The sequence below is a fragment of the Oryctolagus cuniculus genome, chromosome 5 (assembly GCF_964237555.1).
Source record: "Oryctolagus cuniculus chromosome 5, mOryCun1.1, whole genome shotgun sequence".
NCBI lineage: Eukaryota > Metazoa > Chordata > Mammalia > Lagomorpha > Leporidae > Oryctolagus > Oryctolagus cuniculus.
Window position 1 is genome coordinate 162,134,959 of NC_091436.1, and position 144,179 is coordinate 162,279,137.

Sequence of the window (144,179 nt, forward strand, 5' to 3'; positions counted from 1 at the left end):
AGCAGCTATTCACTCACCAAGTCACGTTCATAAAAGCTATGGAAGCCAAGTGAGAGAGCATAGTGCCCGGCCTTAGTACAATCACAATAAATTTAAAAATGCATTAACGAAAGTAGAAAGTGAGGAGCCACTGTGTCATCCCTCTCCAAGCTCCGAGTAGAAAGCATCACGGAGTCACTTCCTGCTTGGGAAAGGGAGAAGGAATAAAGTTTGCACATCAGACTTCAAACCCACTACCAGCTCAGCTACGGTGAATTCTGGAGTTGGACAGAACACCCCACGGTCTCTGCCCCCAAACCAATAAGTGCAGACTGAGCCTTTTGAACCTTCCTTAGAGATAGCCAAGGACAACATCCAGCACCCCTTCCCCAACCTCTGATGGACAGCACAGCAAGACTCCAATCCTTGGAGACTAGGGTAGGAAGATAAGCTTAATAGTTTGTCTTGAAGCTCACTGCCAGGCCTGCCTCTGTGAAACTCAGCACCAGAAATACAGCTACCCCAGGCCAGTGCTCATAGGTGCAGCCTCTAGACATGCCCCAGCATCAGGCAGAGACATGTGCTCTGATAGAACAGATTCATGTTGGCCCATAGAGCTGTCAGCATCATTCAGGTTTGGCACTCATCCCTGGGACCATGGAGAGCCAGGTAACTGTGAGACTGGTGTGCAACCCAGCCTGGAGTCAGCCTGGAAAGCCAACAGACTGCATTTACCAACCTTCTCCCAGCCTCAGGCAGACAGAAAAGGTAAGTCCTCAACCACTGGGGAATAAGACAGATCAGTTGCACTGGAGTAAGACTCAGCACCAGAAATAGTCTAGTGGCTTTCTATCCCCAAACTAGTACTCACAGACAGTCTTAAGGCCTGAAAAATATCGGGCAGAAATCTGTGTCTTTATAGGATAGATGAATGTTTCAGCCCGCATTGTCCCCCCGCCTCTCATGTACTTGGCATGCATATGCAAAATAGCATGGGGCCCAGTCGCTGCAAGTCTTAGGTGAACCCAGCTTACTGTCAGCAGGTGCCAAGGGACTGTCTTCACCACCCCTTCTACAGACAGCAAGGATCAAATCTCCAAACATGGGGCAGTGGGCCATGAAGTGAACCCAGAATTGCATCTGGAAAAACCACTGGGAAGATTCAAATGGTCCCTGTTCCCAAGCCAGTACCTACAGGCAGGGCCTCTGGGCCTGCTGTGGTCTCAGGTGGTGATCCGTGGCCCCAGTCAATGGATATACCTCTTGTTCAGCACCACCTGGGATTGGCTGCAGCAGCCTCAGGCTATTCATTCACCTCAGCAGCAGGCACCCCATAGCAACCCTGGCCATCCTCAGCGCTGGGCTACTCTTGGTAGCCTTTGGGCTCTGAGTATGACTTAGCATCGTGACATTGGTAGCTACAGGACTGGTGACAACATTCCTCCCCCAAGCCCAGGCAGCATAATATGGAAAAGCTTTCCTTCTGCTTGGGGGAAGAAAAGGTAGATGGAGGCCAAGCCATTGCATAGAAACCTGGGGCTGGCAGCACAGGGACTTGTGTGTGTCCCTGCTGGACTTTGACCAGAGCTACCTAACCCCTGACCACAGCTTGACCAACATGAGTACCCAAGTGACCTTTTCAGCATGACCTTTGAGCTTGTGTTCTCATGACCCCGCTAACAGTACACTAACAGCTAGTGTGACTTTGCCCACAGGCTACTACCAAGATCAGTGAATACCTGGATGGGTCTGAGAGGAGCCCCAATACCTTCACTGCTACTGTCATCAATTGCTGTGGATGGATATAGGGCAATTACACTACAGGAAATAAAGCCAAAGTAGCCCATCATCTGATATCTGAAGACACAACTATAGAAAAAAAAAACTTTTATCACAAAAGAGACTCATTAAAAGTAATAGAATGGTCCAAGAGGGATAAGATGACGATCAGCAATAGCCTCAGGATGAGTGACTTCATGGTCCAATTTTGATAAATTATATGTATCCAGAAATGTATCCCCTTCTTGGGTAAGTTCACAGTGGTTCACCAACACACACTGTGATCCACCCAATTTCTTCAGAGGCTGGAAAACTGAATGGAGAAATGACAGAAGTCATCATATTTTTAATGTCTCTACCAATCGTGCAACCATTGACCCCCATACTGTACTCCCTACCCCAAGTGAAATAAGCTTCTGATTTTCTATCTTGGACCTGGAAGGACAGATTCCAAAATATTCCACTTGGCCCATCCCACCATAACTTTTACCCAGTATCAGAGAGGGCTCTGTCAGCTGTTAAGTACGTGCCCTTGGGTAGTCCACAGACTCAACGGACATGCTGAGAGACAAACTGTGGCCAGAACTCCTTTTATCACCAAGCCTCTTGGTACTAGTGTCAAATTTAGTTACTGTGCCAAAGAGCCCTTGAAGATCTATTGATTTACTTTCCACACTGTGTGTATATGTGAGTCCTGGGGATGACGGCTCAGAACCCATAGGACATGTAATTGGGGGAACTCCTATTTAAGAGTCATGCAGTTGCATTACAGGGTTCTTCCTCAAGGTATCCGAGTCCCACACAACTGATGGTTCCAGTAGTGAGGTTACTTTTAGAGAAACAGCTGAGGTCAGCATTTTCCCTTCTAATTCCTCTGTTTTTCTGGTTTCAAGGCAAATAATATGCTTAGGCTGTCTTCTGTCTTGCCCTTAGGGACACTTTGAATACAAGCCTGAAGGTCAAGGTTACCTGCTTGACACTCTGATTTTTTTTTTTTCTGCTAGCTATGGAAACTACATAAGCTTCAGTTTGTGAGCTAAATGTTTCCCTAGGTCTTCTGCTATTCTAGAATCCTATGACCCTTGTCATTCCTATTAAAATCAGGGATCCTAGTTCCATGACAATGTCTCTAAAATTGTGATGTCAGAGCAAGCCAGGGTGCAGGCCACCCTACTTATCACAATGGACAGTAACCCTGTTTTAGTCTTTTTTCTCACATCGACCTTCTTAGCTTGAACGCCCCCAAAACCAAAACCTATGATATCCACTTCTATAAAGGCTGATTATTTGGGAGGGGATTCTAGGGAGAAGTAGTGAGGGAAGATGGAAAAGGATGTGGAAGATGATCTTAATTGTGCTACTGATGTTACTGCTGTGGGCAACAGAACTGTTTCCTTGGGACTTCTTGAAAAGACACAATATGGCCTACAAAATTATTTTTTCATAGGATAAGAAGCAGGAGTGTTCATCCACTGCCTACTGTTGCCCCTTGGTTGAAGGGTTCCAGATGTGTTAATTTACCAACACTTCAAAACTGTGTGACATGAGTTGAGAGAGCTACGGCTGGCACCAGCAAAGTCAAGAGAATCTTCAGGCGGAAAGCAACAAGTCCTGGTAAATTTGAGAAAACAGATACTGTCAGGGAGAAATGCATGGATGCTTGTGTCCTCCTAAGTTAGAAATCAGAAATGATAGGGTTGGCATGGTTAAACTGCTACTGTGACAGCAGCATCCCATATCTGAATCCAGGGTGGAGTCCCAGCCACTCCACTTCAGATACAGATCCCTGGTAATGTGACTGGGAAAAAGCAGTGGAAGATGGCCCAAGTAATTATGCTCCTGCCACCCATACGGGAGATCTAGATGGAGTTGCAGCCTCCTGGATTCAGCCTGGCCCAAAGCCTGCTTTTGCAGTCACCCGGGGAGTGAACCAGCAGATGGAAGATCTCTTTCTGTGTGTCTCCCTCTCTGTCACTCTGATTTTCAAACAAAAAAAATCTTTTATAAAAAAAAAAAAAAGAAAGAAAGAAAGGAGGGGGGATTAGAGATGATATGCAGAATGGGTGAGGACAACAAAGGTTTCTGACACAATGGGATCATCAATTTCTTAGAAGTTGAAAACAAATTCATAGCTACAAGTCTTTAATTTGGTTCACCCTATGGTTATCATAGGAGTAAGTGGGCAGAAACTGGGATTCAATATTTTTTAAATACTTTCTGTATAACAAAATATTTCAGATTGTCTCCATAATCCCACATTTGACATGCGCAAATATTTTGCAGATAGGGTAGTCAGAGAAGAGCTATAATCAGCAGACACTTGGGCACTTGACAGGAAAGAAGTGAAGAAGCAAGCCCCGTGGGTATCAGAGAAGGCCGTGTTCCAGGCGGGAACAGAAGATGAAAAGCACTGATGCTTGGTGTGCTTGGAGATGGTTCGATGCGCTCTGAAGAGTAGCCTGGATGTGAACCATCAAGAACAAGTTCAGCCCGAATAGCCGTGGAAAAGGTTCTGAACTTTAATCTGAATAAAAGGGTAGAGCCTTCCATGGTTGAAATGAGGCCTGGCATATTATATTCTGTCACAGGTTCTGCAAGGATAACTCCAGCTGCCACATGGAACTAAAGTTTGGAGTCTGAACGCTACGGTTATTGTGCAGGCATGAGTAGCTGGCACCTTGTAACACCTCCTGTACTGTAATTTTTTTATACCACCATTTACCTTCTCAAGTGTATCCCAGGACCCCTTGAGGGCAAGGAGCTCATGTGTTTAATTTATGAATTATGTATGTGACCTATAATATGCCTGCTTTATAGATGCTTAATAACTATGATATAGCTATGCTATAAATGGGTATTAAATCCATGTTATTCAAGGACATTAAGGCATCACTGAAATGCCTTATCATTGAGTCTCCTTAGGAAATTAAGTTCTCTAAGCCTCAGTAACAACATTTGTAAAACGATGGTAACACTGGTCTAAGAGCGCGGGTAAGTATTAAAGGAAAATACCTCACCAGACCCTTTTTTTTTTTCCTCACTGCCACTTAGGAAACACAGGTTGCTTCAGTACAAACCATCACTCTCAATGCAAGAAACAAGTCTTGCCCTTCTCGCATACCTGTGCAATTTTAAAAGGTGTGCGTGGTGGCATAAACATTAATCCAAGTCCTCTCTCTCTGGGTTCCAAATCATGTTTCAAAAGTCGTCCGTCTTCTCAAACTTCGAGCGTCCTCCTGAAAGTAGCATCTTCCTCCCACACCATTCTGTTTCTTAAAAACAGCTCAACGACCTTGTGTGTCGCATTTCACACCGTAAAGTGACTGCAAACGTGTCCCTACGTGTGTTCAACGTCTGAAGTCGGAACCAGTCCTCAACCTGTGGGGCTTACTTCCCAAGCGGCGCAGTGGCCGGCCACGTTTCTGGTCCGAGCCAGGATCACCCCACGTCAGAAGGGACCCGAGTGTGACGTCATCCACCCTCGGCGGGCCCGCAGGTACCATTCCGGTGAGAACACGGAGGCACACAAGGGTTCTGCGGATTTGTTACGTCTCATTTAGGTACGCGGGAGGGAAAGAGGAGGACTCGGGCTTTTTAAGTCCAGGTGACGCACTCTGCTCGCGGCCGCCTCCTCCCAGGGCCACTTCCCTCGTGGGCACCTCAGGGCTGGGCACACGAGGCGACTGCACCCCCGGGAGCGGCAGAGGCTTGGGAGCTAACAGGATGGAGACACTCTGACAGGATCGACGCCGCTTTGCTAGGGCAGAGGTGAGCCACAGCGGTACCGCCCCGCCGCGGCCCGCGGCCATGCCCAGTCCCACTCCCCGCCGCCGCCTCCTCCAGAGACGATGGCGCATGCGCGAGGGAGTTCCCGGCGCGCGCCGACGTCCGCCCGAGGCGCGAGGGGGCGGGGCCGCGCGCTTGCGCAAGCGCGCCGGGACACATAGGCGGAAGTGGCGCGTGGGCGCCGGCGATGCTAGCGGTTTCCGGGGAGGCTGCGGCTGCGGTGAGAAGCGCAGGCGGAGGCCAGGGAAAGAAGGAGGTGATGGCGATCGACTTGGGGCGGGGAGACGCCGCTTCTGGATGAGGCGCCGCCCGGGCTGGGGTCGCCCTTCCAGGTGACCTACCGACGGGGGTCGGGGGGCTGGCGTGGCCCTGGGGCCTCTCCCTGGCTTGGCACCGAGACCGCTTCTCCCTGCAGAACCTGCCCGGTCCAGACTGGGGGCATTCGAGGAGCGATCCAGCCGGGGTGGAGGGCGAGAGTGGCTGCGTTGTTTTTAAAAAGCGGAAACGTGACGCGGTTTCTAGGGAGGAGCGTCTGCCGCTCCCGAGCCGGACCCCAGGCCGCGGTGTGTGGACCCGGAGGGACGAGGCCACCTGCGGGGGTCTTCCCGGCAGTCCGGGGGTCTCTGGGCGCTGCCGCTTGCCAGCATTCCCTGGGACTGCGTTTGCAGTGTATCGCGTCCCCCGGGGGCGCTGTGCCTGGAGTGCAAGGTGCGTGTTCCCGCCGGCTTCCGAAGGCGCCGGGACTCGGTTCTGCGCGTTCTTCCCCTCTTTGCGGAGGGGTTCGCGCCCCCGGGTTCTTTCCGTTGGAAGTAGAAAGTGGAATGATTTGTTACGCCAACAGAATTTTCTTTTTATTATTTCCTCAGTGTTGGGCATCTGCATTTCTTTCACAGTAGGATATCCGACGTCTAGAATTGCTTTGAGAGATACAACCAGTATTTGCAAGTAATTTATATATACATTATATATACACATTAGATCATAATTTTGGCTTTCAAAGGAATATTTTTCAAAAATTAGCCGTGTCTCAAACTCTGGAGAGGTTTGCATAAACAAGATAATGTTATTTTTCTGTTTTATAATGTTACCCTACAGGCAGGATTAGTATCCAGAGTGCAGTTAATGGAGGCACAATGGCAGGATTCTTTTATTTGTAATATTGCCTATGGCAAATGTGGATGGAGTCACATTTTTTTTCAAGTGACCAAACTATAAGGATCTATTTTATTTTTTTGAGACGTAAAGTTACAGGGAGAGAGGGAGAGACAGAAAGAAAGAACTTCCATACACTGGTTCACTCTCCAAATGGCTCGGCCCGTCTGAAGCCAGGAGCTTCTTCCGGGTCTCTCACCTGGGTGCAGGCGCCCAAGGACTTTGACCGTGTTCCACTGCTTTCCCAGGCCATAGCAGAGAGCTGGATCAGAAGAGGAGCAGCCAGGACATGAACCCGCGCCCATATGGGATGCTGGCACCACAGGCAGAGGCTTAGCCTAGTAAGCCACAGCGCTGGCCCCAAGTTACATTTTCCTCATATTCTACCTTTCTTTGGGGGACTGTATCCTTCAGGTTGATAAAGACTAGGTAGGAAATAATTTTCACTTGAGTAGATCATTCTAAGTCAACATTATCACCAATTATTTATCGTTCTTTAAATTTTCAGTAGGTGCTGGAAAAGCTACCTTTTATTTACATTTTCGCAGTTATACCTTCAAGAAACTGAAGCTAAATATCTGTGTTGTGTTTAGAAAGAGACTTCAGGCAGTGGTTCACGCCTGTGATTTTCTTTTCTACTTTAGTTTCAAGGCTTGTGAACTTCTAAAACAAGCTAACATATCTGTCATTTAAGTTCAATACGAATTTGAATGCTTGCTTGATTTATTTTTCAGTTGCAACGTAACTAGGACTTTGATCCTTTTTTTTTTTAGCATGATAGTGAATATGTATGATTAGTGTTGGAGATGGAAGGTATATGGCAGACATTAGGATCACAGTTACTGGGTGTCAGGCCTTCGTGGATATACTTCTTGACCTGTGATGTTCTGATTAATAAACTGCATTCCAAATTCAGGGCTTTCACATGCAGGCTTTGTGGTACTGATGCCTAAAGTAAGCAAAGGAAATGAACTCATTTCCATGTTCATTTCAGATGATTTGTGGGAAATTCAGGAGAGATATCAGTATCTTTGGCACACAGAGATAGGAAGCATAACACTGGAGGCATCATTTAACTACACAAAAGGTCTCACTCTGCAGCTGCACAAGGCTGCCAGGCGCTCTATATAGTGGTGGACAGGAGCAGGGTAATGTTGATTAAATGGTTTTTATTAAAGTACAATAGAGGTCTTCATTTCATATCTTTTGTTTTTGTTATATGCTGACGATGACATCATCTCTTACCTTAAGGAATTTGAGTGTTTGTAGAAGAGGCAGACGTGAAAACCCAGGAAGTGATGTCATCATGATTTGGATGTGCTGTGAGAAACCAGGGCCTAACTCGACAGGGCTTTACTCATAGGTGCAGTATGATCTGCATTGATGTGAGCAGTGTGTTAGACAAGTTATAAAAAGAGGAAGAGATTTTGAACAGGCTGATCTAGGCAAGAGAAAATGGTTGCTTGAAGGTAGAGTTGAAAACAGATTTTAAATATTTATAGATGTAGAATCAACAGGAATCTCTAAAATGCAGAATATGAGAAAAGGAAAGACTCTTAAGATAACTCCCTGGTTTATCCTGTGTTTCAAACAATATACTGTTAGATGAGATTTGGTATATAAGAAGAAGAGAGGGTGTGTTTTAAAAAGAAAATACTGGGTTCAGTTTGGATATTTTTAATGATGAAGTACAGTGGCGTAGTATCAAAGAGTCATTTGGAAATGAGAACTGAATCTTAGAGAAAGTCTGATTTGGAAATCCAGATTTATATTCCCACTACATACAGGGTGCATCAGCTTCAGCCCACCGTATTTCTAAAAGTTGAATGATGGTAGCTAACATTTATCCACTATTCTACTGTATGCCAGGCACTTTATCATTCTAACAAAAATCCTACAATAGGCACATTTTAACCCTCCTTTTAAAGATACAGAACCTAAAACTCACATGATTTGCTAAGAGTCCCCAGCTAATAAATCCCAAAGGCAGATCTTGAACTCAGATCTGTCAGAACACTAAAGCATGGGGCCTGGCCTTGTAGTGCCGCAGATTAAGCTGCTTATATATATACCAGTGCCAGTTCACGTCTCAGCTGAGTCACTGCCCATCCTTCCTGCTAATGCACCTGGGGAGGCAGTGCATGATGGCCAAGTCCCTGGGCCCCTGCCTCCTACCTGGGAGACCCAGATGGAGTTCCTGGCTGCTGACTTTAGCCTGGTCCACACTTAGCTGTTGCAGCCGATTAGGAAGTGAGCTCATGATGGAAGAGTTGTCTCTGTATCTCTGTCTCTATCTCTGCCTTTCAAATAAGTAAATAAATCAATCTCCTTTTAAAATTCCAAATTATGGGGAAAGCATGATTATATACTACTTTTGATGTTAGCTATAGTTGTATTGAGTCATTACAGTATGCTTGGCATTTTGCTAAATTGCAAACAATTCAGAAGAATGTGACTTTGGGGAAGAGTTACCTTCTGGAGAAGTTTTTTGATACCAATAAAAGCAGGAAAAAGACATTTCCCAGAAGTTTTATTTATTCATATGTGTAAATTTACCATTATGCATATTTTTTTAAAGATTTATTTATTTATTTGAAAACGTTACACAGAGAGAAGGAGAGGCAGAGAGAGAGAGAGGTCTTCCATCCGCTGGTTCACTCCCCAGTTAGCTGCAACAGCCAGAGCTGTGCCAGTCTGAAGCCAGGAGCCAGGTCTCCCATGGGTGCAGGGGCCCAAGGACTTGGGCCATCTTCTACTGCTTTCCCAGGTCATAACAGAGAGCTGGATCAGAAGTGGAGCAGACAGGACTCGAATCAGTGCCCATAAGGGATGCTGGCACTGCAGGCAGCAGCTTTACCTGCTACGCCACAGCACCAGCTCCCATTATGTATACTTTCAGCCCAACCTGTTTTCTATAAGATTTTCAATTTTGCCCATAAAATTTGCCTACACCATAGTCCATTTTCAAACATAGGCATCAGGTGAGTGATAGCAAGAAGCAATTTGAGAGTATCCAGGGACAGAACCAGTTTATTTGGTTTATCTGAGTATTGGATGTAGAATAGATGCCAGATAACAAGGTTGTAGAGAGAAACAGTATTTCAGATTTGCCTTTAAACTTCTATGAGAGTATTCCAAAGAATTCATGGAAAATGAAATTGAAAGCTTATTTTGGTGCAAAAAATTTTGAAGTCCATGGATAATTTTTTTATAAGACACATTTTCCATGAACATTTTGACGCCCCTCATATCTTCTCCCAGCTGGAGGAATTAAGGATAGTATCACAAAGGAGGGGACAGTAAAGCAGAGCTTCAAAACCTGCCCCAAAGAAAAAAGACACCAGGTTTTAAAGAATATTATTAACAAAGGCAAGAGGGTTTTCAAAGTCCATGGTTTATTCTAGGAAGGAACAAAGTAGGCAGAGAGGAAGCTTAGAAACCGGTGTGCAGCTCAGTTTATCGGAATGGTACTGTATATCCGTGCGAACACAAATGTAAGCATAGTGTTTAGGGTTTTGTTTCCTCTACATTCTAGTGCAGATTTTATCAGATGTTTAAAGGAGATAATTTAAAGCATAGTATATAAATAAACTCACTTCTGGGCCAGCATTGTGGCTCAGTGAGCTAAGCTGCTGCTTCTGGTCCTGACTTCTGCTTCGGATCCAGCTGCCTGCTAATGCACCTGGAAAGGCAGCAGAGGGTGGTCCAAGTACTTGGCCCCTACCACCCATATGGGAGACCAGAATGGAGCTCCAGGCACCTGACTGTGAACTGGACTGTCCCTGGCCGTTGGCAGCCGTTCAGGGAGTGACCCAGCAGGTGGAAGATCCCTGCTCCCGCCCCAGTCAGTCTTTCAAATAATAAATCTTTAAGAAAGTAAAATTTTAAAAAATAATTAAAGAAACCTCTCAAGGGAGTCCCACAAGATGATGTAAAAACTTACTCAGGAGTGGTCACTTGGTACAGTGGTTAAGATAGGACTTTGGGACACTTACCCCATGTCAGAGTACCTGGATACAAGTCCTGGCTCCACTTCTGATTCTAGTTTCCTGCTGTTGTGCACCCTGGAAGGTAGCAGGTTATAGCTGGGTTTGCGTCCCTGCTACCCATGTGGGAGACCAAGGTTGAGTTCCAGGCTCCTGGCTTTGGCCTGGCCTAACTCTAGCTGTTGTGGGCATTTGGGGAGTAAACCAGGATATGGCAGATCTCTTTCTGTTTGTGTCTTTCTCTGGCTTTCAAATAAATGAAAATTTAAAAATAAATTTAGAGATGATTATAACAATGTAGAAAGTGAGAACAAAGTTAACAGGAAGTACAGGGAGAAAAAACATAATAAAGCATCATAAAACTACATTTATTGTTTAGGTATGTGGCAGGTATCCTATAAAACAAATATTTTGATGGCCTTAGTATCATTAGTTACAAGTGACCCAGGAGCTTGACCCCTAATTTGAGTTACTGAAAAGGACCTGGATAATCTCTGATTTAGCAGACTGGAGGAGCGGCATCTCTGACTCTTGCCATTTTAACATCAACGGACAGTTTATTTTAAAAAGATGATTAGGGCTGGCATTGTTGCATAGTGGGTAAAGCTGCCACCTGTGATGCTGGCCTCCCATGTGGACTCTAGTTCTTATCCTACTGCTCCACTTCTGATCCAGCTCCGCCCTAATGGCCTGAGAAAAGCAGCAGAAGATGGCCCAGTTGCTGGGTATCCACCACCCACATGGGAGTCTCATGAAGCTCCTGGCTTCAAGCTGGCCCAGCAGATGGAAGATCTCTCTGTCTCTCCCTCTGAAAAATGATTATCAAAATAGAGGGCACATTCAGAATTATCCTCATCGGTTTTTAGCCCTGAGACTTGAAATTTTCATTCTGATTGGAATCGTAATAATCTTTTTTAGTAAAATATTTTCTTCAAAAGTTTGTTCTATTGTTTGGCATAATTTGTCAGTCTATCTTCAGCCTTTGTATCAAATTCAATTTTTTCAGTTTGTATAAATCCAACGAGAAATTAGCCATCATCTATCTATGTGCCTTCACAGTTTTTCACACAGACTAACAAAATATGACACGTTTTCCTTCCTATTCCATCCCAACAGCTTTTTTAATTGAGATGATTTTTTCTAAAGGAAGAAAAAAAATTTTTTTAAGATTTATTTATTTATTTATTTGAAAGAGTTACAAAGAAAGAAGGAGAGGCAGAGAGAGGTCTTCCATCCTAGTCTCCCATGTGGGTGCAGGGGCCCAAGGACTTGGGCCATCTTCTTCTGCTTTCCCAGGCCATAGCAGAGAGCTGGATCAGAAGAGGAGCAGCCAGGACTAAAACCGATGCCCATATGGGATGCTGGCACTGCAGGCAGTGGCTTTACCAGCTATGCCACAGTGCCGGCTCCAGAAAAATATTTTTTAACCTTAAAGATACTATTGTTAAATCATATTATCCTTTTTATAATCTCTGAAAAAAAATCTAGCTTTTTTTTTTTTTTTTTTTTTTTTTTGGACAGGCAGAGTGGATAGTGAGAGAGACAGAGAGAAAGGTCTTCCTTTGCCGTTGGTTCACCCTCCAATGGCCGCCGCGGCCAGCTCACCGCACTGATCCGATGGCAGGAGCCAGGAGCCAGGTGCTTTTCCTGGTCTCCCATGGGGTGCAGGGCCCAAGCACCTGGGCCATCCTCCACTGCACTCCTGGGCCACAGCAGAGAGCTGGCCTGGAAGAGGGGCAACCGGGACAGAATCCGGCGCCCGAACCGGGACTAGAACCCAGTGTGCTGGCGCCGCTAGGCGGAGGATTAGCCTAGTGAACCGCGGCGCCGGCCAAAATCTAGCTTCTTAAGTAAAATAATTCTTTGACTTTATTTTAGAAACATGATTAGCAAGTATGTTGTGCGATTAGTGTTTAAGGGAACATCACTTACCTCTCCTACAAAATGAATATTGGCATTAATGTGGAGACTTAACTACTAAGGGCTTTAAAAATTATATACTTACATATAGAAACATAAAAGTGTGCTCAGTTCTTTGATGAAATAAATACTGAGTTAGCTTTTGGTTTATTGCTATGAAAATAAGTATGAAAGATACTCAATTCATGATTGTCTTTATCAATTGGAGGTAAATTATTTAGAGAGTAGGCCTACTGGTTTTGACTTGGAAGCCAGAATAAGAGAGCTGGTATGTTCATATTCAGAGAAAATGAGACTTAGAGTGTAATTTTAAAGTATAGTTCGGAGTACTACAAGTATTTGAAACATAATCCCTTAGGATCTTAATGTTTTGCTTTAATTGCTTGTTTCTTCTTGCAGGCCTTGACACAGCAAGCAAAAGAAAAACTCAGTGAAAGAGAGGAAACCAACAAAGATAACTTTGGAAACCCTGAATGCAACAAAATAAGAACAATGGATCTCAAGTTCAACAACTCCAGGAAATATATTTCTATTACTGTGCCGTCCAAAACCCAAACAATGTCACCACACATCAAGTCAATTGATGACATTGTAGTTCTTGGCATAAATCTCAGCAAATTTAACAAACTTGCTCAATTTTTCATATGTGTTGCTGGAGTTTTTGTGTTTTACCTAATTTATGGATATTTACAGGTAAAAAATGCATTTGTGATGTTAGTTATTTATAGCAGTTGAGGTCCCTGTGGGGACTTACTAGTAGTTTTGCTCAAGATATTTTCAGTTATAGGGTTCCAGTTGATTTGTAAGTTTTGAGTTTTTTAGTGTAGCGATAAATAGGGCTTCTTCAAAGGAACCCTTCAGAAAACAGGAATAAAATTTTAGACTTAAATATTTGAAGTGGGAAGATTATCTTATGATTACAGTATTTTCAAGGATGAAGATGGCAAAAATCAAAAGAAAGCAGCCTTGACTATTTTTGAAATCTTTTTTTTTTTTTTTTTTTTTTTTTTTTTTTTTTTTTTTTTTTTGACAGGCAGAGTGGACAGAGAGAGAGAGAGAGACAGAGAGAAAGGTCTTCCTTTTGCCGTTGGTTCACCCTCCAATGGCCGCCGCGGCCGGCGCGCTGCGGCCGGCGCACCGCGCTGATCCGATGGCAGGAGCCAGGAGCCAGGTGCTTTTCCTGGTCTCCCATGGGGTGCAGGGCCCAAGCACCTGGGCCATCCTCCACTGCACTCCCTGGCCACAGCAGAGGGCTGGCCTGGAAGAGGGGCAACCGGGACAGAATCCGGCACCCCGACCGGGACTAGAACCCGGTGTGCCGGCGCCGCTAGGCGGAGGATTAGCCTAGTGAGCCGCGGCGCCGGCCTGAAATCTGACATGATTGTGTTTATTTTTTTCTGGTGTGACAAATGGTTAAATACAATGAAAATGTATACTTAAATAATTGAAAAATTATAAAATTTTATTATGTTTATTAAGGTTTAGATATATTGAGGTGTTTTTTTTTTTTCTTAATTTTTTTGACAGGCATAGTGGACAGAGAGAGAGAGACAGAGAGAGAAAGGTCTTCCCTTGCTGTTGGTTCACCCTCCAATGGCCGCCGCGGCCAGCGCACTGCTGCTGATCTGATGGCAGGAGCCAGGTACTTATCCTGGCCTCCCATGGGGTGCAGGGCCCAAGTACTTGGGCCATCCTCCACTGCACTCCCTGGCCACAGCAGAGAGCTGGCCTGGAAGAGGGGCAACCGGGACAGAATCCAGTGCCCCGACCGGGACTAGAACCCGGTGTGCTGGCGCCACAAGGCGGAGGATTAGCCTAGTGAGCCCCGGTGCCTGCAGATATATTGAGTTTTAATATATGGTGTTTTTAAAAGAAAGAATGATTCAAATACTTATCAGTATCTTGAAACATACTTTACAAAAAAAATTCATAGCACAGTTTACTGTTATTTCTTAGAGCTCACTAATAAAAGATCATTTTTGCAAATATTTTGTGTTTTTCCACTGTTATCTCTTTAATCCTAAAAATTTGAATCATTCTGTTGTGTTTTTGTTTTGGTTTGGTTTTTTTTTTTTTTTGAAGCACCAATTGTATTCTCTTTCTTGTTGGTTTTCTCGTCTAAATAACTTTGCCAGAATCTTAGTTTTCTCTCATTTTTGCTTGTTGGAAACATTCCTAAATTGCAACAGTTTATTTCCTGTTTTTTTTATATTTTTAGATAGTTGCATCCATTCAGCCAGCGGTGAATTCCTGACCATCAAAGACGTGGGCTGGATGGATGAGGATCCAGGATAGTATAAGCAAGAATATTTGTGTGAAGGCAGTTTTATAAATGGCCATTTAAATTGTAATTATTTGTAGCCCTTAGTGATTGTACTTTTTTATGCATAATGTAAGTGAGCTTTTGTAATTCAAGAAAAGGAAAGCCATGTAGTTTCTTAAAACATAGATAATATTTCTGCTATTCTTTAGTACTGTTAAGTTAGGGTTATCTTAGAAATCATTGTACTCTTTTTCATTGTCTTATAGAGAAAATATAAAGACAAATGTAAGTGGAGAAGACGGAATTGTGACCTTTTTTTAAAAAAAGATTTATTTATTTGAAAGAGCAACAGGCTTGGGGGCAGTAGAGAGAGGGAATCTTCCATCCACTGGCCAAACGGAAGCCAGGAGTCAGGAACTCACCAGGTCTCCCACATGGATGGCAATACTTTGGCCCCTTCCATCGCCTTCTCAGGCATTTTAGCAGAGAGCGGATGGAAGGCGGAGCATCTGGGACTCCTGGCACTCTCACGTGGATGCCAGCTTTGCAGATGGTGGCGTGACCTACTGCACCACGATGCTGGCCCCGGAACTTTGTTTTTCAGTTAGCTTACAAGAATGTTATCAAGAGTATTAATGTAAAACAAAACCATGAATTAAAAAACTTAAACTGATTTCCCACTATAAGGTGATAGAAAACCGTGATAGCACGAAACAATTAAAAATATAGGCCGGCGCTGCAGCTCACTAGACTAATCCTCCGCTTGTGGTGCCGGTACCCCACGTTCTAGTCCCTGCTGGGGCGCTGGATTCTGTCCCGGTTGCTTCTCTTCCAGTCCAGCTCTCTGCTGTGGCCTGGGAAGGCAGTGGAGGATGGCCCAAGTGCTTGGGCCCTGCACCCGCATGGGAGACCAGGAGGGCACCTGGCTCCTGGCTTCGGATCAGCACAGCATGCCAGCTGTAGCAGCCATTTGGGGGGTGAACCAACGGAAGGAAGACCTTTCCCTCTGTCTCTCTCTCTCTTACTGTCTAACTCTGCCTGTCCAAAAACATTTTTTAAAAAAATTAAAAATATAAATTTGAATTTCTTGCTGAGAAATATCTTTTTTCTAAAGCACACCACTGTTACCAAATAATTTGAGAACAAAGTTAATTATTGCAAAGACAGGTGATTTGGAAATTCACCACAGGGCTAACATCATGGTATAGTGGCTTAAGCTGCCACTTGCGATGTCAGCATCCCACATGGAATGGGGACCATTCAGGTCCCGTTTGGCTGCTTCACTTCCCGTCTAGCCCCGTGCTAATGCTCTTGGGAAAGCAGCAGCAGGTGGTATAGGTGCTCCCACCCATTTGGGAGATCTAGAGGAAGTTCCCAGCTCGTGGGTTCAATCTGGCCCAGCCCTGGCCATTGGAGAGTGACCAGTGTATGGAAGGTCAATCTCTCTCTAACTCTGCCTTTCATAGAAATAAAATAAATTTTAAAAACAATTTACCCTATAAATTTCATTAAATATTTTCTATTCGGTAATCAGATAGTTTAATTTGTAAGTGCACAGTTTTCTTTTTTAATTACATAAACCACTGTTAACTATATTTGCAACTTTACCACCTTCACTTGTGAAAACTGGCATTGCTAATGACAATTGCATATCAAAATAGTTCAGTGAAAATGGTGGGTTTGTTAAAAAACACGATGGAAAGTTTGGTTTATTCAATTCAAATTAAACCAAATAAGTTAGAATACTTGTTAACAGCTTAAGAATGATTTATTAATAATAAATGTAAATGTTATATTTAGGCAAATTCACCATTCCCTCCACAGGGAGTAATTTTGAAAAATAACATTATCAATATGAGCCATGTTCCTGCAGAAAAACAGGCCTAAAGTGATACTTTTTTTTCCTAATTTTTAAAAATTTTACTTCATGTATTTATTTGAGAGGGAGAGAGACTCCATAGGACTGGGCTGGGCAGAAGCCAGCAGCTGGAAACTCACTCCAGGTCTCCCATAGGTGAGGAGTTCGTGTAACCAGCAGGAGCCCAACTGCTTGAGCCATTGACTGCTGCTCCCAGGGTCTGCAGTTCATGAGGTTAGGAGCTGGAGCTGGGTGTCAAACCAGGTATGCAGTACGTTAAGTGCATGAACGTGTCTCCATCGCTAGGCCAAAGGCCTCACCCAATAGTTGACTTCTAATGGAATATGTTTTTTTAAGATTATTTATTTATTTATTTGAAAGTCAGAGTTACACAGAGAAGGAGAGACAGAGAGATCTTCCATCATCCACTGGTTCACTGCCCAGTTGGCTGCAACAGCCAGGAGCTGTACTGATCCGAAGCCAGGAGCTTATTCCAGGTCTCCCATGTGAATAAAGAGGCTCAAGGACTTGGGCCGTCTTCTACTGCTTTCCCAGGCCACAGCAGAGCTGGATTGGAAGTGGAGCAGCCGGGACTCGAACCGGCACCCATATGTGATGCCAGCACTGCAGGCGGTGGCTTTACCTACTATGCCATAGCGCCGGCCCCTGAAATATGAGTTTTATATAGTAAATTAGTTCTTGGGTCAGACAGCTTTCTCATTGTTTTACTATGCTTTAATAATTTGGTCTTTTTGAGGGGGCTGGCGCTGTGGCGTAGCGGGTAAAGCCACCACCTGCAGTGCCGGCATCCCATATGGGCGCCTGTTCAAGACCCGGCTGCTCCACTTCCAATCCAGCTCTCTGCTGTGGCCTGGGAAAGCAATAGAAGATGGCCCAAGTCCTTGGGCCCCTGCACCCGCCTGGGAGACCTGGATAAGCTCCTGACTCCTGGCTTCGGATCAGCACAGCTCCAGCAGTTGGCAGCCATCTGGGGAGTGAACCAGCAGATGGAAGAATCTCTCTCTCTCTCTCTTTCCTTCTCTGTGTAACTGACTTTCAAGTAAAATAAATAAATCTTTAAAAAACAATAATTTTGGCCTTTTTTTTTAGAAAATGAAGCATCAGATAGTATTTCTTCATAATTACTTTTTTTTTTCCTGCTGTCCTCATACTGTGAGTTCTTTGGGCTTCTATCCTAATTTAACTATGAGAAGCCATGTGATCCGGTTTTTGTTTTCTTTTTGGTTGAGTATGAGATTCAGTTTCTTTTAAAACAGTGTATTTGTAAAAATTTATTGTGAGGAAATTAGTCTTCTACCCTGAGCTTAACATTATTCATGTGTCTTTGACAGGAATTAATATTTTCAGTGGAAGGTTTCAAGTCCTATGGCTGGTACCTTACTTTAGTGCAGTTTGCATTTTACTCCATATTTGGCCTAATAGAGCTTCAGCTTACTCAGGACAAACGGAGAAGGTATGTGTTTTGTTGTTTCCACATTTTTGACAGTAACTTCATTAGTATTATTTGAATTTGTCAGTGGTGGACATAATGAATATGCATGAAATCTACATTTCCTATAAACACAACAGATGTAACAGCCACCAGTGTTTTTCAGTATAACCAGCTTACCAAAAATATTAAATATGCTGTATCATTTACTTGTACACTGAATAAAATGACATCTTGTTTTAAGTATAATGTTACAAAATAAAAATGACAACTTGGGCTCTTAGTATTCAGAAACTATATATTTTTATAAATTTCCTTGAAATAGACATGATTACTGATAAAAATTTACAGCACAACTGACATGAAAGTAATGTAACAAATTATAAATATTTTTTTTATAGTATCTTTAAAATGTAAAGATGTTTTGTTTTGTGGAATACGTTGTCACCAACATTGTCCTGTAATATCTAGTTGCCAGTGTATTCTTAAACAGAAGGGGAACATATTTTTCATCATTTTATCAAAATCAAAAGAATTCATTTAATAGTATCTTTTAATAATCATCTCAATTTGAGAAAAATCTTGATATATTTTTGACATACAGAACAATAGTCAATAAAACAACGTAGTTAGGAATTTGAATATAAGATTTGATTGGTTAAATATAAGAATTATTGTTTTCATCATAACCTTATTTATATGTATTTCATGTGTGTTGGGCAGTTGAAATGTAATAAGAACTGTGGTACTGACATTTAATCTTCTTTGATGCAGATGTTTAATCCTTTAAATTTTACATAGCCCCCCTTTATTTTAATATGAATGATTTGGGGGGCCAGTGTTGTGGTACAGTGGGTAAAGCCACCATTTGCAGCATCAGCCTCCCACATTGCAGTGCCAGTTCCCATCCAGCTTCCTGCTCATGTGCCTGGGAAGGCACCAAATGGTGGCCCATTTTCTCGGGTTCCTGCTATCGACATGTGAGACCACGGTAGAGTTTCTGGCTCCTGGCCTTGGCCTGGCCTAGACCAGGCTGTTGCATTCATTTGGAAATTGAACCAGTGGATGGAAGATAACCTCTCTCTCTCTTTCCCTCCATGTCTGCCCTTTTTAATTAAGAAATCTTTTTTTAAAGTGGTTTTGAATTTTATATGAAAGTATATACAACTTTTTTTTTACTTTTCATTTTATTTGAAAGGCACACATACACACACACACACACACACACACACACAGAGACATGGAGAGATTTCATCCATTGGTTCACTCCCACAATGTCCACAACAGTCAGGGTTGGGCCAGGGCAAAGCCAGGAGTCTGAAACTCAATGCACGTCTCGCTCACGGGTGGCAGGGGCCCAAGTACTTGAGCCATCATCTGCAGCCTCCCAGGGTGCACAGTATCAGGAAGCTGGATCAGAAATAGAGGGCCCAGGATTCAGACCAGGCACTACAATATAGGTTGCAGGCTTCCCAAACTGTGTCTGAACCACTCTGTCAAGTGCCTGGCCATCCATCCCTTTTAATTTTCTTCATTTGTTTTCATTTTATTTAAAAAGCAGAGAGACAGAGTATAATCTAAAATGCTTGAATGTGTAATTTAGCTTTTTCATTGGTCTACTTTTGCCTCTTTATTGCCAATAAATTGTTGCCTTTTCTAAATGAAAAGTGGCATAAAGACGATACATCTCATGACTTGTTAAATTTCAAAAAGAAATGCATACCTATCAACTACCCAGGTAAAATGGGGAGTTGGCCTCCAGCCACATATTTCCCAACCTTTCACCATTACATAATTAAAATAGAATTATATGTATTAGATTTAAACATAAGTGAAAGAATTTGGGCAAAGAATTTCTGTTGTAATAAATGTAATTATGAATCGAAACCTTTTCTTTGTGGGGCACATTTTTTGAAAGTCTTTAAAGCTACATTACAATGAAAATACATCCATTCACGTATGTGTGTCTTAATCTCTGAATATATCCCCACTTCCAAATTTAGGTACTGCTGTTTAGACCTTTAATGAGCTAAGCTCTTCACTTCGCATTTGTTTTCTTCCTATGTTTATGTGAATACCATTGTACTGGGAGAAGAACAGAATTTAGAGTTAGAAAACATGGATTTGGGTCTTGGCACTGCCTCTCACTAGCTCTGTTAGGACCTCAGGGAAGTTTCTGAAACTTTCTCTTAGTTTTGAGTATGAAATGTATAAGGTGTGCTAAATAAAACACATTGTAAATTGTTTGACCTCCACATGCTACTTGTTTTTTGCCATAGATTGCCCTGTAACTTTAATACTTTGAGTTTTTAATTGGTTCTGGGGAGGTTTTTGTTTTAATAACATTATTTTTATAAATAACATTTTTAAAGAAGTAAGCAATTGAGATAGTAAATAAAATAGAAAGCTTGTGGATCCTAGAAGCAAACTGATGAAATCCAGCTTCTCCCACCAGTGAGAACACAGAGGCATCTAGGCAGAGGTTCCCGTGGAGTCAGGTAGCTGCCGCTCTCGAAGCTGGTGCTTCCTGAGTTTAGGCCCACAGAATTCCCAGCTGGTTTTCTTCCTGCCTGTACGATGCTGCTCTTCTAATGCCTTGTGATTTTTCTGACTTGAATGGTTTTATTTTCTGGCCATTGTTTTCTGCTTATCTTTGAGGAAATCTGGGGCTTGCCTCTAGGATGCTCTGCAGATGTGTTCTGTCCTCGTTCACTGATGGTAGCCCTCTGCGGGTCCAATCCCAGTCAGCAGGAAAAAGTGTTTCTGTACGTTGATGCATACTGGCCCGCCACATTATTTCACTGTTGACTCTTGGCGTTAGCACATATGTAGAAAAGGTTTAGAAATTAAAAAGCAAATGTAAATGATACATTTTCAGTAAGTTATTTTACCTTATAGCTGGTCATATAGGAGATGAAAGAATTTTGTTGCTTGATTAAAGTTCAGTACAAATCCCAGAAAAGAAATAACGTCTAAGTGTAAGATAAAGTTTGATAAAGCTCATGAAAAACTGTTATTAAAAAATGAATTTAGTGCAAAAAAATAAGTATATAGTTTTTCATAATATATTTCTTCCACATACTTATTGAAGACCCCTAATATGCATAATTTCAAAAACTTGTTGCCCCAAAATAAACATAACTTAATTGCATTTCCACCAACTTTTTGGAGTAACCTCATATGTAGCATTATCAAATTACTAGTTTGATAATGGCAGTAGTGTTCCATTGTGTTTATCACACTAATGCACAACATTATATTAGGCCATTATTCCATGTAAGCATGTGTTCACATATGGCTCAAATTTCTAAGGATGCCAAATTTAAGAACCTCTACTAGGAAATCCATATAGAGGCAATGTTAAAAGATTTGAGATCACAAAGAGAGAGATACCTCATTTTAAGGTTGAATATTGCAATATTTTATAGGATACAGACTTGTGAAATATTATGGGTATGGAAATCACGTCTAGAGTTGCAGACCATATGCATTTTTTTTTTTTTTTTTTTGGGAGCAATTCTGCTCAGGTCATTCTAGCAGAATAGGTAGAAGTATTTTTCCTAATGCTAGATGAAAATGTTAAGACTTAGAACAATAAGTGAGAATTTAAAAATTCACCTTAAAACTTAGTTAAGGTGCCTTTTACCATTAGAGAGCCAAATATTTTTTTTATTTTTTTTATTTTTTTGACAGGCAGAGTGGACAGTGAGAGAGAGAGACAGAGAGAAAGGTCTTCCTTTGCCGTTGGTTCACCCTCCAATGGCCGCCGCGGCTGGTGCGCTGCGGCCGGCGCACCGCGCTGATCCGATGGCAGGAGCCAGGAGCCAGGTGCTTTTCCTGGTCTCCCATGGGGTGCAGGGCCCAAGCACCTGGGCCATCCTCCACTGCACTCCCTGGCCACAGCAGAGGGCTGGCCTGGAAGAGGGGCAACCGGGACAGAATCCGGCGCCCCGACCGGGACTAGAACCCGGTGTGCCGGCGCCGCTAGGCGGAGGATTAGCCTAGTGAGCCGCGGCGCCGGCCCAAGAGCCAAATATTTTTTAAAATAAATGCTTTTTTTCTGAATTCAGCCCAAATGGTTTTTCATCTGTAGTTAGAACTGTTAAAAAAAATTATCAACATTTATACCTCCAGTAACAATCAAAGTGTAACTATCTCTTAATACACCACTTTTCACATAGTTGAAAGTTCTCATTTATGTAAGCTGTTCTTTTTATCTACCTTCTTTTATACAAGTAAACAGTGATACAGCCTTCAGGATAGAGATATTTTTACTGGTATTTCCAGATTTCCTAACCAGAAATTAGAAAAGTAAGTAGTCATTTACACATTGTGAACACACTATCTTACAGTAGTATGAATTGGGTCCCAAAATGAAGGTTCTAAAAATTGTCTTTTACAGAATACCAGGAAAAACCTACATGATAATAGCTTTTCTAACTGTGGGTACTATGGGGTTATCAAACACTTCCTTGGGCTACCTGAATTATCCTACCCAAGTCATCTTCAAGTGCTGCAAATTGATTCCTGTTATGCTAGGAGGAGTTTTTATTCAAGGTATAGTAATAATATATTTTCATACTGTTTGAAACTAGTAGGATATGTTATAACATCTAGCATTAGGAAAAACATTAAACTTCTGTTAATATATTTAATAGCAGTCTAGAAATTGTAACAATTCTGAGTGATAGTTTACAAATAACATATTATAAAAGCACTGATATTTCTCTGGTATTCCTTAGTACTTGAAATCAACAACTTGAATTTGGGAAAAAGAAGAAAGTTTTTTGGGTTTTTTTTTTTTCCTCTTTTTTTTTTCCTTTGAGAATTACTGCTTTTTCATCAATATTATATTTACATTTTCAAAAATACCTGGAAAGTTTTCATCTCTTCCATTCTATTCTTCAGAACCCCACATTCTCTCCACTGTACATTGGTCAGTTCTCAAAGTAAAACTTATTCTGGGCAGAACTGCTTTTGTAACTAACCCTGCTGGCTTATTGATCTCTTAGGCCCAGATAAGGGACAAGATGTGCAGAAGAGGAGGCAAGGGTAGCATAACTGTCATGAGGAATATTCATATTTTCATAGTAGAGTGTTTTGTGTCACTGAAGTTCTTACACAGCCTGATTGTATTGTATGTATCAGATGCCTTCCCAGAAACCCTTTGCATGTTAAATGAGAATGTAATGTCAACAGCTTCACTTATCACTTCAGGGGAACTGTCCTCCCTCTACCCCTATTAAAAATCCCAGTTAACTTCCTAGCGGACTTTGGACACATGATACAAGGGGGCTTCAAAAAGTTTGTGAGGAAATGGAATTAAAAGATACTCTCTGCTTTCCATTAACTCTTGACCCCTCTCCCCTTTGTATTTATTTATAATATTTACAAAGAGTTCCACTGTATTTTAGTTTTTAAATATGGATATAATATAATGAGCTAGTTCTCACCTACCTAGAATTATCCCATTACATTGTCTTTAAACAGTAAAATAGCAAGTTTATTACCCTGGTTATGTTATAACCTTAAAAACTACAAGAAAATAAATGTTATATTTAAAGTAAAAAGGCACTAGTTTCAATGAAATTTTTAAATAATTGTGTTATCAATTTTCATTGAAAAAACTCATTATTGTAACATAAAATAGGGTCATTTTTTAACTTATAAAGACACGTTGGTACCCACTATCTTCGGAACTGCCCTTCAGTGACTATCTGAGGCGTTGACCTGAGGGTTCTTCTCATAATTTTGGCATTGGATGGAAAAAAAAAATCAGATCCCTTCGTGCTTGGGTAAACGGATCTGCCACTGGCCTGGTGGGCGCTTGCATAATGAGGCAGAGTTCTGTCTGTCCCTGCAGGGAAGCGCTACAACGTTGCAGATGTGTCGGCTGCAGTGTGTATGAGCCTTGGCCTCGTCTGGTTCACCCTGGCTGACAGCACAATTGCCCCAAATTTCAACCTAACAGGTAAGGCAGTTCTGTTCCTATTACATAGGTATTTTAGTTTCAGCCAGAAGTTTTGAAATTGCATGAGAATTTTAAATGGTGTAATTGTCATATCTAATAAAAGGCTTTGGACCTTTTCATATAACATGTAAAATATCACAACTCTGGAAATAATAATTTGTTAGTGTTCTTGTACTTTGACCTGACAGGAAGGTGTTTGCTCCGTGAAAATCCGTAATTTTCTAGTAGATGATATATAGATCTTTAATCAGCTGAATGGGGCATAAATCCTAATAATTTTCTTCTCATTTAAAAAAAAACTCTGAAATTTTCACATCTATTTGTCATTGTTTTAGCTAAAGCAGGAAAGATATGCTGTACTTTAAAAATAAACTTCTTATTCTGTGAATTATTAAGCCTATTTAATGTAATTTTAAAATATGTTATCTTAAAAACTAAAAAAGAGAAAGGGGGAAGGGAGGGGGAAGGGAATTTAAAAAAGAAACTGGAGAATGTAAATGCAGACAGAGTATTCAGGTCTTCCACTGTAAACAAGTTTTCCTCATAGTGCATTTTTTAAATTTTGTTAATTAAATTTATATTATCAAAAGCAGAATAGGTATAACAGTGTATTTAGAAATAAATAAGAATTTTTAAAAATAAGTATTAGAATCCTATTTTTACTCTAAAGGCCTTTCAAAGAAATTATCTAGTGTCCTTTAAGTATGGTTATTCTTGAATTATTCAAATTTTACCAATAAGACTAATTTAGTGGTAGCAGTTTTAGAGAAGGAACAGAAATTGTCCTAACTTGACAAAAATAGTGTTTAGAGATGTAAGTCTTCAAAGAAACATAAGTGAACAACAAAATAATAAAAGTAGTCTTGGCAACTGTAATTATTTGTAAGGAAAAAAACTATTATGTAATGAGAAAAAACACAGCTTCACTGCCCTTCCTAAGAATCAAAATGTCAGGCCGGCGCCGCGGCTCACTAGGCTAATCCTCCGCCTTGCGGCGCCGGCACACCGGGTTCTAGTCCCGGTCGGGGCGCCGGATTCTGTCCCGGTTGCCCCTCTTCCAGGCCAGCTCTCTGCTGTGGCCAGGGAGTGCAGTGGAGGATGGCCCAGGTGCTTGGGCCCTGCACCCCATGGGAGACCAGGAAAAGCACCTGGCTCCTGGCTCCTGCCATCGGATCAGCGCGGTGCGCCGGCCGCAGCGCGCCAGCCGCGGCGGCCATTGGAGGGTGAACCAACGGCAAAGGAAGACCTTTCTCTCTGTCTCTCTCTCTCACAATCCACTCTGCCTGTCAAAAAAAAAAAAAAAAAAAGAATCAAAATGTCTTCTCAGTTGTCAGTCTTCCTTATTAACTGGCTAAGCAGGTCGAGTTAATGGGGAATGTAGAGTTCTGCCTCTTGGAGCAGCTATCTAACAAGCACAAGATTCCGGTAGAACCTGCTACACCTGTGCTTTCCACGTGGCTGCACGCACGCCCTGCCTGGTTTTAAAGAAAGCCTGTAGTTACAGATGTTTTTAACCAGGCTGAAGTTTTTGAGGAACCTTTTATTTTCACATGGCAGAGACTAAACAGAAGTTATTCTTGAAAACAGAACTCACTCTTCTGCTTAGGAAAAGGCAGTTTTAGAGAAGGAACAGAAATTGCAGTGAGAGATACAACTTTGACTTTCCGTCTGAATTACATGGAAATACAACATTGGATAAATTCCCAGACCCTTTTGTGCTTCATCCTTGAAAAAGAAATAATGGGGGCCAGCATTGTGGTGTAGTGGGTAAAGCTGCCCCTGTGATGCGGGCATCCCATGTGGGCACCGGTTCATGTTCCGGCTGCTCCACTTCTGATGCAGCTTCCTGCTAATGTCCTGGAAAAGGCAGCAGAAGATGGCCCAAGTGTTTGGGCTCCTGCCATCCATGTGGGAGACACGGAGAAGCTCCTGGCTCCTGGCTTCCATCTGGCTCAGCCCTGATCGTTGTGGCTTCTGGAAAGTGAACCAGCAATAGAAACTCACTCTCTCTGTCTCTCCCTCTCTCTCTCTAACTCTGACTTTAAAAATAAATAAATAATTCTGTTTTAAAAAAGATAAGGAGGGGCCAGTGCTGTGGCATAGCAAGTAAAGCCACTGTCTGCAGTGCCAGCATTCCATATGGGTGCCCATTCGAGACCTGGCTGCTCCACTTCTGATCCAGCTCTCTGCTATGGCTTGGGAAAGCAGTAGAGGATGGCTCAAGTCCTTGGGCCCTGCACCAGCATGGGAAACCTGGAAGAAGCTCCTGGCTTCAGATTGGCACCGCTGCAGCCATTGTGGCCATATGGGGAATGAACCAGTGTATAGAAGACTCTCTCTCTGCCTCTCTGTAACTCTGCCTTTCAAATAAATAAATCTTCAAAAAGAAAAAAAAAAAGATAATAACTGCCTCATCCAAAGATACTGGGAAGGAAGAATGAGATGATGGAATAGTGGATATGAAATCACCTGTACCTGACAGCAGTGGAGTGCTGACAGTGACAAAGAGGGACTGGGATGGTTCCAGTGTTTCTAGAATTTCACTGTAACCTATGGTAACCTTTGCTGAGTTCCATGGACATATTTTTAAAGAGAATTAGAACCAACCATAGTTACTCATGAAGAATAATTGATGACCACTTATGTCTAATAGATGTAATAGATGTCTGATCTTTTAGAGTATGTTTGTTTTTTGTTTGTTTGTTTGTTTTTTGACAGGCAGAGTGGACAGTGAGAGAGAGAGAGAGAAAGGTCTTCCTTTTGCCGTTGGTTCACCCTCCAGTGGCCGCCACGGCTGGTGCACTGCAGCTGGCGCATGTGCTAGTGCCGGCCGCAGCAGCCATTGGAGGGTGAACCAACTGCAAAGGAAGACCTTTCTCTCTGTCTCTCTCTCTCTCTCACTGTCCACTCTGCCTGTCAAAAAAAAAAAAAATGGTTATTTAAGATAGGTATAAATAAATCTTTGTGTAAAGTTTGTACATAAATTTACTTGCTCAACTGTGCCTTTAAAATACTCCCCTAAGCATATGAATAAGATTGTTGACATTACTTGGAACATGTTTGGACTGCCTTTGAATGGCTTCTGAGGAGTTAGGACTTGAATAAGTATGAATACTTGAAAAATCTTAATTGAGGTACATACACGTGTACATTTCTCCCCTAAACCTTATACAACAACAACAACAAAAAAGAACTTAAGTAAACTCCATCAGACTCCGAGGTGTAACTTAGACTGCTCTTTCCTCTTTTAGTTAATAACCTGCTCCTCACATACATGTGCACATTTGTACACTTCCCGGGAAGGAGTTGACTTGCCGATTTATTTCTGCCTGCTGTACTTGATACTGTAATTGTGAAATAACAATATATGTAAACTATTCAAAAATGAATGTGAAAAGAGAATTGTTTATCTGGAATCTAAATTGAAACAATTTAGTTGACAAGCCAGTCACTGCTGAATGAGGTGTGGGTCAGAGAACTGTATAGATAGGAAGGGCTCATAAAAATATGAAAGGATCCCTTTATTTCAGAAGTTCTTACGTTTGGGATGCACTTTTACACAGAAATGACTTGGAAGTCAGAGAGAATATATAGTATGGAGTATTGTTCATATCAGTATAGAATTCTAGTCAGGACCTATTCTTAAAGAAGAAATCTTGAGAACTGTATGCTTGCTTATGGCTTTTAAATAAATGTTTTAGTTTTACATGTTAAGTACCACTTACCTGAAATGCTTGGAACCAGAAGTGTTTCACATAATGGATGATCTTGAGAACAGGACCCAAGTCTCCACATAGAATCCCCTTCTGTTCCATGCACACCGTATGCACGTTGTGTGCAGTTAATTTTATGTAGTATTTTTAGTGTGTCTGTATTTGAATTGTGACCTGTCACATGAGGTCAGATTTGGAATTTTCTGCTTGTGGCACCATTTTGGGGCTCAGAGTTTTCAATTTCAGAACAGTTACTCAAGTAGATCTTCAAATCTTCAAGGTGTTCTCTGATTTAATAAAGTCTTTCAAGCATATAATCTTGTATAAAAGCAGAACAGTTATTTAACATGATATTGAAACAGTAATGGTGATAAGCATTAACTGTTAGTGTAGATTGCTTTTTTTTGTCTTAATATTGTCAATGTGCTTGTTAAAACTGGCTGTAGATGAGAATATTCATTTAGCGTTATGGAGCAAATATGGTTGAAAATCTGCTTTTGCTTTCTATCAATTAAGTTTCTGATAAAACTTGCTGTAGTCCATATGTTTAATAAAGAGTTGTTTTTTTTTTTTATACTTCTTGAAGGTGTGATGCTTATCTCCCTGGCACTGTGTGCAGATGCTGTCATCGGAAATGTTCAAGAGAAAGCGATGAAGCTGCACAATGCCTCTAATTCTGAAATGGTAAACATTCTAGTGTTTTCCTTCACATCAGACAAACTAAACAGCGGTGATACACCTCAGATAGTTTGTCATCATTATTTGCATGAAAAAACAATCACTGTTATTGCTGACAGCTTATTATATATTTGATACACTTTTCCCCTGTTGGCTTATAGAAGTTTTTAGTATTTTTAAAAAATTCTTTGTTATGTCATTTCCTGCTTCTTTGTATTTGATGTTATTTTTCCTGTAGAAGTTTGTGATTTTTATGTGATTCAATTTATCTTTTCCTTTATGGCTTCTGGCTATGTGTCATGGTTGAAAGGACTTCTCCAACTCTTTTTAAGATTTAAAAAAAAAATTATCCCTATTGCTTACTTGTTTTATGATTTACTTTTGTATTAAATTCTTGGCCCAATCTAAAGATTCTAAAAATGTGTTTTCTTCCATATGGCTACTCATTTGTCCTAAAACCATTTATTAAATAACCCCCTTTTCCAAATAATTTTAAATGCCTTCACCATATTTACATTCTAATACAGGATTCAGGGTTCTATTCTTGTGAGTTTACTTTTCACCTGTACCTTAAAGGCAGCAACTTGATCTTGCATGGGCCATGTTTAGCACTAGCCACCAGTACTGCTTCTCTTTTTCAGATTATTGCTGTCAGTAGTTATTCTTGGGTGTTCGTATCCACAAATAAACTAGAAATCCCTTTGATAATGTGCTTGATATGGCATTAAATTATAAATTAATTAATTCAGGGAGAATGGCATCTTTACACTTGGTTGTTTGAGTCCAATAATGAGGTATGATTTTCCTTTTGTTCAAGTGACATTTTTTAATGTCTGTTAGAATGTTTAAGTTTTCTTCTATAAATCCAGCACATTTTTCCTTATGTTAGGTGCTTCATCTTTTTAATTTTAATGTAAATGATGTCTCTTCTTTTTCAGTTCATCTTCTAACTGGTTTTTATTTGTATATAGGAAAGTTGTGTGTGTGTGTGTCTAGGTGTTTACTTTATCACCAGTCACCTGGCTGGACAATAAAGCATACTGAATTAACCATATATGAATGTAGGACTGTTAAAGATAGGCATGTAGGACTATTCTTGCCTATTACTTTTTTTTTTTTTTTTTTTTTTTGACAGGCAGAGTGGACAGTGAGAGAGAGAGACAGAGAGAAAGGTCTTCCTTTGCCACTGGTTCACCCTCCAATGGCCGCCGCAGCCGGCGCACCGCGCTGATCCGATGGCAGGAGCCAGTTGCTTCTCCTGGTCTCCCATGGGGTGCAGGGCCCAAGCACTTGGGCCATCCTCCACTGCACTCCCTGGCCACAGCAGAGAGCTGGCCTGGAAGAGGGGCAGCCGGGACTAGAACCCGGTGTGCCAGCGCCGCAAGGCGGAGGATTAGCCTAGTGAGCCGCGGCGCCGGCCACCTATTACTTTTAAGTACTTTAAACTTGGTCAGGAATTTCTTGATTATAATTAGTCTTTCTAGATAAGGTAATAATGGCCTGAGGGAAACCAAGGAAGTAGTTAGAAAGCTAATATAATACAGAGGTTAAGATAGTAGAATCTAGAATGATAGCCTCAGTCCACAGCATAGCATCCCTAATTCTTACTTGGAGAAAACTACTTAATGTCTCTTAAGTCTTGGTTTCTTCATATGGATATTGGGCGACTTAAGAGTCCCCATCTGATAGACTGTGAGAAGTAAATGGAGTGATCCATACAAAGCAGTAACAGAGTATCTGACACACAGCAGGTTTCAAAGTTTGCTGCTACTGCTGCTGAATCCTTCTATGGGAGGGTAAAAGACTGGGAGAAAAATGTTAGTAGGAAATACACCAATAAAGAATGCCCTGTACTGGTTAATTTCATTCTGTTTTAATGTCTTTTGCAAGCTTAATGTTTGTGGGTTGTTTTTTTTTTTTTTTCATGTCTTTTAAAATAGCTTTAAGGGTTTTTTTTTTATTTTGTTTATATATATTTTTAGAGCCCTGGCATTAAAATCTGGTTTGAATTCAGTAATTAAGCCAGGTAAGAAACAAATATTTATGTAAACATATATGAGAACATTAGAACTGCTATATTATTTGTAACGTTAAATAACATGAAGACCTAAACCATTAGAATCAACTATCATTTCCAGAAAGTTAAGCCATATTGAAATGATGATACCACTTTAAAAATGTTTTCTTTTGCAAACTTAACTAAATACATTCATTGAGCCATATCTCTGTAATCTTCTGTTTTCTACTTTTGGTTTGATAGTATTTTTTTCCACTTTGTTTTTATCTACTCTAGGTTTTGTATTCGTACTCAATCGGTTTTGTGTACATTTTATTGGGCTTGACATGCACTAGTGGATTAGGCCCTGCGGTAACATTTTGTTCAAAGGTAAGCACTAATGACATTTTTTAAATAACCTTCCATTAAAGTTTTCTCTATATTTCTGATTCCCCTTGTTCAAAAATAGCTATTACTGAAGCAATTTGGTAACTCATTTAATATAATATATGCAGATCAGATATTATTTAATATGATTGATATTTAAACTTATTTTATTCTTGCTGTACCCTATAAGTTCATTTTTAAGCTGTTCATGATGTAGAAATTGGAAATTTTTAATTTCATTATTGTTACATTAAGTCAAAACTAAATAAGAATCTTTGCTTGACTGCATTGTCAGATGGCTTATTATTGCTCAAGAGGTTGATTAAAATCCTGTAGTTCTGTTTCATTTGTAATACCTCAGGGTTTGTTTTGCATTTTTCTAACAGGCTTTTTTTATTTGTTGCAGAATCCAATTCAGACCTATGGTTATGCTTTTCTTTTTTCCCTCACCGGGTATTTTGGAATCTCCTTTGTTTTGGCTTTGATTAAAATTTTTGGTGCACTTCTCGCTGTAACAGGTAGGAGAGAGAGATTTACTTGCCTAAATTAGGAAATGACCTTTTACACTTTCTCTAATGCTGTTTCACAAAAACAAGGGCAGCATCTCTTCATTAAAAAAGAACATTACATATTTCACCCATTTATTCTTTGTTTAGGGTATTTCTTTAAAATTCTAAAGAAAATGATGCTTGATCTTAATTTCTTCTTTTGAAGGTGTAATTTTAAAAATAAATGTAAATGTTTGTCTAAATAATAACTTTTAGATTATTTAAGAACTTGCTGTAAAAGGATAAGGTAACACCTTCAAAGAAATACTACCTTTTTTGTACATTTAACTTACAACTGAAAATTCCACTTTTGTTGCATTTAAAGTATGACAGTAGAGCCTGGGGACGGGTAAGTCAAGGAAGCAGGTAAAACAGCCTCGTGGGATGCCAGCAGCTACTACAGATGTTGCTGTGGCTGGGGGTGGAGTGCTGCCAATGGAGATGCACGCAGGTTCTCTCCTCTGACTGGGACAAGGGAAGGATCTGCAGGCCTCGCAGCCATCTTCCAGCTGCAGTACTGTGCCTTCGAGGGAAACATTAACACAGATGTACAAAGAGGATTGTGAAAGTTACTTGTCTTACCCAGAGCTGGGCACTACTAAGATGTTAACATATCCTTGAAGTCACTGTTTTTGAAGGACAGCCACTGCCTTAGGAAAGCCTCTCTGTTCTGCCAAATTAAATCAGTCTCTCTAAGGTATGACTTAGAGACTCCATGACTCCATGGTACCCTGGCCTCTGTCTACTATTTATGACAGTTTACTTGTTCATTATTTACTGTCTAGTACCATGAGATGGAGTACTCCTTAGTTGCAGGAGCAACGACTTTGGTGATGGGTTGGTTTTCATTTTCCACTGTTTCCTTGTAACCTCGCATAGGTTCTGTCATAAAGTCGGCTAAAATATTTGTTGAATAAGTTTTTCCAAAATAGTATATAGTAGCATGTTGTAATGAGCATTTTTACTCCCTACAGTGACAACCGGAAGAAAAGCAATGACCATTGTACTTTCATTTATATTCTTCGCTAAACCCTTCACATTTCAGTAAGTATTTTTAATTCAAAAAGTTTCTCAATTTTTTTTTATGTTTTTTTTCTTTTTTTTCTTTTTTTTTTTTTTTGAAGATTTATTTATTCATTTGAAAGACAGAGTTATGGAAGAGAGATGAGAGGTCTTCCATCTACTGGTGCCTTCCCCAAATGGCCACAGTGGGCTGGGCTGGGCTGAAGCTAGGAGCCAGGACCTTCGTCCTGGTCTCCCACATGGGTGCAGGGGCCCAAGCACTTGAACCGTCGTCTGCTGCTTTCCCAGGTACATTAGCAGGGAGCTAGATTAGAAGTGGGGCAGCCAGGATTCAAACTGGCACTCCTATGATAGGGATGCTGGTGTTGCAGGGGGTGGCTTAACCTGCTGCTCCACAAAGCCAGCTCCAAAGTTTCTCAGTTTTTAAGATACTGTGTCTTACATTTCCTCTTAAACAGCTTCAAACTCAACTTTACTATTTTTTGCAATAAATGTATTAATTGTTATGTAGCTTCATGTGTATTTTTTTGATCTCTTTGATGTGCCTTCTGTTTCAGAAATGTTTATTATTCAGTATTTGGAATTTTTGGTTTTATATACTTAAGTTGCCTATCCAGATTCCATTGTGAGTAAGAGTAATGTGTATACTGTTGAGATTCATGGATCCCTCCTTACCTTACCTATGCCCTTGTAGTTCATGCTTGTAACAGTTATGAGTTTGTTTACTGCCCCCTTCCACAAAGGATTTGAGGTGGGAAGTATTCTGTAAGTTGTATCCTAGTGACTTACTTACTTTTGGCTTTTTGTGAAAGCATTTACTGGTATCTTTATTGTCTAGTGTGTATTTGAAATTAGCTTCTTTTAAACTTATGTTGGTCAATAATTGTGATGTTTCAAACCCAAAACCAGTATAAAAGTTTAAAGGTAACCATAAAATGTATTTCCATCACTATATTATAGATTATTATTTGTTGTCTATAAACTGATTTTTCTTCCTGAATGTGCTAGGTATACATGATTATATATATTTACAGTATAATTATGATGATTCCCTTACTTTCTCAGGGATATGTCCCTTTTTCTCCCTTTATATTCTTCCCAGCTTAGACAACTGTTAGGACCATTGCTTTGAATTCCCAAGATGGCCTTTGGTAGATTTATGTGGCCAGTGCTTTAAGTTTATTCATATGACTTTTGGTAAAGATTAGACTTGACTATGCTGTCATCTCCAGAGTTCAAATGAACTACATTTTGTATCATATTTTGTAAAATACCTTTTTGTTGTACATACTCAGTGTGAAAGAAAACAGAAAACCATCTAATCTAACAATACTATTTTTATTTTAATAATATCATTATAGGCTTCCATTAGCAAAATTTTCTTTTGTCAAGAATTTATTATGGACTGATCACCACAATTCTGTGGTAATAAGTTGTTGCTCTGTCAATTTTAATATTCTTTTCTTATTTATTTCTTTTAGGTATGTATGGTCTGGTTTGTTAGTTGTCCTTGGTATATTTCTCAATGTTTACAGCAAAAATATGGATAAAATAAGACTACCATCACTGTGTGATTTGATAAGCAAATCACTGGAAGGAAGAAAGTCAAGGACGTTGGCACAAACTGTATAGGCGGTGATTCATCCTATTTAACATAGAATGTGTAAGGGAGCAATCATGAATTAACTTTCCAAAAGGATTTTTTATAAAAACCACAGGATCTGAAGGCATTCTGTCTCTTTGTGGATGAATTCCATCCCAACTGGCTGTGGCTTCAGCTTTTCTGCAGAACCCTGTCGGACTGTTCGGCTTCTGAAGCAAACAAGAGAACTGCGGCCGGCACACCTTACAATAAAACGTCAGTTTGAAGGACTGTAATTCCTAGCAGGTTCCTGAGAGTTTCACTGGAAATGGACCATAGTGCAAGACTATCGGATATCATTATAACATATCGAAAAAGTTGATATGTAATAGCAGAATGTTGTGTCTTCATTCTCTTTCTGTGGTGGTGTTTAATTGATTCTCTGTTATAAGAGTAAACTGATGATTTAGAGACTGGAGAGAATAGCATTCATTACAAATAAAATGATTCTATGATTTTTTTAAGGAATGTTTTAGTAGTATTTTGTGATAGAGATAGAAGTGAAGATTAGAGTAAGACTTACAAACTTTAAAACAGATCTTTCTGTCATAATTTAAAAATATTTTTAGAGAAAAAAAATGCTTTAACCTTTCTGTGGGATATAGACAAGATAGTAAAGCAGTCATCGTCCTGCCTCATGTAAGTATGTGCCACAAGAAAAGTCCACTGCTGTTCATGATGAAGTACTAAAAAATAGTATTTTAGATTTTGTAATTGAAGACAAAGTAATCTATGTTTTAAATATTTTATTAAATATTAATAGCATTATCCAAGTTTTTCACATAAAAGTGAAAATTCAGAAGTGTGAAGGTGAAATAAGATAAATTTAAGTTACACAAGTAGATTTGGCAAGTTTGGATAGTATTTTATGGGTAGTTTGTGAACAACAGAAATTTATTCCTCACAGTTTTGGATGCTGGGAAGTCCAAGATAAAGGTGACAGTGGTTTTGGTGTCTGGTGAGGGCCGAATCTCTGGCTCATATTTTGACTCCACTGGCTGTGTTCTGACAGGGCAGAAGAGGTAACTGCCCTTTGGTCTGTTTTGTAAGGGCATTAAACCTTCCTAATTACTAACACCTTGGGAGTTAGGACTTCAATGTATGAATTTTGGGGAAGGACATAAACATTCAGACCATAGCAATATTGCTTCCATAGTTTGGCGTCTAAACTCCTAGATTTTGGTCCTAGCAGTGATTTTTGGAATTATTCCCACTGTATTGAAATGAAAATCCTGTTCATCTTCATTTTTCAGTATAAATAATGCTGGTTTAAAAATCTTAGCATCTGTGCTATTGGTGATAATATTTATATTTTATAACTATAATTACTTGAAATATTTAATCTCATTCTTAAAATTCCATTGTATTCTGATGGGTACTTTAATGCCTTCTCTGCATATATAGGTACAACAGAAGCCTGTGAAAATACATCATGAGGAATCCTGACTGTTTTCATATTTCCCATTTGATAAATTCTATTGATCTTTCCCCAAGAAGTAATCACTTTAAGTTTTCATATCATAAGAATGAAGCGATCTGAAAATATATACTGCCTTGACCTCTTAAGACAATAAGTTAATTCCACCAAATCCTTCATGAAAAATTATATTGACTTCAATGTCATTTGATATGCTCAAATGAATATTATCTCAGCAACTGAAATAAGTTCCAGTAAGAGAATTCAGAACATTCGCAGTTTTGTGTGAGGATGGAATGAGAGGTTGACAGTGTACAGCCCAGAGAGGGCCCTCACCAGAACCTGGCCTTGCTGGCACCAGGTCTTAGACTTCCAGTCTCCAGAACAATGACAAATAAATCTCTTGTCTAAGACACCAGTCTGCAGTACTTTGTTACGGCAGCCCAGACTGAAACAATGAGTGAGTGTTTTCCAAGTGTAATTAGTCTGTTTTTTATTACTTTAACTAAAATACCTGAGAGGAACTGCTTTGAAAAGAAGCACTACAGATTGAAGTTCCAGGATGAGGGAGCCTGTAGTCCAGTGTCCGTGGAGGCTGTGAATGGCGGGAGCAGAGGCAGGATCACATTGTGAGTCAGGAGGCAGAGAGAACCAAGGCCGAAGTTGAACTCATAAATCGAGAACCACCCTCTGAGAGCACACCCCCCACTTACCCAGAGATCTCCCCGTTGTCCCACTTCTCAGATGCATCAGAGGAGATCAAGTCTCCTCTGTTAATCCATCAGCCATTAAGACAGAGCTTTTTTTTTTTTTTTTTTTTTTTTTTTTTGCCCTAAATATTTATTTGAAAGGCAGAGAGAGAGATCCTCCATCGCTAGTTTACTTTCCAAATGGCTGCAACAGCCAGACTGGACCAATCTGAAGGCAGGAGCTTCTTCCGGGTTCACCACGTGGGTGCAGGGGCCCAACCACTTGGGCCATTTTTCACAGTGTTCCTAGGTACATTAGCGGGGAGCTAGATCGGAAGTGAAGCAGCCAGGACTTGAAAGATGCTGGTACCACAGCAATAGCCCAACCCATTGTGCCCCTTAGCTCCTTTTTCCTAGCTACTCTGTTGCCTCTATCAGTATTAACTACCAACCAGGAGATCTTGTTTTTAAAAAAATATCTCAATTCCCTAGTGTTGCTGTGAGGCTGAAGATTCAGCTGCAAGAAGCTTCGAGGTTTCGCTTAGGCTGCCACTGCCCTCAGTGGACCACTGCGGGAGGAGCAAGTTTGTAGCAGGTGTTTTCAATGTCAGGACATCTTAAAGTTTAAAGAAATTTTACCTAATTTTCTTCTCAGGCTTCCCATTCTGTGTGGTTTGACCTTATTATTCCTCTCATGGTCTCTTTTCAAACTGAAGAATAATCTTATGTTGGAGAGTTGCTGGTGTCTGTGAAAAGAGTTCTTTAGTTATTGTTGGTGTTTGAGAGTTAATATTCATTACTTTCTCCATAAATTTTTTTAAGATGTATTTATTTATTTGAAAGGCAGAGTTACACAGAGGCAGAGAGAGAGAGAGTCTTCCATCCCCTGGTTCACTCCCCAGATGGCTGCAACAGCTGGAGCTGGGCTGATCTCAAAGCCAGGAGCCAGCAGCTTCTTTCAGGCCTCCCAAGCGGGTGCAAGGGCAGAAGGACTTGGGCCATCTCCTGCTGCTTTCCCAGGCCATAGCAGAGAGCTGGATTGAAAGTGGAGCAGCCGGGTCTCAAACAGGTGCCCATATGGGATGCCGACACTGCAAGTGGCGGCTTTGCCCACTATGCCACGGCACCAGCTCCACTTAAATGTTACTTTTAAGAAATCTTCAATGAAAGTTAAGATAAACCTGTAATTCCCTCCCAGTCATGGTCTGTTGTTTTAATGTCATGGCATGTAGTTAGAATACTACTTATGCTATTTTGTAGTGACATTATGAAGAAAATGTTCACTTCAATGATTTCCTGCTGTTTCAGAATGAGCCATGTGGTACAGGGAAATAGGTCTCAACACTTAAGGGATTCTTCTGAGGCTTTAATCACAAAATGTGTTACATTAAGTGTCTTAATCCTGTGATCCCCCCCCCCCATTTCCAACATAATTAATTAGATCACTTTAATCATTTTAACACAATTGATAAGGTTTAAATAGATAAAATAAGTAAAGAAATGTGGGTCGTTATTCACAATAGTTAATGATAGCAATAAGATGTTGGAGTCTGAGTATTATAGATCTCATTGTGGGACTCTGCGCCCATTATTTTTCTCCTCGTGCCAGCTGCAGTGAGACTAAAAAGAGCTGTAGATGGTGTTTCCTCTCTGATTCAGTCGTGTCTATGACCAGTGCAGCACAGGAGTAAGACAAAAGCCCAGCCTGCTATAGTCTGCTGCTGAAGTAGACTCAGTGCAAGGCGACTACAACCAGCCACAGGTGCTCTTGCTGTGATGGAAGTCCAGTGAACTGTGGCTCGAAACTCTGCCTCATGCTAGAGCAGGTCTAGAACAGCTACTGTGCAGCTACTGGCTTGAGGCTGGGTAACCATTAGGATTTTGCCCATCGTTGAGTTTTAGCAGCCCAACCCTGTGGTCCCATGGTCCTATGGTTCCTTGCTGTCTGTCCTAGGTTTGTGGAAGGGTGATAAAGGCAGCCCCTTGGCCATCCATACTGGCACTAAAGCTGGGTGTTACCTAGTACCGTTACTGCAGCCTACAGCGTCTCAGGGGTGCATACCAAGCCCCCTTGAGTCTAGTGGTGATACACATCAGAGCACAGCTCTCCACCTGATGCCAGGACATGTCTAGAGGCTCCATCTGCGAGCACCTGCCTCAGGGCTGGAGGCCTTTGAGCGTCACCCAGTGGTGAGTCTCGTGGGTTTCAGGACTCCGCTCCAAGGCAAGCTCCTAAGCTCCCTCGCATGCCCTACTCTCTAGCCGCTGGAGTTCCATTTTAGATTTTTTGCCAGTGGTTGGGGAGGGGTGGCAGACATAGAGCCCTGGCCACCTGGCTAAGAGGGTTCAAATATTCAATCCGGGTACAGTCCTGGGGGTAGGGGCCATGAGACCCTGTATGACTCAGTTTTATTACAATGGGCCTGGCACTTGGAGTTTTAAAAATATTCCTTACATTTGCTTTATGTTACCAGTATATTTTCCTTTATGTGTCATCATCATTCTGAATTTCTGGGCTGTCTGTTCTAATCATTGTGTTTCCAGTGGCAGCTGTTTTCAGTTAACTCCTTTTCTTTTGCAGTAATCATGTACCTAGCACAGTCATTAGCAGTCTCCCACCAACCTTTCTTCTTACTGCATATGCACTGTACTCCTTCCTCCACTTGTTTCCACTTAGCCACAAGGTTAAGGCAGCCTCAGTCTCCTCAAGATGTCTCACTTCAGGGTATTTTATTTTTTCCTAGCATACAAATGGTCTGTTGTAATTTCTCCCTCCCTCTCCCCTTTCTCTACCCTTCCTAGTTCCTCGGTGGTTGGTTGTGGAAGAAGCTGGGCCTGTGCTAGTCTATCTTGGCAGGAACCAAGACTAATTAAAAAGTAAGTTCCTCCAATTATTTGTCTTAATGATTTATACTCATTTTTCTCAGATTCGCTGTTCTGACACATGTAAATGATCGTTTGCTGGATGCTATTTTAATTCAGTTTATTTTAGAAATATTTGGTTGCCAGTGTAAATTGGTAAATTCAAATTTAGGCAGTAAAGTTTATAATATGCTGCAATTCAAATATGAATTTCAAACTTGATGGAGGAAAAGTTAAGGATAGAAATATAAAATAGGATTCAGTCTTAACACACAGAAATATAGATTGATTATTATGACTAATTAGGTAAGGATGCTTTTAAGACATACAGATAATTGAGATTAGGAAACTTTACTCCACCTTAAATGTTTGATTATTTGAGAGTATACCATTTCATATGCTTTATGAATTTCCCTAATTCTATCATTTGTACAAATTCCTGTGAAATTGGGAAGGAATAGGTTGTCTTTTACAGACATGGAAACAGGTCTCTGGGAGACAAAAGAGATACCTAAAGTCCCCTGGAGCAAATGACTAGATGGCCCTGAATCAGCTTCCTTGAGCCTCAGTGCGATGCCTGTGTCATAACCCAGCATTCCAGACCCTCGTGCCTACACCACCAGGTGAGAACTGTCACCCTCTCTAGCTGTTTATGGCCTCCCAAATGACTCAACACTGCCAGTCCTCTCTGGCTCACTTAATCTGGACTGAAACATTTTTCCAGAAAGGACTTCTATGGGCAATCCTGCTGGTGTACCTATTAACCTGTCTAAAGAGACTGGCCTCCTGAACCTGGCTTTAGGGTGGTGTGCAGAAAGGGGTTATCTGCTCACGGTTCTTATCAACCAAGTCTACCTGTGATGAGGGAGATGGCCTTGTTACAGGTAGTCACTTCAGTAGTCCGTCAGTAGATTATGGGACTTAGTCACAGACACAAGTGTTTAGGTACGACGTGGGGTGGGGATAGAATCAAAACACCAATCAGAACCTGAGTGTCAAGTTTAAAGGAGTTACTGGGCAAGAAGGCAAGGCAATTTGCTCAGAAAACATCACTGGGATTAGAATACAAACATAAACCTAATCAGAAGGAGAAAAAGATAGAGAATGTCATCTCCAATATCAAGGAGATCCAAACAGAATTTGCTTTGCTGAGCTGTGAAGTCCAAGGTCACTTTGTCTCCCCTAGCGAGAGATCCAGATGGGATTAAACCTAAAGCTCTGTAAGGGTTAAAGGTCACTAACAATGAAATTTTTTTTTTTAATTTGGGAGCAAGGTCAGAAATTATACTTGATTTTATGTGACTCTCCATGTTAGCTGGAAGCATTGTTACCAAAAAGAAGGATGAGACTAGGATTAAGGATCAATATTTCAGAATTGTTATTAGTAATGTGATGAGATTTAGCATCAGCTGCTTCATTTCAATATTTCATTCTCCACATTGAAAAAGGGGTGATTAAAAACAGCTTCATTTGAATTGAATTTTTTTCTTATGACATTTGCATTAATAAGTGGTTAATCATTTGAAATCCAATATGCAAGACTCAAATTACTTGATCCTAAGCTTTTATGAACACATGCCTTCAATAGTTTTATGGTTTGACTACTCTTCGAAAAGATATGACAATTCAAATGATGTGGTTATAATGTCAGAAGGCTTTTTTATAACCATATAAACATAGACTTTTCCTAGATGGCAGAACCCTATCAGTAGTTCAGCTATCTCTATTTTAAAGTGATGTTGACATAAATCTACTCAAATTAATAGTCCCATCTAAATGAACTGGCTTTTCACAAAGGTTGATAATAGCAACCCATGGGCCTACGTAATTCCTCTTCTGGAAAGTATAAAGTTTCTACAGTTGTAACAACCGCTGAAAAATCGGCAAGCTTTCTCTTTCTGTTTTCTTTTTCCATTGATATTCCAGTGACACACATTGACAAAATATGTAAGAAGCAAATGGCAGGGCTTTCAACAGATACCCATGTGTGTGCTCCTAGCTCCTTCGCAAGGAGCCTTGAGCAAATTGTTTATCTTGTTTTCTTTATGAAGAAAAGTGCAGTTAGAGCACCTTTCTTTGCAAAATGATTTTAAAAATCAAGCAAAATAATGCAGATAAAAGAACAGCCTGTTTTGCCAAATGATTGGGGTATAAGCATCTATTTTAAGAAGTTAGGAAAAAGGGCTGGCATTGTGGCGCAGTGGGTTAATGCCCCAGCCTGAAGTGCCAGCATCCTCTATGGGCGCTGTTTCTAGTCCCGGCTGCTCCTTTTCCAACCTTGCTCTCTGCTATGGCCTGGGAAAGCAGTGGAAGATGGCTCAAGTCTTTGGGCCCCTGCACCCACGTGGGAGACCCGGAAGAAGCTCCTGGCTCCTGGCTTCGGATCAGCACAGCTCCAGCCGTTCTAGCCACTTGGGGAGTGAACCATCGGATGGAAGACCTCTCTCTCTCTCTCTCTGCCTCTCCTCTCTCTGTTGAACTCTGACTTGCAAATAAATAAATAAATCTTTAAAAAAGAAGAAGAAGAAGTTAGGAAAAAATATTCAGAAAATGAAGGTCAAAAAAATAAAGAAGTAAATGATAAGAGAATAAACTGGGGACGGCACTGTGGCGCAGTGGTCAATCCTCCATCTGTGGCTCTGGCATCCCATATGGGCGCTGGTTAGAGTCCCAGCTGCTGCTCTTCTGATTCAGCTCTCTGCTATGGCCTGTGAAAGCAGATCATGGCCCAAGTCCTTGGGCCCCTGCACCCGCATGGGGGACCTGAAGGAAGCTCCTGGCTCCTGGCATTTAGATCAGACCAGCTCCAACCACTGCAACCGTTTGAGAAGTAAACCAGCAGATGGAAGACCTTTCCCTCTGTCTCTCCATCTCACTGTCTGTAATTCTACCTCTCAAATACATAAATTAAATATTTTTTTAAAAAAAGAATAAGAGGCCGACGTTGTGGCACAGCGGGTTAATGCCCTGGCCTGAAGCAACGGCATCCCATATGGGCGCCAGTTCCAGTCCCAGCTGCTCCTCTTCCAACCTTGCACTCTGCTATGGCCTGGGAAAGCAGTGGGAGATGGCCCAAGTCCTTGGGTCCCTGCACCCACGTGGGAGACCCAGAGGAAACTCCTGACTCCTGGCTTCAGATCAGCGCAGCTCTGGCCATTGCAGCCATCTGGAGAGTGAACCAGTGGATGGAAGACCTCTCCCTCTGCCTCTCCTTCTCTCTCTGTGTAACTCTTTCAAGTAAAACAAATTTTAAAAAAGTCTTTAAAACAAAAAAGGAGAATAAATTAGGTAGATGAAATAAAAAGAAGCAGCAGAAAATTTAAGACAAGTTTTGGTTCTTTTTAGAAAGATGGTTAAAATTAATAAATATCTAACTTCACTGATCAAGAAATTAAGATAAAAACTATTAACTGGAAAAGTAAATATTACCAAATGTTCTATGATATTTTTAAAAATAAGAATATTGTTAAGATTGGCTCAAAACACTTTATGCCAGTAAATCTGAGAATTTAGATGAAATAAACAGATTTCTTAAAAAAATAGTCTTCCAAACTGACTTAAGAAGATACAAATTCTTCTTTTAAAAAGACAGATGTATCCATAATTCAAAGCTTTAAAAAAAAAAACCTACAATCCAGATGTCTTTCCCAGTGAACTCTACTGAACATATCAGAAAGAACTCCAATCATAGCAAAAACATTTGTAGAGAATACAAAAAAAAGATAAACCTTTCCCAATTCTTTTGTGAAAGTAGCATAATCCAGAAAGCAAATCCTGGACAAGACATTCTGAGAAAGGAACATTACTGGCCAGTCTCTTTTATGAACATAAGCAGAAATATCCTAATAAAGTTCAGAGATACATGGACAGTGTAGTAGATCATTGCCAAGTTTAAAACCTGTAAGAATTAATGCAGGCTAACACTGAAAACTCAATCTATGTAATCCACCACATTAATACAATAAAAGCATTCAGGATCATCTCAATAAGTCCATAAAAACTACTTGATAAGACACAATATCAATTCTTGCTACATATTCTTAGCCAACTAGTAATAAATTGCAAAATACCTACATAAAGCCTACTTCAAGCATGGTACTTAACTGTAAGTCCTAAAAGCATTTTCTTTGATTTGGGGAATGAGTAGGTATTCCTATTATCAATACATCTATGCACCATTGAATTGGAGGTCCTCACCAGTTTAGAAATATCAAGAAAAAAAAACTATAAGAAAAACACTGTTTTTACTCACAAATGACAGAACGGTCTGCATAAGAATCCACAGATAAGCCATTAAATTAAAAAGGATTTAGCAAGGTCTGTGGGTACAAGATCAAAATGCATTTCTGCACACTAACAATAAACAACTAGAAAAATTTAAATTTAAAAGTGAGCCTATTCTACTTCACAGTATAAAATATAAAATACTGTGAAATCCTTTGGAAATATAAGAAAAGAGGTGTAAGAGCCCCGCTAAAAACCTATAAGCGGTTTATTGAAGAGACAAGTACCCATATGAATGATGATATATCCATGCTTCTGTGTTGGCAAATGTGATGTTGTGAACTGTCATTTACCAAATGGTTTCTGTATTCAATTCACTTCTTCCTTGCCTGTGTGTGTGCACACATGTGTGGGTGTGAAAATTAGCAAGCTGATTCTAAAATATTTAAGGAAATGCAAAGGGCCAAAATAATCAATGATCTCTTGAACAAAATGGTGAGTAGGTGTGTTGCACCCAATATCAAAATTTCTGATAAAGCTACAGCAATGAATGCAGTGTACTGTAGTGCACGAGACTAATAGACCATTGGAATATCACAGAGCGCTCAGACACTGGAATATCCTAGACTGCTCAGACACAAAGTGTAAACACATGATTTTGTCGCTCCCCCTCTTCGTGGAGGAACGACACAGGACCCTGCGCTGTTCTTTCGTCTGCTCGGCCCTCCCCGGGTTTGCTGCTGGTTCTTCCCGGGTTGGCTACTATCCCTTCCACCTCCGTGGAAGGGCAGTTCCCCCTGGCCACATTCCCCACTTCCGCAGGGGAGCGGCACACCGCCGGCCGGCTTTCTTGGGGGCTGCACAGGTGTTCCTTCAGCTAGATGTTCCCCTTAGATGTTCCCCATAGATGTTCCCGGTGCATGCCGTCTCTCTCCTCCTTTATAGTCCTCCTCCGCCAATCCCAACTCGGCTGCCCACACGCCGAGTACGCTGCTCTCCTCCAATCAGGAGCAAGTCCTACAGTTTATTAGCTGAACTGGAGGCAGCTGTGCGGAAGCTGTTTACTTCTCTCCCAGCGCCATATTGTGGGAGAGCAGATGCATAGAATAAGTCTTAATTCCAGTAACTCAGTCCAGTCCAGGCTGCTCCCCACAGATTTATCTGACACATCATAAAGATAGGACTACAGACCAGTGGGGAAACTTTTTTTTTCAATAAATGAGGTTGGACCAGTTACGTGTGAAGGCTATGGAACTTGGCCTAAACTTATAAATTACAAATGAAAGGTTAAATATAGCTTTTAAAAGATATGAAAGGAAAAAAAATAGAGGCTTTCTGAGAAGGACAAAAAAATTAAAGAAAGCATTAACTATAGGGAGGAGACTAACTGTACTATTATCAAAATTCATCTTATCATGAGAAAGTATCAGAGAAGTTCAAGTTGAGGTTCATTCTACAAAGCAGCTGAACAGTCATCAAAGTCCTGACTACCTATATTAGACTGGGAAAAAAAAGAAATGTCTGTGATATATATGAGAGGTCTTTAAAAATTTGTAGAAAATGTATATTTTAAAAAAAACCTATACAGGAGGGTTTTTTCAAAATCTACTGAAATAAACCTATCTTTAACTTTCATTTTCCATGAAATTTTTAAGTACTCTGGTACATATAATGGAATGATAGGAAAGAATTACCATTACCCACAGCAGCAAGAATGAATCTCACATAATATTATATGAAAGATCAGAGATCCAGAAAATATGTAAGCTGTATGACTGTAGGAAGTTAAAAAATGTAACAAGCCAAACAGTTCATGCATGCATGCTTTGATGACAAAATTATCAAGAAAGGCAAAGAAGTGATCATGTAAGTGACAGATAAATTCAGGTAGTGGCCGCGCAGTGGACAGGGTGCGCGTCTGTGGTGCAGGCAACATTTTGCATCCCTGTGGCTGTTGGAGATAAATCATTCAGCTGTACTATTTTTCTTGGGTACAGTTTTCTGTGTGTATTATTTTCCACATTGAAAGAGTTTTCTAAAAGAGGAAATGGGGCAGGAGAGGGAATGTTGGGGGGTAGGGAAGCAATGTTCTTTCAAAGATGGCACACCAGCTCTCCAAAACCCGGGAAATCCTAAATCGATCTGTGCTTAGTTCTTTGTCTTAAGTCTTGTTTTCCTCTTCTGGGAAAAGATCTATATCTTCCTTTTGGATTGCATCAGACATTTTTAATGAAATACAAAGCTTTCTTTTAACGGTGCTTTCTCTTAAGTGGAATATCTTTCCCAAGCTCGAGGTGCACACTGAAACAGTTGTTGTCTGGTCAGTGACAGCAGCAACTGGTTTACCACCTCCACAAGTAACCTGCATCCTCATGAGGGTGCCTACCTGCACACACACACTTGTTTCTAATGCCTCTGCAAAGGCTGCACATTTGACTTCAGTGGATGTGTTCAGTCATTAGATACTTTATCACATGAAGCATTAGGGGTTTCCATCTAGAAGACAGATCTGAAACACCAGCCTTATCTTTCTTAAGTTTGCAGTTTAAACACAAAATCTTGCCAGAGTTGCATCCATTAAAATAAAGTGGTCTCGGAAATTAAGCACTAATGTCCCTTTAAATGGCCATGTCTGGGTTTGTTCTTTCTAATTACCTCTGTAATGAAGTAGCCAGTGTTGTGGTAGGAAGTGATTTCAAAGGCAGCAATCCCTGATCATGAATCATATACTTTATTTTCTACCCTAATGGCAGTCGGCCTTAGTTATAGAAAATACATGGGCAAACTCCATCTCTGCTGAGACCAAAATAGTTTTGGAATAGGAAATCATCCTTTCGACTCAGAGTAGGCTTTCAAAAAATTCACTAAAGCACAAGTGAAGAGAAAACCATTGTATTCTCACTTCAGGATCACTTCTGACCTTGTTCATCTATTGCTTTCAGCAACAGAGTTTCATTAAAACCCTCAATATTAACAACAGAGTTTCTTAAAACCCTCAATGTTAACATCATCTGATAAGGACAACTTGTATCAAAATAGAAATCAAATACTATAAAATATTAATTTTGTTAGGCTTGATCTAACCACTCACTTCCCCACCACTGATCATGGCATCCACCCTGCTTTCAACAGAGACAACTGCCCTTTCTGTCTCCTGTCAGAGTGAGACTTGGCCAAATTATTATGCTTTCATCGGTCCAAAAGGAATTTCTTTTGAAAGGAATTATTTATTCAAGAGAGCAAGCGAGCTCCTAATTGCTGATTCACTCCCCCCAGATGCTTACAACAGCCAGGACTGGGCAAGGCCAAAGCCAGGAGCCGGGAACTCAATCCAGTTTTCCCATGTGGGGAGCAGGGACCCAAACATTTAAGCTACCACCTGCTACCTCCCACTGTACAAATAAGCAGAAAGCAGAGACAGGACTCAAACCCAGGCACTTTCATAAGGAAATGTTGGCATTCCAGCAGCTATCCTAACACCTAGGTCAAATACCCATCCCAGGAAGTTTTCTTTTAGCTGGGATCATATCACATGTGGACTTCCCATCCCTCTATGTCCCCTTAAATTATTTCCTGTCAAATAACTACAACACACCAGTGCTTCTTGCCTGTGAATCATGGGTTGGTAACACTCTGAGTTGTGCACAGAACTGGAGCCGCAGTATTAAACTGCTTCTGTGAATCTGTACTTCAAAATAGGGATAAGCCTGGACTCCAGTCTTGGGTGTCAGTTATCAAATTTAAATAGGAATGCATTAGTAAGTGAGCTATTAAGATTTCTGATCATGAGCCATGCTGGAGTCAGCAATTTGAACCACTGCATCAGTTTATTTTTGTTCCCTTTCTTTTACCTGAAATCACTTTAGCCAAAAAACATTATAGGGAAAAGACACACATAGGCGCTAACTCTAAGTCTCAGGTGCAGCAGAGTGGCCTGGGTGTCATTAGCATCTAAGAAAAGCCAGGTTTGTGGCTTTCTCAGCCCTGTCCTGTACTGCTGATGGCTTCACTCAGCATTTTCTGGAGACTGTTCCAGAACAGTCTCTTGGGTGCAAATGAGGGCCAAATAATTGTAACCTCTTATCTATTATTTATCAAATACTTAACAATGTTCTAAAAACGTCCTATGGATTGCTTAACTGAGTTGTTTTTTTAACTCTTTTTATATTTTAAGGATTTAAAATAATATAGAAAGTGTAAAGAACTCATTGAGCACACATATATTTAACAATTTTTATCATTTTGCCCTCTTTGTAAAATGTAAATATTATGTATTGCTCATGCGTATTATTTTGGAAGGCAAGGGTGGATGCACTAATATCACATAATATGAGATTTGTGATAAAGGTCATAAAAGGATCAAAACAGAGTATACTGTGATGTAAGGGGTATAATTCAGTGAAGGCAACACTTACAAACATCTGTATTCCAAATAGTATGGCATCCACACACGTTTTAGATTAGACCACAGATGGCAGCAGAAAGACCTTGGAGTCGGGGTTTTGACCTTTGGGAGTAAGAAGCTATAGTAGGACTTTCAGCTGTACCGTGTTCAAACAGATGCCTCTGAATGACGGGGAGACTGGAAGGGGAGCTAGTGAAGATATGTATTTACAATAATGCACATTAGACTTGATGAGGGCTCTATGGGAGGGGTATCAAGAGGGGGAAGACTTTGATATTAAGGAGACAGAGCAGTAAGAATGGATGAATATGTGGGTGTGAGGAGGTAGAGAAGGAAATGGAGAATGACTCCAAATTAACTATTTACAACATTGGGATGTGCAGAGAGCAAGGTGTGGGGAAGGTAGTGAATTTACGTGGGTGCGTGTTGAGATTGTGTTTTTCTGTGAGTCATCCAGGCAGAATGGTCCAATCCAAAGAGATGGGATTTATGTTTCTGCAGGTCACAATGGTCTGCGCCAGAGATGAAGTCATCAATGTAGAGATGGTAGGGGAAGATGAGTGAGTGAGATCACCATGCCCACTGACCCAGGGAGAGAGCTCTGAGAAACACCAGCAGCTAATGGGTAAGCAGAGGAAGATATTCCCCCAAGGGGTCTAAAAACAGCTGGAAAGGAAGAGAGAGTCAGGAGGCTGGGGCAGGCAAGAGAAGGGAAATGTTATGTTCTGGTGAAGAATGTCCCCAAGTATTTTCCTTCCTCATTCCTGAAGCATTTTAAAAAGTCATAAAAGAAAATGAAATTGTGGGCATATATCTTCTAACTTTGAAATATTAAAAATGTAGCTGAGTTAAATCAATCTAATGATAATGGAGTGCCAAGTAAGAATTAATTTAAAAATTGCTGCATTCAACTTCACAGCACCAGAGTCTAAGAGAAGAAATACTGCTGGCATCTCTTGACATGATTTAACACACCATCATGGCTTATGCATTTGTGAGCTTCTAAGAGGAAAAGTAAAGCAATATAATGTGCATCCGCCTTCAATGGGAAGACCTGAATTTAAATATGAGTCTTGCCACTCACCAGCTGTGGACAAATCAGTTAGTGTCTCTGAGGTCCAAGATGTCTGAGATGGCAAATTCTTAAAATTAAAGGTGTTAACTGTGATATTTAATAATTTAATTAATATTCCTCAACGCTTTTCTATTCATTGCATTCTCCTAAATACTAGAAAATTTGGTAGCATTCTAGAGATTGGTTAATATTTTCTTTTAGCATAACACCTGCCTAGAGGTAGCACACACATGCCTATGAGACAGTAGAAGTTCTTTCCTTCCCTGTGAAGATTCTGGGGCAAATTAATGCAGAGAACCTCTTAACTGTGACCATTTTAAGTGCAATAATTTCAGTGCAACTTAACATTTTAATCAGCTCGTAGATTCCATTACAAATTGAGACTCTCTGATTCATGACAGAAGCACAACATTACAGATGTCTTCTTCCCCACCCCCACCCTTCCCAGTGTGCTAATATCTCACTGCAGCTGGAAGGTGACCTCTCCATTATATCGTAACCCTGAATAATAAATAATGGCAAATGCCTAAGGCCCATCACAACAGCATTACGCTCCGTCCTCTCAGAATTTCCATGCAAAAGAGCTGGCAGTCCATTTGTTACCTCAGTCATTTTGAAGGGATGCAAAAGCGATCATTTCATTCTTAGAAATGATCGAATTGAAAGCAAATACATAGCCCTTGACACACTTGACTGGAAGTTGGCTTGTTTTTATGGTTTTTCTTTTTTGCATAGGCTGATTGAAGCCCAGGCATAATGTAGTAAAATTCACTCTTTACCACATGCCATTCTGTGAATTCGGACAAATATATACAGTAATGTAACACAGAGCCCCATCGCCACGAAGGGACAAGTAGTAGCATCCCCTCAGCCCATCAAATCAATAATGCTTCCAGATTCTAGAGTTTTATCTTTTCCAGCATGTCATATAAAATGGAATCAAACGGTATGTATAGCTTTTTGAATCTGGCTTCTTTTAATTTGCAGAATTTATTTGAAATTTACCCATATTTTGGAGCATATCAGCAGTGTGTCCCTTTTCATTCCTGAGTAGTATTTCATTGTGTGGCTGTACAGTTTATTATTTTACCTGTTGATGAACATTTGGGGTATTTCCAATTGGTTATTAATTAAGCTGCTATAAGCACTTATAAGCATGTTTTATGTAAAAATGCTTCATTTCTCTTAAATAACTGGGAGTGGGATTTTTGTGATAAGTAAATATTTAACTTCGTAAGACATTTCCGAACTATAAACTTCCCAAGTGGCGTTCCGGTCAACAGTCTGGAAGAGTTCCAGTTGCTCTGCATCTTCACCAACACTTAATATTGTAAGGTTTTAACTTTTATTGCTTTTTAAAATTTTATTAATATAAAGAGAACAGATTTCATATATTTCATAGGTTTTTAAGCTGTAGCAATTCTAATAGGTATAAAGGTGGCTCAATGCAGTTTTAATATGCAATTCCCTAATAGTTATTATGTTATCTTTTCAGGTACTTATTCTCCATTTGTATATTTTTTTTTAAGATTTTATTTATTTATTTGAGAGGTAGAGTTACAGACAGTGAGAGGGAGAGACAGAGAGAGAGGTCTTCCATTTGCTGGTTCACTCCCCAAATGGCTGCAACAGCCGGAGCTGAGCTGATCCAAAGCCAGGAGCCAGGAGCTTCTTCCAGGTCTCCCACATGGGTGCAGGAGCCCAAGGACTTGGGCCATCTTCTACTGCTTTTCCAGGCCACAGCAGAGAGCTGGATTGGAAGAGGAGCAGCTGGGATTAGAACTGTTGCCCATATGGGACGGGGGCGCCACAGGCGGAGGATTAACCTACTGCGCCATGGCACCGGCCCCTCATTTGTATATCTTCTTTGGTAAACTATCTAGTCAGATCTTTTGCCCATTTTGTATTGAGATGCTTCCTTATTGAGTTTTACAAATTCCTTATATATTCAAGATAACAAGCTTTTTATCAGATGTATATTTTGCAAACATTTTCTCCCAACGTGTGGCTTGTCTTCATTTTCTCAATAATGTTCTTCAAAGAGAAAGCACTTTTAATTTTGATGAACTTGGGGCTGGCGCTGTGGCACAGCAGGTTAAAGTCCTGGCCTGAAGCGCCGGCATCCCATATGGGCGCCAATTCAAGTCCCAGCTGTTCCACTTCCTATCCAGCTCTCTGCTATGGCCTGGGAAAGCAGCAGAAGATGGCCCAAGTCCTTGGGCCCCTGCACACATGTGGCAAACCTGGAGGAAACTCCTGGCTCCTGGCTTCGGATTGGCTTAGCTCCGGCTGTTGCAGCCAACTGGGGAGTGAGCCAGCCAGTGGACGGAGGATTCTCTCCCTCCCTCCCTCCCTCTCCCTCTCCCTCTCTTTCTCTCTGTGTAACTCTGACTTTCAAATAAATAAATAAATAAATCTAAAAAAAAAAGGATGGTAAATTATTTTTTTATAAATTTTTTATTTTTTTTTATTTTTGACAGGCAGAGTGGACAGTGAGAGAGAGAGAGACAGAGAGAAAGGTCTTCCTTTGCCATTGGTTCACCCTCCAATGGCCGCCGCTGCAGCCGGCGCACCGCGCTGATCCGATGGCAGGAGCCAGGAGCCAGGTGCTTTTCCTGGTCTCCCATGGGGTGCAGGGCCCAAGCACTTGGGCCATCCTCCACTGCACTCCTTGGCCACAGCACAGAGCTGGCCTGGAAGAGGGGCAACTGGGACAGAATCCGGTGCCCCAACCGGGACTAGAACCTGGTGTGCCGGCGCCGCAAGGTGGAGGATTAGCCTATTGAGCCACGGCGCCGGCCAATGGTAAATTATTTTTAAAAAAATTTTGATGAACTCCAATTTATCACATTTTTCCTTTTGTTGATCATGCCTTTGATCAATTTCAAGAAATCTTGGCCTTACCCAAGGTCACAAAAGATTTTCTGATAGAATTTGTTTTGTTTTGTTATTATTTTTGGGTTTTACATATATAAGTCTATTACACTTTTTGAGATAACATTTCCTATAATGTGAGGTTTGGGCCAAAGTTCATCGTTTTGCCTATTGGATATTCAGTTGTTCCAGCATCGTTTGTTGGAAAGTTATTTCTTCCTCCACTAAACTGCCCTTGCACCTTTTGTCAAAAATCAATTTATTATATGCATACGTGAGTCTACTCAGGACTCTAATTCTGTTCCATCTGTAATGTGTCTGTCTGCTCGCCAATACTACATGATTCTGAATCAAAGAACTCAGGCAGTGTGAGTTCCTATGCTCTTGTTCCACTTTTCCAAAATTATTTAGGCTGTTCTAATTTGCCTTTCCACATACATTTTAAAATCATCTTGTCAATTTCTCATGCAAACTGTTACTGGGAGCGGGGGAGGAGGGTAGCATCATGAGGTAGGAGGTGAAGCCACCTTTTGTAAGACCAGCACTCTGTATTAGAATTCCAGTTTGAGTCCTTGCTGCCCCACTTTCTTTGAGCCTTCTTGCTGATGCGCCTGGGAAGGTAACACAGATGGCCCAAGTGCTTGGGCCTCTGCCACCCATGTGGGAGACCTGGATAGAGTTCTTAGTTCCTGACTTCAGCCTGGCCTAGTTGATTGTTGACAGACACTTGGGGAATGAATCCACAAATGGAAGTTTCTCTCTCTCGCTCTACCTCTCTCTCTGCTGTCACTCTTTCAAACAAATAACTTTTTTAAAATGTCATTGGGATTTTGATTAGATTGAGATGAATCTATAAATCAATCTTGGAAAATAGTCATAAAAATATTAATGTGTCTGATCCATGAATACTGTAAATATCCATGAATATTGTAAATATATAAGTGTTTAGGTATTTTTAAATTTCTTTCATCAAAATTCTATAGATTTTAGCATACATATTTTTAAAAGATTTGTTTATTTATTTGAAAGGCAGAAATATAGGAGAGAGAGACAGATCTTCTACCCACTGGTTCATTCCCTGAATAGCTGCCATGACTAAAGTTGGGCCAGGTTGAAGCCAGGAGCTTTTTCCAGGTCTCCAACCTGGGCACAGGAGCCCAAACACTTGGGCCATCATCCACTGCCGTCCCAGGTGCATCAGCAGGGAGTTGGATCAGAAGTGGAGCAGCCTGGACTCAAACCTGCACCCATATGGAATGCCGGCACTGCAAGTGGAGGCTTAACTTTCTATGCTGGCTCCTAGCATACATATCTTGCACATGTTTTCAGATTTGTACCCAGATATTGGGGGTACTGTTCTAATATTTACTTTTTGAAATTTGAATTTTCAATTGCTCATTGCTGTATAAAGAAATATAGTTGATTTTCCTATATTGATTAGGATTTTATTTTCAATTACAAATTTCCCCCTGGATATTATAAACAGTGGCCCTCAAATATTCAAAATCACTCATAGACTTATATCTATCCAAATATGCAGATTCCCTGGCCTCCTCCCCAATAGGTTCTTGTTTCATAGTTCTGGATTAAGATTAGAAATTTATATTTAAAAAGATCCCCTTGGTCATTCTGTCTTCAGGGAGGTTTAGGAATCACTGTTAAGCATTTGTGAACATAAAGTGTTTAATAGAGAAAGCAAATATGACAAGTAATGTAATTCATTTAGAAGCTCATTAAAAGTTCATCGATAGCCATGCTTAGCACAATTAGGAAAATACTGCTAACTATTAGAAAGGACCGTGTAGGGTTACTTTGAGGAGAGGGCAATAAGAGGATCGCTGATTGAGAAAAAGTAATGAAATTTGGGTGAACTCTAGAGTGCTCTGCCGAGATGAAGGATGGCAATGAAGGGACTGGTGAGGGGCCAGCGTCATGGTGTAGTGGGTGAAGCCACCGCCTGCAGTGCTGGCATCCCGCACAGGCACCAGCTTGTGTCCCAGACGCTCCACTTCTGGTCCAGCTCCCTGCTAATGGCCTGAGAAAAGCAGCAGCAGATGGCGCAGGTGGTTGGGCCCCTGCTATCCTGGTGAGAGACCTGGAAGAAGCTCTTGGCTCCTGGCTTCCGCCTGGCCCAGTGCGAGCCATTGTGATTATCTGGAGAGTGAACCAGTGGATGGAAGTTTTATGTGTGTGCGTGAGAGAGACTCGCTCTCTGTAACTCTGCCTTTCAAATAAATAAAACTTTAAAAAAAAGGTGGGAGGGAGGACTGTTGAGTTAAAGTCGTGTTTAAGATGGGTAAGTTTGGTGGGCAGGGGCATTGTGGTATCTCTTAGAGGAATCCTACAGCGGGAATGGAAAACTGACCTTCCAGGATCTGGAAGGACAAAGAAAGCCATGAGGACCCCAGGCGGTTGCTCACGTTCCTTCTGCCCACAGGCCGGCTTCTCGCCTCTCTTCTCATTTTTTTCTGCAGACTGTCTTTCTCGGCTCACTCTCAATACAGACTGTCCCTGAAGGGCCTACCTTCTAAGTCTCCAAGGCCCCAGAAGTCACACAGATGCCCAACCAACCAAGAAGCTCTTAGGTCAGATTAAGAGATCACCTAGCTTGCACTAACTGACAGCTCCTTAATGCTATTGACTGATGGGGGCTATGGACTTCTGAGGAGGGGGGGGACCCTTAGAGAAAGAGATTATGCAAGACTTGCAGGTTGATTAACAGCTGCCGCATATGGAATCCCCTCCCTGAAGTACACACGATGGCCGTATCATGACATACATGACATGGTATGTTTCTACCATGTAATTCTGTGACAACATCATCCAAATTCATTTTTGAATTGTTTAATCCACTAAGAAACAGCATTTGCTGTTAACTCTAAAGCTAGTAAAGAAAATATCCCATGGACCCACAGAGCTTAAATTTAGACTCTCCTTTTTTAAATGAGCATTAAAGGGAATGATATTGACGGAATTAAAATGAAACTACTTCTAAATAAACTAGCCAGCTGCATCACGGCACAGCGGGAATGAGGCCCCTAACTTGGGTTTCATTCTGTTTTTCTTCTTCGCTACTCCTCAGATGACAGCGGTTTCCAGACTGTACCTCTGAGTTTACCAAAGTTGAGCACAAGGCTTGGCCTTACAGAGGTGCCTGCACTGAGGAGTGGAAGGAAGGGTGAGTAACATGGCAGTTGCTCTAGAACCACGGGAACCAGCATCCATGAGGGCTCATCAGGCAGCACATGGGAAACACACACGGAAAAGCTGTGCGAGGGTTTCCAAAACATTGTGCACGGAAACAAACTGATCTGTGAATAACATCCTTCCACGGTGTTTTGAAGTCCACTCGCACGTTCTCTAGAAATAAATCTCCGAGTTATAGAAACTGACTGCTCAGTGCGGAATAGGGCACCACAGTGTTCTCTACTTCACTTTATAGGAGACGAAACTGAGGGCTCTGGGAGCCGTGCAAACAGTCTCAGGTCGTTCTCTAAGTTATTGAGCACTGTATGTAGGCTTCCGACTCCCAGCTGAACTTTCTTCTGTAAAACTCTGTTTTCTCGCCTGAAAGCTCTGGACAAGAGAGAAATCATGAAAGTGAGCTCTTGAAACAACCCGGTTTTTTCTCCTGGAAGAAGCAGGGCTGAGCAGAGTTTCCTCAGCTCTTACCTTGCGGCTGACGGCCACATCAATGAGGCTGTAGTCCTTTCCTTGATTAAGCCTGTCTTTGCCATCTAATAGGACTTGTGTCCTTATAAGAGGAGGAAAGGTGTTTCCAGAGACCACAGAGTGTGTTCTTGTGAACAAAAAGAAGAGATGATCAGCTGGAAGTAAATGATGGGTGCTGGGTCTTAGTCCACCCGAACGAGGATGGACTGGGTCCGAAGAATGGTAAGCGCGCCGCTCGCCCGTTCCCCAGCCTCCTGACCCCGGAGACAGTCATACGCAGCGGGGAGTCAAGTCAAGCAAGCAAGAACTCCGTTTATTGGCACATGGCAAAGCCTTTTAAAGCACAAGACCACATGATTACTGGGGCAGGGCTTAAGGACCAACCAATTACTTAAAAGGTCATTTTACAGGGCGACTTTTTATAGGACCAGCCATATGTGTGTACACTCATCATCAGTTGTTACCTCCCCTGATGCTGCGTGGCCAATCAGCTTTGGTGGTAAATGACTTTGGACACCACCCACCTTACTTCCTTTGGGCACCATCTTTGAATTGCCATGTGTGCCTAATTTCCCTTCAGCCACCATCTTTGAATTGCCTCCTGTGCCTAATTTTCCCACAATGGGAACTAGAAGCCTTTCTCCTCACCACCCCACTCTAAGATGAAAGGAGAGTGCAAATAAAGTCACCAGAACCCACATAGAAACATAAAGTGAAAAATACTGTTTGAGAGGGAGCGGGAAAGGGGAGGGTTGCAGGTGGGAGGGAAGTTATGGGGGGGGGGAAGCCATTGTAATCCATAAGATGTACTTTGGAAATTTATATTCATTAAATAAAAGTTAAAAAAAATTAATTAGGTGAAAAGAAAAAAAAAGTCACCAGAACCATCTCCTCCTCCCGCCATGCGCACACAGAGGAAGCCAACTGAGACTCAGTGAGAAGGTGGCCCAGAAACCAACCCTAGCACCTGGATCTTGGACTTGCGTCTTCAAGAATTCAAGAGAAAATGGATGTGTGTTGGTTAAGCCTCCAAGAATGTGATCTGCCATTGCAGGAGCCCGGAAAACGGATCTAACGAGCAAGACTGTGTAGCGTGTTGTGAGATACAAAAGTGTTTTCTGAACTATGCGTGGCACCTCGAATGAAAGAGATAGCAAGCACACCTGCAGAACTTAGTGCAATGTATATGTGCATATATATATATATTATTTTTTGACAGGCAGAGTGGACAGTGAGCGAGAGAGACAGAGAGAAAGGTCTTCCTTTTGCTGCTGGTTCACCCTCCAGTGGCCGGCGCGCTGCGGCCGGCACACTGCGCTGATCCGAAGGCAGGAGCCAGGTGCTTCTCCTGGTCTCCCATGGGGTGCAGGGCCCAAGCACTTGGACCATCCTCCACTGCCTTCCCGGGCCACAGCAGAGAGCTGGCCTGGAAGAGGGGCAACCGGGACAGAATCCGGCGCCCCGACCAGGACTAGAACCCGGTGTGCTGGCGCCGCAAGGTGGAGGATTAGCCTAGTGAGCCGCGGCGCTGGCCTGCAATGTATATTTTTAAATTTATTTATTTTCATTTTATTTGAAAGACAGAGATAGACAGACATCTTCCATCCACTGACTCACTCCCCAAATGTCCACAACAGCTGAGGCTGGGTCAGGCAGGAGCTCAGTCTGAATCTTCCATGTGGGTGGCAGGACCCAAGCCATCAAACCATCACCTGCTGCCTCTCAGGTGCATATTAGCAGGAAGCTGGAATCCGAGAAGAGCCAGGACTCACAGCCGCAGTCTGATACGGGATGTGGGTATTCCAAGCAGCCTCTTAGCCACAGTGCCAAACACGTATGCCAGTAAATATTTTTCTTTTCTTTTTTTTTTAAAGATTTTTATTTATATATTTGAGAGATAGAGTTACAGACAGTGAGAGGAAGAGACAGAAAGGTCTTCCCTCCGCTGGTTCACTCTCCAAATGGCCGCAACGGCCAGAACTGCGCCGATCCAAAGCCAGGAGCCAGGAGCTTCCTCCAGGTCTCCCATGTGGGTGCAGGGGCCCAAGGACTTGGGCCATCCTCTTCTGCTTTCCCAGGCCACAGCAGAGAGCTGGATCAAAAGTGGAGCAGCGGAGACTCGAACCGGCACCCATATGGGATGCCGGCACTGCAGGCAGAGGATTAACCTAATCTGCCACAGAGCTGGCCCCAATATTTTTCAAAGTTCGTTTTCACTCCCCTGTGTCAGCCTCTTTAAATATTGCTGGGGTATAATACATAAAAGTGGCTCCTTCTATCATAAAACGTTTTTGGCAGATTTCTTAAAACAATCTTGAACAATTTGCAAATATTTATGTATCGCATTTATTTCAGATGCACCATTTGCTAACATTTCCCCATTTGGTCACCTTTCATATTATTTTTTTCTAACACTTCTTTGGCGATTTCAAGTATTGTGAATCTTTGTCTATTTTTCTTAATTTCAAAAGTACTGTGTTCTTATAAAGTCCTATTCTTCCATTATATAAACTTTACATTATAAATACTCAATGGCAGATTACTTTTAATCTTATCTGATTTTTAGGATTTCCTAAAAATGAATTTTTTTCTGTTAAAGAAAGTTTATTGTCTCATCTTAACCGAAGATTTACATATTTTTTTATTTGAAAGGCAGAGTTACAGAGACAGAAGGAGAGAGAGAGATCTTCCATCCACTATTTCACTCCCCAAATGGCCGCAATGGCTGAGGCTGAGCCAGGCCAAAGCCAAGAGCCAGGAAATTTATCTGGGTCTCCCATGTGGGTGTAGGGGCCCAAGAAGTTGGGCCATCTTCCACTGCTTTTCCCAGGTGCATTACCAGGGAGCCAAATTGGAAGTGGTACAGCCAGGAATTGAACCGGTACCCATACAGGATGCTGGCAGCTTAATCCACTGTGCCACAATACCAGCTCCTATTGTCTCATATTTCATCATATGCAAACCTCACTTCTAAGATATTAGAAAATTGTGACTGGTAACAGTTAACTTACATACCCTGGAATATATAAAATCTCTAAATAACAGATTGTTCCATTTTACCAATACATTCCAGAGTAATATGGAGAGTTAAATATTATTTGCATTGTCCACCTCTGGGTGATTTGTGTGGGAAAGCTTTCGGGTCATTTACAGGCTGGTAAACTGAATGCCAAGACTGTGTGAACTTACTCCACCCCTGCTCTTTTGTGCATTTCCATTGTCCATTATTATTGTTACTCAAATACTCTTAATTGATTGGAACCCAGGAAGGAAGATGGTGCCCATGGACTTTTCACAGTTCTAATATATTGCCTGGGTAAAGTGACTCCCAAGCTTATTGAACTTATTAATAGAGATTTAAGAATAAATAGGTGAGGGTGGTGACGACGCTATGGTATAGCAAGTTAAGTCATCACTCGTAGCACTGGCATCCCATATGGGCACCAATTTGAGTCCAGGCGGCTCCACTTGCTCCAGCTCCCTGATGGTGCACCTGAGAAAGCAGAGGAGGATGGTCCAAGTCCTGGGCTCCTGCATCCATGTGGGAGACTGGGATAAAGCTCCTGGCTCCTGGCTTCAGTCTGGCCCAGCCCTGGCTGTTGGGACCATTTGGGGAGTCAATCAGCAAATGCAGGACTTCTCTCTCTGTCTGTCCCTCTCTGTAACTCCACCTTAGAGATAAATAAATAAATCCTAAAATAAAAAGAATAAATACGGGGAAACACACCAGTTATGATGCTCAGGTTCACTTGAGCACATTTTATTTAGTACAAGAATTTAAATGAACCAGAAATTAGAACAAGACTGATTATTTGAGAAAGATGGGCATTACTTGAGATTATTAAAGACATCTCATTCATTTTCTGCTTGTCATCATTATTGATGTTTCTTAATTGGAGAGCATGACTTTAAGCACCCCCATTCACACAGCCTGGTCGGATTATTTTGACAACATATTATTATGCACATGATACGCAGGTCAAATGGGTCTCACAAAACTGAATGCCAGGATAAGGACCTGACCCTGCTGACTACATTACCTTTCACGTGAATCGCAAACTCCTTGTGGAAATGGAAGCTTCCCTTCCCTTTCCTTTTTTTTCACGTTTTACCTTTATGGGAGGCTGTGCTCTAGCCAGAGCTGCTCTCATTTTGTTGTTCAGCTAACACGGTGGGATTTGGTTCCTGCCGCTTCCACAGTGAAGTCAGGATTCTTTAGTATGGTCTCAGCCTCTCTGCCCAGCCAGGTCTGCCTCGCTGCTGCCTGGTGCATAAGCCTTGCTCCAGCCACACTGAGCCATTTGAAGAGCTTCCTTCTTGTCTCTTCCTGCTTAGCCTCTCACCAAGTGATTCTATCTGCCTGGAATGTTCCTCCCCTTCTCTTACCTCTGGCTAATTCTTCTTGGCTCATAATTCCTCTTGCCTTGAGATTCCTCTAAGCGTGAACAACTCTAGAAAACTTGTCTTTGTCTCACTGTTTCTCCTCTGCCACCCCTTTTGGCCCCCTCTGAGGTCAGTTATCTCATGGTTAATTCTAACATGGCATTTATCCCACTGTGTACGACAGTCTACTACCTAGTCTTCTCTATAACAGGGACCATATCTTTTGTCTTTTTGGCTCCATCACCTAGAACAGTGAGTGAAACAGTGAATATTTATTGAACTCATACACAACGTTGCACCCTTGCTTATGTTCTTCGCCATTATCCAAAATCCCTTTCCCTACCCATCTCTCTTGATTACCAGGGGATCAGTCCAACTCCATCCCTCTCTGAGTCCCTTTCTCTTCTGTCTTTTGTATCTCTAGCTATTTATTTTGTGAAAGTGTAACATACCTAACTCAAACTAGGAGACCTTCTAAGTGGAACTGCACCTTTAAACTTTTGTACAACCTCATGCTTGGCATAAAGTTTTTAGCACTCATTGATTTGCCAGATAAGGGAATAAAACACTTTGAAAATAGGGTACAGGATTGACTCCTTCAAAATAATAATCATCTGTACAAGGCTATGGTACTATTTTTAAATAAAATAGTTTCCTTTATTTAATGGAAGTGCAAACGCCATCATCATTGTCATCATCATCCTCACTGTCATTATTATTTTTATTATTTGCCAAATAAGACACATCTATCCTGAAGCCAAGAAAAGCAATAAGACTAGTGACATGCATTGAGTGCATTTATTAGTCAGAACACTGGTCTATTACATGCCCATGTCTTTAATATGCATGAAACAATATTCCTGATGCAACAGATGATTAAAGAAATATATTAAAGCATTCACTCTGAATGAAAATACATGGACAAGGTGATTCCCAAGGCTCAGAGCAACTACAGGGACGAATAGAAGCTGAAGTAGGTCATTTCTCCCCAGAGAAATTCTGTGAAGATTGCTTTCAATTTGGAGTTTCAAATCTAAGAAGTTGCAGCAGAGAGAGGTGAAAAATAAGGGCTTCTTCCTATGCAGGCCATGGTTTTATTTTATTTTTTTCTTAGAATTAGGGAGGTGGGTTAAAAGGGAGCCCTTTCTTTTCTCTCCTACGAAGACCACTCATTGATAACACTGTCACAGGAAGGCTCCTTTGTCAAAGTGCCAGGAGTCTCCATTTACCACGCTAGGTCGCTCATTAAAAGCTAGGGCTCTTCGCTAAGCCACTTCACCTTTAAAAAAATTGGCAAACAGAAATTGCATACATTTCATATGTATAATGTGTTTTTGAAATATGTATACTTTGTGGAATGGCTAAATTGAGATAATTAACATATGCATTACCTCACACATGAATACTTTTTCTTTGTTGTAAGAACACTGAACATCTACTCTCTAAACAATTTTCAAGAATGCAGTCCACTGTTAAGTGTAGTCATCGTCATCTTGACCTTTCTGAACCTTAGTGTTTTCAACTTTCAAATGGGAACAGTAATATCTCTGCTTACCCCCCATTATTGTGGGTGGAGTGGGACTGGGAGAACAAATACAATGGGAAGTTAGAAATGTTCAAAGGCAAAGCAATGAGATTAATTTGTCCTCACAGTTTGGACTACCCCAAACTCAATTTTCATAACTTACCTGTACTACTTTATAAGAATAGCACCAGGGCCAGCACTGTAGCTTAGCATGTAACGTTAGCATCCCAGATGGGCACCAGTTCGTGTCCTGGCTGCTCCAGTCCCAAGCCAGCTACCCACTTACGTTCCTGAGGAGCAGCAGAGGTTGCCTCAAGGGCTTGGGCTCCTGCACCCATATGGAAGACCTTGACGAAGCTCCTGGCTTTGGCCCTGGCCACTGAAGGTATTTGGGGAGTAAATCAGCAGATGGAAGATGACTCTGTCTCTCCCTCTCTCTAACTCTGCCTTTTAAATAAATAAAAAGATCTTTTCTTTAAAAATATAAAAGAAAGAATAGCACCAGTTTGTGCTTAATTCAGGCTGCATGCAAGATCCGTTCTGCTTATCCAGAGACCAAACAATTAATCTTAGGTTTGCTAACATCTTCGGGAATTTAAAGTCTTAGATTGTATTCTTTCATCCAGTCAGCAAATATGTATCAGTTACCTGATATACACAGCCAATTGAGTGGGTTTGAAATAGCATTTTCCCAGTCTCCAGAATCACGTTCCATATTTGAAGACATACTGCATGCACAGGTGTCCAGTTAATTAAAAATCCACCTGCTGTGGTTGTGCTGAGCAGGTGGTGGTAGGGCGGGGGGCGGGGGGCGCAGAGTGCAAATCAGGAGGCTGGAGGACAGAACATTTTGAGCTGAAACTAGGAAAGACAATATATTGGTCTACTGGGGCTGCCTTAACAAAGCGCCATGGACTGGCAGGCTTAAACAGCAGTCCAAGTCCAAGTCCAAGATCAAGCTTCAAGTCAAGTGTCAGCAGAGAGGATTCTCTCTGATGCCTCTCCTTGGCTGTAGATGGCCTTATCTCCTTGTGTCTTTACATGGTCTTGCTCTGTGTTATGTCTGTCCTAGTCACCTCTTCTCATAAGGCCGCTAGTAGTAGCACTGGCTCAGGGCCCACTCTAATACCCTCACTACCCTTAATTGTATCTTCAGGGACCCTATCTCCAAATAGAGTGACATTCTGCGATGCTAGGGAGTAGGACTTCAGCATGTTTTGAAAGAACGCAGTTCCACCCCAAACAGAGAGGTGTACTTTGAACACTTAGAGGGAGCGGATGGAAGATATTCCAGGCAGGGGAAGGGCATAAAGGCAGGAGGGTGCGTGAGTGTGTTCAGACACTGAGAAAACCTACATAACAAAGCTCAAATTAGTGTTATGCTTCACAGGTACCAGAAGTTACTATTTTATTTACTCCTCAATAAAATCTTGCAGGAAAGACATAAAAATGCTGAGATTTGACTGGATTCCCTCTCACCACAAGTTTGTTCTACAGAACTAGTATATGTACTGATCATTTGGGCATCTTGCTCAAACGCAGAGACTTGTACAGTTGGTTTGGAGGTGGGCCTGAGAATCAGCATTTTTATTAAGCTCTTTAAATGGCATTGCTGCTGCTGGTCTGTGACCCAACTCCGAATAGCAAGGGTACAAAGGACAGGTAGATCAGAGCAGTGGAAGACTGTGGTTGAGAACAAGACTACAAGATCAGACTTGGGGCTGTGGTATTGTCATGGATCATAGGTCAGATTAAGTATCCTCTTGCAAACATCATGCAGTAGTGAAATTTTTCCACTTTACATTTTAAAAGTTAATGAATTTGGTGCGACTGTCTCCATTAAAGTTTCTCTCCCATTAAATCCTTAACTAAAATAAAAATACAAGCAGTCATAAATTTCCAAGAAAAAGACAATTCGGAAACAAATAAGTGTGATTAGTTTCATAATATGTTTTCATGAGAGGTGCATTCATGTTTGTGATTTCTGTATTAAATGCAATGGAAACCTTTCCTTCTAAAATATTATTATAAGGAGTTTAATGAAATTACATTGGAAATTTATCAGAAGCACCCAGATTTGCAGGTAAATAAGCTGAAAATTACCTTGTACAAAGAAGAGAACCACTGAGGTTTCTGGCCCATGGTGTAATTTGATGGAAGTAGTACTTGTGGGGGCTGCAATGGGGGCTTATGCAGGATGCATGCGAAGAAGAGGTGTTGAAAGCACTCAGCATGCGATTAGAAAGTTCTGAGCAAGAGTGATAATAAAAAGAAAGGATGGAGGCTGAATGGTCCAGTTTCCAGGCCTGCATTCAGTCTGAGTTCATGTTCAGGCCTTGCATTTCAGAGGCATGAATGAAGTACCACCTGGCCACACTTATCAAGAGATTTCAATTAAGAAACTGACGCCGGGGAAAATTGCTTCCAAAGATGTTAAGGAACATTAACAACGCATGGTTAGAATTAACCTGGGAAATGAATATATTAGAAATATCCTTATAAGTAATTGTAAAACTGCTTTCTAGTTATCCTCAGACGAGGGCACAGAAAAAGGGATGTGAAAGGAGTCAAGACGGATCCAGGATCAATTAAATTTGGAAACCGTTAGATACTATAGACCCTCCTGAGAGATTTGCAATGCCTGTTCATTTATTAAAAGTTCTGAGAATCATGGTATTAACACACAAATACACTAAAACCCTGTCTAGCTCTAACACAGCATTTCCTTACCTGACCACAGTCTGGCCAGCTCCACACTGTAAGCCAGGGGTTTGTGGTAGAGGACACTGACCAACATAGCATTGGGATATGCCCTTCTAAGAGTTCTAGTCTGCTTGTGCCATAAACAACAAAAATGGAGAAGAGATGGCTTGGCTGGGGAACAAGGTGACAACTGATCCAGCTTTTGACAAGATTGAGCTTCTGAACCTAGAAATGAAAATTTGGAGACCACCTACCTAGAGGCAACAATCAAGGAATGGGATAGGGACATCTTAGTGCAAAGCTTTGAGTCCTACCAGTGCTTGGGGAGTTCAGCCGAAAATGAAGAAATAGAAGGATGCAAGGAAAACCAGGTATTTTTGGTTGGTCAGAAAAATATTTAAGAGATAGATATGAAAACCTGTAAGATTTGATGATTTCGTATGTGTGTGTGTGTGTGAGAGAGAGAGAGAGAGAGAGAGAGAGAAACAGAGGTGAACCAGATTTAAAGACAACTAAGAAATGAAGAAGAGGAAGAAGCAAAAAGCAAGGACTATTTTTCTTTTTCTTTTATTTCTTGACTATTTTTTCAAGAAGTAGACAAATAGCAATGGTAGCTTGAAGGAGAAGCTAAGTTTAAATACAGAGTTTTCAACTGTGGAGATGCCAGAGTTGACTAGAAGTATGAAGGGAAATTGGAACACTGTTAATGGGAAGAAGGAATTTGAAGAAGCGAGAGAGATGAGACAAAGGATGGAGAAAGTGGGGACAAGCTCAACACCAATGGTGGTGAGTGGACGTTGGACAGCACTATCCTCTGAGATAGGAGGGAGTGATGAACAGTAAGGCAATATTTAAAAAGCTGGGGGCAGAAGGGATTGGAGTTCAGAATAGCCACACAGTCTTAAAGAAATGGCAGTGGGGAAATTGGTGAGAAGGAAGAGGTGAGAATGCAGCACGGAGCTCAACGTAATTGGAAGGGCAGAAGAGTTGGCAGAGCTCTTAGGAAACTGGGATCTTGATGATGTTATCCACTCAGGATGCAAGCCTGCTGTCAATCATATATGAAATACCCTTCTCCCTGGGGAGGAGAAGGGAGGGACTTAACTGATTTTCAAAGATTCTTAAAAATAATGCCTTTACGCCTTTCTCTGAAGGGAGGAAGGAACCTCCACTGTGATACGGCCTTGACTAAACAAGTTCAGAGCTGGTGAACTCAAGGGGCTTCCATAGCCTAGACAGCTCATAGCAAGAGTCTCAGGGGATTGCTGACATCATAAATAAGAGTACCAATTGTTAAATCAACAACGGGAGTCACTGGGTACATGCTCCCCACGTAGGATCTCTGTCCTTAATGTGTTCTACTATGAAACTTAAAAACAACACTACTAGTCGAACAATACCCTATACCTTGTGTGGTTGTGTGAGTGCAGCATGTTGAAATCCTTGCTTAGTATATACTAAGTTGATCTTCAGTATATGAAGGTAATTGAAAATGAAACTCGATGAAGGGCGGGATGGGAGAGGGAGTGGGAGAGAGGAGGGCCACGGGCGGGAGGGAGGTTGGGGGGGACCACAACAATACAAAAGTTGCACTTTGTAAATTCACATTTATTAAATAAAAAATTAACAACTATATAACAAACAAAAAAAGAGAAAAAAAGAACTTAATACTTTACCCTTTTAGTATTTTTTATGTTCTACTTAAAACTATTGGTTGAACTCTGTAATTAATACACAATTACTCTTAGGTGTTTAATTAATGCTATAACGAGTACTCAAATAGTATTTTACACTTTGTGTTTCTGTGTGGGTGCAAACTTGAAATCTTTACTTAATATATGCTAAATTGATCTTCTGTATATAAAGATAATTGAAAATTAATCTTGATGTGAATGGAAGGGGAGAGGGAGTGGGAGAGGGGAGTGTTGTGGGTGGGAGGGAAGTTATTGGGGGGGGGGGCTATTGTAATCCATAAGCTGTACTTTGGAAATTTATGTTCATTAATAAAATAAAATATAAATATAAAAAAAATGCCTTTAAGGTGAGTAAACTAATCACTCGCCAGGTCAGAACAGAGCAGGGAATGCTGGAATACCTGTCACTTCGGAAGCCGTCCTCCTCTTCCTCCTGTAAACCCAGCTGTAAACCAGGATGTAACCACAAGTTACTTATTTGTCCGTCTGAAAACACCATTCAGAAGGCCCTGACAATAGCACTTTAGGGGGACCCAACTCAGAGATACACAAAGCACTTGTTTTAAAATCCCATCAGCACTTAATTTGTGTTTTATTTTGGTGTGGGGGGACCAGAAGTGTTTCCACTTGAACATACCTTGGCTTGGGTCTTGATACCTGGGGGTGCACTATGTGACAGGTACCAGGCTGGGCTCAGAAGCTACAAGGATGGCAACACATAGTGTCCACCCTGGGGAAGTTCATAATGCAGCCAAATTTTGAGAGTGTTCCTTTTCTTAGGTCCTTGGTGATTTTCCCCAGAATTGGGCACATTAAGATAAAAGCCATCAGCAGCATGGAGTATGCAAAACGGCGTTTGTGAATGACTTGGTGGCAAAGCTAGATGTCAAAACACCTTGACCACCTAAACTATATTTTTTGAACACGTATCCCATTAAATATCAAGTAAAATGTATTGGCACAGCAACTCACCATAGCTGTTTTTAAAAATACACTATTTGCAGGGCCAGCACTGTGGCGCAGCAGGTTAACGCCCTGGCCTGAAGCACCAGCATCCCATTTGGGCACCCACTCAAGACCCAGCTGCTCCACTTCCAATCCAGCTCTCTGCTGTGGTCTGGGAAAGCAGTAGAAGATGGCCCAAGTCCTTGGGCCCCTGTGCCCATGTGGGAGACCTGGAAGAAGCTCCTGGCTCCTGGCTTTGGATCAGCCCAGTCCTGGCCATTGCGGCCAACTGGGGAGTGAACCATCGGATGGAAGACCTCCCTCTCTCTCTCTCTTTCTCTCCCTCCCTCCCTCTCCTCTCACTGTGTAACTCTTTCAAATAAATAAATAAATTTTTAAAAGTACACTATTTGCATAAATGATCATCTTCCCTATGCCAAGCCACTTCACTGTAAGTTATTTCTGCATGAGCTTCCTCATTGCACAGTAGAGAAGTTAAACTGAAAATAGCCCTAAGAGTTAATTATGAATGCAGACTGGCTATATGGTACCTTCTGATTTCAAAATAATATGTATCTAAGCCAGCTAATTACCCATTTAAAATAATGGAAATCTGCCCAAATATGGCCTCTTCCTCAAAATATCTAACAAATAAGGGAGCCACAAATAAATGTTTAAATATGAATAAAAAAGGAATGAAAACCTAATATTAGTCTATCATGATGAGTAATATTCAGTTTAAGACTCACTTTTTTGTCTCAGTGAGAAAACAAATGTATTACCCTTTAAAAAATGAAACAGCAGTTTAGATGTGCTGTAGGTTGGAGGGGCACACCCTTTGTTCTTGGTACCCCCACAGTGTGTTGTCTTCCCAGACACCCCCCAACACACCACCCCAAAGAAGAACAGTCTTCATAAATTAAATGCTAGTGAGAAGACAAAAATGCTTTTAATTCAAAAGAGTACTTCACAAATTTCAAAGGAAAATGGAAGTAAAAGCTAACACACATTTTTCGTGAACATTTTGAAGCTTCCTCCTATTCCTAAGTTGGGTCCCTCTGGGGTACTCTTGTCAGTGATTTCTCTTTCTTTTTTTTTTTAAAGATGTATATATTTTCTTGAAAGGCAGAGTAACAGAGAGAGAGGAAAGGAGAGGCAGAGAGAGACAGATCTCCCAGCTGCTGGTTCACTCCCCAAATGGCCACTAGAGCTGGGGCGGGGCCAGGTGGAAGCCAGGAGCCAGGAATTCTACCCAGGTCTCCCATGTGGATGCCGGGCCCAAGGACTTGGGCCATCTTTCTCTGCTTTCCCAAGTGCATTAGCAGAGAGCTGGGTGGGAAGTGGAGTAGCCAGGACTCAATGGCACCCATGGTGTTGCAGGTGGCAACTTACCCTGCTGTGCCACACAGCAGCTCCACATTTTCAGAGTGTGCTCTCTGATAGAGAAACATGTGACTTGTGTTTATCATCAAACTCATACCTGGGTTAAAAATAATCATGATGATGATAATAATCAACAGTAAGACTGACGACCTCAGCAATGACAACAGTTCCACTATCTCTTCTTGCTCTGTTCTAAGAGGCAGTTCCTTGATGTGTTTTTGCTGGGAAAAAAGATCTATCACCTATCTGGGGGCAGCTGCCTTGTCAGTTTTACACACACACACAAACACACACAGAAACAAATGAGCTCCCCACACTTCATTCATGTCAGAACTCAACAGCTTGAGTAGCACAAATATTCTGCAGTCACTCATGAAAAGAAATTTTTAATAATAAATATCTAACAATTAATGGGCTGGTAGCTGCGATTGTCTTCAGGGCATAATATCCAATTTCCTTGCAATGTTTCATATCCTTACTTTTCACGCTGCAACAGTCTATCATTAAAGCCAAATGCAGGTTTCTATCACTTTTATTTATTTTTCAAATCAACTTATAAATCAGTGCCAGGCCTTGTTACAGATGAGTTCCAATAAATTATCAGCTGTGGACAAATTCTGAATGTTAAACACCACCTCTCCCTTCCTCCCACCGGGGTCTCTGGGTGTCCCTTCCTCTCCATTGTTTTCCCTCTCTCCGGCTCTCGGAGGCAAGGCTTGTCCCAGCCCTCTAGGCCTCCATCCCTCACTGTGCTTGGGTACAAGGGCCCTTAGTACTTAATTATGTGCTATTTAAATAATGCAAAGAGACATTTATTTCCAGAGAAAAATATCAATCCAGGAGACAAGCATCGTTTTATAGTCCTTGGGAAATTTACCTTTCTGAATTCCAAAAGTGAAAGCACTCTCGTCAGAAGCTTTTTTGCATCCCCGTAACAGTACCCTAAGAACGAAGGCCTGAGACCCATTTTTCTCAAACAGCAGTCTGGTAGGCAAGCTACCTGCCTTTTCCAAACCTTCCCTCACCTCTAAGAAGTCCCGTTGCAAACCATGTCAGGGACCTAAGTCTCCCTAGAAGGGCCTGTGGCCAGTGTCTGCATTCCTGTTCCCACTGACACGTGGTCAGCAGAACCTATAGGAGTCCTGCGACTTCCTTCTTGTAAGACCAACTACAGCTGTGCATTAGGGCGAGCGGGAGAGATGATACTAAACAGGTAGACCCCAGCGTTGCGAACAGACAACAGGGATGTCCTTGAAGACAGGTACAGCTACAACTGAACCTTGTAAACCTATGATGGCTTTAGATGGTGCCTGTAAGTTCTGGAAAAAAATGTATTCAGAGAAAAATTAAAATCAAACCCACTTGAGAAACCAGTATACAACAGTTTGAAAACTTGTGAACAAAATAAGAGAATAATCGAGTTTAAGAGGTCTGGTAAGTGCAACAGAAGTTCCTAGAAGGCAGATATCAGGGTGAGAAAATTATGGAAGAAATGTGACTTGTTAGACCTCTAGTAAGGCTTAGAAGTAGGAGTGGGGCATAACAACCACAAATCAGGATGTAACTATGTGACAAAGCATTATCCAAAATTCTTTCACAGCCATAGCCCTGTGAGGTAAGTAGTAGTGTCACCATCATCTTCATTATCCTTGATAGCTAAAATGTTTGAATATCGAAAGTGTCAAAAGTTCTTGAGCTAGTCCTTGAACCCAGGGCTGTCAGTCCCCAGGAGAGCACAGCTTGTCCACTGGGCTGCAGTGTAAGTAGCATGCACAGCATAGACTTTGCTGGCAGACAGTCATGACCTTGTATCTCAGCTCCACCACGGCTGCCGCGCTTGGGGCAAGTTGCTGAACTCCTCTAAGTCCCCTGGGAATAATTTCTCTTAACCCCATTTTTACAGGATTCCCCAGAGCACCTGATAGGATGCGGGTGATGATAATTACCTCTTTTCAGGTTTATTTGAGGGTTCAGTAGTGTCTGTTTCTAATCCCTAGCACCTGGCCTGGCACTCTGGCATCTCAGTGCTCAATAACTACTTCTAGACCTGCAACAAGTGGAGAGTTTTTCATTAGAGTGGATGGTGGCGGAGGTGGGAGGCGTATTTTGGGCTGAGTGTGCATTGGGAATTAAGATATTAGAGATAACACCTCTTTGTGCAGAGAGAGCATGGATACCTGCCCCGCTGTCCACCATGGGCCACCAGTTCTCTGCAATATGTACAGAAACCCATGAAGCCTTTGCCATGCAGCCTTCTACCATGATACCATGGGTTGCCAGTGCACCAACTGGCAAGCTTGCCTAGCTGGGAGTCTGCACCCGCACACCTGGTGGGGTTATGAGCCACCACACAGCTTGAGTCCAGGACAATGCTGGCCATGTTCAGGTGCCATTGCACCTTCCATTTTTTTTTTCAGCAATCTGCATTCATCTACTTTTCTGAAAATATGGCTTTTCCATACGTTTTTTCTTTTGGTGGTGAAGTGAGTAAGTTTTCATCTTGCTTTAGGCTTGCCAAACCAACCTGGAAAACTGACACCTGACTAACTTGATGTCTTGGTAACAAGGGCTGTGAAACAGTAAACAGACAACAGGCCACTCACTTAAAAATACTTTTACTGTCGAAAATATTCTTTATAGGGGCCTGCGCTGTGGTGTAATGAGTGAAGCTGCCACCTGTGATGCTGGCATCCCATATGGGCGCTGGTTCGTGTCATGGCTGCTCCACTTCTGATCCAGTTCCCTGCTAATGCTGGGAAAGCAGCTGAAGATGGCCCAAATGCTTGGGACCCTGCACCCACATGGGAGACCTGAAAGAAGCTCCTGGCTCCTGGCTTCAGATCAGCCCGGCTCCAGCCATTGTGGCCATCTGGGGAGTAAACCAGTGGATGCAAGATATGTCTGTCTCCCTCTCTCTGTGTCACTCTGCCTTTCAAATAAAAATAAATTAATATTTTTTATATTTGAAAGGCAAAGTGACGGGGGGGTAGGGAGGGAGACAGAGAGAGAGAGTAGCTGGGACTTGAACCAGTGCTCCAGTATGCGAAGCAAGCATCTCAAGTGACAGCTTCATCCACTGCACCAACTCGGGCCCCAAACAGATCTGAAATGACAATGGTAATTGATGCATACCAAACATAGAAAAGTTACAGAAATATGGAAAGCATGTGCATACAAAATACCTTGAAGTTCTTCTAGTCTAAGGTACAGTAATGTCTTCATATGCCTGAACTGGACTTGTCATAATCTGACTCTCAAAAGTCAGATACTGCCCACTGTCCAGAAAACCAATAAAAAATATATATCACGTGGGATTAGCCACCCATAGATGAAGGGGGAGAAAGTACTTCAACAGCTTAGGTAACCTATGTTATATATTGGAAGTAGAGATTATAGACTCTTTTTTTTAAGATTTATTTTTATTTATTTGAAAGATGGAGTTAGAGAGAGAGGTAGAGACAGAGAGGTCTTCCATCTGCTGGTTCACTCCCCAGATGGCCGCAACGGCCGGAGCTGCACCAATCCGAAGCCAGGAGCCAGGAGTCTCTTCCAGGTCTCCCACACAGGTGCAAGGGCCCAAGGACATGGGCCATCTTCCACTGCTTTCCCAGGCCATAGCAGAGAGCTGGATTGAAGAGGAGCAGCTGGGACTAGAACCAGCGTCCCTGTGGGATGCCGGCACTTCAGGCCAGGGCTTTAACCAGCTGCCCCACAACACCGACCCCAAGATTACAGACTCTTAACAATTAAGATCAGTCTACAATTTTAGAATTTGCTAGGTACCTAGGGCTGTTCTAGACAGATTTTGTTTTTATAATGAAAGCTTCTGACTTCAATTTTATGTCTACAGACAGAAAACAAACACAGCAACATACAAGGATTTCATCACACACCTCAACAGGGACAACAGACTTCCCAGGGATTTCCCCCTCCCCCTAAAAAGCAATTTAATGTACCACTGGAGGTTGCCTATTAATTGCACTAACATAAAGTAGCCTGTGAAGGTTGGAAAGTGAAAACACAGTTGTGTGAGTCTATGTAAATAAATACATATATAAGTAAATAGGCGTGTACCATGTTTCACCCACAAAGTAAGCAACATTAGAGCATCCTTTTTCAAATTAGGAGACTGTTTCTCAAACTATAAAGGCAACATGGGGGAGGGAAATCATAGCAATTTAATTAATAAAAGAGGTTAGACACTTAAACCCATATGTGCACCCCTGGAGGCACTGTGTCAATAATAGGCGCGTGTGGGCATATTTTAGAAATTTATGCAATCATTTGTGGATCTTGTAGCCAATAATTGTTATGAACCACATTGACACTTCTCTTGCCATACCTGAGTAATGGGTTTTCATTTGCTAAATGTTCTTTCGGCTTTTGAGGATCCTCAGGGTGGCCAGGAGTGGAAGAGCCCGGGGTTTCTTTCCCGGAGTTATCAGGACTGCGTGAGGAGATCCAACCCACATCCAACCAAAGAGCAAAATGTGGGAAACATGAATCCTGCAGAGGCTGGAACTTCTGCCTCCATCTTTTCATTAAGGGGAGTCCTGGAAGACAGTGTCAGAGAAATGGAAAATTCTGTCCATGCAGTGAGCCCTGCACTCCTGACAAGCAGCTCCCAGCTTTGCAACACTCTCAAAAGGTTGTGTCTTGAGGTACTGGGAGATTTCTTTAAGTGTTTGGGAGGGCCTTCTGAAAATGCTTGGAAATCTGTAGCTTTGCATACATAGGGAAAGTCTCAATTTATAAATGCATTATAAATGTAAGGTGAACATTTATTTATCATTTGCACATATTTTAATCTAAGAACAATAACACAAAATGGTGGTTAGGGCATCCACTTGAGCTATATAGACTGAAACATAAAATAAATATGTTGACCATCACCAATGCTGGTAAGTAAAGAAAAACAGAAAAATATTTAAATCAATAAGCATTCTTTAAGTTAGTTTAGAGACTTACAATTGAGGATCTTGTCATGACCTGAACCTGCTGTATATCAGGGTATAATTATAATTAATTATATAATTATAGTGTTTCCTCTGTTAACACACATTTTTATATTTTTCACAAATACTTCATCTTCTCCTCTCCTCTCCTCTCAGTCACCTCCTGTCTTCGAACTCTGAATTCCACATCCATCATGCAGCATCCATCCATCTCCCCATTTATCTGTGTATCCCATCCACCCATCTCTACATCAAAGCATCCATCCAGCTATTCATCTATTTGTCTTCCCATCCCATCCTTCCATCCATAGTCCATCTGTCCATCCCCTCATCTATCCATCCTCTGCTCACCCACGTGTCTATCCTTTCCTGATCTCAGTTGGTTCCTGCTATGGTATGGACCAAATAATTAGACTTTTCAGAGTGTCTTCATCAGCACTTCCAAAATCCCTCATGAGGTGCCCACCTGCTGGGCTCTACACAATAAAGTCCTCAAAATTATTTGTTGAATGACTTCTCACTTTGCCACTCTCTGTTGGTGAGAAAGTATTAAAATTGCCTTGGTCGAATCAAGTAAAACACTTTGAAGCCTCACATCACAGAACCCTTGCTCCAAAATCCTTCATTCCAGCCTAATTGAGTTGATGCAGCCTTTTCAATATTCGTAATTATAAAAATAAAAAATAACATGTTTATATTCAACCTCATTTGTATTTTTGAATTAGCTATCTAGATTCCATGCCAGGTCAACCAATTATTTAATCAGAAATAGCTTGAGGTTGGGACCAAGACAGCAGTATACGAAAAGCACTCCGAGGGAGTCTCTCACGGTACGGAAGCCTGAATCCCATTTCCATAGCCTTCACTCTGAGTAGTGAGGGGAGCAAAATAGGTTCCTGCTATTGAGATGAGTAAATATATCTGGATTCTTCAGATTCCCTCTTTACTGAAATGTCTTTCTGAAGAAGGGATAACTTAACATTTTTTCTATAAATGCCAAGAGAGTAATATTTTAGACCTTCAAGGCAAGAGATAATGTCAGCTATTTTCACTGCTAAATAATTTATATTGAAAAATGTAAAAAACACTTCATAGCTTGAGTAACATGCAGATGACATTACCCAGTGTTCATAAGCCCCTATTGTAGAGTCACTGAGGATCTCCTAGTTGACAGCCGTTGTGAATATTTTATACACTTTGACCTTTTTACAACCCTTGATCCTGTTGATCATCTTTTTCTTCTTAGGGCTTAACTTTCTTACCGTTAAACTGGCTTGGTGATGCCACTTCTGTCCTATTCCTTCTCTCTTCCACTCATCCGCTCCTGTGTTGTACATGCACACGCATGTGTGTACATGTGTGTGTCCCAAGTTAGAGGACTAAGTTACTTCCGTGACCCTGCTATCAATCCTGATGATATACTTTTTAAAAACTGAATTGAGATACTTTTTAAAAACTGAATTGCAGCTCCCTACTGTTGCCTGACAATGCTGACCCCAACAGCTTCTCAGATAAACTGCTCTCCTCCAGCTGTGTCACTCCTGCAAACAGGAAGAACATCACCTCCTCCCTCTGTAGTATGAACTGCAACTTAGGGCTGTCTGATGCAGCTTACTGCTCTGCCTAATTAAATCCCAAGGCCGTGTTTTACAAACATAATTGGTGAGAACAGCAGTGACATGTCATGGTTCCATAGTAGCCCTTGCTGCAAGAGTTTATATTCTTAACAAGTTCCGTTCAATGAACAAAACTTATTTTCCTAATGTTGAAAACTGACATAAGCTGTGTGCTGAGAATAGTTGTCAGTTGCTCAACTGTGGGGAGCAAACCGGACTAGACTGAGTTACTGGAATTAAGACTTATTCTATGCATCTGCTCTCCCACAATATGGCGCTGGGAGAGAAGTAAACAGCTTCCTCACAGCTGCCTCCAGTTCAACCAATAAACTGTAGGACTTGCTCCTGATTGGAGAGCAGCGTACTCGGCGTGTGGGCAGCCGAGTTAGGATTGGCGGAGGAGGACTATAAAGGAGGAGAGAGACGGCATGCACCAGGAACATCTAAGGGGAACATCTAGCTGAAGGAACACCTGTGCAGCCCCCGAGAAAGCCGGCCGGCGGTGTGCCGCTCCCCTGCGGAAGTGGGGAATGTGGCCAGGGGGAACTGCCCTTCCACGGAGGTGGAAGGGATAGTAGCCAACCCGGGAAGAACCAGCAGCAAACCCGGGGAGGGCCGAGCAGACGAAAGAACAGCGCAGGGTCCTGTGTCGTTCCTCCACGAAGAGGGGGAGCGACACTCAACATATTCAAATCTCTATACAAATATCACCTCTGCTTTGAACTGTTAGTCACAGGGACAGCTGTGCAAGGAAACTCTTCCAGTTAGGAACTGAGCCTAGGAAAAGGACTCTTACCTGACTTTGAAACTACTGAGCATTCTAATGAAGTTGACTTGATTTACATTTTAACAATACCACATAAATGTACTACATGGCACTTTTCCAATACCCACTCCCACATCCTTCATTCTGACACCTCCCAACGTGAGGAAAAGCAGAAGGAATAAACCAGCAACTCTGTGATAAGCTACATAAGGCAGGGAACCTGGAATTCATTTTCTTTTCCTTGTGACTCCAGTTCTGTGATGCACCTTTCCCATTTTCATGGGACTAAGTCTTTTTTAAAAGATGTATTTATTTTATTTGGAAGGCAGAGTTTTAGAGAGAAAGGGAGAGACCGAGAGAGAGAGAGAGAGAGAGAGAGAGAGATCTCCCATCTGCTGGTTCATTCCCCAAATGGCCTCAGTAGCGGAACTGGCAAGACCAAAGCCAGGAGCCAGGAGATTCTTGTGGGTCTCCCATATGGGTACAGGGGCCCAAGCATTTGGGTCATCTGCCACTGCTTTCCCAGGTGCATTAGCAGGGAGCTGGACTGGAAGTGAAGCAACTGGAAATCGAACCAGCACCCATATATGGTATGTCAGCACTGCAGGCAGTGGCTTAACCCACTATGCCACAGTGCAGGCCCCCACGGCAATGGGTCTTCAGTTCTGAATGATGAACCAGATGACAAATAATTGCCACTTGATGCCTACATCTCTGATACATTCTGGGAGCAAAGAGGATATCATACTTAATGTCTCAGCAACAGTCAGTTTTGATTTAATGCGTATATGTTACGTGATTGTTGCCTTGCTGTAATGAAGTAACTTGATCAAGACTTCTTGATCCTTGCCTCCCTTCCTGATTTAAAAAAAAAAAAATGAACACTGAATTTTACTTCCAAATGGCTATCCCTAGATCACTTTAAATATGGCCCCTGAGAGGATTTGATCAAAAATCGTGTCTCTGTAGAAGCAGAACTCTGGACCGTGATGGTATTAGGGTTAAAATGTGCTGAGAAAGGCATCCCTTTGTTTCCTTTCTATTCTCTCTCCAGCCCTGGAAGAAGAGTGGGCATTACTCATAACACCTTGGGATATGTCCATCAGGACATTCCTAAGATTTAAAACATGAAAAGCCAAGTTCAACATCCTTCTGCATACCGCCAGCAGGAGTCTGCCTACGGGGGTCAGGAGTACTCCACTGACCACTGACCACTGCATAATGACTTTGGGCTCTTCCTTCAGTGCAGCCTTCTCCTTCCCAGAGCTGGGCCTCTGACGGCTGTGTACTGACTGTCTGCTGTTGATGGGCTCAGAGACCAGCATCAAAAGGGACCAGGGGTAGGAGATGACAATTCTTCATGCAGGGCCTCAGCCCCATCTACGGTATCATCAGTACGTGGTTGTTCACATTGTGCTTTTGGTTTCTCCAGCACCGAGGAAGTGACTGGCATGTGAGGTCTCACTCAGGTGTTTGACAGCCCCATCATTCTTCTATTCTTCATGTGGAGAAAAAAGAGATTTTCTTTCAATTATATTTCTTATGAAAAAAGAGCTCAACATAAAATATGCCCGACAATACTTATGACCAAATGAACATTGGGATCAAGGCAAACCTGCATATTTTTAAGGAAGCTTTTATGTATGTATTAAAGGAGAGTGACAGAGAGAGAGAGGGAGAGAACTATCACTCCCCAAATGGCTGCAACAGCGAGGTCTGGACCAGGCTGAAGCCAGGAGCCAGGGTCTCCATCCAGGTCTCTTTTGTGGGTGGCAGAGACCCAAGCACTTGGGCCATCTTCCTCTGCTTCCCCAGGCACATCAGCAGGAAGCTAGACTGGAAGTAGAGCAGCTGACAGTCAAAATGGCATTAGGACATGGGATGCTGGCATCACAAGGGATGCAAAGCTGCATGTTTTGCAGTCCAACACAGAAATGTAATTCTCAGCAAGTCACATCTTTTGAAAAAAATTCAAATTTCAATGTCCAGCTTATTCATTCTTTAACAAATTTTTAATGATTATAACATGTGTGCCATACATGTATCCATACATGTATAACATGTGTTGCTTTTATTGAGGATACAAGAATAAACAAAACAGACAAAATTCCTGCCCTCATGGAGCCAGCACTCAGTTGGGGAGGATTCAGAAACCAACCAAAGTGTAAATTGTGTAGTATATACATGACAGAAGCTCTGTGGGAAGAAAGGGCAGGTAAGTGAAATAAAGAACTTGAAATTCATATTTAAGCCAACATTTGAAGAAGAGGCTGAAGCCATCAGAATATCGGAGGAGCAGTGATCCAGGAAAGAGGAACAGCAGACACAGTGGCCCTGAGGTTTGGAGCAGGCTGTACCCGGAGTGGTACGAAGGCCAACGTGGCAAGAGCAGGGACAGAAGACAAAGCAGGAGGAGAGGAAGTCAGGGAGGAGGAGGGGATGTCAGCCTTCAATGTGTGTGTTTGAAGCAGAGGAGCGGCCTGAGCTGACATTTTAACAAGATCACTCTGATTTCTGTGCTGAAAACAGATTGTAACCAGGCAAGCATAGAGTCAGGGAAACCAGTTGAGCAGAAATTGCAAAAACCTCAATGAGATACAAAGACAACTGATTTTTGGGCACTAACAATGAAGGTGGTTAACTAAAGGTGTGTCGCTCCCCTTCTTCGTGGAGGAACGACACAGGACCCTGCGCTGTTCTTTTGTCTGCTCGGCCCTCCCCGGGTTTGCTGCTGGTTCTTCCCAGGTTGGCTACTATCCCTTCCACCTTCGTGGAAGGGCGGTTCCCCCTGCCACTTTCCCCACTTCCGCGGGGGAGTGGGACACCGCCGGCCGGCTCTCTCGGGGGCTGCACAGGTGTTCCTTCAGATAGATGTTCCTGGTGCATGTTGTCTCTCTCCTCCTTTATAGTCCTCTTCCACCAATCCCAACTCTGCTACCCACACGCCGAGTACGCTGCTCTCCTCCAATCAGGAGCAGGTCCTGCTGTTTATTGGTTGAACTGGAGGCAGCTGCGTAGAAGCTGTTTCCTCCTCTCCCAGCGCCATATTGTGGGAGAGCAGATGCATAGAATAAGTCTTAATTCCAGTAACAGTATAGTCCGAGTTGCTCCCCACAGATCCCCCTTTCTTTTTATTTTTGGCGTTGATACGCGCCTGTCTTTGGTGCCCCGCGGCGCACACTCTGCTCTGCTTGCTGGAGTTGCCCACAGGTGCTTACAAGCCCTACCAATCAGGCAAACCAAATCCAGGTCCTCTCTTCACCATGTTGTGAGGAGGTTTTTAGGCGCTGATGCGTGCCTGTGTTCGGTGCCCTGAAGCGCATGCTCTGCTCTGCTAGAACTGCCTGCAGGTGCTTACAAGCCCTACCAATCAGGCAAACCAAATCCAAGCCTTCTCATTGCCGTATTGTGGGGAGACTTATTGATGTTGATTCGTGCCTATCTTCGGTGACCTGCAGCTCATACTCTGGTCAAGCTGCCTGCTGGTGCTTATCACCTACTCAGGCAGACTGAATCCAAGCTCTCTCATTGCTGTGGTGTGGGGAGGCCTTATTTTTCTCTATTTCTCTATCTCCGGGCATTCCTATTTCTCCTATTTTACTTCTATCTGCCAGCATTCCTATTTCTCTCATTTTACTTCTAAACTTCTGTTTCTCTTATCCCCGCGGCTTCCCATCGCCCGCCCCGAGGCTGCTTCTCGGCGCCTCCCCCGCAGCGGCTTCCCGGCTCTGCGAGGCTTCCCGGCGCCCGCACCATGGCCTTCGCGCCAGCCCCACGTTCCCTATCTATTCGCGCCCCGCGTGCTCTCTCTGCGCGTGGCGGCTTCTGCGAGTCACACAGCCTAGCTCACGTTTCCACCACCGGCATTCAGTCTAAGTTCCCCGGGCTAACCTGGCGAAATCAACCTAGCCTCCGCCTCTGGTTCCAGATTTTCACCCCTTATTCCCCGGGCTGACTCGACGAATCCCAAGGTAGCTTACGTCTCTGCCTCGGCCTGCCCCCGCAGCTTCATCCTCTCTAACATTTTTCTCTACCCGGTATGTTTCCCTAACTTTTCTTCCAACAACAATATTCCCCTCTCATTTCTCCTGGCTTCTCCCCACAGTCCGTATCGGAGTAAGTTTCTTCTAGGTTTCACTTTCACTTTCAACCTGCAGTCCGTATCTGAGTCTAAGTTTCTTCTTGCTTTCACTTTAAATCCTAGCTTTCAATCCTAACTTCTTTCCCACAGTCCGTATCCGAGTCTATGCCTAGGCTTTCGATAGCTTCTTCCGGCACCTTTTCTGTCCGGCTTTTCCCTAGGCTCTTCTAGTCTCTCTCTCCGGTATTTTCCCACTTCTTCCCGCTTCTTCCCTCCTAAGTTTCCTATCCGAGTCACGGCACCATTATGTCGCTCCCCCTCTTCATGGAGGAACAACACTAAACCCTGCCTAGGCTTCATATCCGAGTCACGGCACCATTATGTCGCTCCCCGTCTTCGCGGAGGAACGACACAGGACCCTGCGCTGTTCTTTTGTCTGCTCAGCCCTCCCCGGGTTTGCTGCTGGTTCTTCCCGGGTTGGCTACCGTCCCTTCCACCTCCGTGGAAGGGCAGTTCCCCCTGCCACTTTCCCCACTTCCGCGGGGGAGTGGCACACCGCCGGCCGGCTCTCTCGGGGGCTGCACAGGTGTTCCCTTAGATGTTTCTCTTAGATGTTCCTGGTGCATGCCGTCTCTCTCCTCCTTTATAGTCCTCTTCCACCAATCCCAACTCTGCTACCCACACGCTGAGTACGCTGCTCTCCTCCAATCAGGAGCAGGTCCTGCTGTTTATTGGTTGAACTGGAGGCAGCTGCGTAGAAGCTGTTTCCTCCTCTCCCAGCGCCATATTGTGGGAGAGCAGATGCATAGAATAAGTCTTAATTCCAGTAACAGTATAGTCCGAGTTGCTCCCCACAAAGGTGTATTTGGAAGGTTGAGAAAAATAACTATGCTGATCGACTGGATGTGGAGTCTATTAATTACCGATCGCTTCATAACAACTTAGCCCAAAACACAGTGAATTGGAACAAACATTTTTATCTCATAACTTTTGTAGGTCAGGAATGTGAGAGCAGCTTAGCTAGTTGGGCTCAGGATCTCCCATAATGTTATCGTCCAGATGCTATTGGGGGCTGGTATTGTCCAATGGCTGACTAGGGCTGGGTTACATCTTCTAAGATGGTCCACTCACACAGCTGTTGATGGAAATCTTCAGTTCTTGCCACGTGGACCTCACCACAGGCTACTTATGTAATAGTGTACTAATAATGGTACTAACTTCCCACAGTTATGAACGGATATGTGCCCCACCCCCTGTAGCCCAATTCACATGAGAGAACTTCAAAAAGTTTGTGGAAAATTGAATTCCAACATAAGTTTGGTTTAGTGCAAAAAAATTTTGAAATTCATGCATGGTTTTTCATAATGCACATTTCCATTAGCTTTTTAAAACCTTTTTCACTCCATTTTGAAAGGCAGAGAGACAGATAGGTCTTCCATCCTCTGGTTCACTCCCCAAATGCTTACAACAACCAAGGTTGAGTCAGGCTAAAGTCAGGAGCCTGGAAATCAGTCTGGGTCTCCCACGTGGGTGACAGGGACACAAGTACATGAGTTATATCTACTGCCTCCCAGAATGCACACTAGCAGGAAGCTCGCTCAGAAGCAGAGTGACTGGGACTCAAACCAGGCACCCTGATATGGATGTGGGCATCTCAAGCAACTACTTAGCTGTTGCACTGCGTGTCCACCCTCATGAACTGAACTTTGTGAAGATCCTTTACATGCATGAATTTCAAGGCTTCTTGCACCAAAATAAACTTATTCTTTGATTTCATTTTCCATGAACATATTTTAAAGAATTATTTATTTGAAAGGCAGAGTTATAGGTAGAGGTGGGATACAGAGACAGAGAGAGAATTTCAGTCCACTGATTCACTCCCCAAATGGCTACAATGATTGGAGTTGGACCAGGCTGAAGCCAGGAGCCTGGAAGTCCATCCAGGTCTCCCACATGGGTGGCAGGAGCACAAGCACTTTGGCCATCTTCTGCTGCTTTTCCAGGAGCATTAGTGGGGAGTTGGATTGAAAGAGTAGCTGTACAGCTCAAACCAGTGCTCACATGGCAGCTTAACCCACCGCACCACAACACTGGCCCCTCCAGGAACAGTTAGATGGTCTAATCCCCACTGTGACTCTATTTGGAGAGAAGGCTTTGATGGGTGGAGTTAACTCAAATGAGGCCAGGAGGGTGGGGAACTGATCCAATATGATTAGTGAGCTGACTCTCTCCAGTGGTGAGAAAGTGAACATCTGCAAGCCAAGAAGGGAGCCTTCCCCTGATCCTGACCCTGCTGAACCTTGATCAGAACATTTCTGTTGTTCAGGCCACCCTGTAGCTTTTCTGTGGTAGCCAGAGTGTACTAAACCTAATCACAGTAAGAGAGAAACAAAAAGGAAGTGCCAGTGCTTTTTATGACCTCTCTTCAAAGGTGCACAATTTCCCTTGAAGGAGAGAAGTTGATAAGCCAACTCTCACTCAAAGGGAGGGAAATTTGGATGCACCACTTGAATGGAAGAGTCAAAGACAGTGAGAATCATTGAGTGTAGCACAAGTTTGAGTTGCCTACAATGTGTCCAAATGCAGATACCAAGTAGGAAGTTGAATATGTGGGGTCATAGGGAGTCTGTTCCATCAGTACAAACCAGGGAGCTGTCAGCACGTAGACAGCATTGGAAGACAGGAAGTTTAGGGTGGAGAGAGGAGAAGAGGGAAGAAGAGATAACAAGAAAAGTAGAGTATTTTAGGGGGGCGGAGCCAAGATGGTGGAATAGTGAGGGTGTGCACCGATAGTCCGGGAAAATTTAGTTTAATAAAAGGGGAGTTACGGTAGCCGCAGAAAAAAGAACCAGGAAAAAATTGCAGGGGAAACCCTTCTGGATGGAGTAGCCGTGAATCGGAGGACCTACTGGGAGAACAAGGTCGCCCACCGCACGGAAGCCAAGTCGCGGGACCGAGCCGCAGAAGCCCCAGGGTCTGCGCGCCAGTGCTCCAAGGGGAGTGCATGCCACACAGACAACAGCGGGGAGACTTGGGACGCTCAGGGCTCCGAGTCCACACATCGGCGCTGGAAGGGGAGGTGAGCTCAATAACCCGAGACATTGGTGGGGAAACGGGGGTCAGAATCTAGAGGGGGGCCGGAAAGTGCAGCAAACTCACTACTGGAAAGAAGGGAAAAAAAAAAGCTTCGGGGTTTCTCTTCCCCCTAACCTTGCAAAGGTTACAAGGCTGCAAGGCTTGAAGAATTCCCAAGAGACAAAGAGCAGGCCTCCTCTCTGGATTTACATATCAATGGGGGAGAGCTAAGGAACTGAGTCACTACAATTCAGTAGCCTAGGCAACCCAGTGGGAGTCCAGAGGAGCCAAAGACTGGAAGCTAAATACCATCAATTCTGCACAGCCGTGCCCTGCGGTGTTACTTACCCCCTGAATAAATAAAATAAATAAATAAATAAAAAGAGAGAGATTTACCACGCATAACCTGAGGGTGTCACCTTTGCACACCCTTAACCAGGAAGAACCAGGCAGAGCTCTCAGGCCGCACCCATCTCAAGCCTCCAAGGCTCCTCCAACAGCAGGCAGTCCACTTAACACAGACACAGTATAAAAAAAAAAAAAAACGCACAGTGACGCAAGAAGAATTAACTATGCCGAGTAACAAACACAGAAATAGAGGGAGCAAGATCAACGATGACACTATGATGCCTCCAAATAAGCAAAACACCCCAAGCCAAGAGTATGAAGATGATGAGATAGAAGAAATGCAAGATACGGATTTCAAAAAATTTATGATAAGAACATTTAGAAGTTTTCAAAAGCAAATCCTTGAACTACAGAAATCCTTAATGGACAAGATTGAAAATCTCTCTCGTGAAAATGAAATTTTAAGGAAGAGTCAAAATGAAACTCAGAAACTAGTAGAACAGGAAAGTGTAATAGTGAAGAGAAATCAAAATGAAATGAAGAGCTCAATAGATGAAATGACAAACACATTAGAAAGCCTTAAAAACAGAATGGGTGAAGCAGAAGAGAGAATATCGGACTTAGAAGATAGAGCACAGGAAAACATACAGTCAAACCAAAGAAAAGAAGAGGAAATTAGAAACCTAAAAAATATTGTTGGGAATCTACAGGATACTATTAAAAAAACCAACATTCGAGTTCTAGGAGTTCCTGAAGGCATGGAGAGAGAGAAAGGATTGGAAGGCCTTTTTAGTGAGATACTAGCAGAGAACTTTCCAGGTTTGGAGAAGGACAGAGATATCCTAGTACAGGAAGCTCATAGAACCCCCAATAAACATGACCAAAAGAGATCCTCACCACGACACGTGGTAATTAAACTTACCACAGTGAAACATAAAGAAAAGATCCTAAAATGTGCAAGAGAGAAACGTCAGATTACTCTCAGAGGATCTCCAATCAGACTCACAGCTGACTTCTCATCAGAAACCCTACAAGCTAGGAGGGAATGGCGAGACATAGCACAGGTGCTAAGAGAGAAAAATTGCCAGCCCAGAATATTATATCCTGCCAAGCTCTCATTTGTGAATGAAGGTGAAATAAAGACCTTTCATAGCAAACAGAAATTGAAAGACTTTGTGGCCACTCGTCCGGCCCTGCAAAAGATACTTAAAGATGTGCTACACTCAGAAACACAGAAACACGGCCATCAATATGAAAGAAGGGAAAGGAAGAACACCTACCAGTAAAAGAGCATGGGAAGCTCAAAGCATATACTAGAAAATATTTCCGGGAAAATGGCAGGGCAAAGTCACTACGTATCAATAGTCACATTGAACATTAATGGTCTGAATTCTTCAGTTGAAAGACACCGTTTGGCTGACTGGCTCACAGAACACAACCCAACTATTTGTTGCCTACAAGAAACACATCTCTCTAACAAAGATGAATGCAGACTGAAAGTGAAAGGTTGGAAAAAGATATTCCATGCCAACAGAAACCAAAAAAAAGCTGGTGTAGCCATATTAATATCAGACAAAATAAATTTTAATACAAAAACTGTTAAGAGAGACAAAGAGGGACACTATATAATGATTAAGGGTTCAATTCAACAGGAAGATGTAACTATTATAAATGTATATGCACCTAATTACAGGGCACCGGTCTATTTAAAAGATATGTTAAGGGACTTAAAGGGAGATTTAGATTCCAATACAATAGTACTGGGGGACTTCAATACTCCACTCTCAGAAATAGACAGATCATCCGGACAGAAGATCAACAAGGAAACAGCAGATTTAATTGACACTATTGCCCAAATGGATCTAACAGATATCTACAGAACTTTCAACCCTACATCTACAGACTTCACATTCTTCTCAGCAGCGCATGGAACCTTCTCTAGGATTGATCACATACTAGGCCATAAAGCAAGTCTCAGCAAATTTAAAAGAATTAGAATCATACCATGCAGCTTCTCAGACCACAGCGGGATGAAGCTGGAAATTAGCAACTCAGGAAACCCCAGAAAGTATGCAAACACATGGAGACTGAACAACATGCTCCTGAATGAACACTGGGTCATTCAAGAAATCAAAAGAGAAATCAAAAACTTTCTGGAAGTAAATGAAGACAACAACACAACATATCAAAACTTATGGGATACAGCAAAAGCAGTACTGAGAGGCAAATTTATAGCAATAGGTGCCTATATCAAGAAATTGGAAAGGAACCAAATAAATGAGCTTTCAGCGCACCTCAAGGACCTAGAAAAACTGCAGCAAACCAAACCCAAATCTAGTAGGAGAAGAGAAATAATTAAAACCAGAGAAGAAATTAACAGGATTGAATCCAAAAAAACATTACAAAAAATCAGCCAAGCGAGAAGCTGGTTTTTTGAAAAAATAAACAAAATTGACACCCCATTGGCCCAACTAACTAAAAAAAGAAGAGAAAAGACCCAAATCAATAAAATCAGAGATGAAAAAGGAAACGTAACAACAGACACCACAGAAATAAAAAGAATCATCAGAAATTACTACAAGGACCTGTACGCCAGCAAACAGGAAAACCTATCAGAAATGGATAGATTCCTGGACACATGCAATCTACCAAAATTGAACCATGAAGACATCGAAAACCTAAATAGACCCATAACTGAAACAGAAATTGAAACAGTAATAAAGGCCCTCCCAACAAAGAAAAGCCCAGGACCAGATGGATTCACTGCTGAATTCTACCAGACATTTAAAGAAGAACTAATCCTATTTCTTCTCAAACTATTCAGAACAATCGAAAAAGAGGGAATCCTCCCAAATTCTTTCTAGGAAGCCAGCATCACCTTAATCCCTAAGCCAGAGAAAGATGCAGCACTGAAAGAAAATTACAGACCAATATCCCTGATGAACATAGACGCAAAAATCCTCAATAAAATTCTGGCCAATAGAATACAACAACACATCAGGAAAATCATCCACCCAGACCAAGTGGGATTCATCCCTGGTATGCAGGGATGGTTCAACATTCGCAAATCAATCAATGTGATTCACCACATTAACAGACTGCAGAAGAAAAACCATATGATTATCTCAATTGATGCAGAGAAAGCATTTGATAAAATTCAACACCCTTTCATGATGAAAACTCTAAGCAAATTGGGTATAGAAGGAACATTCCTCAATATAATCAAAGCAATTTATAAAAAACCCACAGCCAGCATCCTATTGAATGGGGAAAAGTTGGAAGCATTTCCACTGAAATCTGGCACCAGGCAGGGATGCCCACTCTCACCACTGCTATTTAACATAGTTCTGGAAGTTTTAGCCAGAGCCATCAGACAAGAAAAAGAAATCAAAGGAATACAAATCAAGAAGGAAGATGTCAAACTATCCCTCTTTGCAGACGATATGATTCTGTACTTAGAGGATCCAAAGAACTCTACTAAGAGACTATTGGAACTCATAGAGGAGTTTGGCAAAGTGGCAGGATATAAAATCAATGCACAAAAATCAACAGCCTTTGTATACACAAGCAATGCCATGACTGAGAAAGAGCTGCTAAGATCAATCCCATTCACAATAGCTACAAAAACAATCAAATACCTTGGAATAAACTTAACCAAGGACGTTAAAGATCTCTACGATGAAAATTACAAAACCTTAAAGAAAGAAATAGAAGAGGATACCAAAAAATGGAAAAATCTTCCATGCTCATGGATTGGAAGAATCAACATCATCAAAATGTCCATTCTCCCAAAAGCAATTTATAGATTCAATGCAATCGCAATCAAGATACCAAAGACATTCTTCACAGATCTAGAAAAAATGATGCTGAAATTCATATGGAGGCACAAGAGACCTCGAATAGCTAAAGCAATCTTGTACAACAAAAACAAAGCCGGAGGCATCACAATACCAGACTTCAGGACATACTACAGGGCAGTTGTAATCAAAACAGCATGGTACTGGTACAGAAACAGATGGATAGACCAATGGAACAGAATTGAAACACCAGAAATCAATCCAAACATCTACAGCCAACTTATATTTGATCAAGGATCTAAAACTAATTCCTGGAGCAAGGACAGTCTATTCAATAAATGGTGCTGGGAAAACTGGATTTCCACGTGCAGAAGCATGAAGCAAGACCCCTACCTTACACCTTACACAAAAATCCACTCAACGTGGATTAAAGACCTAAGTCTACGTCCTGACACCATTAAGTTATTAGAGAACATTGGAGAAACCCTTCAAGATATTGGCACAGGCAAAGAATTTCTGGAAAAGACCCGGGAGGCACAGACAGTCAAAGCCAAAATCAACTATTGGGATTGCATCAAATTGAGAAGTTTCTGTACTGCAAAAGAAACAGTCAGGAGAGTGAAGAGACAACCGACAGAATGGGAAAAAATATTTGCAAACTATGCAACAGATAAAGGGTTAATAACCAGAATCTACAAAGAGATCAAGAAACTCCACAAAAACAAAACCAACAACCCACTTAAGAGATGGGCCAAGGACTTCAATAGACATTTTTCAAAAGAGGAAATCCAAATGGCCAACAGGCACATGAAAAAATGTTCAAGGTCACTAGCAATCAGGGAAATGCAAATCAAAAGCACAATGAGGTTTCACCTCACCCCGGTTAGAATGGCTCACATACAGAAATCTACCAACAACAGATGCTGGCGAGGATGTGGGGAAAAAGGGACACTAACCCACTGTTGGTGGGAATGCAAACTGGTCAAGCCACTATGGAAATCAGTCTGGAGATTCCTCAGAAACCTGAAGATAACCCTACCGTTCGACCCAGCCATCCCACTCCTTGGAATTTACCCAAAGGAGTTTAAATTGATAAACAAAAAAGCGGTCTGCACCCTAATGTTTATTGCAGCACAATTCACAATAGCCAAGACCTGGAACCAACCTAAATGCCCATCAATGGTAGACTGGATAAAGAAATTATGGGATATGTATTCTTTAGAATACTATACCGCAGTAAGAAACAACGAAATCCAGTCATTTGCAACAAAATGGAGGAATCTGGAACACATCATGCTGAGTGAAGTAAGCCAGTCCCAAAGGGACAAATACCATATGTTCTCCCTGATCGGTGACAACTGACTGAACACCAAAAAGGAAACCTCCTGAAGTGAAATGGACACTATGAGAAATGGTGACTTGATCAGCATAGCCCTGACTGCTAATGGACAACTTAATACATTATCCCTCTTAGTAGTTTTTTTGTCTGTTCTACTTAATATGACTGGTTTAATTCTGTAATTATCACACAGTTATTCTTAAGTGTTGAAAATTAACTGAAATGTGATCCCTGTTAAACATAAGAGTGGGAATAAGAGAGGGAAGAGATGTATAATTTGGGGCATGCTCGGGCTGACTTGCCCCAATTGGTAGAGTTGGAAACATACCAGGGGATTCCAATTCAATCCCATCAAGGTGGCATGTGCCAATGCCATCTCACCATTCCAAGTGATCAATTTCAGTTCACAATTGATCATAATGAAAGGACTAAGAGTCAAAGGGAGCACATAAACAAGTCTAGTATCTGCTAACACTAACCGATAGAATAAATAAAGGGGAGAGTGATCCAACATGGGAAGTGAGATACTCATCAGACTCATAGAATGGCGGATGTCCTAAATAGCACTCTGGCCTCAGAATCAGCCCTAAAGGCACTCGGATCTGGCTGAAAAGCCCATGAGAGTATTTCAGGCATGGAAAGCCAAGACACTCTGGCAAAAAGATCTCTGTGAGTGAGATCCCAGTGGAAAGAACAGGTCTTCAAAGAGGGAGGTGCCTTTCTCTGAAGGGAGGAGAGAACCTCCACTTTGACTATGACCGTGTCTAAACAAGATAAGAGTCGGAGAACTCAAGGGACTTCCATAGCCTTGGAAACTCATGACTGGTGCATAGGGAGATTACTGATGCCATAAACAGGAGTGTCAATTTGTAAAGTCAACAACAGGAGTCACTGTGCACTTACTCCTCATGTAGGATCTCTGTCCTTAATGTGCTGTACACTGAGGCTTAATGCTATAACGAGTACTCAAACAGTATATTTCACTTTGTGTTTCTATGGGGGTGCAAACGATTGAAATCTACTTAATGTACACTAAACTGATCTTCTGTAAAAAAAAAAAAAAAAGAAAGAAAGAAATTATCAATTCCCAACTTGACTCTCACTGGGATTAAACATGACAATAGGTCTGATCTGATTTCATCATCATTTAAAAAAAACCATCTATTATTTTTCACTTTATGTTTCTGTGTGGGAGCAAACTGTTGAAATCCTTACTTAAGGTATACTAAGCTGATCTTCTGTATATTAAGATAATCAAAAATGAATCTTGATGTGAATGGAAGGGGAGAGGGAGTGGGAAAGGGGAGGGTTGTGGGTGGGAGGGACGGTATGGGGGGGGGGAAGCCATTGTAACCCATGAGTTGTACTTTGGAAATTTATATTCATTAAATAAAAGATTAAAAAAAAAAAAAGAAAAGTAGAGCGCAGGGGAAGGGAAGCAATGGGGGGAGGGGGGTTGGGCCTGAATCCTGGGATAGCCTCACATTAAGGGAGAGAGGTACGAGGAGGAGCCAGAAAAGGAACTGTCAGCGGATTAAGAAGAAAACTGGGAGTATAATATTTTGAAAGCCACACAAAGAACATATTTTAAGAGCTATTGAGTGATCAACTTTTTTAAAAATTTTTTATTTAGTAAATATAAATTTTCAAAGTACAGTTAATGGATTGCAATGCCCCCCCCATAATTTTCCTCCCACTCACACCCCTCCCATCTCCCGCTCCCTCTCCCATTCCATTCACATATCAAATGTCACTACTGATGACCTAGGATGAAGACTGGAAAATGACCATTGGATTAGTAACGTGGAAATCATTGGTGACCTTGAGAACAGTTTTAGTGAGGTGTTAAGAGAAAAAGCTAAACTTAAGACTGGACAGGAAAAGAGGAATTACTGCAATAATGACAGCTATCTGTTTTTTTCTTCAAACTCTCTCCTTATTTAACTGAAATATCAATAGTCATCCATGATCTCCTAATTGACAGATCCAGGAGGCTTTCTGTAATGTGGTCTACATCTTGAACATTTTTCAACCCTCAACACTACTGATAATCTTTTTCCATCCCACTCACCATTTTGTGTACGTGTATTTATGGTGTGTCTGCATGTGTATGTGCGCGTGTGTGTGCCTCGTTCCTTCTGGTCAGAGCCACTCTGTGACTGTGTGTCAAATTCGAGATCTACTTATTTGCTTAGCCCAATTGCAGCTCACCACTGGAGCCTGGCTACCCCTCTCTTAGGAAGCAGAGAAATGGAGTAGCAGCTGAAGGGAAAAGTCAAGTCAAGGTCAAGTTCTTTTCAGATGGTATAAATACTGAACTGTGAACTCTGATATGGAATAGAGGACTAAGGCAGTAGAGAAAATGGTGGTGCTAACAGAGAAGGGGGCGTTGCTAAGGTGAATATATTCCATGACGTAATGTTAACTTTCATTTGTTAGGTCTCAGATGTTAGCTGTTATGTGATACACTTTAGATGCATCATCCCATTTTATTCTTTCTGCAGTCCTACAAGGTTGTACCATACTTATTTATAGGTTAGGTTATTTTATGCTTATCTGTGGATGCTGATGTGATATGAGTCAGGTTAAGTAACATCCCAAGATCATCCAGGTAGTAAGTACACCTAACACTCACATCTTTGTGACTCTACACAGCACCTGGCACAGACTAGGATGTGATGAATGCCTATTTTGTTTTTTAATCTCGTCTTTGGGTAGCTTATCGCTGCATGGAGGAAATCCCCTAATAAATGCTCCCTAAATCAATTTTTAAATTAATACAAAAATTTATTTTTAAAATGACTATACTGAACTTTTTTATTTGGTTCTTCAAATATTCCTCCTATTAAAAAGTTCTCCATAAATTCTATCTTTCTTTTATAAAATTAAAATAATGGAGGAAATAATCAATCCTTCTCCCTCTCTCTCTCCCTCTCCCTAAATTTTGGTGATTTAGATTCTTTAATGTATACTCTCATACTCAATAGCCTTGCAATTCCATTTTAGAGTGATATTTCTTTATCTCTTTATTTATTTATTTTTTTTTGACAGGCAGAGTTAAACAGTGAGAGAGACAGAGAGAAAGGTCTTCCTTCCATTGGTTCACCCCCCAAGTGGCCGTCACAGCCACTGCGCTGCACCAATCCGAAGCCAGGAGCCAGGTGCCTCCTCTTGGTCTCCCATGCATGTACAGGGCCCAAGCACTTGGGCCATCCTCCACTGCCTTCCTGGGCCACAACAGAGAGCTGGACTGGAAGAGGAGCAACAGGGACAGAATCCGGCGCCCCAGCCAGGACTAGAACCTGGGGTGCCTGCGCCACAGGCAGAGGATTAGCCAAGTAAGCCGTGGCGCCGGCCCATTTTAGAGTGATATTTCTAACATTCATCAGCAAATAATCATCTGTCTGGAATCATTGGGCATTGGGGAATCTGGTTATTTGAATACCATGAGTAAGGACTTTATGCCATCTGAAGATTACAAATTTTCAAGGAAAACAAATTTTAAAAATATCCTCAATGCCAAAACTCACCCTAAGATCTTGCTCTGCTGTCTATCAATAAGGAATTTCATGGTTTATTCAGGCCCTCTTGGCTGGGTTATGAAAATGATTCATCATCATATGTTTCCATGACAAAGAAGTCTGGCTGTTGAAGCGTCCTAATTCTCTGGATTCTGAAGCAATGAAATTCTGAATCAATAGAATTCTGAATTGATATCAGAAGAAAGTCTAGTTAGGAAACAATGATAGGAAACCAAGGCAGCCTTTAAAACACTTTTACAGAACACCATACATCATTCTGAGTGGATGTCAGCCAACCCAGCCAGTAAGAGAGTGAGTTAAGAAGCACATGTTCATCCAGCAAAAGTGGTTCTTCCATGACCAGCATCGCTCCTAGGAACGGACTTGGCTGTCCTGAATGTGGGAAGGCTTTACATCAATCCTTGTTCTCCATGGCCCCTGTAATCTTACAAAAATCATAATCATTCCCATGGCACTTGATTCAAGCCAGTGCAACAATGAAACTTCTCCGTGGACAGTTACGTATTTTTCACAGTAATGCTGTGTTTAGTAAGCACTGCCTGTTTTTTTTTTTTTTTTTTAATTTTTTGACAGGCAGAGTGGACAGTGAGAGAGAGAGAGACAGAGAGAAAGGTCTTCCTTTTGCCGTTGGTTCACCCTCCAATGGCCGCCACGGCTGGCATGCTGCAGCCGGCGCACCACGCTGATCCGAAGCCAGGAGCCAGGTGCTTCTCCTGGTCTCCCATGGGGTGCAGGGCCCAAGCACTTGGGCCATCCTCCACTGCACTCCCTGGCCACAGCAGAGAGCTGTCCTGGAAGAGGGGCAACCAGGTAGCACTGCCTGTTTTAACCATCCTGACAGTCAGCAAGAAGTATCACTCTGTTTACACTTTGCCTTTGCTTGTCTCAACCCAAAGGCACTATGCTGGGAAAGTCTGGACCAGATCAGCTGAATGACTTTTGAGTTCTATATGAATGTGGATGAAAAATCCCCTTTCCCTTTATTAAAAAATGTCCAGAATTATTCGTTTGTTTTGAACTATGGCATTATACTGTGGTAGCACACTTGACTGTGTTTCATGTTCCTAATTTTTCCTTAGCTTCGTAAGTTTGCTTTAAAAAATTTTTTTTTGGAAATCTATGTTAAGCTGTTCAATAAAGCTAATTTTTAATGATATTCAGAAGATTTTTTTCAGCTCCCTAGTTGATGTCAGTGCTCCTCAATGAGGAAGGAAAAATCAATTCAATTATCAAAGCACGGTTAATTGCTTTCAAGATTAGGGTGATTTAAAGAGCAGCAAAGTATTTTCTCTGTGCTCAGCAGTTTTGGCTAAGGATATTCTCTTAAGCAGTCTAGGAGAGAAGTTTGAAATTCTAACCATTCCATTGCTACATCCTACCCAGTCCTCGCCACATTCACTTTTAACAGAGCTAATGGCAGGAGCTCTTGTGCCAAAAAGCCACAGCATGGGAGAGTTACTTTAAAATAGTATTCTGTTTCTGCTCTCAAAAGAGCTGTTTTTAGGTCTTGGTGCTTCAACAGCTATTTGACTATTTAGACAATATCATTTCCTGAACATGGATAGAATAGCCAGAAAGCTCTTTTTGCCAAAGAATGATAATGGCCCAGCCTAGCCCCTTCCTTTGTGGCCATTTGGAGAATGAACCACCAGATGGAAAATCAATCAATCAAATCTTTCTCTTTTTCTCTCTTTCTCTCTCTCTGTCACTCTGCCATTCAAAAAATATATTTTAAAAGAAAGAGGAAAACTGTTTCCAGATACATTTAACTAGATTTATTGGGTTGTTTGCTCTGTGATGTAAATCTACACCTCTCTCCCTTCTGCCTTGTTCATTCACTCATATCCATGGTTTCTGGGGTACTGTAAAAAGAGAGAGGGAGAGAGAAATAGAGAGAGAGAGAAAGGGGGGAGAGAATGGAATACTACTAGACACTTGGAAAACAATCATATAAGAGAAAAATACAATTAATTTATTTCATTTGTGAAAAAAATCTTATGATTAGGGAAGGCATGTGTCCTTTTCTCATTTATGGATGAAATACACCTTATTTATCTAAACCCTTCTTTGAACTATTTGTTGCTGATTATCTGTTTAAAATATGAGATGAGAAATTAAGTCTTGTTCACCTTTCACTATCACTTTATGAATGTCCAATTTTTATTGATATAATCTGGAATTGTAGATTTAGAAAATTTGTAAAATTTAAGAATTATTTTTATATCTAAATGAAATATTATTACTTTTAAAATACTACTTTTTCCTATTTTTATTGCGTTTTCATGGACAAACTAGGCAACATATGTATACATGTGACTATGTACATGTATCTCTCTTTCCTCTTCTAGACCTTATTTTTATTGTACCTATATTGATTAAATTATGGTGTACATTTTTGGATAAGCTTTTTTTCAGAAATAGTAATAGATAATAACTAATATTTAATCATCACTTACTGTATTCAGATGCCATTTTTTCAGTATTAATTTACTTAATCTATGCAACAACCCTATGATGAAATTACGTTATCAGTTAATTTATATGGATGAGAAAATTATGACACCAAAAAACTAAGCTATTCACCAAAATTTCACAGCTACCAAGTGGTAGAGATGAGATATGAACTCAGGCATAACGATGTCACCATCAGGCGCTTAGTCATTAACTCAGGAACCTTCACTTGTGAAGACTTCTGTTTTTCTCGTTATTTTGGAAAATAAAAGTATAAACAATTAAGAAGAGAACTGAAAAGCTTTCACTGAACTGTCAACTATTTTCAGAAGAGTCACAGGGCAGAATGCAGATTAGAGTAGATAGAAGAAGAAAGGTTAGAAGTTGGAAGAAGAGAGGATGTCTAGACATACAAATTTGCTTATCCAGTCATCTACTCACCCATCTATCTGCAAATATCAGCTCTCCACTCACCCACCTACCTGCAGACCCTGGGAGGCAGCAGTGATGGTTCAGGTTACTGGGGTTCTGCCACCCAGCTGGGAGACCTGGACTGAGTTCCCCCTCCCAGGTTACTGGGGTTCTGCCACCCAGCTGGGAGACCTGGACTGAGTTCCCCCTCCCAGGTTACTGGGGTTCTGCCACCCATCTGGGAGACCTGGACTGAGTTCCCCCTCCCAGGTTACTGGGGTTCTGCCACCCATCTGGGAGATCTGGACTGAGTTCCCCCTCCCAGCTTCATCCACGCCCAGCCCCAGCTTTATGCGTTTAGCGAGTGAACCAGCGGATGGGAGCTCTCTCGTATTTTCTTCCTTTCTTCCTCCACACCTCCTTCCTCTGCTCCCTCCCTCCCTTTCTCTCCCTCTCTCCCTCTCGCTCTCTTTCTCTCTTCTTCCCTCTCTCCCTTTCTTTCTCTCCCTCTCTCCTTCCTCTATGTCTCTCAAATAAATAAATAAGATTTAATCTTAAAATTAGAAGGATGTCCTAAATGTTTGAGTCACACATGACTACAGGTTTGGTTTTTTTTTTTTATTACAGGTTTACACAAATACCATGTTGGCCTGTTTTCCACGGTCTTGCCCTGCCCAGCCTCAACATTCCTTCCCAAACTTTAAATTCCACAGCTCTGCTCATTGCATTGCTGTAGGAAAAGTGCTTGGAGACACCAACAGCTGGGGGCCCACAGCATCGTTAAAACTGAGTTTGGGTTGCCTCTTTGGGCCAGTTGGCTTTCTGGCAGCTAGATCATTTCATGAAGCTGCGTGGGCAGCTGCATTCTCTGCACTCCTGCAGCATCCTGTTCCAGTGTTTATGCACCATCATGTTCTTTTTTTTTTTTTTTTTTTTTTTTTTTTGACAGGCAGAGTGGACAGTGAGAGAGAGAGACAGAGAGAAAGGTCTTCCTTTTTCCGTTGGTTCACCCCCCCAAGTGGCTGCTATGGCCGACGAAGCCAGGAGCCAGGCGCTTCCTCCTGGTCTCCCATGCGGGTGCAGGGCCCAAGCACCTGGGCCATCCTCCACTGCACTCCCTGGCCACAGCAGAGAGCTGGCCTGGAAGAGGGGCAACCAGGACAGAATCCGGCGCCCCAACCGGGACTAGAACCCGGTGTGCCGGTGCCGCAGGAGGAGGATTAGCTTAGTGAGCCGCGGCGCCGGCCGGATCGCATTCTCTTACAATTGTTGCTTTGCACATAACTCTTCCCAGCTCCTGGATGTGAGAGAGCCAATCTTATGTATACATCCATAGGGCGAACTGGAATATCACCTATGAACTGGACATCAAAGTGTTTGTGGAAATGGAAGTAAAAGACAATTTGGTGCCAAAATATTTTGGCAAAGTAAACTTATCTTTTAATTCCATTTTTCCGGAAACCTTTAGAATTACCCATAGTAAGTGGGTATATGAGGAAAGAAATGAATGAGCAAGACAATTTTAGGTTTTATTGGAACCAAATATGGTTGCACAAGTGAAGGTCAGCATGAATCAATGACTAATTTAATGGGATGTTTTAAAATGCAAGATAGTATACAGAGTAGCTTCAAATTTCATGCTGATGAAGAGAGGACAAAGTAGAGACTCAATAAAGAAAAGTTACTTTTTAATCTCAATTTTTGAGTTCCTCCAAGATTTAGTCCTATACTTATTTCTTGTGATTTCTCTGTATTTCCCTTAGAGTATCTATGACTCCCAACATCGACTCATTGATCCTTTCTTAGACACTCGTTTGTGCATGTTCTTCCCCCAACCTGGATTTCTGCATTTGCAATTGAAAATCTTCCCAAGCTCCAATTCAGTTCATACCTCCTTCATGAAGGCTTTTCACATCATGGATAGAAGAAATCTCTCCTTTTCTGTGCTCTTCTAACCCTTAACCTATTCTGCTTGTTGCACAACTCCCATTGTAGTGTGGATAAACCATGGGTCAACCTTTACTAGTTTTGTGACTTTAGAAAAGTTGCCTTGCCTCTCCGAGCCTCATAATCTCCATCTGTGACGTAGAGAATAATAATGCCTGCCCGGTACTGTTCGTGTGAACAGTGCAATACAGAATATATGTTAAACACTCTGTTTTGCCCTTCTTATCATTGCTTGTGTTGGGCAACCTTCTAGTCTGCTGCTAGCTTTGAAGTTCCTTGAAGTCAGAAATATTCTTTGATGAATCTTTACAATGCTCCAAACACACAATTCTCAGTAATAATGACAATGAATATGCAATCCGTCTATGTCCTTTGTATGCAAATAGAAGCTGTGAAAGTAATTAGAAACAGATTTTTTCCTTAGTTACATTAGCTGTTTTCTCCTATAATCTTGTTTTCTCTTCATTTGTTTATCAAAACCTCTCTAAATAAAAAGAGCTAGACTGTGTTTAGTCAGTAACTCTGGATTAGTGGCAATTTTATTTATGAGATTTTTATTGTGTCTGTCCTCCAATGCCAATATAATTATAAAAATCTGCATATTCATGTTAGAACGCATTTTATATTATATATGTAAATTACTTGAACAGTGTAACAATGTGTGGTACACAGTAACTGCTTAATCAATGTTGGCTATTACTATAATTAGTGATGTAGAAACAATGATTGCAATATTTTGTCTTTGCTTTTTCAGCTAGGTTCTTTGGTTGTCAGCAACAGAAATTAACTATCTAGCTTCAGCAAGGAGAAATAGATGTATTAGGATTATTGCTTATAGTTTATAGATTTAGAGAATTAACTGAAATATTGGGGCAGGAATCTTAGTGGCCAGAAAGCATGAATCATCCCTTGAGGGCATTGCCATGGGGTAACCAGCTCCAGATTCCTTCAATGTTAATCAACAAACACCTTCAGTCAGGATTGTCTTTTCCTGTGAAAGGGAATCCATTTGGCTTCCATTTGATCCTGCGCCCACCCAGAGGAGCTTAAGAACGGCAGCCCACTCTGGGCCAAATACTAGGAAAACAGAGGGGGAGACCCCAAAAAATGGAGTCTCTTACAAAACTTAAACAGGAAACGATTCACCATTAAATGGTACTCTGTGTGTATGTGTGTGTGTGTGTATTTTTGGATCCAGATGTGTTTTTAATAATCACCTCCCAACTTATGAGAATAAAAATGTGGAGAATCATAGCTTACAAATATGGAGTTTGTTCTAATAAATACAAAAAAAAATGTTAAATGTTGGTAATCTAAAGGAAATATGCCCTAAAGCTTAAAGCCAATCCATGTAAGTTGTTAAGCAGAGATAGTTATACACAGTTAATCTCATAAACACATTGTTGGCCGGCGCCATGGCTCACCAGGCTAATCCTCCGCCTTGCAGTGCCGGCACACCGGGTTCTAGTCCCGGTCGGGGCACCGGATTCTGTCCCAGTTGCCCCTCTTCCAGGCCAGCTCTCTGCTGTGGCCCGGGAGTGCAGTGCAAGATGGCCCAAGTACTTGGGCCCTGCACCCCATGGGAGACCAGGAGGAAGCACCTGGCTCCTGCCATCGGATCAGCGCGGTGCGCCGGCTGCAGCGTGCTAGCTGCGGCGGCCATTGGAGGGTGAACCAACGGCAAAGGAAGACCTTTCTCTCTGTCTCTCTCTCTCTCTCACTATCCACTCTGCCTGTCAAAAAAAAAAAAAAAACACATTGTTGTTTCTGTCTGCTTTGGACAATTAGGTTTTAACTGGCACAAAGGTTTTGAGGCAAAGTCCGTTTGGTGATCAGAACATACTTAAAGTACTTTCTGCAGGGTTCATCCATCCATCCATCCATCCATTCAACAAATGAATATTGAGAGCTATGGGCTGGAGCAGGGGAAACTAAGGTGAGAAAAACTTACAGACCAGTAATGCAGAGAAAACACACTTATACCCCACAGAAAAATATGTCGCTGCAGATGGGGACGAATTTTATGAAAGAAAAGTAAAGTTGCTATGAAAAATACGCATAGAAATTCTATTTTCTGTTGAGTAATCAAAGAAGGCTCTTCCAAATATACGAGAAATGAAGATGGTGGTGGTGGAGATGTGAAGATATGGATTCAAGATATATTTTCGTAGATAGAATCTACAGAACTTTACACAACTTGAGAAAGTGTGACTCCTGTGTTTCTGGCATGAGAAGTCCCATAAATGGAGGTTCCGTTAACTGAGATGAGCTCCCTGGAAAAGCTGTCAATCCAGAAGGAAGGCTGAAGTGTTAACGTTGTTAAATTTGAGGTGCTGCATGGTATTCAAGTGGAGACGCCAGGCAAGAAGCAAGACAGATGGGTCTGAGAATAAAAGAATCTGGGATGAAAATATAAATGTGGATCTTGTCATATACAGGTGTTAATTGAATTTATGGGCAAGGATGAGATTGTTGCAAGACACAGTGTGGCGATGACTTCAGATTCAAGACTCAGGGCTGATCACTGAATTCCAGCTTCATGCATTGAACAAAGTTGTTGGAGGAACATGAAGGAGAGATTGAGAAAGAGTATCTAAAGATACGTGGCTAAAAAAAGGGGGCAGGGACAGGTGTTTGATGCAGTGGTTAAGATGCTGCCTGGAATGCCCATATCCCACATCAACTCCAGTCCTGACTCTGTTTCCGATAGCAGCTTCCTGCTACTGCAGACCCTGGGAGGCAGCAGCAATGATGGCTCAAATACCTGGGTTCCTGACACTATCATGGGAGACATTGACTGAGTTCCAGGCTCCTGCCTTCGACCTGATCCTGATCCAGCTGTTGTGTGTTTGGGGAATATATCAGTGGATGGAAGATCTCTGACTATTTCATTTTTTCTCTCTCTCCCTCCCTCTCTCCCTCTCTCTCTCTCTCTCTCTCTCTCTCTCCTTCTCTTCCTTCTCTCTCTCCTTCTTTCCCTCTCTCCCCCTTTCCCTCTCTGTGCATGTGTGTGTATGTGTGTATGTCTGCCTTTCAAATGAAAATGAGAATAAGTTTTTAAAAAGAATATGGCATAACAAGATAGACAGATGAAAAACACCATGAAAGGTGCAGGTAACATAAAGCACCCTAGAAATTTTGAGGAGAGAGACCATATCCATGGGAGAACGAGCTTTTGACAAATAATAGTCTTCAAAGGATTCCACTCTCTCCAGATTTTCCTCAAAAGGAGCCATATTCACTGAAATATAAACTTGCAATAAGGGACTGGCAGTGCAATACAGCAGGTTAAAGTGCCTCTTGCAATGCTGGCATCCCATATTTGATGGCCAGTTCAGGACCCGGCTACTCCACTTCCAATCCAATTTCCTACAAAGGTGTCTGGGAAAGCAGAAGATGGCTCAAGTAGTTGGGCCTCTGCTACCCACAGATGAAGTTCTTAGTTCCGGCTTCAGGCTCGCCCAGCCCAAGCTGTTAATGGCCATTTGGGGAATGAACCAGCAGATAGAAAATTCTCTCTCTCTCTCTCTATATGTGTGTGTGTGTGTGTGTGTGTATTCCCCTCTTTCTGTTCCTCTGCATTTCAGATAAATTAGAATAAATTTAAAAAATATATTTACTTGAAAGTTAGTTAAGGGGGTGGGGGGTGGGGGATAAGGAAGGTATCTTCTGCAGATTGACTCCCCAAATGGCCACAAGAGCAGGAACTAGGCCAAGCCAAATCCAGGAGCCAGGAACCCCTTCAGGGTTTCCCACATGGGTGGCAGGGGCCCAAGCACTTTGGTTATCTTCTGCTACTTTCACAGGTGCATTAGCAGCAAACGGGATCAAAAGTGGGGCAGCTGGACTCTAACCATTGCCCACATGGAATGCTGGCACTGCACATGGTGTCTTAACCCATTGTGCCATATTGGTCTCCAAAAATAAATAAATTAAAAAAATTTTTAAAGTAAACATGTAGGAGCTGGTGTTGTGGCATATCAGATAAAGCTGCTGCCTGCTTCGCCAGCATCCCATATAGGTGCCAGTTTGAGTCCCAGCTGCTACACTTCCAATACAGCTCCCTGCTAGTGGCCTGGGAAAAGCAAAGGAGAATGGTCCAATGCTTGGGTCCCTGATACCCATGTGGGAGACTTGGATGAAACTCCTAGTTTCATCCTGGTCTACTCCAGCCGTTGCAGCCATCTAGGGAGTGAACCAGTGATGAAAAATCTATCTCTGTGTCTCTTCTTCTTTCTGTAACTGACTTTCAAATAAATACATAAAAATAAACAAACTTGTAATAATTTGTTTTGGAATGTATCGATGGCATTGGAAGTCTTGGAAGAAAAAAGGATGAGTCTCTTGATGACAAAGGATCATAAATCTTCCCTCTGATGATTATGGGACCCAACCTGTGTTGGGAAGCAACTGAGAAAGTTAGACGAGCTCGGCAGAATGGTGTCTGTGCTGCATTTGCCTCAGGCCTTTCCTTACCTCCCTTGGGTAAAGAACAGTGTGCCCTGGCCGCTGTGGTGCAGCAGGTTAATGCTCTGGCCTAAAGCACTGGCATCCCATATGGGCGCCGGTTCTAGTCCCAGCTGCTCCACTTCTGATCCAGCTCTCTGCTATGGCCTGGGAAAGCAGTAGAAGATGACCAGAGTCCTTGGGTCCCTGCACCCATGTGGGAGACCCAGAGGAAGCTCCTGGCTCCTGGCTTCAGACTGGCACAGCTCCGGCCATTGTGGCCAATTGGGGAGTGAACCATCAGATGGAAGACTCTCTCTCTCTCTCTCTCTCTCTCTCTCTGCCTCTGTATAACTCTGACTTTCAAATGAATAAATAATTAAAAAAAAAGAACAGTGTGCCATTATGTTGTCTTAAAATGCAGACTCCCAAAAGGGCATGGACTGTATGCAAAGGAAGAATAATTTCTATCATCCATGGTGTAGCTATCGTACTGTGTAGACATTTGAACTGTGGGAGGCTGGGACCTGCAGAGATGGAAGAAAGAGAAACAGGAGAAGATGCCATGTGCACATACATCTCTGTAGCAGGCAAAGGAAAATCAACACTCGAGGGAGCTGGATCAGCAATGACCTGAATGATAGCAGAGTGAGATAGGCCACCAGAGCTATTTAGAGCTATGAACGATGTCAAATCCCAAGCCAAGAATTTTGCCGCTGGAAAGCAGTCTAGGAGAGGGTGTTCTTGGCAGGAGGGAAGCTGAGTTTTTGAAATGACCTGTATTTCACTTTTTCCTGTTGCTATCTTTTGATATGGGTGAGAAAAATAGATTCTTAGGCAAAATAATATCTGGGAGTGGTTCTTGCTGGTCAAAAAAGCTAGTGACAAGGCAGGGGGAAGACCACCAGCAAAGCACACAAGAACTATTGGCAGGGGAGGCAATGTGCACAAAGAGTTTTGTCCACCAAATTCCTACACCAGTGACTGCTGACCTGAGTCACTTCCCAGGTCTGATTATTTGGGCCAAGGAGAGTAATAAACAAAATCGTGTTCTTCTGTGGGATGTGTGCTTTTGGCTCACTCTTCAGAGCAGCTGTCTCCATTTTGATTCGTCTCCTCCTGCACTGTCCCTGGACCTCAGGGGATCTCTCAGAGGAGAGAACCGACATGATTAAGTAGAGTGTAGGGCGTACCAAGGATGGATTGAAGGCAGAATTTCTGAGAGTAGAGAGATTAATTTGGAGGTTACTACAACAGCTCTGGTAAGAGAGAACCTACACTTACATGTGGGTGATGTCGCTCCCCCATTTCGTGGAGGAACGACACTAAACCCTGCGCTGTTCTTTTGTCTGCTTGGCCCTTCCCAGGTTTGCTGCTGGTCCTTCCCGGGTTGGCTGCTGATCCCTCCACCTCCGTGGAGGGGCGGCTCCCCCTGCCACTTTCCCCACTTCTGCGGAGGAGTGGCACACCGCCGGCTGGCTCTCTCGGGGGCTGCACAGGTGTTCCTTCAGATAGATGTTCCCCTTAGATGTTCCTGGTGCATGCCGTCTCTCTCCTCCTTTATAGTCCTCTTCCACCAATCCCAACTCTGCTACTCACATGCCGAGCACGCTGCTCTCCTCCAATCAGGAGCAGCTCCTGCAGTTTATTGGTCAAACTGGAGGCAGCTGCGTAGAAGCTGTTTACTCTTCTCCCAGCGCCATATTGTGGGAGAGCAGATGCATAGAATAAGTCTTAATTCCAGTAACTCAGTCTAGTCCGAGTTGCTCCCCACAGTTCCCCCTTTTTATTTTTGGCGTTGATACGTGCCTGTCTTCGGTGCCCCATGGCACACACTCTGCTCTGCTTGCTGGAGTTGCCCACAGGTGCTTACAAGCCCTACCAATCAGGCAAACCAAATCCGGGTCCTCTCTTCGCCATGCTGAGAGGAGGTTTTTAGGCACTGATGCGTGCCTGTGTTCGGTGCCCTGCAGTGCATGCTCTGCTCGAGCTGCCTGCAAGTGCTTATCGCCTTACTAATCAGGCAGACCTAATCCAAGCCCTCTCATTGCCGTGTTGTGGGGAGGCCTTATTTTTCTCTATTTCTCTATCTCCGGGCATTCGTATCTCTCCTATTTTACTTCTATCTGCCAGCATTCCTATTTCTCTCATTTTACTTCTATACTTCTGTTTCTCTTATCCCCGCAGCTTCCCGGCGCCCGCCCCGCAGCGGCTTCCCGGCTTCACACGCGCTCCTCGGTCTCCGCGCCCTTCGCGCCTGCCCCATGGCCTCTGCGCTAGCCCCACGCTCCCTATCTACTCGCGCCCCGTGCGCTCTCTCCGCTTTTGCCCTGCGCGCTTTCTCTGCGCTCGGCGGCTTCCGCGAATCACAGCCTAGCTCACGTTTCCGCTTCTCGGTTTTCAGTCTAAGTTCCCCGGGCTAACCTGACGAATTCCAACCTAGCTTACGTCTCTGCTTTTCGATTTGGCTTCCCGTCTTTTGCTCCCCGGGCTAATCTGACGGATTCCAACCTAGCTTACGTCTCCGCTTCTGGTTTTAGTTTTTCGCCTTTTTGTTCCCCGGGCTGACTTGACGAATCCCACTTACGTCTTCGCTTCAGCCTGCCCCCGCAGCTTCACTTTCCCTATCTTATATCTTTCTCTACCCGGTACTTTTCCCTAAGTTTCTTCCAACAATATTTCTCATTTCTCCTGGCTTCTCCCCACAGTCCGTATCCCAGTCCATTTCTTCTAACTTTCACTTTCAACCCTAGATTTCTCCCGGCACTTTTTCCGTCAGGCTTTTCTCTAGGTTCTTTGCTAGTCTCTCTCTCCGGTATTTTCCCGCTTCTTCCCGCTTCTTCCCTAGTCTCTCTCCGATATTTCCCCGCTTCTTCCCGCTTCTTCATTCCTAGGTTTCCTATCCGAGTCACGGCACCATTATCCCTCCTAGGTTTCCTATCCGAGTCACGGCACCATTATGTCGCTCCCCCATTTCGTGGAGGAACGACACTAAACCCTGCGCTGTTCTTTTGTCTGCTCGGCCCTTCCCGGGTTTGCTGCTGGTCCTTCCCGGGTTGGCTGCTGATCCCTCCACCTCCGTGGAGGGGCGGCTCCCCCTGCCACTTTCTCCACTTCCGCGGAGGAGTGGCACACCGCTGGCCAGCTCTCTCGGCGGCTGCTCAGATGTTATCCGGATGTTCCTGGTGCATGTTGTCTCTCTCCTCCTTTATAGTCCTCTTCCACCAATCCCAACTCTGCTACTCACACGCCGAGCACGCTGCTCTCCTCCAATCAGGAGCAGCTCCTGCAGTTTATTGGTCAAACTGGAGGCAGCTGCGTAGAAGCTGTTTACTCCTCTCCCAGCGCCATATTGTGGGAGAGCAGATGCATAGAATAAGTCTTAATTCCAGTAACTTAGTCTAGTCCGAGTTGCTCCCCACAGGTGAGGTTTTGTTTTTGTTTTTGTTTTTGTTTTTGTTTTTGTTTTTTAAGTGAGGAGGGGATACATTTATGAAATATTACAGAACTGGAAATGGGAAAAATACATATTGCTAGCTGATTAGATTTGGAAGCTAGAAAGAACAGGATTTCGGTGGCATGCCAATCCACTTTGCCTGAAACTCTTGTGGTTTTAGCACTGACAATCCTGGCCCCTGAGAGACCTTTTGATCACACGGAACAGGATGGTTGGTTGCCCCAGGAAGAAGGGTTGGTGTTAGGATTTCAATTACGGGCAGCTCAGAGGATTATTGTGTCCTTAACAAGAGTGGAATGTATGGCAGGAAGAGAGCTGGAAGAGAAAGATAACGGGTGAGGGTTATCAGCATGTGAGGATGAGGTTCCGGAGGGGACAGCTGGTGGGGGCCCAAGCTCACAACAGACAAAGTCAGGATTAGAGTTTCAGGCATCAACAACTCCTGAAAGGTAGCTGAGGTTGCTGTTAGATAAATTTGCCCAGGGAGAGGGTTTTGAGAGAAGAGAAATAAGGAAAATAGCAAGTGCTTACGTGGCTTCAAGGAACGATGGAAGGAAGAGATGCCCAGGAGGGAGACCAGGAGAGGAGGGTGCAATGAAAGGAGGGGCTGAAGGAAAAAGAACAAAGAACGAGCAGGCTGCCAACTGTTCTTCTATGTTCCAAGAGTGACGATGTAAAGATAGAAGACTGCAAAACAGAATGCGCTTTTGGATTCAGTGACTAAGACATTGTGAATGGCCTTGGCAAAGAAATTTCAGTAGTGGTCCCGGTTGAAGCTATAAATCGAGGGACTCCAGAGAAAACAGGCACAGACAAAGAGGAAGCATGAACAGTCTGCAGGAGTTTGGTGGTCAAAAAAGGAGAGTAACACACTAGCATATCATTATTTAGCTTTGCATTAACTTCTTTTTTTTTTTTTTTTTTGACAGGCAGAGTGGACAGTGAGAGAGAGAGACAGAGAGAAAGGTCTTCCTTTGCCGTTGGTTCACCCTCCAATGGCTGCCGCGGCCGGCGCACTGCGGCCGGCGCACCGCGCTGATCCGATGGCAGGAGCCAGGAGCCAGGTGCTTTTCCTGGTCTCCCATGGGGTGCAGGGCCCAAGCACCTGGGCCATCCTCCACTGCACTCCCTGGCCACAGCAGAGGGCTGGCCTGGAAGAGGGGCAACCGGGACAGAATCCGGCGCCCCGACCGGGACTAGAACTGCATTAACTTCTAAAGCACTAATGGAAATGTACGTGCCATATTTGTTGAGAAAAACACCATCTCCTTGGAAAGTTATGAAATACACACCAGTGACTATATATGAACTTGATGGGTCACTATCCCACCGTCCTGTAGGTCTGTGAATGCATGTCCTACCTAGGACATTCTTGAAGGTTTCTTCCAGTTCTATTAGGCCGCCTTCGAGAACTCTAGGCTATGGATCAAATGCCTGTTCTATGATGCAAAATTGTGATACTGGAATTCCAGATGGTTTTCCCCAATTATCAAAAACACCATTTTGGATATGAGTGAAACATCATGTGTAATGTAATTTACCATGAGGAGAGAAATATTACATTTCTGCTGTCCATGTGATTACTGAGCACTTAAAATATGGCTAGTATGCTGGATAAATTGAATTTTTAATTTTATGTAATTTTAATTAATTTAAATTTCAATAGCCACATATGGCTAGAGGCTACTGTATTATTAGTGCAGCTCTAACGAATTATCATGAAATTTTCAGAAAGTTCCAATCCCAAATTAATTTGGAATAATCATATACTATGTGCTATGCTCTGTTACTCGTAGAACCCTGAAATAGATAACCCTTTTAGTATATTACTGCCAAAGTATTTTGCCAATAAGAAAGTTGTATTGGCTGTTAGTTTGGTAACTCTCTTGACAGAGAATCAGTTTCACTACCAAAGAAAAACCCTTCCTAGAAAAAGCAAAATCAACTCCAAGTGTGTTAGGAGAGACCAGCTGGGTGGGGGAGGGGCTTGGAAGGCTGCTGGAAACAGATCACTACATACTGCAGCTAGTGTGTCCCTAAATTAGACCTAATCGGTTTACTGATTTCACAAATTATGTTAGAATAAAGGCTGTTGAGGGCTAGACAAAGCAATCTTATTATTTGAGTAACATCGCTTAAAAATTAAAAGTTGTTTCTCTCCTTTTGATCACCTCTCATGATTCTAAATGTTTTTTTAAAGATTTTTTAATATTTATTTATTTGAGAGACAGACAGAGAGAGGGAGAGACAGAGAGAAAGGTCTTTCATCCACTGTTTCACTCCCCTAATGGCTGCAACAGCTGGATTTGGGCCAATCCAAAGCCAGGACCTAGGAGCTTCTTCCAGATCTCCCATGTGGGTGCAGAGGCCCCAGCACTTGGGCCATCTTCTACTGCTTTCCTAGGCCAAAGCAGAGAGCTGCATCAGAAGAGGAACAGCCAGGATTTTAACTGGCCCCACCTTGAGTATGGAATTCAGAAAATTTAGCCTCCTGCTATTTTAGTGATTCAAAGTATTTACTATTAAAAGTGCTTTTCTTGTAGGGAAATTCTATTCTTTTTTTTTTTTTTTACTTATTTATTTATTTATTTGAAAGGAAGAGTTACAGAGAGGGAGAGACAGAGAGAGAGCTTTTCCATCCGCTGGTTCACTACCCAGATGGCCGCAATGGCCGGAGCTGTGCAGATCCAAAGCCAGGAGCCAAGAGTTTATTCCAGGTCTCCCACGTGGGTGCAGGGGCCCAAAGACTTGGACCATCTTCTACTGCTTTCCTGGGCCATAGCAGGGAGCTAGATTGGAAGTGGAGCAGCCAGAACTTGAACCAGCACCTATGTGGGATGCCAGCACTGCAGGCGGCAGCTTTACCTGCTATGCCACAGCACCGGCCCTGGGAGATTCTATTCTGATTGCGCTGTAGATAAAGGCAAAAGCAAGGTTGGATCCAACCTAATAAGATGCCAGAGGCATAAATTATCACCATTATATCTTTCTAATGGCAGTTATGGAAATGAAAATCAGTGCCCATTAGTTCTTCAGTGTCAACATTTTTAATCTGAACACTGAATTGACCTTGGTGTTGGAAGGGCAGAACCACTGTAAAATGTGAGCAGGTGCGATGGTTTGGATATGGTTTGTCCCTCAAGGCTCATGTGCTGGAAGCATAGACTCCTGTGTGCTGGTGTGAAGGTGGTGGAACCTTTTAGAGGTGGGACCTAGTAGAATATAATTCTACTGGTCATGGGTTACATCCTCATGAATGGATGGATGCTAGTCTTGGGAGTAGGCTGGTTTTTGCAGGAGTGAGTTGGTTGTCAGAAGAGCAGACTGTGATGACGCAAGCCACTCCACATGCTTAGTCTCTTCTTCTCTTCTGCAAGCAGCCTTTCTCCCTGTCATTTCTTCACCACAGCCAACGAGCCCTGGCCAGGACACCAGAACCGTGCTCTTTGGACCTTCCAGCCACCAGGATTATCTTCTCTTTCATGTAATGTACGCATGTTATCCAGCCGTAAGCATTTCAGCACAGCAACAGAAAATGGACTGAACCAGCAAATACTACTAACATCAAGAGTCTGAAAGTCACAAAATTTGTGTCCAAAAGTCACAAATTCTAATTAGTTACCTCAACACAAAGGTGTCATTTGTCATTAAAAAAAAAAAATGGAGGATTCAGAACTAATCTCATCAGTTTGGACTCAAATTAGAAAGAAATAAGTCCATGGCCACAGAAGGCACTGAACTGGACAACCTGGACACTGGTCCTACCAAGAGCATTCATTATTGACAAAGCAAAACAAAGACAGCTAAGCGCTCTGTGCCTCTCTGAGCTCATCTGTAAAAGGAGTCAGATTTTAAACTAACAGTGGTCATGATGATCATGGTTGTAATGGTTATTAGATGCCCAGCCCAGCTTTGCACATTATATTAATGATTCTCTAAAAAAATTTTTTTTAAATATTTTATTTATTTGATAGAGTTACAGACAGTGTGAAAGAGAGACAGAGAGAAAGGTCTTCCTTCCTTTGGTTCACCCCCCAAGTGGCCACAACAACCAGAGCTGCACTGCTCCGAAGCCAGGAGCCAGGTGCTTCCTCCCGGTCTCCCATGCAGGTGCAGAGGCCCAAGCACCTGGGCCATCCTCCACTACCCTCCCGGGCCACAGCAGAGAGCTGGACTGGAAGAGGAGCAACCAGGACTAGAACCGGTGCCTACATGGGATGCCGGCACTGCAGGCAGAGGATTAACCTAGTGCGCCACAGCGCCGGCCCCTAAAAAAGCTTTCACGTGTTTAAAATGCTCCCCCCACCCAGGGGCCGGTGCTGTGAATAATGGGTTAAGCTTCCGCGTACATTAAGTGAATCTCATATGGGCACTGGTTCGTGTCCCAGGAGCTCCTCTTCCAATCCAGCTCTCTGCTTATGGCCTGGAAAAGCAGTAGAAGATGGCCCAAGTGTTTGGGCCCCTGCACCCATGTGGAAGACCTGGAAGAAGCTCCTGGCTCCTGGCTTCAGATTGGCCCAGCTCTGGGCATTGTGGCCATTTGGGGAGTGAACCAGCAGATGGAAGACCTTTCTCTCTGTAACTCTGTCTCTCAAGTAAATAAAATCTTTAGAAAGTGGCACGCCAACAATTTGGCCCTTCCTCAGTAAGTGAAACACACATTTGTACCGCATTGTGAATGTACCAAATGTCACTGAATTGTATACTCTGAAATGGTTAAGTAGGAAGTTACACAATTCGATTTCAAAGTAAAACCACTGGTTCAAAAATTGATTAAATCAAAAACATGGTATTTTTTTAAAGAGTTATTTTTAAAAATTTATTTATTTGAAAGACAGATTTACAGAGAGAGGGGGAAAAGATAGAGATTTTCCATCTGCTGGTTCAATCTCCAAATGGCTGTAATGGCCAGGTCTAGACCAGGCCAAAGCCAGGAGCCAGGAGCTTCCTCCAGGTCTCCCTGTGGGTGCAGGGATCCAGGCACTTGGGTCATTCTCCACTGCTTTCCCAGGTGCATTAGTGTCGCTCCCCCTCTTCGTGGAGGAACGACACAGGATTCTGCGTTGTTCTTTCGTCTGCTCGGCCCTCCCCGGGTTTGCTGCTGGTTCTTCCCGGGTTGGCTGCCGTCCCTCCACCTCCGTGGAAGGGCGGTTCCCCCTGGCCACCTTCCCCACTTCCGCAGGGGAGCGGCACACCGCCGGCCGGCTCTCTCGGGGGCTGCACAGGTGTTCCCTCAGATGTTCCTGGTGCATGTTGTCTCTCTCCTCCTTTATAGTCCTCTTCCGCCAATCCCAACTCTGCTACCCACACGCCGAGTACGCTGCTCTCCTCCAATCAGGAGCAGGTCCCACAGTTTATTGGTTGAACTGGAGGCAGCTGTGTAGAAGCTGTTTCTCCCTTCTCAGCGCCATATTGTGGGAGAGCAGATGCATAGAATAAGTCTTAATTCCAGTAACTTAGTCTAGTCCAAGTTGCTCCCCACACATTAGCAGGGACCTGTATCAGAAGTGGAGCAGCCAGGTCTAGAATCAGTGCCCATATGGGATGCGAGCATCATGGGTGGTGGTTTAACCCAGTACGTCATGACCCAGTACATCATGACCTAGACCTAGTGTGGGGATTGCTGTGCTGTGGGCTAAGCCACTCTTAGGATGTTGGCACCCCATTTTGGAGTGCCTGAGATCGAGCCCCGTCTCCACTTCTGATCCTGCTCCCTCCTAATTTGCCTGGAAGGAAGCAGATGATGGCTCAAGTACTTGGGTCCCTGTCACCCTCTTGGGATATCCAGATCAAGTTCCTGGGTGCCAGCTTCCACCTGGCCCAGCCCTGGCTGTTGTGGCCATTTAGGGTGTGAACCAGTAGACAGAAGATCTCTTTCCATCTCTCCCTCTTTATCAATGCCTTTCAAAAAGATGATGGATATAGATAGATGATACATAGATTGATCAATTGATCAATCAATAGATAGAGAAATGTTTCTTAAAAACAATATTTTTCTGTGGGTTAACAGCCATTTCACAGAATGCTAAGCTAATAATCCAGTAATTTAAACAGCTTCTAGGGCTACAAGCCCACTTATGAAAGGAAGACAAAAAATGTATGTAGACTAGCACCCATTTCTTTCACTCACTTATATGAAAAGGGAAGACATACATCTTATCTTTAAACTGGGCAAAGCCTTAAAGTCCATCAGACCTATGGGAGTCCCAAACTCGAAACCTAACTATGTAAAGGGAGCATCCTCATGGGAAAAGGATTTTGGATGGAGCTCAGGATGTGTAATAATTTTATCCAAAGACCAAAACTAGTTTTAGGTGATAAATGAATCTAAAAAATCTGAAGTTGCAATAGGGAATAAAATGTATTTCTGACCTTGATCTCAATTATTTGGTATCAAATAGCAGCAGACCATAGGTAGCTCAGGGATCAGGCCAGTTTTCCCAGAGCAGAAAACACAGTGACAGCACCACCAGGAAAACTGATCAATATATTCTCCAGGGATTTTCAAGGATACATGAGGGGATTTAAGAATAATGTTTCACACCATCCATTGGTGACTGCGATGAGCAAGGCACAGAGGGTTTGACTCTCTAGCAAAGTTTTCAATGCCCTGTTAAAGACCAAGAGAGGAGCATTCACAAGGAAGATAACAGAATACATAAAACCAAAGCCTCACATACAACTCAAGGTAAAATGGAAGAAAAAAACTAGGTAAAGGGAGAAGAAAAGTCACAGGCACCAAAAATATGATTCAAAAGTTCTGTCTGATGAATGGAATTTTTTTCAAAAGGAATTCTTGTTTGTTTTTTTAAATATTTATTTTATTTGTTTGAAATTCAAGTTAGAGATCTTCCATCTGCTGGTTTACTCCCCAGATGACTGCAACAACCAGGACTTGGCCGGGGTTTCTAGAGGAAATTTTAAGCATGGGCATGGCTGGCTTCTAAATACGTAATTCCCTCCTACCCTCCCTCCCAACTACAAACAGCACGAAGGTCATGTAAACATATTTGAAAACTCCTTCCACTTCTTTGAATAAACTAAAGCATCTCTCAGAAAGTGAGCCAACAATTTCGTTTTTTCATATAACTAAATTTATACTTTTCCAAGTAGGTGGTACAATTTAGAAGTGCATTTCCTTCTCTATTCTTATTTTCTGTTTTTAAGAGTTATTCGTGTATTTGAAAGTCAGAGTTACAGAGAGAGAGACACAGAGACGCAAAGAGATCTTCCATCTGCAGGTTCATTTCCTAGTCGGCCTCCATGGCCAGGGTCCAGTCAGGCAAAGGCAAGAGGCCGGAGCTTTCATCTGAGATTCCTACGTGGGTGCAGGGACCTGGGCTGTGCTCAGATTCTTTTCCCAGGACATTATCAGGGAGCTGGACGAGAAGTGGAGCAGCTGTGACAGCAGCCAGTGCCCACAGGGGATGCTGGCAGCCCAGGCAGCAGTTTTACCCACTGTGCTGTCTCCCCTCCCCCACATTCTTACTTTAGATCTTTTAGATTCATACATCCTCTGAAACTAGTTTAGGTACTTTGAGAAATGTGTTCTACATCTTGGGCCCCACGGAATGTTGAGTCAAAATGGAAATACTCTAAGGACTGGGAGAGATGAGGATGTATTGTATAATCCTCTTAAAAGGAAAAGGCCCCAACACATCTTTCAGTTGAAAGATACAGCATGCACAATAGATGTTTAAAATCCTGGTGTGGGTGGTTGATGCTTTTCACTGAACTTAACCTCCTCCCTTTCTTCCCCCTAGTATCCCATTCTATTCTATTTTGTTTTAGTTTTGTATTAACATGGAACACACATTTTAAGGGATACAATGCAGCATTTCAACACATATACATTAAAACCTTGATTTCCTCATTCATACAAAAACCAATTTATGAGAATCTAAGTCCTACCATCATGAACCTTCAGTCAGAGAAGAGAGACATCTACTGGTAGACAAGGTGAAAAATTCTGTCTGTGTACCTATAAACTGTGTGTGTGTGTGTGTGTGTGAGAGAGAGAGAGAGAGAGAGAGAGAGAATGAATCTGTGTGTAATAGAATATATAACTCTTGGCGCTGTGTATCCGCAGGTTTTGCATCCACGGATTCAACCGACTTCAGATCAAAAATACTTGAAAAAAAAAAACTGCATCTGTATAAAACATGTATAGCCTTTTTTGGGGTCATTATTCCCTAAACAACAGGATATAACCACTATTTACATAGCATTTCCATTGTATTAGGTATTATGAGTCATCTGGAGATGATTTAAGGTACACGGGGGGATTGTGCAGGTTATACACAAATATCATGGCATTTTATATAGGAGACTGGAGCATTCATGGATTTTGGTGACTGCAAGGGTTTCTGGAGTCAATCTGCCATGGATACAGAGTGTGTATACATCACACACAGACAAACAAATCACACAAAACAAGTGCTTACTCAAAAGCATGTTGTACCTGCTGCAAAGGACACAGTTAGTGGCCAGTTTCGTGGCACAGCAAATTAAGATGCCAGCGGCAACAGCAGTATCCCATAAGGGCACCACTTCAAGCCCTGGCTGCTCCACTTCCTCTCACCTGCCTGCTAATAGACTAATAAAGCAAACGCATGGGCCCCTGCACCCACACGGGAGACTCAGATGAAGCTCCAGGCTCCTGGCTACAGCCTGGCCCAGCCCTGGCCATGGCAGCCCTTTGAGGAGTGAAGCAGCAAATGGAAGATCTCTATATTTGTGTGTGTGTGTGTGTGTGTGTGTAATTCTGCCTTTCAAATAAGTAAATAAATATTCTTTTTTTTTTAAAGGACTACAGTTGAAGCTCTGCTTGCTCAGCATGGAGACCACAACCGGAAGCATCAAGAGAAGTGAAAGAACAATGCAGGCCAGCAGAGCTGGTTAATGTGACACGGGAAAACACAACTCAGAAAATTCCTCTGCTGAGGAGGGTGATTATGCAATCTCTTACCAAAAATGACATTACTGCAACTTTCTAAATTTTGATTTTAATGAGATTAATTTTACTCCAACAAAATAACCAGAGTATTGCTGTTTGGTTCACTCCTGACATTATTTTGGGTCACTTATAAGATTTCATTCTGGTCTCAATCTGTTTAAAGATTATCCTGAATTTTATTTATTTAAGTCAACACACATAATACTCAGTGGGGTCACGTTTTCTAGGTTTGAGTCACAGCACATTGCTGTGCCTACACAGGCCAGGTCGCTGTCACCTGCCCACTGATCAGTGAGGCAGGAGAGGGAATCTCTTCTCCACATACGAAGGCCCCCACATCTTCTTGCTATTTCTTTCTCTCTTCTAAAAAGGGAGGAACCAAAAAAAAAATCCATTCCCCAATCAGCAGTAATCTCTCCAAAGGTCTTTTAATTTCAAAAGTCATAAGTGTTAATTAGCTATTATTAAGTGCCCTCTGTATAAATTAACATGATTGATGAAAAAATTAAGGCTAATGAAAAATGTAGCAATGCATGTATTTTTAAGTGACTATATTAAAAGATGGCGGTCCCTCTGGAGAGAAACTAGGCTCCTATTCTGTATCCTGACTTTATTATTATCTCTTGCTATCTTCTCCCCACAATTTTTTTTTTTTTTTGGCACTTGAGAAAAAAACTGTTGGATCTTTGACTTTAATTTAGTAGGTTTACAGGGTTTTCTTAATTTTCAACTTAGGACACTAAATTTCATACCTTTATTTAATATTATCCCATGGGGTACAATGTCCCTAATTTTTAACACTGCAAATGAAAGGAAAAGGTCTTCTCTATTTCGAGAAGATCAAATACATCTCCTCTCCAGCGTGGAGCCAGGAGGAAGCAGATGAGATCGCCTGCCCAAGCCCATGCTGTGGAGTGGGACTGCGAGGGCCAACGAGTCACTGACTTCCCTCCTTCCATTTCCTTACCTCGTTCTTTGGAGTATTTGGGACATAGTTCAAAATTAACAAAAGTTTTCCACAAAAATTAAAACAGAACCTACAAACCTATACCTTCTATTGAAAGTTAAATAATATAAATTCTACGCTGCCAATTACTATAGATTTTTTTTACTAAAACATTTAAGATTGTCACGATGATGATCACTGTATAGTTGAATATTTGGGGAAAAATAAAAACTGCCGTACTTACTTCAAAGTACACAATGGTGAGAAATTTCAAGAATAAAAGCTGTTGAAAAGTCCTGAAATGAAATTGCCAAAACGTGCAGCAAAGTTATTTAATGATATGAAAAGAGCTTGTTTCATTCAAGGCATAAAATAGGTTTTGATCTTCTACAGATTCTTAGAAAGGAAGCTATGACATGTACTCAAGATTTTCAAAATTTCAAATTATCACACCTTTATCTAAGACCGAATATTACTCTAACATGACAAAAATTCCTGCATCTTTGTCTTCAAAAAAATAGAAAAGTGACTGTTTTACTTTTATTTCATTTGGGACTAAACAACTTTGCAAATCTGTGACTCTCTCTTAAAATTATCAGAAACTCCAAATTTGGTTCTCCAAATTTCCTCACATGTTTCTAAACATCCCAAAGTTTTCAGGATGTCCAAAAGTGGCATCATATCCTGTGTAGGCAATAAGCAAGTTAGCGTGCCTGACTCCCGTATTAATGGCTCATGCGGGCTTGCTTTCGTCTTCCTTATCAATGTCTCTCCCTGACTCCCCTATCAATCTCTCCCTTTATGAATACTCAGCAAGTCAATGATGGTGAACTCTAGCCAGGCTGCACACGGCCTCCTATCTGGGCTCTGAAGCAATGTTGACTTTGGCCAAGTCGCAGTTCAGGATAGTGTGAGGTAGCTCCTTTTACTCTGCCCCGTTGCTTGTTTGCTCTTGGAGCTCCGTGCTTTCTTCGGTTCACATCCCTTGTTCCGAAGTGTCCTAGCAAGTGCCCAGAGATGCCTGCTGCAGACGCTATGGAGGTGGCTGCGTTAATTAGCTCACCGCCTTTTCAGCGGGAGAGTGCAGCTGAGAGCAGTGCATTTATGAGCCATATTAACATATCGCTTGTAGGGACTACAGGAGGAAAGAAAGCTGAGTGGTGGGAGAAAAAAAATGGGCTCAACATCATGATCAGAATTCTTGACTGATCTGGTCAAATGTGACAATGCAAGAGGACGTTTTAAAAGAACAAATTTAATAATAAGCATTGGAAAAACAAAGCACCGTAGTGCTGCTTCTGATCTGACGTGATGTACAAAGTCTGCAGATCGACAGTCGTGCACTATCACGGAAGCACACAGCAAGCTCGCTGGAGGAGGTGCTGAATGTCTTCCTCACCCCACACAAACCTCCTTAAGAGTAGAAGCACTAAAAAGGCCTTTTATGGAAAGATTTAGTGAGAGACACAATCCCATTTTGAAAGAAGAATAGTGTGGCTGTGTTGTGATTTGGCATTTGAATCTGAAAAATGCTTCTTGGGGCACTCAAGTATTTTCATTAACATCTCCCCCCACAGGGAGTCCTAATTAAGTGATCAAGGACTTGCCTCTATCGCTCTCATGAAAAGGTAGAAGAAAACCTTCCCGGGCAGAAAGGCACAGGACTGCTAAATTTCAATTAGATCTAATGTAAGATGAACCCTGAAAATATGGGTTTTTAAAACATTACCTTCTGGTAAGTTTTTTTGTGGAGACAGAACATATGATAGAAACTCAGTTAAGCAAGGAAGATATCTAGCTTAATTGAGTAGGACCCAAGATGCAAAATAGAACTGATACTTTGTTTGAAGTTTCGTATTGCTATACTACACTCAGCTCCCATAAACCATACAGTCAGCTCTCTGCTTCCATGGATTATACATCCATGGGTTCAACCAACCAAGCATGAAAAATTGTGTCTGAACTGAACATGTATGGAACTGTTTCTTGCCATTGTTCCCTAAACAATACAGCATAACAACTATTTGAGTAGCATTTCCATTGTGTCAGGTATTGTAAAGTCACCAAGAGATGATGTGAAGGGTGCGGTAGGGCGGGTGTGCAGGGGTTCTCTGCGAATTGTGTATAAAAGACTGAGATTCCATGGATGTTGGCGTCATTGAGAGTGCAGGGACCTGATGATACCGAGACCACATACTGAGATCCGGTACTTATCAATAACAGCTGAGAAAAGAAACTTAGTGTGCCTTGTATTTTACCTTTCCACACACCTAAACCTCTCTGGCCAGCCCAGTGTATCCATATGCTTGAGGTGGGATCACAATTGCTACAGAAAAGGGGTCTGCACTTGTGGTTCCCACATCAGAAGCATCAGCATCCCCAGGATCCAATGGAAGAAGCAAATTCGGTTCCTACTCCTGCCCCAGCCCAAGTGAATCTGGCTCCGAGGGGAGCCCAGGACCAGCCAGAGAGACAGTGGACAGAGAAAACCAGACACCGGGGAAGAAAGAAGGGAGAGATGGGCCCTGGCATTGCTGTCCTGGGGCTTCTGCGGAGGCTGCCTTGTGGGCACCGAGAGCCAGGCACACATGCTGTGCAGGGCTGTGCTCACCACTAGGGTGGCCCCGCCGTCATTAGGAGGGTAGAGTGTTGTAGCTAAGCAGAGAGAGAGAAATTGTACTTTGCATTCCTGAAACACCCCTGTTTCCTAATGGCGTTGACATCGGACTGAGAACCTAAGGGCCTTCCATAGCACCCACTGTGGCAGAGAACAAGTGACCCCAAAGCTGAGGTTTAAGGATGGCTAGCCTGGGACACAGCAGTTGCTCCGAAGGGTCTACAGCACCTGGCAGGCCAAGAGCAGCCTGAGTCTGAGCTTATGAGGGAGCTACTAGCTGCCTGTCCTGACCTTAGATTGGAACAAGGGGTATCGGCCCTGGGCCCCCTACTTCAGCAGGTGCTGCATGTCACAAACACACATATGCACATTCAGGCAGATACACTGGTTACATAAGGAATAAAAACTTCAGAGTGAAATTATATAAAGTAATTATTAAAAAATAATGTGCACCACCAAGCAAATACTATTGTATATGGAATACAGGAGTGGAAATCTGATTGTCCCATTGACACAATCCCAGGATCACAGAAGGCCATGTGCTTGTGTTGTGGTTCTGCAAGATGAGAACACATGGGCCTCCCGGTCCCTTGAGACCCAGTGCTGCAGGCTGGCACAGCATTCCTGTAACCTAAGCAGTGGCTGTCCTAAGTAACACCATCCAGTGACAGAGACTTCTCATCAACAGTGCCTTTTATCTCAAAACACGATGACTACTTCCCAGTGCTGTGACGGGGTGAGGTGGCCCCACTGCCAATGTTAGAGATTATGCCCTCCCCAGCAGGGATACTGCAAGCAGAGAAACCACTCAGAGTAGAAACTCCTGCCTTTCAGAGAGCAAGACCCAGTAGAACAGTCCCAGAAGCACCAAGTGTCCATTGTCCTGATTCTCCTCACCTTCCAACTCAGAACCACAGGGGGCGCTCAAGAGCAAGTTCAGTATTCACAGCAGGTAGATATGATGATAGGAGATAGGAGTTTGGCTGTGTCTCGGTAGTGATGTTCTTTGGAATAATCATTACTTATATATAATTGGAAGGCACCGCAAATTTGGTGAAGAGTTGGGCATTTACCCTAGCAGTTAACACATTAGTTAAGGGGCAGATGGTTGGAGCAATGTAAGTTGCCACTTGGGACATCTTCAACCCATATCAGATTGACGGGGTCAAGTTCTGGCTCTGGCTCCTAAGTCCAGCTTCCTGCTAATTGGATCCCTGCCACTCACATGGGAGACCTGGATTGATCCAGTCTTGTGGCTTCAGTCTTGTCCAGCCCTGGCCATTGTGAGAATCAACCAGCAGATGGAAGCGCTCGCTTGTGCTCTCTCTCACTCCCTCTCAACTAAATAAATATATATTTTTTAACCTGATGGGAAAATAGAATTAAAAGTATGAGTTTTTTTCAGCACAGTTTTTTTAAAAGATTTATTTATTTATTTGAAAGTCAGAATTATAGACAGAGAGAGGCAGAGGCAGAGAGAGAGAGAGGTCTTCAATCTGCTGGTTCTTAGACTAACTTCTCCATCTTCTAGCTTGTAAGCAGGCCAGATGGTGGTGCAGAAAAAGATGAGGCATTGTTCTTTAAGCTCAGGGATCAAATAAATGGGGTCATGGGGAGGCTCCCATGACTACTTGGCCCCTGCAGGTTTTGCCTCTCTTGGAGTCCCCCCTCCATGCCACTCTGGCTCGAGGTCTCTGATTCTAATAAATATTGTTTTTAAATCTCAAAAAAAGAAGGAAAAAAGAGCCTGGATTAAACTTAAAAGAAAATGTTGAAATGGATCATATCAGATTGAGGGTTAAATTTTTACATACCAGATGTGTCTCCTACCAGCACCAAAATCAGTGCCAAGTGCTGACTAGGAAGATCAGGCCATTGACTGAGAAGTGGGGTGACCATTTGGCACAGTGGTTAAGATGTTGTGGGTTGGGACACCCATAACCTATATTGGAGTGCCTAGGTTCTAGTATCAACTCCACTCCCAATTCCAGTCTCTTGCTAATGCACACCCCAAGAGGCAACAGGTGACAGCTTAAGTGGTCAGCTTCCTGACCCACACAGAGACCTAACTAGACTGAGTGCCTGGCAGCCTGGCCCAGCCTCAATGGTTATGAACATCTGGAGAGTGAACCAGCAGATTGGAAATTTCTTGATGCATAGACAGATAATGGAGAGATGATAGATAGATAGATAGATAGGTAGAACTATAGATAGATATATCAATCTATCTCTCTGATTTTTAAAATGTTAATCATTGAAGAAAGCAAAGCTTATGGATCCCTTCCCCAAATTATCATCACTAATGAATTTGTCAGTTTAGCAGGATAACGAGGAATTGATGAATTGGATTAAACAATGAAATCCAGTGAGAGCATTTGAATTTTGGTATTCTGAAATAAAACGTGCAGATGCTACACTATCACAATGAAGATGGGGACTGTTTTACAGAAATGGCCATAACTGGGTCTTACAGATGGCTAGAAAATCCTCTGAGCCACAACATATAAGTGGTCTCAATTTTTCCCAAATTAATAATATAAAAAAAAAGTCTTCATCGCCAAACCAATGCCTCTGCAATGCAATCACAAATAGAACTCTAGGCCTAATTTGTTCATTCCAAGGGCTCCTCATATAATAAGCAAAGGTGTTGACAGAATAGCGCTCTCATCTTTTGCTTTTCTTTCTTCCCGTCGCAGTCTGGAAATGTTTAGAAATCTAGTTGGAGTAATAAACAGACAAACAACTAAAAGCAGTCATCTTCATTTTTAGTACTAAAAATTTAAACCCTGAACTTTAAACACAAAAGAAATCAAAGTGAGTAAAAACAGACCATGTAGTCAGGCTGATTAATAAACAGCTTAGTACATAATGAGGAAGGAATTGCATGAATCAAACCCCCAAGACAGTCTAGGGTGTATTCTTTCAATTATAAAACGGGCTCTTAAAACAACAACATATGTGATCATTAAAAAGGCTTCTTATTATGAAAACAGCATCCAAATGAGTTGCAGCGTTGGCTTTTTAAAAAACTTAAAACATCAACAAGGCTAAATGGTGGTGTGGGAAGGGCTTACAACTTTGATGCAATAATAATGTTTATATGGTTTCCCTTCGGACTTCTTTTAGAAAGAGAACTTTTACAAAACTGTAACTATATAGAGGAGCCAAATTTAGGAAAGAAAATTCGGAAGAAGGAAAAAAGCTGGGGGTTATGTTGTGCTGATGGCACAAATGAAAAGCGTACACTCTGGAGAATCCTGAGAGATCCTAATTAAGTCTTTGCAAATCAGAATTTCTCGGAGGAGGCAAAGAGCAAGAAACAGTTGATGTGATTTTTATAAATGGCTTTTTTTAAAAGCTGTGAGTAAATAAAAACCAGGACTGCATCTGTGAGATGGAACAATGGAAGAAGGACCACAATAGGAGAATGCTGTCAAGAAAATGAGTTAAAGGCAACGGGAGTCAGTGGCAGAAAGGCGAGCTCGGTCTGCAACAGGGGAGTAACTGGGTGGAAAGAGAGAAATATGGCAGTCTGGGAAGGAACGACAGCACGCTTACATCGCACCAGAATTCATGCTGACACCCCAACCTGCACCTGGGGATATTATATATATATTTTTTTTTTTTTTTTGACAGGCAGAGTGGACAGTGAGAGAGACAGAGAGAAAGGTCTTCCTTTGCCATTGGTTCACCCTCCAATGGCCGGCGCACCGTGCTGATCCGATGGCAGGAGCCAGGAGCCAGGTGCTTTTCCTGGTCTCCCATGGGGTGCAGGGCCCAAGCACCTGGGCCATCCTCCACTGCACTCCCTGGCCACAGCAGAGGGCTGGCCTGGAAGAGGGGCAACCGGGACAGAATCCGGCGCCCCGACTGGGACTAGAACCCGGTGTGCCGGCGCCGCTAGGCGGAGGATTAGCCTAGTGAGCCGCGGCGCTGGCCTGTAGGTGGGTCTTGGTGGGGGTGGCGATGGTAGTGATCAGTTCATGAGGCTGCAGCCTCACGCATGGGCTTAGTGTCCTTACAAACAAGGCCCCACAGGGCTCTCTTGCCCCTTGTCCCGAGTGAGGACACAGCAGCAAGGTCCCGGCTATGAGCCAGGAAGCAGTAGCCCTTACCAGGCACCTGCAGGCTCCTCCCTCTTCACTGCTCCGTCTCCAGAACCATGAGCAGTGATTCTGTTGTTTAGGAGCCAGGTGGGCTGTGGCCTTTTATTCTTGCAGCCCAAGTGCAGTAAGACAGTCTGTCCATGTTTGCAACAAGATCTGTTTTTATGATAGAAGCATTGCATTTATTTTGCTTGTGTCCCATTTAATTTTAATGGATTTTCTTTTCAAAAAGCACCATTAGTGTAAATAGGAACTTAGGAGTTCATATGGAGATCTTGAGCCAGTGCTGCTGTATTAAGGAAGAGAAATATCACCAACTGCACCAATTGGTATAACTATAAAGGGGAATTTTAAAAAATGAATTATTACCACCTCCCTTGGCACATCTATGCATGTGATGAACCAGAACATATAAATAGTACTCTGAGTATCCCCGCTACCTCTTCCATCAATCCACGCTTGGCTTGCCTAGAAGCTCATCTCCTCCATGGCCCCACAAAGGTGCTAGGGTCCCACGCAGAAATAGAGAGATTTTGTGTCCCCGCCATGTGCAGACTTCCAGACTGTAAACTATTTCCTTGGCCAGGTGCTTAGCTCTCCTACTCAATGCCTGCATCATGAAATGTAGGAACTGCAGCTCCTTTCCTCAGCCTCGGGTCTTCTAGAAGTTTAGCGCGCAGCCTCTTCTTCAAGGATTACCTCTCAACTAGTATTTGTCGGTTACACCCTCTGGTGAATGAGCTTGCCATGCCCTTTGCTACCAGTATGATGTTAAGAGGGAAAGATGGAAGAGATGGGCTCAGTATTGGGACACAGCAGATTAAGCCTGTGCCTGTGACAGAGGCATCCCGCATAGGCACCGGTTTGAGTCCTCACTGCTCCACTTCTCATCCAGCTCCCTGCTAGTGTGCTTGGAAAAGCAGAGGAAGATGGTCCAGGTACTTGGGCCACTGCCACCCATGTGGGAGACCTGGACAGAGTTCCTGGCTCTTGGCTTTGTCCTGGCCCAGTCCTGGCTGTTGCAGCCATCTAGGGAGTAAAACAGCAGGTGGAAGACCTATCTCTCCCTCTTCCTCTCTCTGTCTCCCCCTCTCTCTGTAAATTTGCCTTTCAAATAAATAAATAAACATTTAAAAAAAGAAAAACACATGAAAAAGGCAACCTGAGGACAAATAAACAGCTACCAAAGGAGACTAGAAAAAAGACATTGAAAGTGACCAAAAGAGCAACAACAAGGCTTCTTTGAATTGAGTAGGGGTCATAACAGAGGTCCACAACTCCCTCGATCTTGCTCCTTAAGGAATTAGAACTGGTTTGCCAAGGCAGAAAGAGACACTAGTCATTCCCAAAGCTGTGGTTTCCTGCTAAGGGATAAATATTTCCAAAAGTTATCAAAAGTGGAATTTAAAGATAAGTTTACTCTGGTACAAAATAAATGTTGAAATCCTTGCATCATTTTTTCAAAATACACATTTTCCAGGAACTTCTTAAAGACCTCCCTCCCACACTCCCTCCCCATATATCTCAATATCTCTGTCATGGATGATTATTACAGAAAAGTTCCTAGTGGACTGACACCAACTGAGGGCTGATGAGGTGCAGGCACATTGTGTGCCAGCCAATGATATCAGAAGATGAAAAGATAGGGTTCCCGACCTCAAAGAGCTTAATGTCCACTAGGGAAGAACAGCAAATTAAAATTAGCTTGCAAATATAAATGGAGAGGGAATGCAAAGAGAAATATGTCTTAATCAGTCATGTGGGACTTTGATATCCTGGAATTCACTGGGTGTGACATAGAAAAATGAATGAGGTCAAGACATTTATTCTTAAGTATCCACTCTTTGGTTGGAGAGTAATACAACATGCTTAGAGATTCCAAGAGGCACTAGAGATAAAATTTAATTATAAAACCAAGAACAGTCCTAATGAGGAAGAGAAGGTATACTTGTTCATGGGAGGAAACAGGGGCAGGTGGGAGTGAGACCATTTAAAGAAACCAATATTTTGGAAGGGAGCTTCCCCGTGAGCTCAGGTTATTAAAGGATTTGTAGGCAGTTAGAGAAGAAAAAAAAGGATCATTAAATATGAGAAAAAAAAGTTCCAACTTCACACAAAAGTTAAAATGCACATAAAAACATTACCACATGATCTGACTGGCTAAAGTACAATAGATCATAGAGGCTAGGAAATGGGACTATCTGGCATAGTCATTACAATCTTGGATGATCTACATGGGAATCATCATTCTGGAAGGCAGCTGACACTGTCAAGGTGGAGAACACTCCATCATCACAAGGATGCCTCCTCTTGCCCCTTTAGAGAAACACCACTGCCTGCTCATCCTACACTCTCTGAACTTCTACAAAAGATGCCAACCCACTCTCCACTCCTATATTTCATCATTTCAAGAACGTTGCATATGGAATAATATAGTATATCAATTTCAGAGAACTGATATCTTTATTATGTTGACTATTCAGATCCATATACATGGTATTTCCATTTTTTAAGTCTTTGATTTCTCTCATCAGCATATATATTCTGCATGTTTTGTTACATTTACACGTAAGGATTTTCTTTTTTTGAGTGATTGTTCATGGTGATTTTTTTTTTTTTTTGGACAGGCAGAGTGGACAGTGAGAGAGAGAGAGAGAGACAGAGAGAAAGGTCTTCCTTTGACGTTGGTTCACCCTCCAATGGCTGCCGCGGCCGGCGTGCTGCGGCCGGTGCACCGCGCTGATCCGATGGCAGGAACCAGGTACTTCTCCTGGTCTCCCATGGGGTGCAGGGCCCAAGCACTTGGGCCATCCTCCACTGCACTCCAGGGCCACAGCAGAGAGCTGGCCTGGAAGAGGGGCAACCGGGACAAAATCCAGTGCCCCGACCGGGACTAGAACCCGGTGTGCCGGCGCCGCAAGGCAGAGGATTAGCCTACTGAGCCGCAGCGCCGGCCGGTGATGTATTTTTAATTTAATATCCACATGTTAATTTTTAGCATGCAGAAGTGCACTTCATTTTTGTATGTTTATCTTGTATTTTATAACCTTGTTGGAGAAAATTAGTGATTCTAGATATTTCTGTGAGGATTCACTGGGGTTATATAGAGGTGACCATGCCTTCTTCAATTAAAGATAGCTTTATTTCTCCCCCTCCAATCTTGATGCCTGTATTTCCTTTTACTGCCTGAACATTGGAACTTACAGGACTATGTTGAGTAAAAATGATGAGATTGGGGTGGGTGCTATGGTGTAGTATGCTAAGCCTCCACTTGCAGCGCTGACATCCCATATGAGTGACAGTTCAAGTTCTGGCTGCTCCACTTTCAATCCAGCTCTCCACTATGGCCTGGGAAAGCAGCAGAAGATGGCCCAAGTCCTTGGGCCCCTGCACCCACGTGGGAGACCTGGAAGAAGCTCCTGGCTTTGGATTGGCCCAGCTCCAGCTGTTGCAACCATTTGAGGAATGAAACAGAGGACAGAAAATCTTTTTCTCTGTCTCTCCCTCTATCTGTAACTCGACCACTCAAATAAAATCTTTAAAAAAATAAAAAGAAATGATGAGGTCAATACCCTCCCCTTATCCAGATCTTAGGGAAAAAAAATCAGTCTTTCATCATTAAACATAATACTGGTATCTGCAGGATTTTTGTACATGCTGTTTATCAAGTTGAAAATGTTCCCCTCTATTCCTAGCTTTCTGAAGCTTTTTTTTTAACCTTTTGGTTTAAACTTTTAAAAAATTAATTAATTTTTTTATTAGATAGCAAGAACAAGAAAGCTCCCACCTGCTACAGTTGCTGTTTCTCTTCCCAAATGCACTCAAAAACCGAAGATGTGCTATGGTGAAGCCAAGAGCAGGGAATTCTATCTAGGTCCCCTACATGGATGGCAGAGACCTAACTATTTGAGCTGTCACCCTGATTTACAGGGTATGTATTGATAGGCAGCTGGAATTGGGAACTGGGGCTGAGTACTGAATCCCCAGGCACTCTGATAAGAGATGTAGGCCCCTTAACTAGCATCTTAACCCCAAGGTCAAGTGTTTACTCCCCCACCCCCGCTTTTTTTTTTAACTTTTATTTAATGAATATAAATTTCCAAAGTACGGCTTATGGATTACAATGGCTTCCCCCCCATAACCTCCCTCCCACCCGCAACCCTCCCCTTTCCCATTCCCTCTCCCCTTCCATTCACATGAGGATTCATTTTCAATTCTCTTTATATACAGAAGATCAGTTTAGCATACATTAAGTAAAGATTTCAACAGTTTGCTCCCACACAGAAACATAAAGTGAAAAATAATAGATGATTTTTTAAATGATGATTAAATCAGATCAGACCTATTGTCATGTTTAATCCCAGTGAGAGTCAAGTTGGGAATTGCTAATTTCTTCTTCTTTTTTTTTTTTTAACAGAAGATCAGTTTAGTGCACATTAAGTAAAGATTTCAACAGTTTGCACCCCCATAGAAACACAAAGTGAAATATACTGTTTGAGTACTCATTATAGCATTAAGTCTCAATGTATAGCACATTAAGGACAAAGATCCTACATGAGGAGTAAGTGCACAGTGACTCCTGTTGTTGACTTTACAAATTGACACTCCTGTTTATGGCATCAGAAGCTTTTATCATGAATATATGCTGAATCCTGTCAAAAGCTTTTGCTGCATCAGTTTAAGTGATGTTTTATTCTTTAGCTTGTTACTATGATGAGTCACACCAATTTCAAATACTGAATCAGTATTGCATCCCTGTATAAACCCAGCTGGCCATCATAGCATAAAATTCTTTCTGTATAGTGTTGAACTTTGTGTGCTAATATGTGGTTATATTTTCTCTTTTTTTCAAAACTTTCCACAATTTTAAAATGCAGATGAAAAAAACACACTTTACCTACCCTCTATCCAAAAATCAAAAGTGTAATAACACACTCGGTGGGCTAGAATATGCGGGGTATAAATTTTGAGGCAAGTTTATACATTGGGATAATCTTTGTGGAAAGCAATTTGAAAAATCATATATAAATATAACTTATTTTTAAAGATTTATTTATTTACTTGAACGTCAGAGTTACACAGAGAGAGAAGGAGAGGCAGAGAAAAAGAGAGAGAGAGAAAGAGAGAGATCTTCCATCTGCTGGTTCTCTCCCCAGTTAGCTGCAACAGAGCTGTGCTGATCCAAAGCCAGGAGCCAGGAACTTTCTCCAGGTCTGCCAGTGTGTGTGCAGGGGCCCAAGGACATGGGCCATCTTCTGCTGCTTTCCCAGGCCAGAAGCAGAGAGCTGGATCAGAAATGGGGCAGCCAGGACTTGAACCGGCGCCCATGTGGGATGCTGGCACTGGAGGCAGCTGCCTTACCCACTACACCACAGCGCCGGCCCCATACATATAACTTTTATTGTACATCTGTGCACTTATATCCAGAAACTGCACTTTAAAAAATTTATTCCAGAGAAATATTTGTACATCTTTACAAAGAGAGGTAAAATGCTATTTATAACAATCTTTTCTTATGGTAACTGAGGGAAGAGTCTTAAAAAATCAAAGTAGCCACTAATGGGATGCTTGCTAAATAACTTTTGATTTATCTGCCTAATGAAATACGGTACTGTCATTAAAAACAATGAAGTAAAGGTGTATACATTAATAGGAAAAGATCAGCAAGATAATGTATTTATCTGGGTGCTTTTTAGAAGTTTTCATGATAGTATTACCTGTGCTTGAGATTTATGAGGATCAGTGTCTCTAAAGGAAAAGAGAGAAGTCGGCGAGAGCTGTGAGAATTCTCTGAATAGGATGTAGGCAAGGCCTCCCAGGAAGGGTGGAGCTCAGCCTCTCCAGCCGCCCTGCAGTTCTACAAGAGTTCACCAAGGCCATCAAGAGTCTGCAGGCCCAGGTGGCCTCTCCCAGAAACAGACCTGGAGTGTCCCTGCCACATACAGCCATTGACTGGGAGCAGCCCCGACAAGTATGGTGTTGGGATGCAGGCAATGAAGGATTTCAGAACACAGCAGCGGGCCCTTCTTCTGGCTATGTAACCAGCAGTCGGAGATAGGACAAATGCATTCTCAGAGGTGTTAACAGTTGTTAAGCCAGAAACATAACATAAAAAGGGCAAAATGTATTATGTACACACAAGCACATGGAAAAATCTTTGATTTATACACACAAAAAAAAACAAATGAGTGAGACAGTCCCTCTATGGAAAGACCCAAGGGGACTAGGGATTCCCAGGCATTTTATTTGCTATTATGCACCCAACCCCTCTTAATGAATCCATTACTACACCTACACACTGCATTTCTCACTTCAAAATATTGGGAAGAAATAATCAAACATGAGAACAATTGATATGTTACCATAAATTAATGTTAAAAATTGCATAGCCTTAAGGTTTAAAATGAGGAAAAAATGCCTTTCTCTAAAAAAAAGTCATTCTCTAACCTCAGCTTTTTTCTTCCTTCTCTGCCTTCCCAACTGACTGCTCCTCAGATACCGTGTCTCATGCCGAGTGGTCAGAGCTGACCCCGGCAGACTAGATGAGGCCTCTGTCAACCGGAGTTCATTTGCAGAAAACAGGATCTACTTTGACCCCTGTTCTTCCACAGTATTTCCTGGAATTCTAGGCTTTTGCAAGGCATTTCTAGGGATTCTGTTAAGTCATTACCAAATAAAATAAACATCATATTTGAACTTGAAGTGCCATGTGGTACTCAGACAGCCCTGTTACTGAGTGCATTAGACATCTTTGCTATGGTTTGAGTGCTGAATGTTCCCTCAAAGCCCATGTATTGGGTTTGGTGCCCAGAGTGGCACTAGTCGGAGGTGGTGGAAATTTTAAGAGGTGGGGCCTTGTGGGAGGCCTTTAGGTCATTGGGGGATGTCGTTGGAGGAGAGTTCTCATTTGACTTCTTGATTTCGCCCAAGAGAAATAAAAAATCCTGACTTTGAGGCCACCGACTCTCTGCTTCCTGTATCACCATTGATCCTTCCTCCATGAACTCTCTGCCATTGCTGTCTACCACCCTCACCAAAGGCCAAAACAATGGGGCTGCCCAATCTCAGACTTGAACCTACAAAACTTTAAGCCAAATAAACTTTTTTATCTTTACAAAGTTAGTTGCCTTAGGTTTTCAGCTGTAGTAAAGCAAAGCTGACTACTACAGTCTTGGGCTCTTATGGCTAACACTGTAGGAGCAGATTTATGTGACTGACTGCATCAAAATAGGGGAAGTTCACAGAAATGCATTTCATATAGAACAGGGTGATAAGCTGATGATGTCAGTGTTCTCTTCCAAATCACCTCACCTTATGAATGATGGACATATGAGAATAATTAAGGTCTCACATAACCAAAACTCAATGGAAATACTTATTTATAAGAAAGAAGACATTTTTACAAGTCCCTCCCTCACACCATAGCTCTTATTGTAAACACCATACATGAATACTCTGTTAGAAATAAATTGTATTACAAAGGTTTGAATTATTTATAATTTTTATTTATTAACTTACTTTTATATTTTAAACTTTATTGAACATTTGTGCATGTCTAATGTCCAATGTGGGGATCTGCAAGATGGAAGAGGATTCCAAGTTTAGACTTATGGACAATTCCAGTAAGATTAATGGGACAGAATTACAATCTTCAGAGTCATTTCACTGTAAGATGCAAAGACATGGAAAAAAGTCAGTCTTTACAGGAAAGCTACTTATCTGGAGTTTCATATGTTGTTAATCCAAGCTGTCCTAATCCATAGTGCATTGTTGGTGACAAACAAGTTACAAAAGTAGCACATGCTCTAATAAAATCAGGACTTAACCACAAATCACAGCCTTTATACACGTAAAGGTGCCAATTATTTTTAAAGGCCACTAAGATCTCAAAACAAAAAGAGTAAAAGGGTCTCAGGGAGCAAGTTCTTGAGCCAGCAAAACTTATTGCCTGAGAAAAAGAAAGTCACCCAGCTGATGAAAACAAAATAGAGACAAAAATCTACTAGTGAATAATTTTTTGTAAGTTGGTTTATTTATTATGACAGGTCATGTGAAGCTGCAGAGTTTCCACTTAAATAACTAACGGCTTCTCTTTCCAGTCAATGAGTCAACCAATAAATGCCATGCAGCAACATTTGTAAGATTTGTAAGTGGCAGTGAAATTTAAAAAACATCTTAATGTGCTGCAGAGAGGTGTTTCAAAATAAGCAAAGGCCAAGATTTTAAGATAGTACTTCAAAGAGTTTGTGAAAAAATGGAATTCAAATACTGAACATGACGCACTACAAAAATTTCCTGGTAAATATGTATTATTAAAAAACCTGTGCATGGGGGCCGGCGCCGTGGCTCACTTGGTTGATCCTATGCCTGCTGCACCGGCATCCCATATGGGCCCCGGGTTCTAGTCCTGGTTGCTCCTCTTCCAGTCCCGCTCTCTGCTGTGGCTCCGGAGGGCAGTGGAGAATGGCCCAAGTGCTTGGGCCCCTGCACCCGCATGGGAGACCAGGAGGAAGCACCTGGCTCCTTACTTGGGATCAGTGTAGCTCCAGCCATGGTGGCCATTTTGGGGGTGAACTATCGGATGGAAGACCTTTCTCTCTGTCTCTCTCTCACACTATCTAACTCTGCCTGTCAAATAAATAAATAGAAAACCTTTAAAAATTAAAAAAAAACCTGTGCATGAATTTCAAAATTTTTTACATCAAAATAAACCTATCATTTACCTTTCCACTTAGAAATAAAAAGAAATAAATGGAGGAATGATTTTGTACTGATAACTTGCTTTTCCCATCAACAGTTAGCTCCACAAAGGTTTCATCTCTCTTCTATTCAAAGAAAGTCCTGGCATCATCACAAGACATTTTTATTCACAGATAGACAGTGGTGTTCAAAAAAGTCTTCGATATTCTACTTTTGGAAATGAAGTTTTGGACAATTCACAATTTGTTAACTACTAAACAAAGATCAGATCATTCAAGAATGTTTTACAAACCTCTCTGAGGGCCAGGACAAAGAGAACATACTCTCCTGCTACATACTGAGATGTGGTCACAGCGGGGATGAACTCCCCGGAGAGTGTGTCAGCTGAAAAGTGAGTGTGAGGAACACTTCGGGGAAACATCAGCTCCCATTTTCCTGAGAGTTTTCAAGATGAAGAATGACTAGAGAAACTAGCCTACAAGCATATGTTTTCCATCACAAAAACTAGTTGAATAAATCCCTGCAAAGCCTTGGGAACAATGTTTTGACTTCAAGTAAAAGATTATTGAGTATTAAAGAAAAATAAGTAAGACTTCGGAAAAAACATGTTGCAAAGAAAATAGTGAAATGTTTCTATTGCTACTGAGGATTGAGAGTGAGGAAGGAAATCAGATCTGAAATCTGCCTAGAAGAACTAGAGCACAAAATTGAATGATATTCGCTTTCCCTTTCAATGCAAGGATATAACTGGGTGATAGACCTATCTTTGAAAGTTTTGTTTAGCTGAGACCTTGACATTGAGGAAAGAGGAAGAACTGGTAAGCTGCAAGATCAGGTATTCAAGCTGAGACTCGTCAGTATCTCTCTCGGCTGGTTGTCTATTTCTGTAGAAATGAGAATACACTGCCACTCAGAAGAAACTTGTTGCCACAGTTTATACTTCTTACATATGTGAGCAATACTTTTATTGTTTCATAAATATCAAGCGCAAGAACAGAATCATCTCATTTCAAATGAAAATGAAGTCCATGTGTGTTTATCTCAACTTCAAATCAAAATTGAATATTTTCACAGCAAAAAGCAAGCAGAAGTTTCACATCAAAGGAATAAATTTGGAGGTGGAGCAAGATGGCTGAGTAAGTCACACTGGTGACCACCTCCACACAGAGACACTAATTGGAACAACGGTTTGTACACAGCCCACAGAGTCTGGTTTTACTATAATAAAAAAAGATGCACTGCAGAAAACAGGAAAAAAGAAGTGTAGGCTGTGTCAACCCTCCCCCAGCTCCAAATATGGAGAGAAATACCACCCATTTGAGAGAGGGAAAGGGAAACAAGCCCAATCATTGCTTTAATCCCAGTACTAGGCTCATCACAATAAAACTCAGAGTCAAACAGGGTCTGTGGCTGGACTGAGCATTTGGAAGAAATTAGAAAACTAAAATACTATGTTGGAGATTTATGGGATACTGTCAAATGACCCAACATACAGGTCTTAGTACTTCCTGAAGGCGTGGAAACAAGAGAATGGATTAGAAGGCCTTTGTATTGAAATAACTACAGAAAACTTCCCTAATTTGGAGAAACAGAGACATCCAAGTACAGGAAACACATAGAACTGCTAATAGATATGACCATAAAACATCTTCACAACAATACATTATAGTCAAACTCTCCATGGTAAAACATAAAGAAAAGATTCTAAAATGTGCATGAGAGAATGCCAGATTACTTTCAGAGGTACTCCAATTAGACTCATAGTGGACTTCTCATCAGAAACCCTACAGGCTAGGAGAGAAGAGCAAGATATATTCCAAGTCGTAAGATAAAAAAAACTATCAACCCAGAATAGTGTACTCTGCAAAGCTCTCCTTTATGAATGAAGGTGAATTAAAGACTTTCCATAACAAATAGAAATCTAAAGAATTTGACACTACTCATCAAGCCCTATGAAAGATGTTTATGGCTGATTGACACACAGTAACAAGGTCATCACTACAAAAGAAAGTGAAGGCAGAAAATCTACCAGGAAAAGTACAAAGTAAATCCAAAGTAAACAGTAGGAATATTTATGGAAAAATAACAGGGCCAAGTCGTTACTTATCAATAGTCACCTTAAATATAATTGGATTCAACTCTCTAGTTAAAAGGCACAGATTGCCTGAATGAAATGAAAAACAACACTCATCTATTTGCTGCCTATAAGAAACACATCTCACCAACAAAGATACACCCAGGCTGAAAGTGAAAGGATGGAAAAAGATATTCCATGCTAACAGAAACCAAAAAAGAGCTGGTGTAGCCATCCTAATATCAGATAAAATAGACTTTAACACAAAAACTGTTAAAAGAGACAAAGAAGGGCACTATGTAATGATTAAGGGATCATTTCAACAGGACTATTGTAAATGCAAATGCACCTAATTACAGGTCACTGGTCTATTTTAAAGAAATGTTAATGGATGTAAAGGGAGATATAGACTCTAATACAATAGTAATGGGGGACTTCAATACTCCACTTTCAGCAATGGGTAGATCAACCAGATGAGAATCAGCAAGGAAACAACAGAGTTAATAAACACTATAGATTAAATGGACCTAATGGATATCTACAGAATGTCTCATCCTACAGTTGCAGAATACACATTTTTCTCATCGGTGCATGGAACTTTTTCTATGATACACCACACGCTAGACCATAAAACAAGTCTTGGCAAATTAAAAAAAATAAAAATCATACCATGCATCCTCTTGGACCACAATGGAAATCAACAACTCAAGAATCTCCAGAACACCCACTAACTCATGAAGACTGAACGACGTGCTCCTGAATGAACACGGGGTCTTTGAAGAAAAAAAAGAGAAACAAAAAAGTTCTGTAAATGAATGAAGATGACAATACAGCATATCAAATTTTATAGAATACCACAAAGCAGTGTTAAGAGGAAAGTTTATAGCAATGTGTGCCTACATCAAGAAATTGGAAAGGTACCCAATAAATGATCTATCAATGCATCTCAAGGACCAAGAAATGAAACAGCTAACCAAACCCAAACTAGTAGGAGTAAATAAATATTAAAATTAGAGAATGAACAAACTTGAAACCAAAAAAATGCTACAAAAGATCAGCAAAACAAAAAGCTGGCTTTTGGGAAAAATAAATAAAATTGAAACACCATTGAAGCAACTAACCAAAAAAAAGGAGATAGAAGACCCAAATTAATAAAAATTAGAGATAAAAAGGAAATGTAACAACAGACACCACGGAAATAAAAAGAATCACCAGAAATTACTACAAAGAGCTGTATTCCCACAAACTAGAAAACCCAAAAGAAATGGACAGATTCCTGGACACATACAATCTACCTAAATTGAGCCATGAAGACATAGAAAACCTAAACAGACCCATAAGCAAGACAGAAATTGAACCAGTAATAAAGACCTTCCCATTAAAGAAAAGCCCAGGAATGGATGGCTTCACTGATGGATTTTACCAAACATTTAAAGAAGAACTAACTCCAGGCCGGCGCTGTGGCTCAACAGGCTAATCCTCTGCCTGTGGCACCAGCACACTGGGTTCTAGTCCCGGTTGGGGCACCAGATTCTGTCCTGGTTGCCCCTCTTCCAGTCCAGCTCTCTGCTGTGGCCCAGGAGTGCAGTGGAGGATGGCCCAAGTCCTTGGGCCCTGCACCCTCATGGGAGAGCAGGAGAAGCACCTGGCTCCTGGCTTTGGATCAGCGCAATGCGCTGGCCACAGCACGCCGGCCACAGCTGCCATTGGAGGGTGAACCAACAGTAAAGGAAGACCTTTCTCTCTGTCTCTCTCTCTCTCACTGTCCACTCTGCCTGTCAAAAAAAAAAAAAAAAACCTAACTCCAATTCTTCTCAAGCTATTCAAAATAATTGAAAGGGGGGGAAATCCTCCAAAATTCTTTCTATGAAGCCAGCATCACCTTAATTCCCAAGCCTGAAAAAGATGCAACAGAGAAAGAGAACTACAGACCAATTTCCCTGATGAACATAGACACAAAAATCCTCAACAAAATTCTAGCCAATCAAGTTCAACAACACATGGGAAAGATCATTCACCCAGACCAAGTAGAATTTATCCCTGGGTTGCAGGAATGTTTCAACATTTGCAAATCAATCAATGTAATACACCACATTAACAAACTGAAGGACAAAAACAAAATGATTATCTCAATAGATGCAGAGAAAGCATTTGATAAAATACAACACCTTTTCATGATGAAAACTCTAAGCAATTTGGATATAGAAGGAACATTCCTCAACACAATCAAGGCAATCTATGACAAACCCACAGCTAGTATCCTATTGAATGGGGAAAAGTTGGAAGCATTACCACTGAGACCTGAACCAAACAAGGATGTCCACTCTCACCATTGCTATTCAATATAGTCCTGGAAGTTTTAGCCAAAGCCATTAGGCAAGAAAAAGAAATCAAAGAGATTCAAATTGGGAAGGAGAAAGTCAAACTATCCATATTTGCAGATGACATGATTCTATATATAGGGGATCCAAAAGACTCCACTACGAGACTATTGGAACTCATAGAAAAGTCTGGTAAATTGGCAGGATATAAAATCAATACAAAAAATCAACAGCCTTTGTCTACACAGACAATGTCACGACTGAGAAAGAACTTCTAAGATCAATCCCATTCACAATAGCAAAAAAAATCAAATACCCTGAAATAAATTTAACAAATTTGTCAAAGATCTCTATGATGAGAATTACCAAACATTAAAGAAAGAAATAGAAGAACAGAAAAAATTGAAAAATCTTGCATGTTCATGGTTTGTAAGAACCAATATCATCAAAATGTCCATACTTCCAAACGCAATTGCAATTCAATGCAATGCCAATCAAAATACCATGCACATTCTTCTCAAATAAAGAAAAAATGATGCTGAAATTCATAGAAGACACAGGAGATCCCTAATAGTCAAAGCAATCTTATACAATAAAAACAAAGCAGAGGCATCACAATACCAGATTTCAAGACATACTACAGGGCAGTTATAATCAAAACAGCCTGGTACTGGTACAAAAAAATAGATGGATAGACCAATGAAACAGAATAGAAACACCAGAAATCAATCCATGCATCTTTGACAAAGGAGCTAAAACCAATCCCTGGAGCAAGGACAACTGGTGCTGAGAAAACTGGATTTCCACATGGTGAAGTATGCAAGACCTCTACCTTTCACCTTACAGAAATATCCATCCACCCCAAATAGATTAAAGACCTAAATCTATGACCTGATAGTATCAGATTATTGTAGAACATTGGGGAAACCCTGTAAGACATTGGCATAGGCAAAGAGTTCTTGTAAAAGCCCCAGAGGCACAGGCAATCAAAACCAAAATGAACAAATGGGTTTACATCAAATTGAGAAGCTTCTGTACTGCAAAAGAAACACTCAGAAAAGTGAGAGGCAACTGAGAGAATGGGAGAAATTATTTGAAAGCTATGCAACTGATAAAAGTTTAAAAACCAGAATATAGAAAGAGATCAAGAAATTCAACAACAAATCAAACAACCAAGTTAAGAAGTGGGAAAAGGACTTAATCAGGTATTTTCAAAAGAGTGAATCCAAATGGCCACCAGACACATGAAAAAATACTCAAGATCACTAGCAGTCAGGGAAATGCAAATCAAAGCCACAATGAGGTTTCACCTCACCCAGTTAGAATGGTTTTCTTACAGAAATCAACAAACAACAAATGCAAGCAAGGATGTGGGGGAAAAGGTCCCCTAATCCACTGTAGGTGGGAATGTAAACTGGTAAAGCCACCATGGAAGACAATATGGAGAAACCTCAGAAATCTGAATATAGACCTACCATATGACCCAGTCATCCCACTCCTGAGAATTTACCAAGGGAAATGAAATCAGCATATGAAAGAGTTTATCTGCACTCCCATATTTATTGTAGCTCAATTAACAATGGCTAAGACATGGAATCAATCCAAATGCCTGTCAACTGAAGACTGGATAAAGAAATTATGGGATATGTATACCACAGAATACCAAACAGAGGTAAAAAAAAAATGAAATCCAGTCATTTACAAAAAAAAAATGGAAGAAAATGGAAAACATCATACTTAATGAAATAAGTTAGTCCCAAAGAGACAAATATCATATGTTCTTCCTGACCTGTGATAATTAATAGAACACCTAAAATGAAATATGTAGAAGTGAAATTGACACTTTGAAAAGCGAAGACTTGAACAGCCCTTGTCTTGACTGTTGAGGAACAGTTTCTTTTTATTTTTTCATACTATTTGTTGAACTCTTTACTTAACATAGAGTTAAACATATGTATATAAAGTTGACTGAAAATAGATTTCAGTAAAAAATAAGGGTGGGAATAAGAGAGAGATCTGGAAGAGTGGTGGGAGTATGGGTGGGAGGGTGGACATGATGGGAAGAATAATCATGTTCCTAAATTTGTAATTATGAAGTGTATGAAATTTGTAACTATAAAGCTGTATGGTTCTGCATAGATTCCTACAGACTTACTTCTACAGGTAAAGTTTAAAAACTTGCCATGGGACCCCAATTCCCCTTAAGCTGGGAGGTAAAAATATCATCTTAAGTGTTAAAGTGATCATATGGATAGGATTAAATGTCTGATAATAATAATAGATAGAATCGAAAAGGAATTAATTTTTCCAACATGGGAAGCAGTCCACACAGCAGACTCATAGAATGACAATCATTTTAAGTAGCACTCTGACCTCAGAATCAGTCCATAAGTCATTTTAGTCTGGCTGAAAAGCCCATGAGAACATTTCAGGCATGGAAAACCAAAACATGGTGGCAAAAAAATGTCCTACATGAAGGACCTCTGTGGCTGAGACCCCAGTGGAATTACATGGTCATCAAAGAAGGAGGTACTTTTCTCTGAAGGGAGGAGAGAACTTCCACTTCGCTTATGGCCTTTTCTAAATACTGAAAGAATTTATGGATTCAAAGGCTTCCATAGCCTAGAAAGCTCATGTCAAGAACCTTGGGTGATCACTGACATCATACATAAGAGTACTAATTGTTAAATTTACAACAGGAGTCACTGGGCACTAACTTCCCATACAGGACCTCTGTCTTCAGTTTTATTATAATTATGTCTTAGCACTCATAAAAGATGTATCACTCTTGGGTGCTTCTTTAAAGTTAATTAAGTTTCTAAAAAATAAAAAAAGAAGTGAAATTAACTTCAAAAAAAGCAAAACAAAAAACAAAGACATAATGACAGAAAACGTCCAAATCTAGAGAAACAAACTATCCAGATACCCAAAGATCAAAACACACAGTCAGATTCAACCCAACTGTGTCTACCCCAAGACATACAACAACCAAATTCCCCAAGGTCAAATATAAAGATAAGGTTCCCAAAGCTGCAAGAGAAGAATAACACCACCAAAAGAGATCTCAATTTGCTTGACCGCAGACTTTTCAACAGAAATATCAGGGTCCAGGAATGAGTGGGATCAGACTTTCACAGCACTGAAGGGAAAAAATTGCCAGCCAAGAATGCAATACCTGGCAAACCTCTCCTTCAGATATGAACAAGACAAACAGACATTCCCAAACAAAAGTTTATCACCACCAGAACTGCCTTATAATAAATATTAAAGAAAAAACTATTAAAATTTGTATAGAAACACAAAAGACACAGAGCAAAGCAATCTTGAGCAAAAAGAATAGAGTAATAGGCATTTTTATTCTGCATTTCTCATTAAAAAATAAAATATTTCATGAGGGCACTTCAAAACTGTCTCTTCCTCTCTCTAACACTGCCTTTCAAATAAATAAAATATTTAAAAAACAACTTCTGGGGAAAAATGGAATTAAAGATTATATTTATTTTGGTACAAAAATTTCTATAATTCATGGGTAGTTTTTTCATAATATGTATTTTCCACAAACTTTTTGAACACCCTTGTAGTGGTTTCTAAAAGAAATCTGCTCAGGAATAACATAACTTTGTATCATCTATGCCTTACATTTGAGTCTGATCTTTTTTTTTAAATGTTTTCTAAAGCCTAATATGAAATTCTGTCCTGTGGTATATTTCTATCCATATTGATTTAGATTATGGTTTTAGTGGCTTTACTATTCAACATTATTATTAAGTTTTGATGCTGTAAATATCATTACTTAGAAATCACCTTTATTTAAGTCTACCAAAGCTATTATTGGAAAACATAAGTATCCAGTTGTTAGCAGAGAATTTTTGTTGCTTTTATGAAAACCAAAGAGGAACTATACTTTTTCCAAGTGATATTGGCAAAAATGACATTTTTATTTTAAATGTGGGGGACTATACTGAACATCCTATCACATACCACACCTCTTTTGTACTCTGTAGAGTAGAAATTTCTGACAAGATTGTTGAATCTACTAGGATATGGTAAAAACATTAAGAAGAACTTGTTTAAAGGCAAAACCAAGGTTTCTCCTGCTCTGCAGGAGAATTAATATCCTCCACGAAAGCCGAGCCATGTGAATAAAGTAGGCTAATAAGCTAGGCAAAATAAACATACCCATAGAGATATGGGTATGATATATCCGTACATGCCATATATATAACATATCCATATATGCCATATGTCTATATAAAGAGATAAAAGAGATTGACAGTTATTAATCAGTTATTTGATCTACAACTTACTGATCATGGCAATCATTCCATGAATTGAAGATGCCCTTCTACACAGGGGTTCTCTGAGATGTGGAACTATTTTAAGAGTAAACATTGAAAACAGATGCTTCAGTCAGTTCCAACAGTGATGGGTTTATTATAGTCCATCAAGAGACTTACAGAAGTATAGGAAGCCTTTAAAAAACAGGTTAAGCAGGATAAACTCTCTGGAAAAACTGTACCTAGCAAAGGAGGTGCTGCCACCTCTTAGATTAAGCAGCAGCTCCAGAACCACACACCCATCAACACAGAGAAGAAACAGCCACGTCTTCCCTTTCCAACACCTTGCTATGCTTGCTGCAACCTTCACTCCCCAAAAAGGTGCTGGAGCCCTGGCTCTCAAAACCAACAAAGGAAGTGGCTGAAGATCAGGACCTCTGTTAACTACCGAAAAACCAGACTGGCCCTAACCATGTTTGCCAGGAACAACACCAGAGCAGCTTTGCAGCTTCCAGGTTTACATAAGTGCACCTGATTCTCAGATCCTAAATAGATTTGGCCCATGAGAGCAAGGATATCAGTGGAACTTGCCCTCACCTTCCCGGCCTCTCAGCACCCTTGGGAACATTAGAAACACGCACAGATGTTAAAAGTCAAACCTACAGGCCGGCGCCGCGGCTCACTAGGCTAATCCTCCACCTTGCGGCGCCGGCACACCGGGTTCTAGTCCCGGTCGAGGCGCCGGATTCTGTCCCGGTTGCCCCTCTTCCAGGCCAGCTCTCTGCTGTGGCCAGGGAGTGTAGTGGAGGATGGCCCAAGTGCTTGGGCCCTGCACCCCATGGGAGACCAGGAGAAGCACCTGGCTCCTGCCATCGGATCAGCGCGATGCACCAGCCACAGTGCGCCGGCCGTGGCGTGCCGTCCGCGGCGGCCATTGGAGGGTGAACCAACGGCAAAGGAAGACCTTTCTCTCTGTCTCTCTCTCTCACTGTCCACTCTGCCTGTCAAGAAAAAAAAAGTCAAACCTACATCCAACATTTCATTTCCTTCAGGGTACTTGGCCCATGTTGTCAATACAGCTTTAAATGATCTCCATGTCCTTCCATGTCTGACAGCTGGATGTATGTTTCTTTCAATGCACAAGTGCTCTGAGACAGGGCTAGAGACACACCATGAGTTTTATATGAGCTGCAGATTTATTGAGTGGGATATTGCACTTGATAACTTTTAATCATCCTTTTACCTTAATGAAGCAGGTAGGCACAATGTGTGATTTTATAGCTTTTTACTAATCCTGAAATTATTAGCTACTATATAAACCATGGTAATCCCTTTGGTCCATTTGGTCCTCCATCTTTCCTTTTTATTCCTTTAAAAAAAATACTAACTGATTTAAAAGTCAGAGTTTCAGGAGAGATAGACAGAATGTCTTCTATCTGCTCGGTCACTCTCTAAATGGCCACATCAGCCAGGGTTGGGTCAGGCCGAAGCCAGGAACCAGGAACTCCATCCTGATCTCCCTGGGTACAGGGACCCGAGCACTTGGGCCATCTTCCACTGCTTTCCCAGGCACATTCACAGGGAGCCAGACTGGAAGCACAGCAGCTGGGGTTTGAGCTGGCGCTCTGATATGGGATGCTGATGTTGCAAGTGGCAGTTTAACCCTCTGTGTCACAACACTGCCCCTTTTTATTCTTTTTTTTTTAAAAAAAAAAGATATTTGAAAGGCAGAGTTATAGAGGGAGAGGGAGAAGGGAGAAGGAAGAAGGGAGACGGGAGACATTTCACCCGCTGGTTCACTCCCTACAACGGCTGGGGCTGGGCCAGGCTGAAGCCAGGAGACAGGAACTCCCTCTGGGTCTCCCATGTGGGTGACAGGGCCATAATCCACTGCTTTCCCAGGTGCATCAGCAGGGAACTGGGTCGGAAGTGAACAGCTAGAACTTGAATGGACACACATATGGAATGCCAGCATCACAGGCTGCAGCTTAACTCACGGCACCACAATGCCAGCCCCTTTAAGAATCCATTTAACGGCCGGTGCCATGGCTCAATAGGCTAATCCTCTGCCTTGCAGCACCAGCACACTGGGTTTTAGTCCTGGTTGGGGCACCGGATTCTGTCCCGGTTGCCCCTCTTCCAGGCCAGCTCTCTGCTGTGACCAGGGAGTGCAGTGGAAGATGGCCCAAGTGCTTGGGCCCTGCACCCCATGGGAGACCTGGCTCCTGGCTTTGGATCAGTGCGGTGCGCCGGTTGCAGCGCACCGGCAGCGTCGGCCATTGGAGGGTGAACCAACAGCAAAGGAAGACCTTTCTCTCTGTCTCTCTCTCACTGTCCACTTTGCCTGTCCAAAAAAAAAAAAAAAAAAAAAAAAAGAATCCATTTAAGACCCACTTTGATCAACTCTGATGGCATAAATTAAAAGTAACTCCAATAACTCTATGTAACAGATACATCAGCACTTCCTACCTCTTGTGTTTAATAAAAGCTGGACTGTGGCTCTTGCTAGTGTGTGAAGATTCTAGAGTCAACTTGGTCTCTTGTTTATTTTTAATAGTTCCCGACATTTTAGAGTTTCATAATTTCCTCTCCACTCAGTTTACATCAGCCATCCAAGACCACAGTGTAAAAGAAAGCATCAGCAAGACACCCAGAGAAAGGACAAAGTGAGAATAAATCATGAAGTCGCTGTCAATAGAAATTTAAAGCACAAAATTTTATTTTCTCTTTAATCTGTTGCTATAAAGTATCAGCCATCTTCAGAAACAGAGTGACTCTGACAGCTTTGTGTAGACTCTCACATTTCTTGTTATAGACACCTCTCATGTGTATCCTGAAGCAAAAATAAATTTCCCTTTTTAAGCTTTTGATGATAAAAAATCTCATCTGAAGCCTCATAAATGATCCTTTATTATCTATATTAATAATGAATAAATGTCTTTTGAATACCCCTGATCTTTTGCCTTAATGGCACCAGATGTATTATAGATAACCTTTTGATTTAACAGCACAAACTCTGAAACAATATTAAACACTAAAGGACTGACTTACTGGAGTCACGGAGGTCAAAATTATACACATTTCTTGCAGTCCTATGTGTCTATTAGGAAACACTAACACCTGTTGGGATTTATTTTTAATGTGTGTGTACGTATGAGAGAGAGAAAAAGAGTGAGAGGGAGAGGGGAGGAAGAAGATGCCCTGGAAACTAAACTCTTACGTTTTCATTTTCTGCAGTGTTTTAATTTTCACACATTCCATATTGTTTCTCCAGCCTTCTTCTAGGGTTTGCTGAAGAACTTCAAAGAGATGGAGTTGTGAACAGCCCTGGAACGTTCCTCTCCCTTTCTTGTCTGTGTTTTAAGCAACATTAATCTCATTACTGTATTTCTAGTTGAAATAACTCTATCTGGAAATATTCCAGTGCATATTACAGAAAAATGAAAGGATGATTTATGAGAACATTTTAGTGATCCTTCTTCAGACTTCTTCTTAAACTCTATTGGTTACCTGTCTCTGACTAAGGCCCCCTTTACTCCTTCATGGACTCTCCTAGATGAAAGAGTACCAAAGGACAAGGTGGGCTTGGCCAAGTCCTAGGGCTCTTCAGAGCAGAGCCCCAAAAAGAGCCCAGATTCCTCGATCAAGCTTCCTGGCCATATTCCAACTCAGCCCCTGCCACGTGCCTCAGTTCTTGGGCTAGGAGCTAAACTACAGCAAACAGTTGTGGATTTGTGGGCTCACTCCTGGAACAGAGGACAAGAAGGGTAGAGAATACAGACAAGTAGGAACAGTCACATGTTCCCTCTGGAAATGTGTGCCTTACAAACGTTCTGACCTGGTACTATTACTTATAATGAAGAATTTTTTTTCCGGATTCTAGTGTACTTATAGCCACTGCATAGGAACACAGGACTCAGAATATCTGGAAAACTGACTTCTGAGTGAGAAAGGGACTTGTGAATGTGGAATGAAAATAAGCACTAGGCAGGTGCAACACCAGCCAGGAAGCTACCCAGACAAGGAAGCACTGGTCTGCGGGTGGTAAGACCCAATTTTGGAGAAGGACTGAGAACCTCATTAAGAACTATGAAGGATTTCAGGACCCAGTTTAAGTGAACCAGGATCCATTCCAGGAGGGCTCTGTGTTACTGGACACAGCAATTAGACACATATGGAAAAACAGAACAAGAAGAAGCTCAATCTGTTTAATGTGGGGACTTGAGAAATGCAGGGTTCTGTGGCCTAGGCAATGGCTGGGTGTGAAGGTACCAGAAGGCTCTAGTCCAGGTGTCAGCAAAAGAGACTTAGGGATGAAGACCTGTGGAGTGCTGGAGCCCACGGGGGCTGGACTTCTGGACTGTAACATGGAAACACGATATAATACAAACCCAAAGGGATGAAGAAGGCTTTCATATACTCCCACTACATTGGCTCTGGACAGAAGCTCCATATGGAGGCTGGCCATAGAAAACCATTGCGAAGCAGGAAACAAATAGAGAAACAGGAGTCATGGGTAGCGTGTAGGGGATTCAACCTGTTCTCACAATCTAACTCTTCCTACCACCAGATCCCATCTCATTTCGTCCCTTCTTTGACAAAGTAGCCTGTTAATATTCCCCAACCCCTTCTCATTTCCTGACTCTACTTTCATTCTCTTTCCCTGCCTCTGCCTTATACCTACAAGGCTGACTTGCCAAAATCTCTCCAGTTCTACACGGCTGGTCTTCAGCCCCATGTCTTCATGAAATCTCTTCAGATTCAACATAGACACAAACCACACACACTTCAATAGAAATCAAATTTTCCCTTCTCTTATTAAGATAACTTAATTTTTATGTTTCCCTCTGCCCTCACTTTATATTCCTCTTTATAGTAAAGTGATTTGCATATGTCAAGTCAATAATTTACATGCAACTGACCTAAAATTTACTAGGAACAGAGCAATTCATCTCCTATATTCTGCCATGATCACATTCTTCCCACCAGTGTGAGTTGTTTGTCCTGCAAGAATTCAGAGACTCATCGGGTAACAGCCACATCCCTGTGAATTACTTCAGCGTCATCATTTTCCTTTACTCCCACTCTGTAGCACGTTTTCTTTGATTGGGAAGTGCAGGGAGCTTCTCTGACCCTTTGGCCCTCATCCCTTCCTCCTGATGTGTATGCTGCATGATTGTTCTTTCTAATAGGTGCTGCTGGGTTTGCTCTTCTGCCTCCCACAGTTCCCTCCCTGTCTCCACATTAACCTGCATTTTCTGGGTAATGGCGCAGTCACCAGCAGCATTAAAGCTCTCCAGTCTGTTTGCATCACTTTCTTCTTTCCGTGTTCCCAGTAGGACTTTACTGGAATGAGCCTAGTAGGAGCTCAGAGGTGAGGCTGTTTCCACACAAGCAAAAGGGAAAGGAGATCTAATTAGGTTGGACAGTTCAGGCCCTCAATCTCCACACCTAAAGAAATAGCAATTAAGTAGGCCAACACTGCAGCTTTCTCACTGGAAATTCCTGAACCTAAATAGCTACTGAGGAATTCTCTTGTCTATCTATGAAGCCATTAGGACAAAAATCCCTTAGTCAACACTACCTGTGTATGCTACATGCTACAGTTATGGAGGTGCATCAAATCCAATGAATAAGCTATTGACTTCATATTTTTACAATTCTAAGGAGGATACAAAGCAACATTTTCATAGAACCAGACAACAAAATATTTGCAGAATAGATATTTTCATGCAGGCATATGACTATAACTAATTATGTTAATTATAAAAAGTAGCTGTTGGGTTATAGGTGTGGCCAGACACACAGAAGGTATGGTCTTAGAATGCTGAATAGGGAACGAAGATTTAAATAATTTTTAAAATGAATCATCATAGCATTTTAAAATCATAACACAAAGCTCTCAATTTATATATTATAAAACTGGAGTGCAAAAGAATAGCTGTGGGTTAAACAGCAAATGACAGAGA

General features: G+C 42.0%; 1 protein-coding gene and 1 long non-coding RNA gene across 11 annotated transcripts; both read left to right on the plus strand.

Moving 5' to 3' along the window:
- Nucleotides 1-4,430: 4,430 nt before the first annotated feature.
- Nucleotides 4,431-67,306, plus strand: SLC35B3 (solute carrier family 35 member B3). Of its 10 annotated transcripts, none has more exons than XR_011388815.1 (13): nucleotides 5,687-5,800; nucleotides 13,002-13,295; nucleotides 18,076-18,197; nucleotides 22,576-22,730; nucleotides 24,037-24,144; nucleotides 28,444-28,541; nucleotides 30,829-30,921; nucleotides 31,325-31,436; nucleotides 32,441-32,510; nucleotides 39,040-39,114; nucleotides 48,230-48,353; nucleotides 54,760-54,855; nucleotides 56,264-67,306. XR_011388815.1 is itself a non-coding variant. In XM_051855138.2 (10 exons), exons 2-10 carry the CDS (start codon nucleotides 13,095-13,097, stop codon nucleotides 34,119-34,121), a joined length of 1,110 nt encoding a protein of 369 aa, XP_051711098.2. In that variant the 5' UTR covers nucleotides 4,431-4,455; nucleotides 13,002-13,094; the 3' UTR covers nucleotides 34,122-34,595. The 10 variants fall into 10 exon arrangements, 6 of the variants coding, with proteins under 6 accessions (XP_051711098.2, XP_051711097.2, XP_051711095.2 ...); XR_011388816.1 differs by having other exon boundaries at nucleotides 66,659-67,306; XR_011388817.1 differs by lacking the exons at nucleotides 39,040-39,114; nucleotides 48,230-48,353; nucleotides 54,760-54,855; nucleotides 56,264-67,306 and adding exons at nucleotides 30,284-30,396; nucleotides 30,536-30,561; nucleotides 33,971-34,595 and having other exon boundaries at nucleotides 5,686-5,800.
- On the plus strand, nucleotides 18,204-21,842 carry LOC138849720 (uncharacterized). Its single transcript, XR_011388820.1, has 2 exons — nucleotides 18,204-19,164; nucleotides 19,206-21,842. It is a non-coding gene; the product is annotated as an uncharacterized lncRNA (long non-coding RNA).
- Nucleotides 67,307-144,179: the final 76,873 nt, after the last annotated feature.

Bases quoted from the DNA above. Each gene is read 5' to 3' on its own strand.
- SLC35B3 (XM_051855133.2), top strand. From the start codon at position 5,732: ATGCTAGCGGTTTCCGGGGAGGCTGCGGCTGCGGTGAGAAGCGCAGGC. The intron at 5,801-13,001 runs GTGATGGCGATC...TTCTTCTTGCAG, and splicing joins GAGGCCAGGGAAAGAAGGAG to GCCTTGACACAGCAAGCAAA. The intron at 31,437-32,440 runs GTAGGAGAGAGA...TACTCCCTACAG, and splicing joins TGCACTTCTCGCTGTAACAG to TGACAACCGGAAGAAAAGCA.